Raw genomic sequence first — 144179 nt, 5'->3', positions numbered from 1 at the left:
GCAGTCAGTCAGCCTACGGCGCATCTCCCGAAACAAGAAGCCCAGCGTGAGAAGGGTCGCCCCGCTCCGACACAAGCGGCGCAGGACCAGAGCATTTTTCCAGCGCGAGCATTTCTCCCTCCACCCCACGGCCGACGGGGGCCTTAGTTTCGACTTACCAACCTAAACAGACAGTACTTTAACAGACTCCAAGTATAGCTCCGCGGCTCAGCCAGCGCCGCCATGTACAGTGTCTCTGGCGCACAAAACTCGGTGCGGCCGGCCGACGCTGGGCGAGCAACAATACGAACAGCCACGGAGCCCGAGCGAGGCGGGCAGTGCTGTGCCCGCTGTGCGGTGCGGTGCGGACAGCCGCGGCGGGGCCCGCCATGCCCTGCTAGAAGCCTGAAGCGGCTGCAGCGACAGCGCAAAGAGGGCGCAGCGCGGTGGGGGGGGGACCCCCGCCGCGGGGGCCGCGACTCGCGCTGCCAAAGTTCTGGGCTGTGTCCAGCAGCAACTACGTTAACCCACCACATCACAGCGACACAAGTAGCGGCGGCCCCGATCCCAGGCGCCTTCCCAGCGTGACTACTTTCCCCTCTCCGCCCCGCGGCCGGCGAAAGCTTCAGTTTTAGACCTGATAGCCGTAATAAATGTGACTCTTGTCAACAAAAAAAAAGATCCCTACTGCAATTAAGAGAGTAGTGATGATAAATAAGCAACACCAAAAAACATTGCTATCAAGATGCTCCTCACCTAAGTTAAAAAGACTTTTTGTTCTTCCTGGCAGAGACTGTGAAGGACAAATCAGCGTAGTGAATGCGTGGGCCAAATTTCGGCCGATTTAGCTTAGCATCCATTATGCTGTCTTAAAATCACCTGTATTAACATAGACTTTAAACATCAGAAGCCCAGATAACTCAGTCGGTGGAACATCAAACTCTGAAATTGTATTTTGAAAGTTTAAAAATGTTAAAGATGTGTTAAAGCGATTGTATAAGTAAGATGTAATAAGTGTGCTTTTTGTATTCTTTGAGCTTTGCTTGGATGTAGTAGATGTAAAAGCAAGCACTGAATTCAAAAGAATTTTTCCACAAGTATACCTGGAGCAAACTCCTTATGTTTAAGTGCATTCAAGTGTAAAAATGCTGTAGCAAACACATGAAAGAAGTTGTTTTAGCTTAGTATTTTAGAGTCAGGCCTATAAGTAAGTTATAGTAAATTCTATATTCTGTTTCTATAGTAAGTTCTATCCGTTGCTAAGTAGTTTAAGTTAAATTATCTATTAAGTGCCATTAAATGTTAATTACTGTTAAAGTTACATTTTGTTAAGTTTATGTCCAGTTAAGTTTAAGTGCTGTTCAGTTTAATTTCTGTTAAGTTTAAGTGTTATTAAGTTTAAGTGAAGTTAGATTCTGTTACATTGAAATTATATTAGGTTTAAGTTATGTAGAATTTCAAGTCAGTTAAGTTCTGTTAAGTTCTGTTAAATTTAAGCTCTGTTGATTTGAAAATCTGTTGAGTTTAAGTTCTGTTAAAGTTAAGTTTTGTTAAAGTTCAAGTCTGTTAAACTTAAGTTCTACTAAATTAAAGTTCTGTTGAGTTTAATTTCTGTTAAGTTTAAGTAAAGATAAGTTTAAGTGATATTAAGTTCTGTTAAGTTTAAATATTTTAAGTATTTTAAGTCTAAGTGCTATTACGTTTAAGTGATGTTAGATAGATATATGCATTTATGCTAGGCGTTTATTTTATGACTTGTGTGCAAGGTGTTGTTGTGAGCATCAGAGTAACTCTAGTTAAATGAGACAAGCAGAAGCATTTGTGAGTAGAGCCATTCCTGTTTGAAGTATATCTACTGTTTGAGAATGGAAAGCAAACTTACCAGACAATCGACGCAGATGAAACCTGCGCACATGTTAGCTTATTTTTGTAGGTTGTATTAGCACACCTGAGTTTTGTTTGAGCCTTGTAGCAGCATAGAATCCTTTTTGTATCTGTTGTATGGCATATCCTATAAATAGTGACAGCCTTTTCGGTTTGTCTCCCTGGCTTAGATGCCTTGTAAGAGAGAAACCTTGCTAGCTGAGAATACTGCTTGTAATGTAATAGTCGTTAGAATTGCCTATTCTTGTATTGCAAAGGGTATGACGCAGTTAGCCCATCAAACCTTGCTTGTGCAACAAGAAAACAGGGGAATTGTGGAGAAATGGCTACATGACAGAGGTCACGTAGACATTCGCTTGTTAGCCGGCCAGGAGCTGGGAAAGTACCGAACACAGCTAGTTTGAGTCTTTGCACCTGCAAGATAGCGTGTCCTTGGGCCTAGCTGGGTATGATAACAAGTGAACAGAGAGACGTAAGAAAAAGAGAATGTAAGCCCAAAGGAATGAAGAAGAGTTGATAGTATAGTTTAACCAATAGATCGCTTAGCTTTTTTTTTTCCTTTTTCTTTGGACCTCTTGAAACTGCTCTGGACTGAAAACCCAGGAGAGCACCGGCAGCTGCAGCTGTGGCCCACCGGGCCAGGCCTGGCCTGCGACAATTCCAGCACCGGAGGGACTGATCAGAGACTGAGTGAGCTGAACTTCAGCCCGGGGTTTTCTCAGTTTGTCATCTCTTTTAGAGTGGTAAGGGGTCTCATTGTTTGATATTGTGTTGGTTTTATTGTTTAATGAACAGTTTTTTTTCCACCTTTCTCCAAGGAGGTATTTTTTCCCTCCCGGACCAGTTGGGGGGAGGGGCGGATTGGATCTGCTTTTCCCACCGGAGCTCCTTTGGGGGATTTTTCCCCAAATTTGCTCTAAACTTGGACAGATTTATAGATTAGTACAAGACCTAAGAGATGTTAACAAGAGAACTCGGACCCATTACCCAGTGGTACCCAATCCCTGTACTCTTTTACATAAAATCCCACCCCAGTATCCGTGGTTTAGTGTGGTGGATCTTAAAGACGCTTTTTGGACTTAGCCATTAGCCGGGGAAAGTCGAAATATTTTTGCCTTTGAATGGGAGGATCCATATACTGGGAGAAAACAGCAACTAAGATGTACAGAGTTACCACAGGGATTCACAGACTCTCCAAACTTATTTGGACAAGTTTTAAAAGAAATATTGCAAACTTTCTTCACTCCTCCTGGAATACAAGTTACCCAATATGTGGATGATCTTTTACTATCAGGAGAAGTTGAAGTAAGGGAGGCTACTATAAAACTTCTGAATTTTTTGGGGGAAAAACAATTAAGAGTATCAAAAGGGAAGCTACAATTCGGGGAATCAGAAGTAAAATATCTCAGCCCCTTAATAGCAAGGGTAGCCGAAAGCTAAATCCTTAGAGAATTGCAGGGATTTTATCTCTTCCCCCCCTCCCTCTACAAAGAAGGAAGTTAGAAGGCTGCTCGCATGATTGGGGTATTGTAGATTATGGATAGAAGGGTATACACAGGCAGTAAAATTTTTATATGAAAAATTGACAAAGGGAGATGATATAAATTGGGCTAAGGAATTAAAAGAATTGCAGTTGAAACTGGCTTTGGTACTAGCTTTGAGTTTACCTTCATTAGAAAAGCCTTTTCTTCTGTATGTGAATGTGGAGGGTGGAGTAGCTCATGGAATTTTAGTCCAAGAATGGTGAGGAATAAAAAGACCAATAGCTTATTTATCAAAATTGTTGGATCCGGTGAGCCATGGCTGGCCAGTTTTTATTCAGGCAATAGCAGCTACTGCTATTATGGTGCAGGAGAGTCGTAAACTTACTTTTGGAAGTAAACTAATTGTGTATACACCTCTTGCAGTCCAAAATGTGTTAAATCAAAAAAAAGAAAAATGGTTAACAGATTCTAGTAATCCCAACTCCCTGCTGGGCTAATTTGCCCCCGAGCAGGCAGTACGGGCCGGATATCTCAGTCCTTCATGGGGACAGTGTCCGAGTACCCAGGCAGCTCTCAGCCGATGGCTAACCTTAGCAAGCTTAGTGGATATCAGCTCTTTAGTGATTATCAGCTCTCTTAGGATTCCATCTTTTTGCTTGCTAAGGCGCCTTGCAGGCTAGTAGGGAAGCAGACGCGAGAGAGGAGAAGAAAAACGTCCTGTCATTCCACAGTGATGGTTTTATTGACGGGTCTGTGAAGGGTTCCAGCAACGGCTCTTCCAGCCAGAATGGGCTAAAACAGCTCCTTTTTATGGGGTATAAGGGGATCCAAACTAGTCCAATACTAGGGGTTAAGGGAAAGCAACCTATGGGGTTACAGAGATAAGCTGGGGTTCGAAAGGCAGAAGACAGGAGCTTCTTTTGCTATTTCATCATGACTTAGCAATTCCTATCGTTAAGCTTCGGCCCTCCATTGGGCCCTAGCCAGCTCGGAGCCTGCTACATTCTAGGATATTAAAATATGAAGCTATTTTGATAGACAGTGATTACTTAACACTAGAAGTAAACAAAAGTTTGAATCCAGCACAGTTTTTATATGGGGAACCAAAAAGTAATTTAACACATAATTGTTTAGAAATTATACAATACCGAACTAAAGTTTGGGATGGTCTAGCAGAGCAAGCCCACCCAGAAGGGGAAAGAATATATGTTGATGGTTTATCCAGATGCATACAAGGAAAAAGAATGTCAGGATATGCCTTGGTTGATGGGCAAAAGATGCAGACCATCAAAAAAGGAAAATTACCTTCACATTGGTCTGCTCAATCTTGTGAAATATATGCTCTAAGAAAAGCACTGGAATATTTGGCACACAAGAAAGGAACTATACATACTGACTCAAAGTATACTTTTGGGGTGTTATAGGTTAGTTGCGGTGGGGAATGAATCACCGACTAATAAGTCCAAATAAAATGAAATTTATTAATTGATCGAGCAAGCGATAATAGGCAAAGTCAGCGCCCCGGGCGCGCTGGGCGACAGGAGAGTCTCCGCTCTAACACTGCCGCACTCTTCTGATTTTCCGTGGAGTTCTTGTACAGTCCTGTTTCCGGGTTGATGTGTAGTACTCTGCGTATTCTTCTTTTGTGTCTAGGTGGTCATAGTCCACCCCCCAGAGGTCTGAAGATGAAGACTGGTATTTTCCTTTGTCTGGTTCCTGGAATTTTAGGCTCAATCTGCTGAGTTCCTGGAATCTTAGGTTTACTGAGCGGATAAGCTGATACTGTGCTATCAATCATAGCAAACCCCCCACCCATATTCACAGTTTACTAAACAGATAAGCAAATGTTTGTGAAACCTATTGTCTTTTGGTTTCACCTTCCTTATCCTTTTAAGTCTGGAAATTTACTTAAACAAACTAGAAGTGGTGCAACAGTCTTACTGGAATAACTTTGTCAGCTTTTGATGAACAAACTTAAAGTTTTAACCCATTACATGGGGTAGTACACACCTTTGGAAAATTTTGGGAAGAAAGGGGGTTACTAAATTCAAAAGGAAAGGGACTGATACATGAGGGACTCATTTTGGAAGTTTTAGAGGCATTAAAATTGCCAGAAGAAATAGCTGTAGTACATGTTAAAAGACATCAAATGGGAATGACTTCAGAAATAAGAGGAAATAATTTGGCAGATCAAGAGGCTAGAGATGCAGCAGAAAATGGGACCAAACGGGTTATGTTAATTTTGACCCCAGATAAGGAAGAATTGGAAGTTACAAAGTTTAGTGACGTGGAAGAGAATGAACTAAGTAGAATAGAGGGAGAGAAAGATCAGTTAGGAAAATAGAAACTTTCTGGTGGGAGACAATCTGTTAATAAGCCACCTACTAGGAAAATATTAGAAGACATGCATCAGAAAACTCATTGGGGTACTCAAGCTCTGTGTGATGACTTTCTAAGGAATTATGGGTGTATTGAAATTTTTGGATTGGCAAAAGAAGTAACTGAAAGGTATATGATTTGTCAAAAATTAAATAAAAAGGTGATGAGGAAAACAACATTTGGAGGCCTTGAATTAGCTCTTTCACCATTTCAAAGTATTCAAGTGGACTTTACTTAAATTCCCCAAGTACAGAGATGGAAATTTGCATTAGTAATAATAGACCATCCAACTCATTGGGTAGAAGCTATTCCCACTGTCAGAGCCACAGCCAATGTAGTATGTAAAACCCTTTTGGAACAAATTATTCACAGGTATGGAATGGTTAATAGGATAGACTCAGATAGAGGAACACATTTTATGTCAAAAGTCTTACAGCAAATAACTCAGGTCTTGGGAATAAAATGGGAATTACATACCCCATGGCATCCACAGAGTTCAGGACGGGTAGAGAGGATGGACCAGACTTTAAAGAGAGCTTGAACAAAATTAATGACTGAAACCCAAATGTCATGGGTAAAATGCCTACCTTTGGCTCTATTGAGGGTCCGAACACAACCCAGGTCAGACTGTCGCAGACATCTTTTGTGAAGAATCCTTTCATTAGGATTTTTCCTGCTGAAGCTGAGAAGTTTCAGCAACAAAGTGTAAACAATGGTTATCTGCTGCTGTGGAATGCAACAGGTGGATCTGTGATTGGTCTTCTGTGGATGTTTGGATTTACTGACCACTCATGACGGAGCTGGCTCTCGCTCTCTGCCGAGACACAGATCTTTGTTATCATTCTTTGCTATTCTATTCTTAGCTTAGCTAGCCTTCTGAGAACTTTTCTTTCTATTCCTTTTAGTATAGTTATAATGTAGTATATATATCATAAAATAATAAATCACGCCTTCTGATCATGGAGTCAACATTTTCGTCTCTCTCTCATCCTGAAAACCCCTGTGACCATGGTCACATCTGACCTGGGAGTGTCACCTTTTGAGATGATGTTCAGATTACCCTTTCTGACCACGCAACATGAAACTGCTACTTATGAAGTAGGGAAAACGAGTGTTAGAAAATATGTCACCACAATTGCAAAAACTCTTGAAAATTTGCAGTTGAAAGGGATAATCCGTCAAACTACACCTTTAGAATTTAAAATCCATAATATTCATCCAGGGGAATGAGTACTAGTGAAAACATGGAAAGAACAATCTTTGACTCCACAATGGGAAGGTCCTTTTCAGGTACTACTGACGACTGAGGCAGCAATCCCAACCAGGGAACGAGGGTGAATCCATCCCAACAGAATCAAAGGAGCTGTGGAAGAACCTAAGGAGTGGAGTATAACATCTAAATCGGGTGATACCAAATTGACTCTTAAGCAGGGACTGGGTGGTAATGGACTGGGAGGACCCAAATGATCCAAGGAATGTACGAAGAATTACACCTAACTGGGAAATAGGACCGAGCTAATATCAGTGGTTGCAAGTATCGCCTGGAAAGTCCTGAGACACCTCCAATACCCCACTTCAAACAGGAGGATCAGGACTGTTTCGGACAGAGAGCTCTGGTATTCTGGCCTTAGCCTGTGACTTATACCAAGAGGAGGAGGAGTTACAACTTCCATCAGTGCCATATCGTATATCCTGTTTGATTCACCCAAATACCGGGCAAGCTAGTTGGGTTAATTGAAAATGTTTAAATTGTAGGGAAAATTGGTATTGTAGTTCACACAATTGACGCCCTCGTTGCAGGAAGTGTTGAGTGCCAAATCTATCCTCTATCCAGATAGAACTCAAAACAACTGAAATAACTCTTTTATGGATGGTAATTATTCATGCCTGTTGAATGGGAAATACCTGAGGAATCGAGGGAAACTACAATTAAGGAGTGTCAAAAGCTATTTGCCTGGAATTTAGCAAAAAGGAAGTGACAAGGAAAAAGAGGACAAGACTACATTCGCCGCTGTACTTGCCACTGAGAAGATCATATACACCTGCTATGGGTAGCTATTGGAATATGAATCCCATTATTACCAGGTAGATTGTGCCTGGGCCAGTCTGACCCTTGCTGCGGGGCCAAAGGCGGCAACTGTGGTATTTCACCTCAGAGACACCTTTAGCTTGCTGGAGGTTGCAGCTGGGCAGTGAACAAGTCCAGGCTTGTTAGGAACTCCGTTTACCTCAGGAGGGAAGGCTTCAGGCTATGGTGAGGAGGAAGGAGATGGATTCTGTCGGAGGGTTAATATCCAGAGTTTTATTCCATGGTCACAGAGGTCTGAATCGTAGTAACAGCTCCAACAGAATGCCGACCACATGGCTTGATTACCTTTTAAGCTCCCGGGGGAGGGGGATGGAAGGGACAGGTGAGCCACCAACCAGGTGGGAGGGGGAGGGTCTCAAGGGACGAGGGACACCTAGATAGGCCAATGACCCCCAGGCCTGAGGGGCATCCTTTGAAAGTGACGAACCACACAACGCCTTGCTGGAATGTTAAAACTGATTGACAACCCAGCAGGGGGCGAGGGGGGAAGGGGAAGAGAGGTATAGGCACACCTGGGAAGGGACCCGGAAGTTTAAAACAGGATATTACAACACACTGCAATAGGTAGCAACCCCATAGGCATGGGAGGTGGCAGTGCAAGCCATACTGGACCTCTGTTATGCCTTTTTCTGTCACTCATCTTTTGTCTTTTCCCTTTTGGGATACCAGCAAAGTCATGTCACAGGTGTTACCGAAAGCTGTACATGGAAAGACACCAAGGTTCCTTTTTTATTACTCACACCCATATCAACAGTCAGTGTTATAACCCATCCAAATTAGGCATTTGTATGCAAAATGGGAAAAAGTACTGGATTGCAGAAAATTTAGGAACAAGTGGTAACAGGTTGGGAAGTAAATGTCTTAAAGGAGAGAGACGGGTTTATTTCACTTTTGCTACTGGGAGTCAAGTCCAAGATTTGGTTAAAGAACAACTGGTAAGCAGAGAAGCAAAGTCAGTACAGTAATCAAAATCTGTGCCAATTCCACTCCAAGATTTATATACAAAACTTGAACAGCAGTTAGAAAAGGAAATAGATATCTCAAGACTGGGGGAAAATCTGTTTGTGAAATTAAGGGAAAGAATAAGTAAGGAACTTAACCAACTGTTGGGTCTGTGGGGGGAGCTTTGATGTCAGAAGAATGGCCATGGCAGTAGCCTAGGCCTGGTTGAACTCCTTAAGTGGAACCAGACAAATACAAGGGGGGGGGGGGGGGGAACTGACCAGAAGGGTGGATTTTAAGCTCAACAGTGATAGAAGAAGAATGTCTCTGGTGCACTGGGAAAAAATTGCATAACAAAGTAGGAAATACTCTCTGTAAGAGATATAAAGTTAGCAGTGGAACTTTTACATGGTGGATCCCAGAGGAACCAACTCATTGTTGGACTTGAGGAGAAATGAAAAACTGTAAATATAATAATGAAATTGGACTTTTTCAATGTAATGATACAGGTAAAAATCCTTATTCTGAGATCCCAGAAATATCCAAATTTTGGGAAAATATAAATCAACAGAAAAATTCTTACTGGAAATCACCAGATGGCTTATTTTGGATATGTGGAAAGAGAGCATACCCAAGACTCCCCTCTAGTTGGAGAGGGAATTGCACTTTGGGAATTATACAACCAGGATTCTTTCTTCTACCAGGACCAAATGGAGATCAATCAGGAGTACCAGTTTATGATGACCTAAAAAAATAAAAGGGACTTGATTGAGGGATCCCAAAAATGGGGAGATGAGGAGTGGCTCCCTGAACACATATTAGAAACATATGGGCCAGCCACCTGGGCACAAGATGGGAGTTGGGGATATCAAATCCCAATTTATATGCTGAATCGTATTATAATACTCCAAGCAGTTGTAGAGATAATCACAAACAGAACTGGTTGAGCAATAGAATTAATATCAAGGCAACAAACTCAAACAAGAGCTGCACTCTATCAAAATAGGTTGGCCTTAGACTATATATTAGCTGAAGAATGGAGTGTTTGTGGAAAATTTAATACATCAGACTGTTGTTTGAAAATAGATGACAATGGAGATGCCGTCCTAGATATAGTCAATGATATCAGAAAGATAGCTCTTGTACTCGTCCAAAAGTGGGAATCAATGCTAAAAACTAGCTGATGGGATAACGCATGGGGAATAGAATAGTGGAAGAAACTAGGCTTCTTCCTTTTATGTGCTACAGCTGGTTTGATATTTTTTCCCTGCTTGATCCGCTGCTTTATTTGGCTAATCACCAGCATAGTCCAGGGCATGCAAGTGGTAACAATGCCTACAGACCCAAAATTGACTACATCTGGGACTGCACAAAAGATTACGTTGTTAAAGAAACAAAAAAATAAGCAAATAATGGAGGATGGAAAACAAGAAATACTGCTCAAGCCAAATGATTTGTAAAAAGGGAAGAAGAGGTATTGTTATAAATACATATTATGTTGTTGGCTTTTCGCAAATATTAGGATGAATGTTATATGCATAATGTTAAAATAACTTTGCTTTTATTAACAAAAACTTATACATAGTAGTAGTGGTAGCTGATATGAGTGAACTGTCTGTTTGGTCGGGATAACATCCAGCAAACGTGTAATGTGGACCCTGCTATTGATATGGCAACTATCAGCATCTGTGTTGCTATAGAGTCCCACATGGCACAAAGCACCAGGGCTCAGTCAGAAGGCTGTTTAGACTTATTTATTAAAGCAGCATGTTGCTTTTATAGTTTTACAAGATGTTTACATTTACTTAACAAGCATATACACTTCTCGTCTGTCACCTTTTGAGTCCAAAAAACCTGAGGTGGTCCTGTAAATCCAAAACCTCCAGTGCCACAACTCCGGTCCACTACAGTTGGAACAGAAGTCATAAAAGGAACAAGTTGAGCAATAAAAGTGCCTTTTTGAATAACAACAGGAGGTTCACTAACAGACACCATAGCATAGCACCTGAAAAGATAATGACTTACAAACTTTAGTAATATGGCCAAAGTCACCACAATGATAACAAGGCACTTTATTGGTCCAAATTACCCTAGAGTATGCAAGTCATCCAGCAGTTTGAGGGCATTGTGCCTTCACATGCCCTGATTCTCACAAGCAAAACATCTGGGCGAAGACTTCATGACTGTTGCCAGAGCAGCCATTTTATGCTCAACTAAACCAACCTTTGAGCAAGCAACTACAGTATCAGACAGCAAGGGATCTCCCAGTAAAGAATCAATAATTTGCAATCTTCATTTGCATTGTCCCGGACTAACTGTCGGCATAAAATTTGCCTCAACTTGTCATCCTCTACTTACTTCTCTAGGGCTGCAGCAACCCTTTCCACAAACTGCAAAAAAGGTTCCTTCACCTCTTGCTGGATGGTAATATACCTCAGTTTAGGAGCTGCCATTTCCATTGTTTTGAGTAAAGCACTCATACCCAGCTACTGGGCCTGTGCCAGAACCAGAGGGTCCCATCTCACCTGTAAGTCCAGGTTAAAGAAAGGTCCGTTGTCTAGCAAGGCATCAACTCCCACAGCATGATGTGGATCGTGCTGAGGTAACTGCATATTGTCCAATGCTGTTCTTTCAACCACTTGTTTCCAGGTAGCTTGAAATACACCATACTGCACTGGCTAAAACAGTATTGTAGCAAGGTGAACAATACCATAAGGAGCAAGCACATCAGCATTAAGAACGCTAATCAGTTGCATGACCTGTGAAGAATTAACACCATACTGATCTACTTTTGCCTGGAGATCCTGTACAACCCTCCATGCAAAAAACTGATGGCTATCTTGTTGTGCCGAATTAGGAGCAGCTTTGAAAACAGGAAAAGCCACAGACCTACCAGAAGCAGCAGCAACCATCTCCATCCTTTTAGGTGGACCTATTTTCTCTAATAAATTCAAATCCCCCACTTCAGCTGCTTTCATTCTCACATGCTCCCAAAATTGCAAAGGGTGGCAAGGAGTCACAGCCACCTGGCAGGGAGGTAAAGTCCAAGAAACAGCAGGCCTGGATCTGCTATGAGGTCTAACAGAAACATTTCCCTGTGTCATTTTAGATGTACTTATCACCGGAAGTTAATTGTTGAAACTATCGCTAGGCAAAGAAGGACACAATGTTAAAGACTGCATTTTTTTTAGCCAGTTTAAAAGGGAGAGGGGCGGCAGATGGCTCAGCAGGGGGTGGAGTGGAGGCAGACTACTCGAAGGGGGGCAAAGGAGAGGCAGATGGCTCAAGGGAAAGTGGAGAGGAGGGGGGCGGCTCAAACAAAAGCAGGGGGGGAACAACCGAACCACGGGAGGGCGGGGGAGGAGCAGCCGCTCCACAGGAGAGCAGGTGGGGACAGCCAACCCTCAGGAGAGCAGAGGGGGAACAGCTGACCCACATACTTTCCATTCCAAGGGAGATTCCTGCCTTCCTTGGCAGACACCTGTCTTTCAAACCAAAACAGAGGTATTTAAAAGATGTGTAGAAGTGGCACTTGAGCACATGGTTTAGTGGTGGCCTTGGCAGTGGTGGGTTAACTCAATCTTAGATGGTTTTCCCAACCTAAATGATTCTATGATTCTATGCTGGCAGAGTAACACCGATGCATAAACTTGAAAAAGTAAATTTGGATGGTAGTTGCTAGCTTTAAAGAGTTTGCTGATCTTTACATGATTAATGACCCATTTATGAGAACTGGAAAATAGCATTTATTATATAACCTTTCAGTGAACAAGTAATCAGAGCAACGACATGGCAGTGATTTGATGTCAGGTGAAAAGCCACTGACACCATCAAGCCTATGCTCAGGGAACACAGCAGTGAAAGGCTAGAGGGCAGCCTTGTTTGAAAACCAAGTAAAGCTGAACAAGTTGATTTCAAAGATAACCACATTCTGCATTCAAAGCAAACCTTTAGCTAATAGTATTAAATGATAACAAAAGAGACTATGGTCAGTTACAGGTAATAAACTATTAATTAGAGCCTTGTCATAATTGAATCTTGACCCCTGAGCCAAGACAATAAGCAATGTGTGATCCTTTGTTTCCCTGCTCTTGACTCCACTAGTGTCAGCTGTTGGATACAGGAGAGTTATGTTGTTCTCTCACTTTGGGAAAGTTGATGACTGGTAGTTTGAGGATATTTGGCAACTTAGAAACTAATTAGGTTAAGATTAAATTTTCCACTCTGCCAAACTAAGCACAAAAAGATAGGTCTTATGACACAAGAGGCCACTTTGGAAAGAAGTAAAGGCTGACTGAGCACATGAGAGAGCCAGCACACATTTCTGGCAGATCCATGTGGCATATAAATGTGAGAGACACAAGCTGAGAGCAAGTGAATCTGTTTATTGCAGAGTTAAGACAGTACTTACACACTTGGTATGAGAAACTATGTTCAGCAGTTCACTCAAAACTGGTTGCAGACCTGTAATAAATCCATCACATTGGCAGTTTTTTTTCTCTTGAGGTTTACAGGTTTGACAAAACAGGATGCCTTTCCTGGTTTTGGATTGCATGTGATCAGCTTTGTTTCCATTTCTGAGCATGCTTGCTCCTGCAGCCTTCTGCAGTGGTGTCTTCCTGTAACTTCACATCTCCCCCTTTTTTGTTCTTATTGGGGGTCATAGATAAAGCTAAGGTAACCATGATTTGTTTTTGCAAGATTCCTGCGAAAAATTGAGAAATGCTTCTGCCACAGCTGCTAGTTATTGAGTGCTCCCATTGTCCTGTATAATTTTTCCCACTGTCCCTTATCATTTTTCCACAGGGTGACAGCTTTGTGTGTCTTTCCTGATCCATCAGTGAAAACCATCTTTGCATCAGGGATAGGCATGTTGGACTGTAATCGCTGTGGTTGGAAGTGAAGTTCTTTGAAGGATTGTAGCAGGGCATGTCAAGGCATTGTGTGAAAAAATTGTCCATTATAGTCTACAAGGGCAATTTTAAATGGCAGTGATCTGATTTATCCAGATTGGCCTGTTTGAAAGCCAAGTCAACTTAAGAAGCAGCTTTTCATCAATGGCCCCTATCAAAAACATGTTGAAACTATCAAACCCCATTGCATCATCAGGTCTCGCCCCCACCAAGTGCACGGGATAGGGAGTACATATGGCTGCAAGGTGGCAGTCTTGCCTTCTGGTGCAATGATTTGCAGTTCTTTTGTACAGTACCAGGGAATCTGCTGACCTCTGATGCCTGCTACGATAGCAGTTGAGGGTGTCTGACGGTGGTCACAAGGGTTTTCAGGGTGAGGAGAGAGGCGAGAATGTTGATTCCATGTTCAGAAGGCTTGATTTATTATTTTATGATATATATGCTACATTATAACTATACTAAAAAGAATAGAAGGAAAAGTTCTCAGAAGGCTAGCTAAGCTAAGAATAGAAAAGAATGAATAACAAAGATCTGTGTCCCGGCAGAGACCGAGAGCAGCTCTGCCGTGAGTGGTCAGTAAATCCAAACATCCACAGGAGACCAATCATGGATCCACCTGTTGCATTCCACGGCAGCAGGTAACCATTGTTTACATTTGTTGCTAAAACTTCTCAGCTTCAGCAGGAAAAAATCCTAAGAAAGGATTTTAATGAAAAGATGTCTGCGACAAGGGTGCCAGAGGCCACTCAGGAGGCCACTCCTTTCAGGATATGATAGAAACATCTGCACCAGTGTTGACTAAACATGTAAAAGACTTGGATTCAATTTGACAAGTGAGTAATGGCTGTTGGACCCCTATTGACCAAAATATTTGTGGGGTTCCTGTGCTCCCAAATCCTCCTGCATCTTGTTGTTGCTGTAAGATTGGTGCTGAACAGGGAAATGCTGGCAGCAGTATTAATTGTGTCAGTCAGCTCCCCTGTGCCACAGTACAGGGAAGATTAGGTGTCCAAGCAATGATTTTAATTTTCCCTTTATAGTGTCGGCATCAGTGATTCCTGGTAATATAAATAGTCCTGTGTGCGTAGTAGAGGAGTGTCCCAGGAGTAAAGCATGTGTTTGAAAAGACAGTGGCCCACACATAGAGGTGGGCAGCAGGTGAAGTGAGGTATCATTCAGGGTTGTGGTAACGCTGATGGCCAGGTCCAGGCCAGCACTCCCAGGGGCGCCCCTTGCAAGGATTGTGCTTGTAATGTGGTCTGATTGAGTGTGGTCCCATTGGATTGGGGGAGGCACTGGACTCCACACTTGCCTTCGAGTTTCCCTGCCTTGGGAGAAGGTTGCCGTGTTTGTCATATTTAGACTGACATTGATTGCTCCAATGAAACCCCTTTTGGCAGTGAGGACAAGGTTTACTGGGCTTTTTATTGCCTCTTTGTCCCATTTGACATTGCTTGCTAATATGTCCTAGCTCCCTGCATTCAAAGTACTTAATAGGTGCTCTGGCCACTTGTGGGCTATTGCAGTAGCAATTTGTTCTGCTTTAAATTGTTCTGAGTCGATATTAGCACATGCCTTGATATAATCAGAAAGTTCAGCATCAGCATGGTTACAAATCAGGTTCAGGGCTTTTTTACAGTCATTGTTAGCATTTTCATAAGCAAGAAATTTTAAGATAGCATATCAATTTGCCGCCAAACAACGGATTGTAATTGATCAATAACGGTAATATATGGTTTCTGAGGCCCCTGCCTCACAGCAGCAAAACCAGACTCTATTTTTTGTTTTTGTATCAGGTACTTTTCATAGTGCATACATAGCCATAACAGTAGATTGATCCCACGCTTGTGGTGGGAGTCTTAACTGTGCCTTAACAGTAGTGTGCATTTCTGTGCCAGAAAGCTGTGATGCAGTTATATTAATGGGTGATTGTTGGTTACCATTATTCAATGCCTGAGTTTGAGACAAATCTACAAATTCTGTCTACCAGAGCATTGCCCTCCTGTCAAAATTGTCTTAAAAAGAGATTTCCAATCCACTGGTAACATAGTATGTGCTTCTGAAATCGCATCAAATAAATTCATAGTAAAGGAGAAATATAAACCATTTTCTTTCACCAATCTCCTCGGTTCCTTTATTATCTCATATGACAATTGTTTGTGATGTGGGTTTTGATTATGATATACAACAGGCATTTCTTGAAAAAATTTAATATCACCCTCCTCCAGTGCTCTTCTCTGGCATTTCTGTATAAATCTTTCTGGCTCAGGTCCTATAGGTGGTATTGTTTCTTCATCATAGTCACTAGAAGAATAGGATGTGGTATAAGCTGGTGGTGGAATATGTGAAATATTTGCTGAAGCCTTTTTGCATACTGCTTGTAGTATTTCTTCCACACTATGAGCAGCTGCTGCCATAGCACATACTGGGGATAGAGGAGAATATAAATCTGGTCCTTGTCCAGAGTCAATTGGACTGGGACCAAACAACTCCTTTTTCTCTTGATCATTTTCCTCAGGTGATGTTTCATTAACAAAAACAACAATATCTGACAGCGATGCAGATGGAGCATCCACAAGGATACCATCTGAGGCCCTAAATTTTTGCAAAGCTGAATATATCACACACCAAGTAATAACATCATCAGGGTGGACATCGTGATGAGAAATTTGGCAGGTTTGTAAAAATTCACTGACCTTTTGCCAGAGACAAAATTTTCTGACCGATAAAAGTAGTTGTATGAGGCTGTCTTGGTTTGAAAAGACAGGTGTGTGCTAAGGAAGGCAGGAGCTGTCAGAATCTCTAGCTGGTCAGAGTGACCCCGAGAAATGTTAGAAAGTCTCTTTTCCCAGCCCGGTGCTTGAAGAAGGAGTCAGAGCTCTTAATTTCTTGGTCTCAAGGTTGTTTATTGTATCTTATCTATAAAATTCTTTCTTCTGCCCTGCTGAGGTCAGCTCAGCAAGACAGTTCCAGGCACTCTGCCTGCCCCTGGGGCAGTGTTATGTCTTTATACTAAAAACTACGTATACAATGTTTACAATTACTTTCCAACACCTATCACCTATGTTAGACAGTGAGCTTCTACTCTAAACCAATCTCTAAGTGCCAACATCACAGCAGAAGATGGAGGCCAAGAAGAAGAAGGCGAAAGGCTGGACAAGTCCAGTTCCCTCCATCTTGCCTCCTGAACCCCCATACCAAAAACCCAAAAATCTACTTTTCCACCCCATGATAACTTCACTAATATTCTACCTAAACTGTTGTGGCTTGCTGATCTTCATATAAGGTTGGTAATTTGCTCCACAGGTCATAATCAAAACCACGGGTGTTTGGGGCTCTGTGCCAGGGCTTCTGAGCCCCCTGGCAGAGGTCTTGGCCATCCTGGACAGTCAGAGGAATGTTCTGGGTTCCCACAAGGAGCCTCCCTTAAAATGGAAAATGTAAATCCCCTCCCTCTGAATTCTTATAAATTTGAAATTAAGAGGAGGTCTCAGGCAAAGATATGGGAGTAGGAATAACAGGTCTTCATTAGGGAAGAAAATAAAAAGGTAAACTAAACAATGCAGTAAAACAAACAAAACAACACTGACAGAGTCAGAATATGACCTGACACCTTGTGGGTCAGGGTGTTGGTAGCAGTCCAATTGGAATGGTGGCTGCAGTCCTCCTGGAGTGGCAAATGTGGTTCTGTTGAAGCAGTGATCCTGTAGAAGGGTGTAGTCTTCCTCTGTGAATCCAGTGGAAGAGGCATCTGCTCCTCTGGGAATCCAGTGGAAAGGCTGTGCTGGTGTCCCAAAAATCTCAGATTATATCCAGTTAGGACTGCTTGGCTTCTCCCTCTGGGCGGAGCATCTCACAATGGGATGGTGTCATTTTTATCAGTCATGCAGTGACATTCAATAGCCCATTAACAGCAGATGGCTCCCTGAAAGGAGGATTGGTTTGTGGAAGAGATTAAGAAAACTGCCCAATTAACAGACGATAACTGCCACACCTCTAAAAGATGGCAAATAGAATACACATTGCCTTGCAATCTAGGACACAGGCTTTGGGGTTGGAGTTTATATCCTTGTTCCCTCGTAATACACAACAGATAGCCTTTATGCAGTTTTTGGATTTTGTTGTGCTTTGTCCCATTACAAGAAATGCTTCCTGACCGTTCGCAAAGGTTGACCTGTTCTATAGCCAGCGATGAAAGGAGCTCCTTGGTGATCAGCTGAACATACCCATGGTTAATTCAGTCAGGGTACACCACCGGACTGGATCACATCAGTAGTAATGAAGTCCCTGTTAATCGGGAGCCATTTGTGGTATATGAATGCAAGAGACACAAGCTGAGAGCAAATGAATCTGTTTATTGCAAAGTTAAGATAATACTTATACACTTAGTGTGAGAAATTGTGTTCAGCAGTTCGCTTGAAACTGGTTGCAGGCCTGTAATAAATCCGTCAGCTTTACAGTTTGTTATTTTTCTCTCAAGGTTTTACATGTTTGACAAAACGGGACGCCTTTCCTGGTCATGTGTAATCAGCATTTTTTCTGTTTCTCAGCATTCTTGCTGTTACAGCCTTCCAACAGTGGTGGCTTCCTGTAACTCCACAGATCCAGCTACACTAATTAGATGGAACACAAAACTGTCCTCCTTCTCATGCAGACCTGAACTGCCAGCACTTGTGGTGCCTCACAGCTCCAAATGCTGCTAGGATCAGGGGAGGTCCCTATGGTCCTCCTGATGGCCTTAGATCCTCCCTGTGCACCATTTCACCATGGGATGGTCTCTGCCCACCTTATACCTTCTGGTTCACCTAGTACATATAGCAAACTTAAAGGATAAAATAAACTCAACTGCCCAACTGAATTAGTAAAAATTAACTAAATTAATTGTGGGCTGAAATGATGGGCTTGCAAGGCACCATCTTCCTGATTGCATCTCACTGCTAATATAGCTGAAATCTGCTTTTGAAGAGTAGCAAATCCCATCTCTTCCATTGCATTGGGATTTCTTTCATTGTGCCTCTTGCCTGCAAAGACCCTATTTGGGTAAACCCGTTGCTCCCCATTCTCAAGGTCCTGGTGCAACTCCAGTTTTCTGGGAGGGCATTTGTTGGCTCCTTCCCACCCCATGGCCATCCCAGGGCTGAGGACAACTGAGAACCAGGCTATTTGGTACAGAGGCCAGGGCCCCATCTTCCATTCTTGGCCAAGCACATGGTCATCAAGGGATGTGCTTCAATGTACACACCTGGAGAGACAGTGTCCGTGATGAGGAAGATGAGGGCAGTTCATGGGATATGCTTCACTGCCTGGAGCCTGTCCACAGCACCAAAACTAGAAGTATTTGCAGGATTTGGCTCCAGTTGAATAAATCCTACCAGGTAGGAATACCCTCTTGAGTACAATCAGGTTGAAATTAATTTGCGTTCCTACAGAAAGTTCTTTTTAAAAATAAACAAAAATAAAAAACAACCTTCTGAATGTCATCAAAAATTTGTTTTCAAATACACAAAACCAGAAAGGGTTATGTTAATATTGTTAAAAGCCCTTTCCCACATCCCCAAAAGCCCCACATCCCTACTCCAAGCCAGCTCTGCACTGCAGTCCTCTTCCTTGTGGTTAGCATCACGGAACGCTGGAGAAACTGTAATTGTTCATAAACAAAGTAGCACTTCCCAAAGTAGGATATTTGTCCAATAGATGATTAAATCAATATAAATAACACTGAAGCATGCATGGAAACAATGAAGATTTAAATGTAATTACACAGGGAAACATGGAGTATGACTGCTTTCTGAGGCTGCAGTGCAGCATAACTAGCATCATTGAAGTGAGGGGATTAAACTGAGCTTAAGAGGGGTTTGATTCTCCAAGGCACTGCTTTAGGTTTTTGCATTTCTTTCCTGCTTAAAAAGAAAATTTGGGGACAGACTGACATTTTTACTTTGTTACTGGAATAATTTCCTCACTAATGGTTCCATCAAGAGCAATGTGCTGGTTTGGCACAGAAGAAATGGGAATTCTGGGATGCTGTGGTCAAACCAATGGGTGCTCAGATTTTGATATTGGCACCTGATGTGGCCAGTGGGGTTTGGACACACCTCTGAGAACACACAGGGGTTAAAAACCAGACCTGCAGCCCTCAGAGGCTCTCTTTGGGACTTCCATCAGGAAAGGCTTTGGATCTCTCCCCTGTCCCAGCTGCTGGCTAGGCGGGGGGAGGGGAAAAGCCACGCAGCCATGAGGTAGGCCCAGCCCAAGGATGGAAGGGTGGAAGAGCCCCAAGAGACATCGGGCAGCCACCACACCCCCCCCCCAGGGAAGAGAGAGAGAGGGAGAGCCAGTGTTGGAATTCGATAGCGGCCGGCCCAGGAGGAGAAGGGGGGGAGCGCGAGGGCAGCGTGGGAGTGCTGGAGCTCTGGGACAGGCAGAGACTGAAATTTTTAACCCTTTTCTTATGTGATTGAGACCTTGCAAAAATGCTGATCCTCCTGGAGCTGAATGAGAAGAGAGATAAGAGATGAGATAACAAGGACTAGGCCCGAGGGAAGTGGAGAAGACTGGCTGAGTGGGGGGAGAGATGACGGAGTGGCCTTTTGGCTGGACTTTTCTTGTGTGGCCATAGACTGAACCATTTTTATTCCTGTGACACAGAGATTGCATTTAGGGGGAGGCAGTGCCTCAGAACCAGGAGGGTTCAGTGTGGGTACCCCTCGGCCCCAGGGGGTGAAAAAATGGGGGGGACAGATATCCCGAAGGAGAGACTGTGCCTTTTTTTTTGAGTGAGACAAGGCATCCTTAAAAGACAACCCTAAAAGCAGCTCTGGTCCATGCACAGTGGTGAGAACACTGGGCATGGAAGGAAAGGTGTCACGATGGCAAAAGGACTTTCCAGGCGGTGCTGAGTGACATGGAAGCACACGAGGTTTCAACGTGTTTCCAGGGGAAGTCTATGGTGCAAGAAGGATTCCTCTCCTCTTCATGAACTGAAGATTGAGTATTCTAAAGGGTGGTGCTGGACTGGGAGTTGGTGATTTGGGGGGAATGTATTTCATTGGGAAATTTGGTGGGGGGGAGGAGGAAAGTGCTTTTTGTAAGGTTTTCAATTTTTCCCTTATAGTTTTTTTCCTTCTTTTCTTGTAGTTTAGTTAATAAAGTTTTCTTTATTTCTAAGCTGGAGCCTGCTTTGCTTATTCCTGGTCACATCTCACAGCAGACACCAGGGAGAGGGTATTCTCATGGGGGCACTGGCTTTGTGCCAGGCCTAAACCATGACAAGCAATGAAATTTAATTAGGAAAATTAAAAAACTCCACCACCTTTCTATAGCCATGGGAATTGCTGGAAGTGAAGTGAATTAAGATATCACAACACTTAGGGCCAGTTTTGGAGAACATTTTTGAGTTGTCCTTGTGTGTCTGACATCTGTAGATTCAAGCTCCAAAGGAGAACTTAGTGACTGTTTCAGCTGACCTGCCAAGGTCTTTGTCATACCATCGTTGCCTTCAGCCTGGAAAACCCCAATCCTGAGGATATCCATCTTCCTTCTCTTTATTTATCAATGACTTTGCATTATAGAATTATAGAACAGTTTGTGTTGGAAGGGTTCTTTGAAGGTCATCTAGTCCAACCCCCCTGCCATGAGCAGGGACATCTTTCACTAAATCAGGTTGCTCAAAGCCCCATTCAACCTGACCTTGAATGTTTCCAGGGATGGTGTATCCACCACCTCTCTGAGAAATCTCTTCCAGCATGCAGAGCCAATGCAGATTTATTTGGGAAAGATGCTCAAACCATAAAATATCATCATTTTTAAGAAACTCATCAAGCAAGCTCTGGGGCCTTATAAGGTGAATGAAAGCTGGAGGAGGGAGAAGAGAAATCATTCCCATATCAAAAGTGGACTTGGAGGTTAACTACACCATTTGTAAAATAACATCAGATTAAACACATTTTGTATATAAAAAAAAGTACCTCAAAATTTAGAGGTAAAGCACCATTATAAATTAGTATAAACAGAATAAATAGTATTTTGAAACTACCTAAAATTAATTTGAAAATGTGAAGCCCTTGCCCCCACTGCTGTCTTGGAAAATAATGAATTTAAGTAAAACAATTAAGGTTAAATTAAACATTCCTTTAATCTAGAATAAATGTTTTTAATTTTATGCGAAAAATTTCTAAAAAAACCTTTGCTTATGGCTTGAACAAGCTGTTTTTCTTTCAAATTTTGTAGGGGATAGAAAATAAGGGAGAACTTTTCAACTCAATCTATGGGACAGCAGATGGTTGGTGGGAAGGATGTTGGGTGCTCTGGGAATGATGAGCACTGGGATGGCTCTGCTCTGCACCAGCATCTGTGGAAAAGGTGTTTTACTGCCCTGTTGTTCTCTGTCTTGGTTTAAATATGGATTTTTCTGGTGTACAACTGGGTTACATCATACTTGGACCATTCATCCAGGTTTGGCATTTAAAAAATAGGTAGCTGAGGTTCCCTGAAACAATGAGATTTTTATTTAAAACTGGAGTGGTTTTGACTGTGGAAAGCTAGTTGTCAATTTTCTCTCTCTTCTCAATGTTATTTAGATCTTTTCAGAGTTTTGTTTTGGATAGGGGAAAACACAAACTTCATTTGCGGATGAGTTTGTCATTCTGTGAAAAGACAGTCATTGCCATTTTTAATAAAGATTTGTTTTAATGATTTGCATTCAATTGGGTGAATAACAATTTGAAAAGTAATTCTGGGCACTTTGTCATGCAAATGGCTTCAGCTTTTCCACTGCTGTTGCATATATGAGGACTGGGGTCTACTTGGCCCAAGGGAGTCACCTGTGTGACAGCCTGCAGTGCTGCCCACCCTGCTTTGCCCCTGGCAGCTTGTAGAGCCATCCACAGATTCAAGGCTTTGAATTTAGTGTTTTCCCCATTGATTTTTATTTCACTGAAGTCCTTTATCTCATCCTACAAGAAAAACAGAGAGGGGCTTTTTACACAGGAATAAAGTGATAGGACAAGGGGGAATGGCTTCAAACTGACAGAGGGAAGGTTTGGATTAGATACTGGGAAGAAATTATTTAATTTGGAAGTAGTGAGGCACTGGTACAGGTTGTCTAGAGAAGCTCTAGATACTCCATCCCTGGAAGTGTTCAAGGCCAAGTTGGATGGGGCTTTGAGCAACCTGGTCTAGTGGAAAGTGTCCCTGCCCATGGAAGAGGGGTTGGAATCAGATCATCTTGAAGGTTCCTTCCAATCCAAACCATTTTAGGATTCTCTGATTTTATCTTGCTGCAAGTCCAAAGAGGGTTCTGTGGGGAGAAAAGGGGACAGAAAAATTACGTTCAGCCCAAAAAAATCAAGAACCCTGCAGCTCCATTTCATCCTTTAAAAAGTGTGTGTTATTTATTAAAGGAAAATAAATATTTGGAATCAACTAGATTTTGCATATCTAACAAAAATTTCTCAAAGTTAAAAATTCAAAGAAAGGCTTCTGGTTTAGACTGAAGCCTAAAAAACAAAACACCTGCCTTAGTCTGCACCTTGTATTCCCAGAGAGCTTCTCTCTTTCCTAAGCACTAGGGTGAGCAGACGCTGCCATTTGGCTGTTCCTTGGTGCCATGTGGCAGCCAGTATCGCTGAATTGCAAAGTGGAGCAGTGCACTCTGTGAAGATGCATCATATGTAGGGGTCTCCAAAAAGCCAGCTTTTAGAGTAAATTCCTGGGGATAAGTGGAATTGAAAAATAAACAGGCTAATCCATGTACACACATATTACAGTGACCTGAGTGGGCGCGGCTGGTGAGAGAGAGACGGTGAATCTTGTTTCTTGAATCAGAAGGCTTGATTTCTTAATATATGATATATAATACATTATTACTATACTAATAGAATATAGAGAGAGGTTTGCAGAGCAGCTAGCTAAGCTAAGAAGAGATAGAAAAGAATCTACAACAAAGTTGTGTTCAAGGACTCAGTCCCCTAGCTTGCACTGGTGATTGGCTCCTAATTATAAACATAGGAAATGAGCCAATCAAGGTGTTCCTGTTGCATTCCCCAGCAGCTGATAATAATTGTTTACCTTCTCTTCGGGGGCCTCTGGCCTCCCAAAGATGCAGAAATCTGAAAGAAAGGATTTCTGTGGAGAAATGTCTGCAACACACACATAGTGAGCAAAGCTGGTCTCCTAAAGGTTTACTTAGTGCAAGGCAGCCAAGGGTGAATTTTGATTGTTGCAGTTGAATTGCAGAAAAGGAAACAAACTCCACAACTTTTGTGAAAATTGTAAAGCTGGTATGTTTATTACAGAGCTGGATGCATGTGAGGATCGCTCCCTTTAAAAGGACATGCGTACCTCTGGGAACTCCTGATCTCTTTTAATCTTCCTTACTAATCCATATGCATGGAATTTCACAACAGGTTCATATATATTCATTCACTGATTTCGTGTATGCTTGCAGCTAGTTACCCTTTGCAGCTAATTTTTTATCAGAAAGTACAGAAAGAACTCCTGGGTTGCCATGGCGGTGTCGATGGCAGGACTGCTGCAACTTCCCTGGAGAAGCGGCTTTATAAGGACGTCCCAGACGCACAGGCACAATCCTGGCAGCAGAGTGATTCTCAGCTCTCGGCTCAGCAGCAGTGCCAGTGACATGGAGAAAAGAGATTTGAGTACTGTGTGGCAGGTTCCACAGAGTGGAGGCCTTTATTAGAGCAGGGCCCTTTGTGAAGGGAGCTGTCGCCCTGATTATTTAAGATTTTCTAAGCCTTCTGATGTTGACATTCTTGTAGCAAACTTTCTCACACACTTTCTGTAAATAACTCATTGTTTTGCATTCTTTTATGGAGGAGAAGAAATTTGATGGACTGTTGTTGGTTTGTCCAGTGTCATTGGAGAGGTGGCACTGTCACCCTCCAATCCACTGTCACTTTTGGAAAACTATAAATGCTGGAGTCAGAAAATAAACTTCCATTTTCTTCTTCACCTTGAGAGCAGCAGTGTGTGCTTGTGTTCTTTCGTGACCTATAGTGACACGGAGCCAGGGACAGCAGCTCGTGTTTCACAGGGAAAAACAGGGGTTTATATAGGGAACTGGAAGGGTGGGGAGAAACAAGTAACGAATGGGATACATGTAACTTGGAAGATTGACAAGGGAAAAACCAATGGGGTACAACATATTAACATAGAACTGCAAAGGATCATGGGTGGGAGGGTCTCCTCACCCAAAGTGAAGTGTGCCTCGTTCAAGGGTTGGCTCTCCAGGGGAGAGCAACCACTCCTTTGCTGGCCAATTCCTCGGCCCTCACACCAGGTCACCCTGCCCTGCCTCCTGCAGCCTCTCTGTCTGTCTCCCCTTATCTCTGTCCTTCGGCTGAAGCACTTTCTTTGAACACAGGGGTTTAGCTAAATCGGAATGGATTTCTACTGTGGCTAATTTCCACTCTGTCTCATTCCCCCCTTTCCTAAAAGGAATAAGTAGATTCTTTTACTTAATGCAAATCCCTACGACAATAAGCGTGCTTTAATGCTTTACCCTGTACATTTGATAAGGACGTTTCTCAAGCATACACAACGTGTACCAGTATATACAAGCACAGTTTTCTGATTAGTGCCTGGATGAATCTCGAAGTGGCAAATATTTTGTTCAGTGTCAAGACACACATTGCTTCCTAGTTGTTTCCTAGTAACACAGGATTCTAAGTTTACAGTTTGCCACTTTTCATTTACTTTTTGTGCCACACCCTATGTTCTGAAGGGAAGAGGACCATTTTTTCATTATTTAATCCTAGTGCAATGATGGGGGTGGATAACATAAACAGTGGCATTACATAGAGTAAGCACAAAGGCAGTGGCCACATTAGAAGCAGGATCATAGTTGAAATTTATCATAGTCCACCAGGATTGAAACATCCTTTCAAAATCAATCCCATTATCCCAGACAATCTTCCGAATTTCAGCTGGAAAATTACCTTCACCCCCTTCCTGTATGATCAAAGCTGCTGTTGCCTGCATCCATAACTGTGCTTGTATACAACTGAAAGCTAAAGACACATTATCTTGAACCGTACTAAGCGCTTCTACTATTAACTTGTGGTCTTGGTCCCTGGCCTTTTCCCACTTTGGCAGTACTTTTGAAATCTGCCACTGGCTAGTTCCTAATGCCAATAGAGATGACTGAAAAGGCTGTTTCAATTTTGCTCGACCACCTACTGCAGTGGCCAGCTCTCTCATAGATCCAGTATACTGATTAAAAGCCTGGGACCTATTACTGCGCCTGAGTGGGTCGCAGCTGGTGAGAGAGAGACGGTGAATCTTGTTTCTTGAATCAGAAGACTTGATTTATTAAGATATTATATATAATACATTATGACTATACTAAATAGAATATAGAGAGAGGTTTGCAGAGCAGCTAGGCTAGCTAAGAAAAGATAGAAAAGAATCTATAACAAAGTTGTGTTCAAGGACTGAGTCCCTGGCTTACACTTTGTGATTGGCCCTTAATTATAAACAAAGAAAATGAGCCAATCAAGGTGCGTCCCATTACATTCCACAGCAGCTGATAATAATTGTTTACCTTGTCTTCTGAGGCCTCTGTCCTCCAGAAGACACAGAAATCCGAAAGAAAGGATTTCTGTGGAGAAATGTCTGCGACAGGGACCAAGGCAATTCAGAATTGGATAGAGGTAGTCCAGGACTTCAATTACAATTATACACAAAACAATTCTATAAATAAAATTACAAACTACCCCCTCCCCCCCCGCCACAATACACTCATTTTGCCCAAAGAAGTTTTAGACTCAGTTCATTGTCTCTTGGTGTCAATTTCCAAGGGGCTTCTGGGGCCTGCTTCATTCGAGTGTGGTGGATCCAGGCATTCTGCTCCTTGATCTTGATTACGGTGAAGGTGGTGAGAAGCACCTGGAATGATCCCTCCCACTGTGGTTCCAAAGTCTTTTCTGTAAGAGTTGTAATGTATATATAATTCCCCAGGCTGTATGTTATGTACTGGTTCCCTTAGCTCCCTGCTCTGAGTTCCAGCCACATGTTTTTAATTTTCTCTGAGCTTTCTACTTAAAGCCACCATATAGGTATTATGACTGGAACTCTGAAAGCAGTATTGTTTACTCTGGTCACCTCTCAAGCCTTGACAGTTCTGGTGGGGAATGCTTCTGGCCACCCTGAAAATGTATTTGTCAATACTCATAAATACTGACACCTCCCTTTCCATGGGAGTTCTGAAAAGTTAATTTACCACTGCTGTCCAGGTCCATGACCCTTCCCAATCTGACCTAGTTTTGGTCTGGGGGTATTCTTGTGGTTAGTCTGGAGGCAAGGATCACACTGTCGGTTCACCTGAGTAATAGTGGCATATAAATTCCTGGCAACGATTCTTTCCACCAGATATGTGTTCTAGAAAGCCTGTGGAAACTACTACTTAAAAGTCAACACTTCATTTCTATGCACTCTGTAACACTGGCAGCCTTGGTCATTCTGGGAAAGGAGCCACACTTTATAAAAGCTTTTAAGTAGTTAGGCCCCAGTGTTTCCTGATGCTCCTCCCTTAGTAGTGACCACACAAATGGGTAGGGATTACCAGCTCCCTTTCAATGGTACACCACCCCTTGTGGTTTTACGTCCCTTTTGATTAGTATTATTATTGTATTCTGGCTTACATTCAAGGGAAATCTGTCCATAATTACCTCACCTTTTGCTGCTTTCTTTGCCTCTCCATCTGCCAGCTCATTTTCTTCCTCCAATTCTGAGCTCACTCTCTGGTGTGCCTTAATATGCATAATTGCTACTTTTTCAGGCAGCTGAACTGCTTCCAGCAGCTGGATTATCTCTTGTGCATGTTTGATGTTCTTTCCTTGTGAGGTCAGCAGTCCCCTCTCTCTCCAGATGGCTCCATGTGCACGCACAACTCCAAATGCATACTTTGAGTCTGTATAGATGTTTATTCTCTTTCCTTTTGCCATTTCCAAGGTACGGGCCAGTGCATTTATCTCAGCCTTCTGCGCAGAGGTGCCTGTTGGTAAGGCTCCAGATTCTATTACCTCTCTGCATGTAGTCACTGTGTACCCAGCATGTCGCTTTCCACTGGCAACAGAGCAACTCCCGTCAGTGAACTAGGTGTCTGCATCGTCCAAAGGAGTGTCCTTTAAGTCTGGGCGGCTGGAGTAGATAGCTTCCATGGTCTCCAAGCAATCGTGGTGTACTGCTTCTCCTTGATTTCCACTGAGAAAAGAAGCTGGGTTGACAATATTAGTCACCACGATCTCTACACCATCTTGCTCTACCATGATGGCCTGGTATTTCAGGAACCTCTGTGGTGAAAGCCAGTGGCCGCCCTTTACTTCCAGTACTGCGGATACTGTGTAGGACACTAGCACAGTCATTTTTTGTCCCAGGGTAAACTTGCACGCCTCTTGAATATTCAGCACCACTGCTGCTACAGCTCTGAGGCAACCTGGCCATCCTTTGGCTGTTGCATCTAGTTGCTTGGAGAAGTAAGCAACTACCCTCCAGTATGGACCCAAGTCCTGAGCCAGTATTCCTAGGGCAATTCCCTGTCTTTCATGGGACGATAGAAAGAATGGTTTACTTACATCTGGAAGTCCAAAAGCTGGAGCTGACATGAGGGCACTCTTTAGCTGGTGAAAGGCCCATGTGGCTTTCTTTGTCCACTGGAGATCTCTATCTGACAAACAGTCCGTAATTATAAACTCACAGCCGGCACCACCCTGCCATGCCTAAGAAGGTTCAGAGTTCCTTGTCCGGTCAGTTATCTGTCTCTGCCAGACACGTATAGGATGGTTCTGGGGCAGCCCGTGCTTCAAAAGATGAGACTGGACTCTTCAGTGATTCGGTCTTCAGACTTGTTTATTATTTCTTATCTACAGAGTTTTTCTCTCTGCCCAGCTGGGATCTGACTGGCAAGGCAGCCAAAGGCACTCTGCCCACCCACGGGGCTGTCGTGTCTTTTTATAGTAAAAACTATGTACAGCATATTTACCTTTTATCCCCAATACCTTGCACCCTTGTTAGTAAGTGCACCTTCACCATGAACCAATCCACAAGTGCCAACGTCACCACAGAAGATGGATGACAAGAAGAAAGAAGAACCATGAGGCAGGCCCTGATTCTGCCATCTTGTCTCCATTACCCCCCTGTACCAAAACCCTAAAATCTACATTTCACCCTGTAAATATGTCATCCCTGCACCATTCAAACCCGAGTTGTGGAGAGCCTGGTTCAAGCATGGCTTAAAGAAAGAGGCCATGAAGGTATACAGCTGATGGGAAAGTAAAAGGCAGCTGTAAAGCAGCAGTTCCCAGGCTTGATTTTGTAAATAACTAGGTTCTCAGGCACCTTTTATATAAACAGCAGGATTCTCAGACAGTCTTCTCATAACAGTCCTTGGCTGCTCTGGGAACAGATATGAAGGTTTTGAGAACTTTTCATATCACAGTGAGAACACTAATTTTGGTTTCAATAAACAACCATGGGTATTGTAAACAAAAGGAGGGATTAGAGTTTTCTCTGTAACCTATCATGAGCTCGGATTTTGCAATATGCATGAAGTTAATTAACACTATTATAAAAGATGACTGATTTGATCAATAAATCGGAGTCGATGCTGATCAACAACAAGATGGGTCATCTCCCTTCGCTTTCAACACCGAGTGATTCCCATGTCCCCACACACAGGTGGCACATCCCTAGAAGGGTCAAAGTCAAGCCACCGGGCGCTTTTGGCAACATTCCAGGACCTCCGAGCCCCCCAAGGGTTCTCTCGGTAACTCTGAACATCCGAAGTGATGTGCTGAGTTCTCACAGTTCCTTTATATTGTTTCCTTGCGAGCCTGCCCTAAAGTCTGTTGCCCAGCAGAAACCTTGTATCCCAGGTAGATTACCTTCTGTTTCACTACCGGTGCCTTTTTCTTTAATATTCTGTGTCCTTGGAGTCCTAGGAAATTTGAAAGGCTTCTTTCTTTTTCCTGTGGAGTTTCTCAGGACTCTGGGTCTTTGCAAGTTGTTCCCCAAACAGAGTAGGAGAATTTTGAAGCCTTGAGGAAGCACAGACAATGTGAGCTGGGTTTTGCGGCTGCTTTTAGGGCTTTCCCATTTGAATGCAAAAATTTTCTGGCTGGCTTTGTGGATAGGGAGGCAAAGGAAAGCATCTTTCAGATCTAAAACAGTAAACCAGGTTAGTTCAGGTGTTATACAAGTTAGTAAAGTATATGGATTTGCTAATGTGGTGGTTTGACCAGGAAGAAGTGGGAATTCTGGGATGCTGTGGTCAAACCAATGGGTGCTCGGATTTTGATATTGGCACCTGATGTGGCCAGTGGGGTTTGGACACACCTCCGAGAACACACAGGGGTTAAAACCAGAGCTTCGGCCCTGGGAGGCTCTTCTTGGGACTTGGAGGGAAGGAGGTCGGATATCCCTTCCCCCGTCTAGCTGCTGCTGCTGGGCGGGGGAGGGGCAGCCATGTGGTAGGCCTGGGCCTGGACAGAGATGGGGGGTGAAGAGGCCCTTCAGGATGGAAGGGTGGAGGAGCCCCAAGAGACAGCCATCGGGCAGCCATCCCCCCCCAGGAGAGAGAGAGAGGAGAGCCGGCGTCTGAATTTGATAGCGGCAGGCCCAGGAGGAAAAGGGGGGGTAATGCAGTGAGGAGGTGCCGGCCAGAGCAGCAGCAAGTGTGGGAGTGCCGGAGCTCTGGGACAGGCAGAGACTGAATTTTTAACCCTTTCTTTCATGATTGGGACCTCGCAAAAATGCTGATCCTCCTCGGAGCTGAATAAGAAGAAAGATAGGGAATGAGATAACCAAGAACTAGTTTTCAATTTTTTTTTCCTTTATAGGTTTTTCCATCTTTTCTTGTAGTTTAGGTAATAAAGTTTTCTTTATGTTTAAGCTGGAGCCTGCTTTGCTTGTTCCTGGTCACATCTCACAGCAGACATCAGGGAGAGGGTGTTCTCGTGGGGGCACTGGTTCTGTGCCAGGCCCGAACCATAACAGCTACCACAGGATATAAATTCTTTGTTATCTTATTGACAGCCCTCAATTCAGTACTATCAATTATTGGGCTGTTTTCTTCCCTATCTTCTTTTTCAGGGGGTACTGCTTAATTCTCACTGGTTGTGTTCTTTCCTTAAGCTTGATTACTATGGGGGGGCATTCTTCGCCCCCCTGGTACACCAGAGGCCCATGCCCCCGAAAATACTTCTTTACTTATTCTAATATCTCTTTACTAATGTCCTTCCTAATTTCAATGGCTGTTAATGTTAAGCCTAACACCTTTATATCGTTTGCCTCCAGAGTAACTTCCCCATTTTAGAATGTTTAGCGAATTGGGCATATACAAAAATTTTAAATACCCCATCGTTACTTTAAAGGTTTGCAAAAGTATGCCTTCTCAGACTGGCCAGTTGTTCCCCACACTACAACATAAACACTCTCCACAGGTACTAAAGCTTTATTTAAAACTGAATATATGGCTCCTGTTTCAACCAAAATTCCACCCTTTTCCTTTCTTCTGGTCTCACTGTCTTTCGCAGAGGGGTCTGTTACCTCCTAGTTCTGGATGAAATTGGACTGCCAGGAGAGGGATGGGTTTGAGTGGGTATACCTTTGGAGCCTGAGTCCTCTTCCCTTTTGGGGAGGTCTTCCTCATCCTCCCTTACCTTAGGAGGAGCCTTTAACAAATCATCTGTACTTTGTTTTGCGTTTCAGCATGATAAACTTTGTCTGATTTCATACATTTCTGTCTTACACTGTATGCTGAACAACATGTTTGATTTGCCTTCTCTTTTCTTTGTTTTCTTTTTTAAGAGCTAACACCAGTGGGTAAGAGGGAGCTCTGAACCCACATTTTCTCTGCCATTCTGGGTGATTCTTTAAGGTGAAAAACATATTAGCATATGAGACCTCATCTTATTTGCTTTCCCATTTTAAAACAGCATTAACTTCAATAAGGTATTATAAATCTTTTTATTTTCCGAGTCGCCCCTACTGGCAGCTTTCTCTCAGTGAGCCCCTCCCAAAGGGGCTAGTTTGGGAATATCTTTGCTCTGGTTAGTTCTCATTATCTCCTTCTCCTTACACTATCTTGTTTCCACCCAAGCCTCACAGTGTCTTTTCTCAGTTTTTCTCACACACAGACCTCCAGGTGGCAGGTATCAGATGCTATCCTCCACACATAAGCTTTAAGATCTCAGGTTCTGAATTGGCTTGATCAGGAACATTTAATTTACACTTGGGGCATAGAACAGCAATACCAGCACCTCTCACAAACTCTGCATTGCATGCAAGGTGCCAGCCTCTCAATGCACCAAAAACTCATGGGAATTGCCTGCAGGCTATTCTGTTTATCACTTAACCTCTATGGTTGGTTGTTTTCAGTCCAGACTTAATATATTACCTGGCTGAAGTCTGATAAAGCCCCATTATATAAACCCATTCGCCTCTTCTATCTAAACTCTGTTTTACAAAATATCAGTCTTTCAGTCTTTTCCAGTTTTCTTCCTGCACAATCTAATTAAAGCATTGTTTCTACTGACACTCACTTTACTGCCTTGAAAAAGGCTGTGCCTGTTACAGCAAAAACTCTGATATGCCCACAGACACCCCCCCCCCATCTCAAATTCATGAGAATCAGGGCTTGAATTGATGTGGGAGGGGAATTCCTGGAATTCCTTTAATTCATTTTACCACAGTTAAACATAAAACACCATACTGCAGTTCTTCTGCGTAAAATGCTACACTTGTTGCAAACAAAATCCTAAAATCTCCACAAACAGAGCCCTACAATCCTGAGAATCAAATTACTAAAATGCATGGGAGGAATCACACAAACTCACCAGGAAACGGGGTATCTCTCAAAGTGCCCACTTTTCTCAAAACAACACAGCATACAATACTTCAGCATTTACCCACATCAGCTTTCTCAGGTCCTCACACACTCAGAACACAATCAAAACAACAGCACACAGTAAAATTCCAGGGATCAAGTCCAAACTACTAGGGCAGAGTGTCCTGGTTTAGGGCAAATTTGGGAGAAAATCTCCAAAAGGGGGCCCTCCCAGAAAGCAAACCCACACAGCCCCTCCTCCCAACCAGTTCTGGAAGGATTCCTCAGATAGAAGTAGAAAAAACCTGTTTATTTAACAGGCAAAGCACCCCCCAGCACACAAAATGAACAACACCAGATGACACCACTCTTTCACTGCTCTGAAAAAGATGACAAATTCAGAAAGTCTCTCCTGGGGGTGGTCTCTCTGTTAGCAGTCCCTCTGGTGCTGGGGTAGCTGCTGCAGGCCACAGGGTGCAAACTCTTGGTGTTTCCCAGGTCCCAGTCCAGAGCAGGTTTGAGTAGGTCCAAAAAATGGAAAGGAGAAACAGTCCAGGAAAAATTTGGACTGCTTAGCTAAACTAACTAATGAGCAGAAGCAAAAAATCAAGAGCAAAGCAGAAGCAAGAGCAAGAGCAAAGCAAAAAGCAAAGCAAAAAGTAAAAGCAGCACTATGTACTGCCCTGTCTCTGTGTCCCGCCAGCCATGGGGGAGCGACTGATTACAAAACCAAAAGAAAACATTCACTCTTCAGAGCCAGTCTTGAAGGCACAGAACATAATATCCAGCATAAACAGAACACACGGGGATACAAGAATCATAACGTCATCCTAGGGCATTCCAACCCTTATCCCCATATCGGCAACATACTACCACCCATCATGCATTTCATTCACATTAAACTTCCATCTGTTCCCCCAAAAATTTCAAGCAATACCCATCATGCCCTCATCACATCCCCACACCAGACCACTGAATCCAGGCCCCATACTACAGAGCTGCAGGATTCCCCACTTTCATTTTACTCACTCAAAACTCCATCTTTCACTTGCTCAGACCTTCGACACTTAGACATTTCGTTCTATCTCATGTTTGTATGGTTTAATGTACAGACAATGGCAGTAACATCCAACCAACAGTGGTATTTGCATATCATTGTCACCCCACAATCACATCTCCCTGCGGTACACATCGTGTCGTTCCATCTCTACGTTATCCACCATGTGCAACCTGGTCCCTGAGCAAAGACAACCCCACAAATGGGTTTGTCTGTACTCAAGGCAGAATTGATCCACACGGTCCTCCCTAGCAAACCTCTGACATGTACCACTGGGACTTTATCTCCATCGATTATATTCAGGGACTCAGACTGGGAAGGACCTGCTTGGTTGGTGGAACCTCAGGTGTTAACTAACCAGGTGGCCTTTGCTAAATGCTGCTCCCAATTTTGGAAAGATCCCCAACCCAAGGCTTTCAACTGGGTTTTTAGTAGTCCATTGTACCTCTCTACTTTTCTGGCAGCTGGTGCATGGTAGGGGATATGGTACACCCACTCAATGCCATGTTCCCTAGCCCAGGTGTTGATAAGGTGGTTCTTGAAATGACTCCCGTTGTCTGACTCGATCCTCTCAGGGGTGCCATGTCTCCACAGAACTTGCTTTTCAAGGCCCAGGATGGTGTTCCAGGCTGTAGCATGAGACACAGGGTAGGTTTCCAACCATCCAGTGGTGGCTTCCACCATTGTGAGCACGTAGCGCTTGCCTTGGTGTGTCTGGGGCAGTATGATGTAGTCAGTCTGCCAGGCCTCCCCATACTTGTTCTTGGACCACCACCCACCATACCAGAGGGACTTCACTCGCTTGGCCTGCTTGATGGCAGCACACGTCGCACAGTCATGGATAACCTGAGAAATACTGTCCATGGTTAGATCCACCCCTCGGTCTCGTGCCACTTATAGGTGGCATCCCTGCCCTGTTGGCCTGAGGCATCATGGGTCCATTGAGCTAGGAATTACTCTCCCTTGTGTTCCCAATCTAGGTCTATCTTGGACACCCCTATCTTTGCAGCCTCGTCTACTTGCTCATTGTTTTGGTGCTCCTTGTTAGCTCTACTCTTGGGGACATGGGCTTCTACATGGCGGACCTTCACAAGTAGCCTCCCTACCCTGGTATGATGTCTTTCGACTCATCAGCAGCCCAAATTGGTTTTCCTCTACGCTGTCAGTTAGCCTCTTGCCACCTCTCCAGCCATCCCCACAGAGCATTGGCTACCATCCATGAATCAGTGTAGAGGTAGAGCTTTGGCCACTTCTCTCTTTCTGCAATGTCGAGGGCCAGTTGAATGGCTTTGAGTTCAGCAAGTTGGCTTGATCCACCTTCTCCTTCAGTGACCTATGTGACCTGTCTTGTGGGGCTCCATACAGCTGCTTTCCACTTTCGGTTCATCTCTACGATGCGACAGGAACCGTCAGTGAAAAGACCGTAGCGTGTTTCCTCTGGTGGCAGTTGGTTATATGGAGGGGCCTTTTCAGCACGTGTCACTGGTTCTTGTTCTTCATCTGTGACACCAAAATTCTCCCCTTCGGGCCAGTTTGTAATTACCTCCAAAATCCCCGGGCAATTCAGTTTACCTATACAGGCGTGCTCTGTGATAAGAGCAATCCACTTGCTCCATGTAGCACAAGTGGCATGGTGAGTGGAAGGAACCTTGCCTTTGAACATCCACCCCAGCACCAGTAATCGGGGTGCCAGGAGGAGTTGTGCTTCAGTGCCTATTACCTCTGAGGCAGCCTGGACTCCTTCATAGGCAGCCAAGATTTCTTTCTCTGTTGGAGTGTAGTTGGCTTCAGAGCGTCTGTAGCTTCGACTCCAAAATCCTAGTCAGCCTCGAGTCTCCCCAGGAACCTTCTGCCAAAGACTACAGGAGAAACCATGGTTCTGGGCTGCAGAGTAGAGCATGTTCTTCACATCTGCTCCCGTCCTGGCAGGGCCAAGGGCTACTGCATGAGCGATCTCCTGCTTGATCTGGGCAAAGGCTTGTTGCTGCTCAGGGCCCCACTGGAAATTGTTTTTCTTGAGGGTGACCAGGTAAATAGGGCTCACAATCTGACTGTACTCAGGAATGTGCATTCTCCAAAAGCCTTTGGCACTTTGGAAAGCTTGTGTCTCCTTCTTATTGGTTGGTGGAGACATAGCTGTGATCTTGTTGATGACATCTGTAGGAATACGACGCTGTCCATCTTGCCACTTTACTCCTAGAAACTGAATCTCACGAGCTGGTACCTGTACTTTGCTCCTTTTAATGGCAAAACCAGCTCCCAGGAGGATTTGGTTGATTTTCTCTCCTTTCTTAAACACCTCTGCTGTCTTCCCCCACACAATGATGTCATCAATATATTGCAGGTGTTCTGGAGCCTCACCCTTTTCCTGTGCATTCTGGATCAGTCCATTGCTAATGGTAGGACTGTACTTCCACCCCTGGGGCAGTAGGTTCCAGGTATACTGCACGCCCCTCCACGTGAAAGCAAACTGAGGCCTGCATTCTGTTGCCAGAGGAATGGAGGAAAATGCATTGGCAATGTCTATAGTGGCATACCACCTTGCTGCCTTGGACTCAAGCTTGTACTGGAGCTCTAATATGTCTGGCACGGCAGCACTCAGTGGTGGAGTCACTTCATTCAATGCACGGTAGTCCACACTCAATCTCCATTCTCCTTCAGATTTTTGCACAGGCCAAATGGGGCTGTTGAAGGGTGAGTGGGTCTTGCTGACCACCCCTTGTCTCTCCAGCTCTCGGATCATCTTATGGATGGGGATCACAGCATCTTGAGTGGTTCTATACTGACGTCGATGCACTATGGAAGTGGCAATTGGCACTCGTTGCTCTTCTCCCTTCGGGCATCCTACTGCAGATGGATTCTCAGACAACCCAGGCAAGGTGTTCAATTGCTGGATGCCCTCTGTCACTATAGCCACTATCCCAAATGCCCACCTGAGTCCCTTTGGGTCTCTGAAATACCCACTTCAAAGGTAATCTATGACCAAAATACATGGGGCCTCTGGGCCAGTCACAATAGGGTGTTTCTTTCACTCATTTCCAGTCAGGCTCACATCAGCTTCCACCAAAGTGAAATCCTGTTATACTCCTGTCACACCAGCAATAGAAACAGACTCTGTCCCCACATGTCTCAATGGGATTAATGTGAATTGCACACCAGTACCTACCAAAGCTTTATACCTTTGTGGTTCCGATGTGCCAGGCCAAGAATTCACACAGTTCAAAAAACATGGTTTTCCCTAGCCTCTACTTGGCTAGAGGCAGAGCCCCTCTAAGCCTGGTTGTCCTTCTTTCCTTGGACATATGTCTTGGAGGCTCCTTCAAAGGGATCGGACATGTCATCATCATCATCATACTGTACAATTCGGCTGCGGGCAACTGGAGTCTCTTTCCTTTTGGTGGAACTCCCTCTCTCAGCCCTGTCTTCCTTCAATTCACACACCCGTCGTGCCAGAGTAGCAGTAGATTTTCCATCCCACCTCCTCATGTTTTCTCCACAATCACACAGGTAGAACCACAGCTCAGCTCGTGGAGTGTACCTTTTCTCTCCATCTGGGGAACGTCTGTGTTGGATACCAGAACCTCTGATCTGTATTGCTGAGATTTGGAGTTCTTCTTTAATCTCCTCTCTGAACTTCTTATGATTGTCCTCTATCTCGTCCTCTAATTTCTGCAGATGTGTTTACACCACTGCGATTCTGGCATGTGTTGGGCCATGTACAGCATCTGCATATCCTCAGAGCTTCTTTGCCATATCCAGCACAGTCTCTTTCCTCTCATCCCTCTTCATTATGGCTAAAGCAGAAGCATATTAGTGTCGCCCAAGTTGTACAAGTTTTCGCCACATCACAGACGTGCATGGTACCAAGTCTGGATTCCTAGTTGTTACGTCATCTGAGAAGATAATCTCTGCCACTGCCATTTCTCTCAGGCGTTGGATCCCTTGTTCTATGGTCTTCCACTGGGTTTGCTGCATATAAAGATCATCTGCACACAGCTGTCTTTGTGCAACACTTTCCAAGACCCATGCCCGGAGGCTGTGAGGGTCATCCTCCCTCATCATTCCTTGGTCGACGACGGGATCATGTGACAGGGATCCCAAATGCCTGGCTTCAGTCCCATCCAGAAATGTAGCCTCACCTGCAGCATCCCAGAGACTAATTGGACTAGCCAACTAATTGTGGATTCATCAGGTCGTTGAGTGTAATCCTTCCGTAAGCCACGAAGGTCCTTCAGCGAAAAGGACTCAATATTTGCTTCTGATCTTGCACCTGCTGCTTTGACTCCTGATTTTATGTCAGGAAGCATTGAGGGTCCTTCTCCTGTATCATCATCATCATCATCATCCACTGGTCGATCAGTTTTTTCCGTGCGTTTCCCACTTCTAGTGCTGGTAGCAACAGCCATTGGTTGAGGCTTATTGTCTGGTTTAGCTGCTGGCTTCGGCTCACTATGTAGTTTGGCTGCTGGCTTTGAGCCTGGGGTGTTGGCTGCAGCCTGAGTGACTGTGATAGCTGCTGATTTATCTCCCTGACCCCCTGCCTCTGTTTTGCTGCCCGACAGTATCTAGCAATGTGCGATAAGCATATGCCAAGGCCCAGCTCACTGCAATGATCTTTTCCTCCTTGGGATCATCCTGGTACTTCTCTTTCAGGTATTTCCCCACCTCAGCTGAGTTCTGAATTTGTTCATGGGGCAAGTCCCAGACTATAGGGTCAGAGAATTCCTTCAGGATTTGGCCCATATCCTCCCATTTCCCACACCACTCAGGATTTTCCACACCTTGGTCTACTCCTGGGTCAGGGGTCTCATCAGCCCATCTGGAAATCTCAGCCCTCATTCTAGAGAAGCTGCAGACTGTATAGAGGAAGCTTACCAGACTGAATACCAGAAAGATGGTCTCTAACATTTAGGGAAAACTGAACATTCTCCAATAATGATATAATAGATTCAGAGGAGAAGAAGGAAAGCAAAGGCTGAAAAGCCTCATCCCCTCCTCCTCCTCCTCGAACAAACTGGGTGCATAACCATAGCCATGAACCATTCATACCTGGAACAGACCCCAGGATGTTTATAAACTTCTTGCAAATCACTACCACCAAGCCCAGCAGGATAGCTATTCTGGTCACTGCCCCTCTACTGCTGTAAAAACTACATATTAGGGACAATACTAGAGCTATATCTGGATAAGAAAATAAACCTAGGGACCATAGAGGTATTAAGATCTCAAAAATACCTAGGGACCAGAAATGCATGCAAGCCTTCACCCCAAGGGCCATTATGAATTCAAAAATCATGGCTATTAACTGCTTTATACTAACACAGAGTAATGGCAACCAAAATGCACTCAAAACAGGGTTTTTTCCACTCTCTCTCGAGCCCCATGTGTTTGGTGCCAAATTTTGTAATGATTTAGGGCAAATTTGGGAGAAAACCTCCAAAAGGGGGCCCTCCCAGAAAGCAAACCCACACAGCCCCTCCCCCCAACCAGTTCTGGAAGGATTCCTCAGATAGAAGTGGAAAAAACCTGTTTATTTAACAGGCAAAGCACCCTCCCAGCACATAAAATGAACAACACCAGATGACACCACTCTTTCACTGCTCTGAAAAAGATGACAAATTCAGAAAGTCTCTCCTGGGGGTGGTCTCTCTGTTAGCAGTCCCTCCGGTGCTGGGGTAGCTGCTACAGGCCACAGGGTGCAAACTCTTGGTGTTTCCAGGTCCCAGTCGGGAGCAGGTTTGAGTAGGTCCAAAAAATGGAAAGGAGAAACAGTGCAGGAAAAATTTGGACTGCTTAGCTAAACTAACTAATGAGCAGAAGCAAAAAGCAAGAGCAAAGCAAAAAGCAAAGCAAAAAGTAAAAGCAGCACTATGTACTGCCCTGTCTCTGTGTCCCGCCAGCCATGGGGGAGCGACTGATTACAAAACCAAAAGAAAACATTCACTCTTCAGAGCCAGTCTTGAAGGCACAGAACATAATATCCAGCATAAACAGAACACACAAATGGGGATACAAGCATCATAACGTCACCCTAGGACACAGAAGAACCTTCTGACTTTCTCTAGCCACAGTTAAAATGTGCACAATCTACACAAATCACCAACTTTAAACACTATAAATGTCCTCACCCATGTTTCTCCACTTGTTCCACTTCTCCGCAAGGTACTCTCTGACCTCACAGCCTGCCCCAGCTGGCGCCTCCGGCCTCACCTGGCCGCTTCAGACGTGGGTAGAACTCCCCCCCGGGCTGTGGGTACACTCACTCACTTGTTCACTCTCTCTTTCATACACCACGCACTCACATGTTTACAAACACATGTCTGGACACCATAAACACACACTAATTCACTCGACTCACCCCCAGAGTCGCTAGCGGCCACTCTATCGATCAATGAACCCATCTCTAGTCCAGCCGCCCTACCGGTCGGGCTGCCTGCAGGAACAGGAACCGAGGCTGTGCACTCAGACGTCTCTGGGTGACTTACCCAACAGTCCTATCTCTCTCTGTCCCCCAGGGCCCTTCGATACATACCATTTATCTGTACACCAGCAGGTCCTTGTCTGTCTTCCCAGGAGGCAAGCCAACATGAGCAGAGACCCTCCAGGGAACATCCCCGGGGCACGCCAAGGGGTCCGCCAAGGGGTCCGTTCTCCTCTCTGTCCCTGCGAGGACAGAAAGTCTCCTGGCTGGCTGGCCATAATGAATTGTGGAAAAGGAAACAAACTCCACAACTTTTGTGAAAGTTGTAAAGCTGGTATGTTTATTACAGCTCTGAACGCATGTGAGGATGGCTCCCCTTAAAAGGACATGCATACCTCTGGGAAGTCCAGATGTCTTTTTGTCTTCCACACTAATCCGTATGCATGGAATTTCACAGCAAGTTCATACATATTCATTCACTGATTTCGCCTTAGGCTTGCAGCTAGTTACACTTGCAGCTAGTTACCCTTGAAGTTAGTTTTTTATCAGAAAGTACAGAAAGAACTCCCAGGTCACCCTGCCTCCCGCAGTCTCTCAAAGCAGGCAGTCAGACTAAACAGCTATGTTCACAAGCTACAGGCTTAATTCAAAGATGTACTTTTTACCTAAATCAGAATGGATTTCTACTCTGGATAATTTTCGCTCTGTCTCACAGTTCAAGTGATGCTCTGGCATCATGACCTAGCTGCTGTTGTGGCTCAGTGCTCTCAGGAAGATCAGATCCATGGTGCTTTTTGTAGCCAAACAGGCACCAAGGAGGGCTTTCCTACTGGGCTGGTGGGATAAATGAGCCCAGCAAGGTGGTACTGGGACAGTGCTGGTGTGAGAGGGGACACCTAATCAGGACTGTGCCTCACCCAGAGGTAACCTGTGGTTTTACCTATGTGACCATGGAGAGGACATGAGGAAGTGGAATGGAAAACCCACCTCTGCCCTAGCAGCACAGGTACATGAGTTGTAAAGAAGGACAACCACCACAGAAAATTCTTCAAGGATAAATGCCACTCCAGTTTCCAGTGGGCAAGTCCTCAGACAGAACAGTAGGGCTGATGTTGCTTCCAATTCTCTGGAAGGGACATCCAGGTCATATGTACAAAAAATGAGCAACAAGTACTATGACCAGGACTAAAGACCTCTGGCCAGGTGGAGAAAATGGACAACCATATCTATTGGACTGTGTGGATCCAACGGCCTGGCACATCAGATCCACAAAAGGCTTTAGTTGACACCGGCGCACAATGTACCCTGATGCCATGGAGATATGTAGGGACTGAATCTATCTCTATTTCTGGGATGACAGGGCAATCCTAACAGCTGACTGTACTGGAAGCTGAAGTGAGTCTGACTGGGAACAAGTGGCAAAAACACCCCATTGTGACTTGCCCATAGACCCTGTGCATCCTTGGCATAGATTACCTCAGGAGAGGGTATGTCAAGGACCCGAAAAGGCATTACTGGCCTTTTTGGATAGCTGTTTTGGAGACAGAGGAAATTAGACAGCTAAATACCTTTCTCGGTCTCTCAAAGGACCCTTCTGCTGTGGGACTGCTGAGGATCAAAGAAACACAGGTACTGATTTTACCACTGATGCTGTTTTAGTGTTTACCTTTTTTCTTTTAGATATTCTCTGTATTCTTTATACATATTTGTAGCTTTGTAGCTTATTATTGTAGCTTAGCTTCAGTATTTTCCTAGGCAGAAAGACAAAACAAATTCCAGGACCCCTGTGCTATCTTGGTTCTCCTTAGAAACCAAGGTTGAAACCAGCTTTTTGAGATATTTTTGCAAACAGGGCCTGGTCTCCCCTGAGGGGGGGGGAGAATTTAGAAGGTACTAGAACTGGGGTGATTACTTCACTGGGCATGCTGCTAACTGGAGGGCTCTTTTCAGATATGCTAATTTGAAGAATCTATAAAAATTGTACATGCGTCATGCAGTGTGTGCATCTTTGGTGTTTTCCACCTAACAAACAGCACCTGAGGATCTCTGTATAAAGGTACTCCTTTTTATCACCCTAACTGTGTCTGGTTCATATTTTTATGACCAGAGAAAAAAGCATCACCACAATGTAGCAGGGTATCTCCCCCACCACAGGAGAGCTTATCTGTTGCTTGTTAGCTGGAGAAATAATTCAGAGCATCTCACCCTTCACAAGAGCTTGCTACTTGGTGAAATAACTCACTAACGACTGCTTGTCTCATAGTGAGTTACTCAGGCACCATGGAAGTGACACTTCTAGCTGACAATAAACATCTTGCTGTGAAAGTGAGATGTGGAAAGATAGGCTGGAATTTCTCAATGACAGACACTCCACTTTACAAACTGTAAAAGCTACACAAAAATTTCATATATCAGAAATCTTCTGCACATTCCCTGGAAACATGTGGAGCTTTCTTCCCAGTGTTTTGGGATGCCAGACTTTGTGATTACTCTCTTGAGGCTTGAGTGAAAGGACTCTGTGTACACTACCGTCAATTCAGTGGCAAGCTACAGTGACTCCTAATCTATACTATTTCTTTTCTAGCTTTATATAGATATATTAATATCATGCACTGTTTTTCTGTTATCTACTAGTATTTCTTTCTGGTTTATACTGTGTGGTAAGTAACTCTGTTTAAGGCGTTTTATCTGTTACCTTCTGTTTCCTCAATAAACAACTCATTTCATAATAGACCTGATCTGCCATTCTTAGAACTTGCAAGCCAGAGCAGTTTAGGTGCAGGCCAGCTAATTCAAGCTGTTGCCAGAAATCTTAGCCTAAGGCAGGGCTTGTCTGAAGCTCCCACTCTATCCTTAAGATTATTGTCATAGTCGAAACGCAGGATGGCAGACCAAAGGCTTAGCCAATTGCCTATGGAGGCCCAGTGTTCATACAGAAACCAACGACCCTTGGCCGGTAGCTAACTGGTTTGAGAGGGGAGAAATAAAAGAGAAAATAAATGAAAATAGGGGCTCTCCAAAAGATAAAAAAGGAAAAGGTATTAATTGTCATGTACTTGCATTATGTTTAAAATCTGGTTGGCAATGGAGGGAAGAAATGATTAAAGAAAATGATAATTTGAGAAATGAAATAAAGGAGAAAACTTGAAGAATTTTCTCTGCAGTATTAAAATGACAAATTGAAATGAGATAAAAGAATCCAGGGAAAAAAACAAAAAACTTGAAAGAAAAATTAGAATTGGCATTAATAAAAAAAACCCAAATATTTGGATGTTAGAAAAATTAAAAAATTAACAACTTCACCAAAGGATTGGGATGGTGATATTTGGAAAAGCTCTGATTAAATTGGTGATGAAAGTGTTGAATGGGATGTGATGAAAGCTCCAAACTTCCACCTTTTAAAGGGGAAGAAATTCCAGAATTTAAAATTAAACCCATAATGAAGACTAAACTTTCAAAAGGACCCCAAGGAGGTCACAGGAGGAATACAGTCGAAGCTACTCCTTGGGATCCCCTGTAATTGGCAAACCTTCAAAAAAAATATGGACGAAAAGCAGGGGACAGAAACTGAATGTTTGTGCAGTAATTGTTTCACTGGGGGAGATTGAATATTATTGGATGGGATGCACAGTTTTGGGTTCTTGGGTACAGGTGTTCTTTTGCACCTTGGACCAGACCCTCCAGATGAACCCCATTCAATAACCGTCAGAATTGCATATTGGGTAGGAGGAATAAATATTATGGAAAGAGGGCAACCAGCCTCAATCCCTATGCGGTCAGTTAATGACATCTCTGCTCCTGTTACAAAAGCTGCCTGTCTGCAGGCAGTGCACAGATGTGCAGACAGACATATTCCAATCTCTGCAGAGGTGGATCCTGATAAGCTAAGACCTCTGATAAGAGTAGCTCTAATACACAGAAAGTCTCTAAAATGCAAAGTGAGTTATAAAGTAGGTATGTATTTTTTTTGGCCAGACGCATGCGGGATACCTCTGCAAAGGCATGCACATCTACTTGCTCTCAGCATTCTTTTTTATCCTCTAAAATGTTACATATACATTAGGTTTTGCAATACATTTATGCAAATTCATTTCCTGGCTCCACCTTGTCCCACTTCGTATGCTAATTAGCTTATCAGTTCCTAGCACCTGCATACTTGTCTCTGGTGGTCATCTTGGGGGTTGCATGGGATGAAGCAAATGGTCTTCATTAAAGTTGACCTTCTCACCCCATCTTCTTGCGCATGCTTACTTATCCTTTGGTCACAGTCCAGACCATGAGGCTAGTATAATCTGGTTGGGGGTCTGAAGAGCCTTGTTATCTTGGTAGCCTTGAAACTTTGTCCTGTTTTGATGAACATCATCTTTCCCTTATCACAAATCTTTGCATTCTTTAATATTGCTCTTGCATGTACACCCTGTCTCCCATGTACACCCTGTCTTCCCTTTACAGGTAGTTAGCACAGTAAAATGCAGCAAAGATTTATATTTATATATATATATATATATATATAAAATCTAAATATCTATTTCTAATCAATACCCCTCTAATTCCTAACCCTGTGTCTCAGTTCCAACTATACTAAAAGGTTATTTGGTGGGGAGATGACACTAAATCAAAAGAGAGGGTGCGACAGTGTTCACAGGGGTTTTCAGGATGAGGGAAGAGACGAAAATGTTGACTCCATGTTCAGAAGGCTTGATTTATTATTTTATGATATATATATATTACATTATAACTATAGTAAAAAGAATAGAAGGAAAAGTTTAATCTCAGAAGGCTAGCTAAGCTAAGAATAGAGTAGAAAAGAATGAAAACAAAGGCAGCTGGCTCGGACAGAGAGAGAGAGCCAGCTCTGCCGTGACTGGTCACTAATTCCAAACATCTACCCGAGACCAATCACGGATCCACCTGCTGCATTCCACAGCAGCAGGTAACCATTGTTTACATTTGTTGCTGAAACTTCTCAGCTTCAGCAGGAAAAAATCCTAAGAAAGGATTTTTCATAAAAAGATGTCTGTGACATGCCACCTTTTTTTATTTAGTTAAATTAAAAAGAAAAGTGTTTGTAATTTTCTCTGCTGGGCTCATGCAGAGGAAAGAACAAACACTTGACAGGTTATCTGTTGCCAATCAAAACCTCAATCAAGTGTTCATGTGGAATGAACAGGGAATTTCTTCACCTGTAGAACATAAAATTCTATCATATCACTAAAACAATCTTACAATATAAGAAAATGCCAACACAATGCAAAGAAAATTCAAGTCCAAACAGCTGAGTTTCAGGAAAAATCCGTGAACTGAAGATGTTCCCCTTTGACATCTCTGAAAGTCCCTTTTGGTCCTGAAACAGGCTTGCAGAATCCTGAAACAACAAATTGCTAAAGAAAAATCCATCAATAGTTATCAAAAATCCATTGACAATCATCAAACAATTTCAAACAATTTGAGAAAATTTCTGGAATGTCTTGGCCACAGCCCTTTATTGAACAACTCGGGCTGAAGTAAATTTTTGGCTCTTCAATGCTTTTGATCTACTGAAAGCTCTTTCAATCCTTTTTATTTAATTTAATTTTTTTTTTTTTTTTCCGTAAAGAGCAGCAGCAGCAGCCAGCCGGAGAGGCCCTGGGATGCCCGGGCCATCATGGAAGGATCAGGAACCCCAGACCTGGCCCACAAAACAGTGTCCCCGGACCTGATGGGGGAAACAAAATGCCCAAACCCAACAGCTGGCCGGGCAGTGGCCCTGGCCCAAGGAACCAAGACAAACAGTCCAGACCCAGCCCGCCAGGCGGGCTCTGTATTGTCACAGACCAGCACCTTGCTGCCAGTGCAGTGGCAGCACGAGTGATCAAACGCTTCCTCCCCCCAAAACCACCGACACATTCCGGCAGTGGGGGAATAGAAGCTGTCCTGAGAATCTCCATCTCGGGTCTGGGAATGCTTTTTGCCCACAGTAAGCGAGCCATGATCGCTTCCTGCTGTGCCCTTTGCATCTGCAATGCAAATGCAAAAGGTGTTCCTCCCATCTGCCTCCCGGTACCACCCCCATCCCCTCTGGGCTGGGGACCAAAGGCAGAACCCCCGGGAGCCACCTCCCCCTTGCCGCTGGGGCACGAGAGGTAAGGCAGGGATTGCAACCTCCAAGGGGGAACCACCGACCAAACACCCTCCAACCCGCCACAAACGCTGAGTTTAAAAGCAGGCAGCCGGGCTGCGCCCGCACTCAGCTGCCTAGTCACGTCTCCTCCATGGAAGGAGAGGCCAGACTCTGGAGCTGCTGCCGCAGGGGCAACTGGCTCGGGACGGTCCGAGCTCGGACATGTCGCCGGTTCCAAGGCAGCCTCTGACGCAGACACAGAGGACGGAGTCTCCGAAGGCGGCAGAATTTATGGGGTGGGCAGCGAGGGCAGCAGGGGTGCTCGGGAAAGCACTGCTGTTGTGTCACTCGGCTCTGGGACTGGCAGCGCAGGCGCGAGCTCTGGCCCTGCAGGAGGGGCTGGCGGGGACGGCATGGGGTCGGCAGCAACTTCTGCCTCTGGCTCTGAGATCGGCCGCGGAGGCGCAATCGCGGGAGGTGGCGGGGGGGCTGGGGGAAGCGGCGGGGGCAGAGTCAGGTTGCTGTTGTCGCTCAGTGCGTTGGCTAGCAACACAGGCGCAGCCGCGGGAAGCGGTGTTTCGGAGGTCGGCCCCTCAGGCGCAGAAACCGGTGGAGCCGCGGGTGGGGCTGTCCGGAGAGGCGGCTGCAGGGAGGGTTGGGGTGGCTCCACGGGCCCGGGAGGCGGCCCCGCGGGCCCGGAAGGCAGGACCTCAGGGACCAGTGCTGCCTGCAGCTCTGGGCGGGGTCCAGGAGGCCAGCCAAGGCGGTGCCTGCAGGGCTGCTAGGGGTGGCACAGCCCACTCAGACCCCCCTGAGAGCAACGAGGGGGGGCAAAAAGCGTCTCTGTCTGAGTATGTCCCAAAGATGCAAGAAAAAAAACTTCTTCGGCTGCGGGCAAAATCTCGCCCCCCCGCTGCGAGTCAGGGGGGCTGGGAAGCAGTAGATCGTCTCCCTCCAAAGGATCTTCTCCTGTGAGAATTGGGGGAACGGGGCTTGCCTCCTAAAATCAGCAATCCACTGAAAGGATGCTGCCTTCCGTTTCAAGACCGGGAAGAGCGTCCTGAATGATGGATGAATGCGGCGGTACCCCAGCCCACGGTCCAAGACGGCTTCGAAAATGGATTCTACGCATTCCCATATGAACATATCAAGGGCATAAAGTGCATTCATAAAAAACCCATAGAACTTTGCCCATCGAAAAAACTCATAGAAATGTCTCTTCACCATAAGAACATTGTCCTCTTCACCCCATTTTTGCCAGAGGGCAATAAGTTTCTCCTCTGAGGGGGAGAAAGGAACCTCCGCCTCTGTGGGAACCCTCTCCCACATTTGCAGCCACAATCTGCAAAGGGCAGCATCGTCAGGAAGGGAAAAGCTAACGGTACCTTGTGACAGTGTCCAGCACGCTCTGGCCATTTGCTTGGTGCTGCTAGGCTTTCCAAACATCTTCTCTGAAGGCTTTTTAAAAGGTGCTCTTTGTGGTCAGAATCTGAATAATAGAAATGCTGATACAGCAGCAAAGAAGCTTCCTGACTCCAGGGACATCTGCCCTTTAACCTATCCCTATATCCATGTAAGGCAATATCTTGTTAACCCTACTATTGGTCAGTTATGGTCCTTCTAACCTTTGCCATTGGCCAAGATTGGAACTGGGCCAAGGCTATAAAAGTAGCATACTGTACCCCTACTAACTTGGAAGAAGAGCTGAGACCCTTCACGGACCCCTCCAATAAAGCCATACTCGTGGAACATCTGACGTCTTCTCCTTCTCCTCTCTCTACCGTCTGCTGGAGCCTCAAGCCAAGGGAAAGCTACCTAGCAAGCAAAGCTGAAATCATAAGAGCTGGCTAATCACTATAAGAGCTGAATATCCCACTGCTTGCTAGGGGCTGACCCGTGGCCTTGGTCTGGGCGAGCTGGCCTCTGGCACTCAGTCCCCTTGGGGGCTGAGCTCTGGAGCTGTCATAGCTTGCCTTAGGATAAGACCAATTAAGGCTCATTACCCTGAGAGATGTGTGAGAACTTTTAAACATAACCCATCTGAGAGAAAAGAAGAACTTAGCCAACTTAACCCTCTCTGAGAGCAGAGTGAGACATGGGGGTTACAAATTAATTTAGGGTAGAAATTAATTTCAGAGTTAGGATAGCTGTTTTAGATTATGCATGTTGTTTAACCTGCTTAGCTTGTAACCTGCTTTGCTTGCAAAGGCCTGCAAAGATGGACAAAGAAATGCAGGGCTCATGATAAGTGGAGCTTATTACCCCAAACAAAGTGGAAGGAATGTGAGGCCTGTCAGACTGTTGGAGATAAGAGAGGCTCCTCAGACCCTGAAGCTAGATCAAACCAGCACTATCGTTTAACTGCAGTCAAGAGACTAAAGCGCATGTGCAGGGATCAAAAGGTGAAATGTTTGTCTTGATGAAGACCTTAGAAAGCTCATTTACTTCCTCCCATGTGACCACCGAATGACCACCAGAGAGCACTGTGCATGTGTAGAAGGACTGATGAAGTGGGGCTGGGAGGGGCTAGGAAATGAATATGCATGGATCTATTGCAAAATTTGATGCATGTGTAACATTTTAGAGGATAAAAAGAGGTTTTTCAGGAGGCACACATGCCTTTGTGGAAAGATCCCGTATGTACCCGGCTCTGAATAAATACATACCTACTTTACAACTTTTATGAGTTGTGGAGTCTTTTGGCGAATCAAGAGAAATGAATTATGGAGAACTGCTTTGGCTCTGGGAATGCCCAAACCTGCCCTAAGAAAACAACCTAACATGGTAATAGTAGAGTTAATCCAAGCTATGGAGAGTAGGAAGGGAAAAGTGATGAATTTAAACCCAAGCATCACACAGGGAAAAAGGATAGCTCCCAATCCTTTTGCAACACAGCAGGAAAAAAACCCTTAAGCCCTGACCGACCTTTGGGCCAGCTCCCTCAGAGCATTCCTGCATGTCAAATGAATTTCTGATAACGATGGCCCATATGTTTATTTGGCTGTAGGAACGAGGAGACAACCTTTGAAATTTTTAATTGATACTGGAGCCCAAATCTCTTAAATTACTCCCACAGAAGCCAATAAACTGAATTTAAATTTTAAAAGTAAAAAGGTTTGTTTAGCCAGCTTTAATGGAAAAAGTATTGTCAGTTACGCTGCCGAAGTCTGTTTATGGTTACCTGTGGAAAGGTGAATGACTTCACATACATTTGCAATTGCAGTTCATGAAGAAAACATTTTAGTATATGACATCCTTCAAGGGAAAATTTGGCAATTACCAAATGGGGATATTTGGTCCTTTGGACCCATAAAAAAGCCCCCACAGTAATCTTTTGGGAAGCATAAGTAAAACAATCTCTTAAAAATGTCTCTGTTACCACCTGCTTCTATTGTAATTTATATCAAACAACACCTTATACCCTGTGTATTGCGAAGAAAAGAAGAAACCTCACAACTTTATAAAAGTTGTAAAGCCCGGTATGTTTATTTTACGACGCGCGCCGGACGCAAGTCCCCCAACAAGGCATGCCTGCCTCTGAAGACCTCGGGTCTTCTTTTATCCCCCTTCCAAATGCCTATGCATACAGTTTCACAATAAGTTCATACATATTCATTCCGTGTGACATTTAGCACCAGTTCTTCTTTATCAAAGGAATTTCTAAGTCAGGGGCAAATCGACCTTGTGGTCTTTTCTGTTTTTCTTTCTCTGTCTCCTTGCTGTCTCGGCATGTGAGTTTTTCCTTCAGCTTTGGCCTCACAGACTTTTCACCTCTCTTAGACACTTCACCTAATTCAGAATGGATCTTTACTCTGTCTCATTCCCCCCTTTCCTAGGAAATAAGTAAATTCTTTTACTTAATGAAAACCTTCACAACAGTAAGTGTCTTTTAGTGCTTCACCATGTGCTTTTGACAAAGATGTTAGTACAGCTATTCGTTGTAGCATACAGCAGCACAAACAGTTCTCAAGCATACCCCCTTTTCCAGTATATACGAGCACAGTTTTCTGGTCAGTGACTGGATGAATTTCGAAGTGACAAATACTCTGCTCAGTGTCCAAACACACATCCTGAGCATTAATAGTATTGCTTTCACAAACGAATCCCATCTGTTCTCTAGCAGTGCAGGATTCTAAGTTTCATGGTTTAATCCTAGAGCAATGATGGGATGGATAACATAAACAGTGGCATTATGTATGATAAGCACAAAGGCAGTTGCCACATTAGAAACAGGATCATAGGTGAAATTCACCATAGTCCGCCATGTTTGAAACTTCCTTTCAACATCAATTGCATTATCTCACACAATTTCTTGAATTGGAAAATTACCTTCACCCCTTTCCCATATGATCAGAGCTGCTGTTGCTTGTATCCATAACTGTGCTAGTATACAACTGAAAGCTAAAGACACATTATCTTGTACTATACTAAGTGTTTCTACTATCAACTTGTGGTCTTGGTCCCCGGCCTTTTCATACTTCCTTACTTTGGCAGTACTTTTGAAATCTGTCACTGGCTAGTTTCTAATGCCAATAGAGATTACTATAAAGGCTGCTTCAATTTTGTTAGGCTACCTGCTGCAGTGGCCAGTTTATTCACCAGTATTTCTGAATCAATTCCATTTAAAAGTCCTAATCTTGTCCCTAATATGCCAGTTAGATGTTTGTTACGGGGAACAGGAACTGCTTTCTGTTTATGACCATCCCTCCCTGCCAGAGGGATGTGCTGGGCTCACACTGCAAATTCAGACACACTTCACAAGTGTATCTGACAGAGGTTTAGGTCATATTTGAGGCAGATATTTGTTCTGAAATGTAGAGACCTCAGGAATCTCCTTCCCCCTCCAGAGCACCTGATTTCCCAGATGTGTGGCAAGCAGGAATGTCTCTCTTGGTCTACGAAACTTCACCCACCTTGCCCCTAGCTTCAGGTCCAAGCCTCAAGTAAATAATGAAGGGGAAGTCTAAGAGAAGAGCCTAAATTCATTTGCAGTGCCTCAGAAGAAACTGGGACCAGGTTTCTGCTACTTGAAACACTCAGCACAAAAGTGATGCTCAAAATCCTACAGCCTGCTGCTGAGCTCTGAGGGGGGGATCTCTCTCTACCTCTTTTAAGCAGAATCCAACTGCCTCAGACTGGGACAATCACTGATCCAAATCTCAGTAGGAAAAGGGATAGCTATAAATAAAGAAAATCACCTTTCTTGCTTGGGTTAATTTACCACCTGCAGTTCAGCACCCTTTACCAGTCATTGCCTGAGTGTTCAGCCAACCGGCTTGGAAAATGACCTAAGTAGCTGTTGTTCAGTCACATTCTTTACTACGTTAGGTTCAAGTTTGGAGTTTGGGTAGAGTCTGAACTAGTATGGGGTGTAGAAGGCCCTGCTGTGGTAAAAAGTGCAGAGTCCACTTTGAATTCAAATGAAAATCTGATAATAATTCGAGCTCAAAGGCAGGTCACTTCTACAGGCTGTATCAAGGTGGAATTACACCAACAGTCTGATTCACTTAGGTTATCACAGACTTCCTGGTGTTCATATACACCAGGAGAGTTTCAGACACTAATTACATCTGGTCTCTCATAAGCTACCCTATTGATGACCTGGCACCCTACTTTGATTTCTTCTCCTCTGATTCCTTGAAGAGTCCACAGTTCCTGTTCTTGCCATTCTTGCTCCTCACATATCTGATTCTCGTGGATGACTACAGTAGATATGTTTAAATCTTTTATCTCAGAAGGTTTTCCTATGATCCAGTATACTGATTAAATGCCAGGGACCAAGGCCATTTAGCATTACTTTGAACAGAGGTACTCTCAAGTTCTGAAACTTCAGTTATGATTACACACAATACAATTCTACAAACTAAAATATGAGCTACTCCCGACCGCAATATACTCATTTTGCCCGAGTAAGTTTTAATCTCAGTTCATTGTCTCCTGGCGTCACTCTTCAAGGGGTTTCTGAGCCTTCTTCACCCGAGAGTGATGGATCCAGGCATTCTGCTCCTTGATTTTGATTGCAGTGAAGGTGGTGAGAAGTACTCGCAGTGGTCTGTCCCACTGTGGTTCCAAAGTCTTCTCTGTAAGAGACTTAACATATACATCATCCCCAGGCTATCTAACTCCCTGCTCCAAGTTCCAGCCACATGTTTCTCAATTACTCTGAGCTGTTTGCTTAATGCCACCATGTAGGTGGACATTCTGGACATTCCCTTTGTATTCTATATGGTCTTCTATAAGGCATTCCAAAAGGACTCAGCATTCTTTTAGCTCAAGGTTTAGTCTGAATTTGCAATATTGTGGAAGAGCTTGGGCTAGGGTAGATTAACTTCTTGCCCCAGTCTTATTCATTCTCTTCACCTGGCCGCTTGATTGGGGGTGGTATGGGGTGTGAAGTTCCTGATCTGTGCCCAGATGGCTACTAATCTGTTGCACTATTTTGGAAATGAAATGTGATTCTTTATTTGAGGATATAGTGGCTGGAACTCTGAAGCGTGGTATTATTTCTTGTAAAAATAATCTGGTCACCTCTTGAGCTTTGACAGTTCTGGTGGGGAATGTTTCTGGCCACCCTGAAAATGTATCTATCAATACCAGTAAATACTGATACCCCCCTTTCCTTGGGAGTTCTGAAAAGTTAATTTGCCACTGCTGTACAGGCTTATGACCTCTCTCAGTCTGACCGAGTTTTGGCCGGGGGGTATTTTGGGGTTAGTCTGGAGGCAAGGATCACATTGTCGGCTTACCTGAGTGATAGTGGCATATAAATTCCTGACAACGATACAACGATTGTTTCAATCAGATGTGTGTTCTAGAAAGCCTGTGGAAATTACTACTTCAAAGTCAACACTTCATTTCAATGCACTCTGTATCACTTGCAGCCTTGGTCATTTCGAAAAGGAGCCACACTCTATAAAAGGCTTCTAAGTAGTTAGGCCCTAGTGTGTTTTCTAGTGCCCTCCCTTCACTAGTAACCACGAAAATGGGAAGGGATTACTAGCTCTCTTTCAATGGTAGCCCACCCCTTGCAGTTGTACGTCTCTTTTGGTTAGTATTGTTGTATTATGGCTTACCTTCGAGGAAAATCTGTACCTCACCCTTTGCTGCTTTCTTTGCCTCTCCATCCGCCTGCTCATTTCTTTCTTCCAGTTTTAAGCTCACTCTCTAGTGTACCTTAATACGCCTTTTCAGGTAGCTGAACTGCTTCCAGCAGCTGGATTGTCTCTTCTTTCCCTGTGAGGTCAGTAGTCCCCTCTCTTTCTAGATGGCTCCATGTGCATGTATGACTCCAAATGCATTTCTTGAGTCTGTGTAGATGGTTATTTTCTTCCCTTTTGCCCTTTCCAGGGCACGGGTCAGGGCAATTATCTTAGCCTTCTGCGCAGAGGTACTTGTTGGTAAGGGTCCAGACTCTATTACCTCTCTGCAGGTAGTCACTGTGAACTTTGCAATGTCGCTTTCTTGTCAGTGAACCAGGTCTCTGCATAGTCCGGAGGAGTGTCCCTTAAGTCTGGGCGGCGGGAGTACGTAGCTTCGGTGGTCTCTAGGCAACTATGGTGTCCACTGAGAAAAGAAGCTGGGTTGACAATATTAGTCACCACTATCTCTACATCGTAAACCTCTATGGTGAGAGCCAGTGGCCACCCTTTACTTCCAGTGCTGCGGACACTGTGTGGGACACTAGCACAGTCATTTTTGTCCCAGGGTAAACTTGCACGCCTCTTGAATATTCAGCACGACTGCTGCTACAGCTCTGAGGCAACCTGGCCATCCTTTGGCTGTTGCATCTAGTTGCTTAGAGAAGTAAGCAACTGCCCTTCAGTAAGGGTCCAAGTCCTGAGCCAGTATTCCCTGGGCAATTCCTTGCGTGGGAAAAATAGAAAGAATGGTTTACTTACATCTGGAAGTTTCAAAGCTGGAACTGACATGAGGGCACTCTTTCTAGCTGGCGAAAGGCCCATGTGGTGTCTTGTGTCCACTGGAGATCTCTGTTTCCATTGGCAATAAGAGCATAGAGGGGTCTGGCGAGCAGTCCATAATTATAAACCCACAGCTGGCACTACCCTACCATGCCTAAGAGGGTTCGGAGTTCTTTCGTTGTCTGGTGTTTCAGGGTTTGGCATACGGCTTCCCTGCCTTAAAGTCTGCTGCTCAGCACTCACTTCTTACCCCAGGTAGATTACCTTCTGTTTCACTACCTGTGCCTTTTTCTTTGAGACTCTGCGTCCTTGGAGTCCTAGGAAATTCAAAAGGCTTACCGTCCAGGCTTCTCTCGCTTCCCTCATCCGAGTGGCTACTAGAAGATCGTCCACGTACTGCAACAGCCTCCTTTCCTCTTGTGGAGCTTCCCGGGACTCTGGGTCTTTGCAAGCTGTTCTCCAATCGGAGTGGGGAACCTTGAAGCCTTCAGGCACATGGACTATGTGAGCTTGTGTTTGAATGCAAAAATTTTCTGGCTGGCTTCGTGGATAGGGAGGCAAAAGAAGGCATCTCTTAGGCCTAAAACAGTGAACCAGGTTAGCTCAGGTGTTAAACAAGTTAGTAAGGTATATGGATTTGCTATCACAGGGTATAAATTCTGTGTTATCTTATTGACATCCCTTAGTCCAGTACTATCAATTATTGGGCTGATTCCTTCCTTATCTTCTTTTTGAGGGTACTACTCAGTTCTCACTAGTTGTGTTCTTTCCTTAAGCTTGATGCTTATGGGGGAGCATCTTTCCCTGGTACAGCAGAGGCCCATACCCTTGAAAACATTTATTTACTTATTCTAATATCTCCTTACTAATGTCTTTCTTAATTTCAGTGTCTGTTAATGTTAAGCCTAACATCTTTATATCATTTCCCTCCAGAGTAACCTTTCTCATTTGAGAATGTTTAGCAAATTGAGCGAATTGTACAAAAGCTTTTAGGTACACATAGTACACATATTACTTTAAAGGTCTGCACAAGGATGCCAGGATGCCTTCTCAGACTGGCCAGTTGTTCAGTTGTTCCCCACACTGCAACATAAACATTCTCCACAGGTACTAAAGTTTTAAATAAAACTGAATATATGGTCCTTGTGTCAACAAAAATTCTTCCCTTTTGGGGAGGTCATTTTACCCTTCCTCCCTTACCTTGGGAGGAGCCTTTAGCAAATCATATGTACGCATTTTGTGAACTGTGATTGCTTTGCATTTCAGCACCATAATCCTTGCCTGATTTCATACGTTGCTATCTTATGCTGCATGCTGAACAACATGTTTGATTTGCTTTCTCTTTGCCTTGCTTTCCCTTTTCAAGAAATCTGGGTGATTCCTTAAAACACAAAGACATTTCAGCATACAAAACTCTATCCTGTTTATTCTCCTATTTTAAAACAGTACTAACAGCAATGAAGTATTATAAATCTTTTTATTTTCTGAGCTGCTCTTCTGGCAGCCTTCTCCCAGTTAGCCCCTCCCAAAAGGGGCTAATTTAGGAACCTCTTTGCTCTGGTCAGTTCTCATTATTTATTTCTCCTTGCCCTGTCTCGCTTCCACTCAAACCTTTTTACAGACCTTCACAGTAGTTTCTCAACTTTCCTCCTATACACACAGCTCCAGGTGGCAGGTATCAGATGTGGTTCCCACACACAAGTTCTAAGACCTTAGGTTCTGAATCCGCTTGACCAGAATCTTCTAATTTACATGTGCCCTGACACTTATTAGAACAGCAAAACCAGTGTTTCTCATAAACACCGCACTGCAATAATAACTGCACATCCAGCTTTTGCTCACAGGCCATTCCCGTGTTCCCTGGGGAGACGGGGCAGCCAGAGCTGTCCCTGTGCCCAGGGGACAGTCACTGTCACTTCACTCTTGCCTTCTATGCCAAGGCAGGCGACCTGGTTCTGAGGTACAGCTCGACAGCCCACTCTCCAGGGCCGTTCGGGCCAATGACACACGCAGACACCAATGTGGTGGACGGTCAAAAGGCGTTTATTACTTCTTCTTCTGGGGTCTGATAGTCTTGGGGGTCTCTACGTCAAAAAGGGGTTTGTCCTTCTTACCTATGTTTAGTAGGGAATGGAAAAGTACTGGGTAAGGAGTGGAAAGTTACTGGTTTCAGTGGGGCAACATTCCTACTGTTAGTGGGGCCACATTCCTATGTTAATTTCTTATCTATGAGTAACTGAGGGTCTTATCTATGGGGAACAGAGGGTCCTGGCTTTCCGTGACATCGCGACATCTTCCGCAGCGCCTCTTCCCTAGCTACCACACCTCACACAGCATGCTAATCAAAAACGTGATATAGACACTATATTCTGACCAAACAAAATATCAGTCTTTTCTAGTTCTCTTCTTGCACAATCTAATTAAGCCCTGTGTCTACTTACACTTGTTTTACTGCTTTGCAAAAAGGCTGTGCTAGTCACAGCCGAAACTCTGATATGCCCACAGACACAAACACTCGCACCCGCACCCCCCCTTTATCTCAAATTCGCTAGAGCCAAGGCTTGAATTGCTGTGAGGGGGGGGAATTCTTGGAATTCCTTTAACTCTATCGTAATTAAGCATAAATCACCATACTATAATTCTTCTATGTAAAATGCCACTCTTGTTGCAACAAAATCTTAAAATCTCCACAAACACTACTATACAATCTGAGAATCAAATTACCACAATGCAGCGGAAGAAAATCACCACACAAAACCACTGGGAAAGGGCATATCTTTTAAAGTGCTCACTTTTCTCAACACAACATAGCATACCATAATTCAGCATTTACTCACATCAATTTTCTTGGACACAATCAAAATCAAACATCCAAGGCAAAGGAACTCTCTGAGCTCATACTCATACTCACGGTTAAAATGTACCAGATCTACACAAATCACTACATTTAAACACGATAAGTACCATCACTGACATTCTTCCACTCGCTTCTCTGCGGGGCACTTCTGTCCCTGCCCCCGCAGCCTGCTGCAGCCGGCGCCTCAGGCCTCACTCGGCTGCTTCAAACACGGGTAGTACTGACCCCCCCGCACTGTAGATTTATTCTCTTTTATACACCATACACTTATACACTTGCACGATTAGAAACACAGTGCACCGACCACACAATGCACACATTAACCATACAGCAACACAGTGTCCGGACATCACACACATGCAAATAAAACACACACGGGCTCAACACTTCTGCTCTATCAGAACTATGAACCCCCAATACACATACACGGGTTCACCCGGCTCACCCCCAGAGCCTCTAGCGGTTCTGCTCTATCAGAACGATGAACCCTCAACACACATACACGGGTTCACCCGGCTCACCCCCAGAGCCACTAGCGGTCTGCTCTATCAGAACGATGAACCCCATCTCTAATACAGCTGCTCTATCAGCTGAACCCAGACGTCTCCGGGTGGTTTACTCCCTTGCTCTCCTTTCCCTCCCCCGGGGCCCCTCAGCACATACCGTATCTTCCTCCGCAGGCCAGCAGGTCGTTGTCTGTCCTCGCAGGTGGCAAGTTGAGACGAGCGGAGCCCCACCAGGAAAAAATCCTAGGGCGCGCCTTGGAGGTCCGTCTATCCCCCCTGCCCCTGCGGGGACAGAGAACTCCCGGCTTGGCTCGCCATAATGTTTTGCGGAGAAAAGAAGAAACCTCACAACTTTATAAAAGTTGTAAAGCCCGGTATGTTTATTTTACGACGCGCGCCGGACGCAAGTCCCCCAACAAGGCATGCCTGCCTCTGAAGACCTCGGGTCTTCTTTTATCCCCCTTCCAAATGCATATGCATACAGTTTCACAATAAGTTCATACATATTCATTCCGTGTGACATTTAGCACCAGTTCTTCTTTATCAAAGGAATTTCTAAGTCGGGGGCAAATCGACCTTGTGGTCTTTTCTGTTTTTCTTTCTCTGTCTCCTTGCTGTTATGAACAAAAATTCGGTTAATATTTTTTTTGTGAGAAAAGGTTACAAAAAGGCAGGCAGATCACTGTAGCTGCCGAAGTTCTGCGTGTTTTGTTATTGTAATCACGGGTCGTTGTCGTTGATGGTTGTTTTTGTATTAGTAAAAGCCCTGGCTGGGGCGAGTTAATGGCCCTTCTCCTGAGACTGTAACGGGTGGGGACCTTCCCGAGGCTAAGTTGTACCTTTCTCATAGTGAAGACACCTGAGAAGGTAGGGGGGGTTATGCAAAGTGACTCCAAGACCACAATGCAGCATGGGTCCCCCACTGCACGGAGAAAACCCCAAAAACAACGAGCCAAATAAGAGTTGAGAGACTGGAGTGATGTCTGGATGTGAGGAGCAGGGCGCTGGGCCTGCAGAGATGCGGGAAACCTTCGTCGTTCCTCACCCTGTTCTCGAGATCCCCCGGGCCAGGACTGGGAGGTCTGGAGACCCGGACCGAACTAACATCTGACGGGGACATCCCTAAAGGCTCCCACGAGGACCGAATTCCCCTAGCTCTGCCCCTGGTGGACAGAGCTGCGCATATCCTCCTCCTCTGAGTCGCCCTGGGAGACGACGGGACGCTGCCGAGCCGCCCAATCCTGAGCTGATCACTTTTAATAAAGGCATTAAAAAGGAGAAGAAGTCTCCTGGCCCTTGTTTATTTCAGCTGGGGGCTCTCGTCCGGGATAGCCACGCCGCAAGAGGACTCAGGACTGGCCATCTTGGATCTTCAGAGGACAGCTGGCTACCAGGACCAGAGGGACCGGCTCAGGACAGCGACGCAGAGGAGCACCGGAGCACCGGACTGGTGAGAAACTCGGTGGCGGGAGTGGGAGACGTGTGCATGTGTGTGTGAGTGAGACGAGGGCCGGCAGCCGGACCTTCGAAGCGAGAGTGGACCCCTCAGTACCGCGTTTCCTGACTCCTGCGAAGGGGCAGGCCGGGACAGGGGGACGCGAGTGGAATTAGTGCGAGTGAGTCGTCTCCCAAGGGGGAATAAAGGGACCCCCCACTCCGGGCGTGCGGAGTGAATTACTGTGTATGAGTGGCACGCACCCCAAAGTCCTGACAAAGGGAGGTCAGGCACTTTTGTAAGTCTCGAGAAGGATTCGAGTAAGAATTGTCAGTCCCGAGAAGGATTCGGGTGATTCACAAGCCCTGCAGGCAAAGTAAGTCCTGACACAGGAGTCAGGCACAAACCCCAGCAAAGGAGGCTGCGGTTTGCTTTTAAGTCCTGATACGGTGAAGCCTAAAAATTGGCAGGTTAGGCAAACTAAAAAATCAGGCAGTTGTTTTTCCTGACTGAGGGTGTCAGGCACGACCCGGATTCCTGGCCGGGGCTTCGTGTGTTTAAGTCCCGATAGATGTAAGACCTGACGCTGGGCAGTTGGGCAATCAAGAGATTGGGCAGTTGTTTCAGTATAAAGTCCTGAGCGTCAGGCAGAAATTTGAAGTTCAGTGGAGGAGGCTGGGGCTCCTCAAAGAAGGGTTTCCCGGTCAGTAGAGGCACCTTTGGGATTTTTTTATTGAGACCTGAAAAATGGGATGTTGTAGTAGTAAAAAGACTGGCAAGAGACTGAGAGATATACCTCCTAGTAGTCCCTTAGGGGAACTGTTAGTGAAATGGGATTCTATAGAGGCCACGGAGGGATTAGATAAAGTGAAAATGATCCATTATTGTATGGAAGCGTGGCCAGAATTAGAGTTGCAAGGAGGATGGCCTTGGTGTGGGACAAAGGATAAGTGGATGTGCCAACAATTAAATAATTATCTGACAGCTCGAAGAGATACTGATCCTGAGCAATTATTGTATGTGGCTTGCTGGTTAAAGAGTGCTGTTGGGGATGATGGGGTGCGAATTTGTAAGGTACAGAGGAAGAAAGAGGGGAATGAAGGAGGGGATGATAGAACTAGTAAAAAATGGGACCCCCTGGATTATTTGCCTCCTTCTGCCCCTCCACCTTATAATCCTCTTCTTCAAGCACCTCAAATGGCAGGTCCGGTTCCTCCCTCGGCTGCCATCTCATTACCACCTGCTCAAACTCCTTCTTCTACCTCTTCAGCTTCTGCTATGATGAACCCAGTATCTCCTCCAGTTCCTTCTGCATCACCACAAGCGCCTACTCCACTTGCTGCATTCTCCACCCCTTCTCCAGCTCCGCTTAATATCTACTCAGGCTCTTCTCCCCCTCCTATTGCTGTCCCTTTACCTCCTCCTAGTTGGGACACAAATGTCTCCTCGCCCAGTAAACAGCTATCAGCAAATACACCTGCTGATGGGCAGAACATTCAGGGTAACCCAGAGAACCCTCAAAGTAGCTTGGCATCTGAAGATGGGCCTTACTGTAGCACCAGATCCAAGACCTCCAAGGCAGAGAAACTCTTTCCCCTCAGAGAGGTTCCTATGGGAGGAATAGCGGGAGGTGTTGGCTTTGTGAATGCTCCCCTAACTGCTTCTGAGGTGAGAGGATTCAAGAAAGAGTTGGGGCATTTAGTTGAGGACCCAGTGGGCATAGCCAAGCAAGTGGATCCATTTCTAGGTCCGAATATCTACACTTGGGGGGAGATGAATTCCATCCTGAGTATATTATTTTCCCCAGAAGAGGTCCAGATGATAAGGGCGGCTGGCATAAAAATTTGGGAGAAAGATAACAGTCCAGGACCCCAGGTGCCAACAGGTGAACAGAAGTTGCCACTAACAGAGCCCAACTGGAACCCTAATCAGGAGGAGGGGAGGAAGGCCATGAGGGAATATAGGTCTTTGATAATACGGGGGATCAAAGAGTCAGTTCCCAAAGGAACTAATACCCAATTGGCATTTGAGGGTACACAGGAGAAAGATGAAGCTCCTGCTGCCTGGCTTAATCGCCTAAGGCGGAATTTCCAGTTGTACTCTAGAATAGACCCAGACACCCCAGAAGGTCAAATGCTACTAAAAGTCCAATTTGTTACCAAATCTTGGCCTGATATACGGAGAAAACTGGAAAAGATTGAAGATTGGCAAGAGAAGGACATTAATGAGTTATTAAAAGAGGCATTGAAGGTGTATTTAAGGAGGGAGGAAGATAAAGCAAAGGCCAAGGCTAAGATCATGGTTGCTGTAGCTAGAGAAAGTGCAGGGTGGGCAGGTCCACCACCAGGAGGAGGCAAGGATAGGCCAGTACTGACCGGTGCACGAAGGACGGAGAGACTTCAAGAAGTCCCTTTGAGAGGACGACAGTGTTATTACTGTGGGGAGGCAGGACACATCAGGAGGTTTTGTAAAAAGCTCAGTCTCGATGAGGCAATAGCCAAGGAACAGGACAATTTAGGAAGGATTCTTAAGGGGGAGGACTAGGGGTGTCAAGGGCTTTTTACTATAGGGGACCCGATGAAACATCTAGAAGAGCCCTTGGTAAACTTTGAAGTGGGACCCCTAAATGAGGAATTTGAATTTTTGGTTGATACAGGGGCAGATAAGTCCTGTCTCAACAAAATACCACAAGGTATGGAAATTGGGAGACAATTTTGTGAAGTATTGGGTGCAGAAGGGAGACCATTTAGAGCATCTGTGATTGAAGAAGTGAAAATAATTGGAAACTCAAGGCAATGTAAAGCTAATTTTCTTTATCTGCCTAACTTAGAAAAAAGTTTGTTAGGAAGGGATCTACAAGTCCATTTGGGGGTTGGGATTGTTCCAAGGGAAGGGAGGATGGTAGTACAAGTGATGAAGCTGTCTCAAGGAGAAGTTGCAGAGATAAATCCTGAGGTATGGGCTGAGGGGGGAAAGAGAGGCTTATTAGACATTCCACCGATAACAATAAAAATGCAGGATGATACCTCACCCATACGGGTTAAACAGTATCCGATTTCCCTAGAAGGAAAGAAGGGGCTTGCTATAGTCATTGAGCAACTGTTGCAGGAGGGAATTTTAGAACCCTGCATGTCACCACATAATACCCCTATACTGGCAGTTAAAAAGGCTGAAGGGAAATATAGGCTGGTACAAGATTTGAGGGAAGTCAACAAAAGAACCATTGCCAGACATCCAGTTGTGCCCAACCCATATAGTCTCCTAAGCAGAATTCCAAGAGAACATGCTTGGTTCACTGTCATAGATTTGAAGGATGCTTTCTGGGCGTGTCCTCTGGCAACAGAATGTAGGGATTGGTTTGCCTTTGAATGGGAGGACCCGAGTACGAAAAGGAGGCAACAGCTAAGGTGGACCCGATTACCACAGGGGTTCACTGAATCCCCCAATCTCTTTGGACAAGCTTTAGAGAGTTTGTTGGAACAATTTGTCCCTGAACAAGAAGTGCAGATCTTGCAGTATGTTGATGACCTGATGGTATCAGGAAAGGAAAAAGATCAGGTCAGACAAACTAGTATTAAACTTTTGAATTTTCTGGGGGAGAAAGGACTAAAAGTTTCCCAAGGGAAACTACAATTTGTGCAATCAGAAGTAACATACTTGGGGCACATAATAGGGGGAGGGTATAAGAAACTAAGCCCTGACAGGATTTCAGGTATTTTAGCTCTCCCGGCCCCAAAAACGAAAAGAGATGTGAGAAAACTCCTGGGCTTGTTTGGATATTGTAAGTTATGGTTGGATCAATACACACAGAGTGTGAAATTTCTGTATAATAAACTAGTAGATCCAGAACCCCTAATTTGGACAGCTGAAGATGATCAACAATTGGAAAACTTAAAAAACAAATTGTCCTCTGCCCCGGTCCTAAGCTTACCAGACCTCAGGAAGGGCTTTGACCTGTTTGTGAGTGCAGAAGGAGGGATAGCCTATGGAGTATTAACTCAGGAGTGGGGAGGGTGCAGGAAACCCGTGGCATACATCTCCAAATTGTTAGATCCAGTGGCTAGAGGCTGGCCAGTTTGTATACAGGCAGTAGCAGCAACTGCAATCCTGATAGAGGAGACTCAAAAATTGACCTTACAGGGAAAAATTAAAGTGCATACTCCTCATGATCTTAAGGCAGTACTGAGACAGAGAGCTCCGCAGTGGTTAACCGATGCTAGAATATTAAAATATGAGATAATACTAATGAATACAGAGGACTTAGAATTTATCACATCAAATGCCCTCAATCCAGCACAATTCCTAATGGGAGAGCCTATAGAGAATTTAGAACATGATTGTCTAGAATTGATTTATCTCCAAACAAAAGTAAGAGAAGATTTGGAAGATCAGCCTCTAGCAACTGGAAGAAGCTTATTCATAGATGGCTCTTCGAGGGTAGTAAACGGAAAAAGAGCTTCAGGTTATGCCATTATAGATGGAGAAACATTACAAATTGCAGAAAAAGGGAAACTATCCCCAAGCTGGTCAGCCCAAAGTTGTGAAATATATGCCCTGAAAAGGGGACTGGACTTACTGGAGGGGGACCGGGGAACCATTTATACGGACTCCCAATATGCATATGGGACAGTTCACACATTTGGGAAAATATGGGAGGAACGTGGGTATTTAAGTTCAAAGGGAAAGAGCTTAGCCCATGAGAACCTAGTCCGATCCGTACTAGAAGCCCTACAAAAACCTACAGAAATAGCAGTGGTCCATATAAAGGGGCACCAAAGAGGAGACAGTTTAGAAGTTAAAGGAAACCGACTGGCTGATCAGATAGCCAAAGAAGCAGCTCTAGAACCAGGGGATCCAGTAAAAATTTTGAAGACAAAAATGACACTTGAAAAAGGGGAAGAACCTATATTTAGTGAAGAAGAATTAGAAGCAATAAAAGATTTAAAGTTACATCAAGGACAACAGGGAGAGTGGTTAACCTCAGATGGACGGGTGTTTTTGAATAAAGCACTGGCTCGGACAGTGCTAACAGAACTACATAAATTAACTCACTGGGGAGTCCAAGGACTATGTGATCATTTCCTAAGAAATAACCTATGCATCGGGGTATATAGCCTGGCTAAAGCTGTTACCAGAGGGTGTATCATTTGTCAAAAAGTGAACCAGAAAGTTATGAGAAAAGTAGCACCTGGAGGAAGGGAATTAGCCTTGAGACCCTTCCAAAGCATACAGATAGATTTCACTGAAATGCCCCCAGTGCAAGGATACAGATATTTACTGGTTATAGTTGATCATCTCACACACTGGGTAGAAGCCTTCCCGACCAGGAGGGAAACAGCTCAAGTCGTGGCAAAAGCAATCCTAGAGAATATTATCCCCAGATATGGTATTGTGAACACCATAGACTCAGACCGAGGTCCACATTTTGTGTCCCAAACATTACAAAATATAATTGAGGCTTTAGGAATGAAATGGAGGTTGCATACTCCGTGGCACCCCCAGAGTTCTGGGAGGGTGAAGCGAATGAACAAAACTCTCAAAAATGTATTAACTAAATTGATTGAAGAAACAAAGATGAATTGGCTGAAGTGTTTGCCCCCTAGCGCTGTTGCGCATCAGAACAAGACCTCGGGCTGACATAAGAATTTCACTTTATGAAATGATGTTTGGGCTGCCATTCTTGTTAACACCTTATAGCACAGGAGACTATCTGGAAGGGGAAGAAGCTACCAGAAAGTATTTAGAAATAATTGGAAGAACTCTGGAGGGACTTAGAAAGAAAGGATACCTTCCTCAAACTTCCCCTCTCGACACAAAAGTTCACAACATTAGTCCAGGAGATTGGGTTTTGATAAAATCATGGACTACGGGAACATTAATGCCTAAATTTGAAGGCCCCTTCCAGGTGCTCCTGATCACAAATTCAGCTGTGCGGACCAAAGAAAAAGGTTGGACTCATATCACAAGAATAAAAGGGCCAGTCTCACCCCCAGGTACGGGACCGGATCCAACATCAGCTTCCCCCTCTGGCATTGGACCAGAGTCCACACCACTCTCACCCCCCGGCGCTGGATAAGATTCATCTGCTTCGCAAGCTAAATCACCTGAGTACACTGTGGTAAAAGGACCAAAAGATTTAAAGTTGACTCTCAGAAGGAAGAGTCAAAAAGACTGAACTGTGTGGGAAAAAAATTGTTTGTTAAGAGTTCTAATATTGCTTAAAATGTTTTAAGACTGTTCTGTGTAAACTATGTTGGTAAAAAGTTTAAGACTGTAAATAAGTAATTCTAGTTAAGTTCCCCAATTTATTTCTAAAGACTCCAGGTTAATCCTCTACGGAACACTCCCCTGGGAGGGGAAACCAAAATTGGCAGGGAACAGACCAAGAGAGGTTTAACCAGAGAAGCGGGTAAAAGGGACTCTAAAGAGTTCGGAAGCTTTTCCTCAGTAAAATTCCCCAAGAGGCAAGGCCGGGTGGGCAGGCTGTGCGAGATGACCCATACCGGACTCTTGGGAAGGGTAGTACTGATGGCTCTGATTGCTGGTGGTGCTCAGGGGAGCCCAGCTGAGCCGTGCAATGAATGCTACCAACCCCTCTGTGAGAAGGAAGCGAGCTCCTTGTCGAGAGTCCACATCAGTTCTAACCCTGATTGTGTTAACCTCTTCCAATTGGTCTTTTATCAAAAAAAAAATAAGAGAGTGTATTGGATAGTATACAATACTGCTACTTTTAGGCAGCCACTCCTAGGAGAGTGCCCTACAGGGGAAGCCTGGTTGTGCTTTGAATGTGATGCTGCTGAAACAAGCTCAGCAGATCTAGTAAAAAGCAAAGAAATGGTGAAAATGGTAAGAAAAATTGTTTGTTACAAGTATCTATATGAGTATACTGGAAAAGAGATCAACTCCTTTTGGAACACATTTCAGGGGAGCCTTAAACCCCTAGATTTGATCTTGTCTGGCAGCTGCGCCGCTAGAGTGATAAAACCAATTTTCTTATTACCCAAAGAAACTGGATCAAGTTTGGGAGTTCCTATATATAATAATTTGGGAGAAATTAAACAGAACAGGCACAGGGAAATAGAAATGGAGAGAATCCAAAATTGTAAAAGCCAAATTCGGACCCCAATATCCATGTTAAACAAAGTTATCCGGCTCCAGGCAGTATTAAAAAATAAAGAATTCAATTATTAAGAACATTTCAAACGAAATAAAAAGGTTAGCATGTGTAAATAATGAAGATCAAACTCCTACACTTGATCCCAGTGGGTGGGAGAACCTGGAGATTTTCAAAAAGGATGTGTGGGAAAAGGTAGTTTTTCTCGCTGTGTGTGTACTTGGAGGATTGCTATTTTTACAATGCTTATTTATCTGTTTCAGTAAAATAGTGTTTGCCGTGAAGACAAACCTGAAGAAACCAAGGAAAGTAACAAGGTTAAGTAACCATGATTACCAAAGTGCACAAGAGATTTATAGTAGATTCAAAACAAAAATCGGGAGTTGATGCGAGCTTAAAATTTAAGCTCGATCAAAGAAAAAGAGGGGGGACTGTTATGAACAAAAATTCGGTTAATATTTTTTTTGTGAGAGAAGGTTACAAAAAGGCAGGCAGATCACTGTAGCTGCCGAAGTTCTGCGTGTTTTGTTATTGTAATCACGGGTCGTTGTCGTTGATGGTTGTTTTTGTATTAGTAAAAGCCCTGGCTGGGGTGAGTTAATGGCCCTTCTCCTGAGACTGTAACGGGTGGGGACCTTCCCGAGGCTAAGTTGTACCTTTCTCATAGTGAAGACACCTGAGAAGGTAGGGGGGGGTTATGCAAAGTGACTCCAAGACCACAATGCAGCATGGGTCCCCCACTGCACGGAGAAAACCCCAAAAACAACGAGCCAAATAAGAGTTGAGAGACTGGAGTGATGTCTGGATGTGAGGAGCAGGGCGCTGGGCCTGCAGAGATGCGGGAAACCTTCGTCGTTCCTCACCCTGTTCTCGAGATCCCCCGGGCCAGGACTGGGAGGTCTGGAGACCCGGACCGAACTAACATCTGACGGGGACATCCCTAAAGGCTCCCACGAGGACCGAATTCCCCTAGCTCTGCCCCTGGTGGACAGAGCTGCGCATATCCTCCTCCTCTGAGTCGCCCTGGGAGACGACGGGACGCTGCAGCCCCGCCGAGCCGCCCAATCCTGAGCTGATCACTTTTAATAAAGGCATTAAAAAGGAGAAGTCTCCTGGCCCTTGTTTATTTCACTTGCTGTCTCGGCATGTGAGTTTTTCCTTCAGCTTTGGCCTCACAGACTTTTCACCTCTCTTAGACACTTCACCTAATTCAGAATGGATCTTTATTCTGTCTCACCTGTCTTGGGGTGATTTTACGATGGTACTTTATTCCCTGATCATCTGCTTTATGTCCAGAAATGTCTGTGATATCTTTAAGATGAACCAGGGGTGGGGCCAGAGCCTGGGAGCCCCAGACGCAGGCTCTGTTCAATCGCTCTCTTTGGTGTGGTCGGTGGCTACATGGATTGCATCTTCATTGCCTTTTGCTGGATTATCAACAACTTAGACAAGAAGCTTCTAGATTTTTTTTTTTCCCCTCCCCCTGGCCTAGATGGTTTTTACTGGCTAATACTTTTCAGCAGATTTTAGGGTTTTTTTCTCTCCAGCTTGGGGAGAAGGAACATCAAAATCCACCAGTTTCCCCTGTAGTGAGGAGGAAAGCCAGTGCCAGAAGATCAACAGGTTTCCCATCTGCTTTGCTCCAGGCTGCTGTGTGGGAACTCTTCCCCTCCCTGGAGACAAAAGGGACCAGCTGACATTTTGTTTTCCAGGCCATGCCGCCAGCCTGTATATTTTTTTTCTTCCCTGGGCATTTTTTGAGTTTCTTTTTGTTCTGCTCTGGGTAGGTGTGTGGGGGTGTGTGTCTGGGTGGAGGGTAAGTTTCTGGGAGTTCATATCTAGCATTTATTCAATCCCTTTCTGTGAAAAATGCGTATTTTATGATTGGGTTTTTGCAAATATTTAAATGAATATTACATGTGTTATGTTAGAAAGTTATGCGGTATTAATTTTCTTAAGTAGTGTATTAAATATAGTTTTAGGTTATAACATAATGCTAAAATATAAACTGCTATGTAAGATACTTTCTTAAAAGAAAGGACTCACACCGAGATAGCAGCCACAGGACACCTAAATCTTTCAGAGAAAAAGAATTTATGGTTCCATTATCAGAAGAAACTAACTTCTTCCCTCCTTGCTCAGCCCTGAAGATGCCATCAGGATTAAGAGGAAGAAATTGACACTGACCAGACAGACTCCTTTGTTTGAATGGAATTTATGCATCATGTATGAGGTGTATGAATATGCAACAGGCTATTGCTTTTAAGGGTTAATCCTCTGTTAATGTGTGTCCTTTTTTGGGGCTTATTTTGCCCAGAAAGAGCTACCCGGACTGTCTGTAACTCTTTGTTTTTATTGTCTCGTATTGTCCTAAATCCTAATTGTCCAAATTTTAATTAATTATATTACTATTTTTATAACCACTTTATTACTATTAAACTTTTAAAATTTTAAAAACAAGTGATTGGTGTTCTTCACAATTATGGTAGCAGAGGATGGTTACTAACACCTCGTTGCCAGTGCTTTAGGAGAGTCAGAGTGAGGAAGGTGCCCCCTGCCCTATTTGACAGCCCTGCTTTGTTTCCCCTATTGTGACCGACAGACGCAGGTTACGATCGATGGACAAAAGGAGGCAATAAAACAAAGAAAAGGGAAAAAGGCTCCCTACAACCGCAGTAATTGGCCCCCTAAGACTAGTAGTGCGCACGAAGAACCCGGAAAGGAAAAAATGATTGATAAGTACTTTTGGGGGGGGGCAGGTACGGGGGGATGAATATATGTGTGAATGAGAGGTGGGCTGGTTATCCCACACCTTCTACGTGTGTGAGAAGTCTCCTGTGATGTGTTTCCGTCTTTTCATGAGAAAAACAGCCAGTAAAGAGACTAAGCGAGAGATAAAAGGAGTGAGATAGTCGCCCGGGGTAACTGGGACTGGGTCTCAGGGAAGGGGTTGGACCCCTCGGAGGAAAGGAGCAGAGGAGTTTCCTAGAACAATCCACTAGGAAACGGTACAAAAGGAAGGGGCCCTTAAAAATTCTGCTGGATTGAGGGATAAGAGTGCCCAAGAGCATCCAGAATTAAAACCTTCTGGGTTGAGAGATTAACACTCCAAGAGCATCCAGGGTTGAGCAAAATTCTGCCAGATTGAGGATATGCCCAAGAGCATCCGGGGTTGGACAACACAGCTGGGTTGAGGGATATCCAAGAGCACCGGGACTGGCCGGTAACACCTAAAATTGTAATAGGTGATTTGAAAGTAAAAGGTACCTTATTGTTGTCTTGCTGTGTGTGTGAGAGTGAGTCAAACACAAAATCAGCCTCAACTTCCCTGGCATGTAGGACAGGGGGAGCTGTGGAAAGAGGTGTATGTGACCTGCAAACAGGCCATTGTTCTCCCGAGCATGTAGAGTTGGCCGTGGCTAAAGAGTGTGAGTGACACGCAGAGAGCCTCACAGGTGAACTGGCACCAGCAGCGACCAGAGTCAGGGCCCTTCCAGGAGGCCCGGTGATACTGAAACCCGGAGGCCAACCCCAAGGCGAGGGGGGGGGGCAAAGGGACCCGCGATTCTCTGGCGACAGGGATCCACTTTGGGTCCTGAGGGTGTGAAAGAATGTATGGAAGTGAATGAGAAATAAAAGTGAATAAATGTAAATGAATGAAAGCTTATGTAATGTAGATTGTATATTTTAAGCTTCACTATATCTCCTTGGAGAGAAGTGTATTGTATTGAAAAGTAGTGAGAGAAAAAGGTTTTTTTTTATTTTTCTTTGTCTAGTTGAAAGAAAAGTAGTATTTAAGTTGTTAGTGAAAGTGAAAAACAAAAGCAAGTGATAAATAGAAATGATCTTGAAAAATGGAACAGAAAACCAATAAGTGCCATGGTTTGATGCTGGCACAATGCCAGTGCCCCTATGAAAATATATTCTCCCTGGTGTCTACTGTGAGATGTGATCAGAAATAGAGCAAAGCAGGATTCAGCTTAGGAATAAAGGGAAAAAAACCCTTTATTAACTTACACTATATAAAAGAAACACACAGAACTCAGAATGAAAACCTTCCAAAACATTCCTCCTCCCCACAACAAATTTCCAATACATCACAGTAGTACAAAACCTTGGATTCTCAATCAAGTTACCACCCCTCAGATCACCAACTCTCAGTCCATCACCACCCTTTAGATAATCAATTCTCAGTTCATCAAGAAGAGAGGAGTCCCTCTTGTACCATAGGCTTCTCCAGGAAACACAGTTGAAACCTTTTGTGTTTCCATGTCACACACGGCGCTGCCTGGAGAACACTTGACATCGCGACATCTTCCTTCCATGTCCAGTGCTCTCACCACTGCGCATGGACCAGAGCAGCTTCTAGGGGTCCCCTTTTAAGGATGCTTTGCCCAGTTCCAAAAAAAGTAACAGTCTCTCACTTTCAGGACACCAGTCCCCCCCACATTCACCCCCTAGGGTTGAGGGGTCTTGAGAACAGCGATCTTCTTCTTCACTGAAGATCGAGGGCACCACCACCCTCCTCACCTGTCGTCTCTGTTCATGCCACTCCTTCACATAACATCACTGCACTCTCTTGGCTCCAAGTCATTGACTCCCCCTAAATGCAGTCTCTGTGTCACAGGAAAAAATGGTTCTGTCCATGGCTATACAAGAAAAGTCCAGCCAAAGGCCACTCCATCATCTCCTCCCACCTAGGATTCTTCTCAACACTTCTGACATCTTTCACTTGCACGGACTTTCATCACACTTGCCCATTTCCTGCTATTTCATCTCTCTCTTCTCATTCAGATCCAGGAGGATCAATATTTGTAAGGTTTCCATCATGCAAGAAAAGGGTTAAAATCTCAGGCGCTGCCTGCCCAGAACTCCCACTCCCACAATGGCCCTGCCGGGCACCTTCTCCTCGCTGCCCTCGCTGTACCCCAGGCTGCACAGCTTGGCCAGGCCGTGCTATCAAATTTCAACATTTCAAGGTGGCACAAGCACAGGCACAGGCTCTCTCTCCCTCTCTCTCTCCGGGGGGGGCTGCCCGATGCTTCTTAGTGTTCTTCCACCCTTGCATCCTGCAGGGGCCTTCATCTCCCTTCTCTGTCCAAGGCCCAGCCTACCTCACCTGGCTGCATGGCTTTCCCTCCCCTGCCCAGCCCGCAGCTGGGCAGGGGAGCAGGGGAGGTCTGTCCTCTTTCATGGACAGAACCCAAGAGAGCTTCCCCCTGGGAGTTCTCTGCTTTTAACCCCCTGTGTTCTCAGAGGCGTATCCATGTCCTCAGTGGCCACACCAGGTGCCAATATTCAAATCTGAGCACCTATTGGTTTCACCACCAGACTCCCAAAAACTCACTCCCTTTTTAAACCAGCACAGTTAGAAACAAGAAAAAAAAAAAGAGGAACAAAAACATACTAGCAGAGATACCCCAAAATAGCCCTTTGGGAGTTATGTTAGATAACAAAGATACAACTCATTGCAAAAGGAGAAAATACCAAGTATGCAATAGTTAATGAACAAAACATGCAAACTATAGAAAAAAATTAACCTTACACTAGTAAACTCAAACTTATAAATTATACATATTTTAAAAAGAGCACAAAAATATTTAACACAAAATAAAAAATCTATATATACTAATTCAAAGTATACCTTTAAAGTAGTACATACCTTTAAAAATTTGGAAAGGAAGAAGATTACTTAATTCAAGAAGAAAAGAATTAGTACATAAAAAACTTATTTTAAAAGTTTTAGAGACATTAAAATTACCTAAAAGAAATAGCTACAGTACATATTAAGAAACACCAAAAAAGAAAGACTCCAGAAAGAAGAAACAATTTTGCAAATCAAGAAGCTAAAAGTGCAGCAAAAAATTGAGCTGAAAGAGTTATGTTAATGTTAGCTCCAAATGAGGAAAAATTGGAAATTCCAAAGTTTAGGGAAGCAAAGAAAAAAGAAGTAAATAAGATAGGAGGTGAACAAGATGAATCAGGGAAATAGGTAAATAGAAACTTCCTGATGGAAGACAATTACATAAAATGCTTACTAGGAAAATATTAGAAGACACGCATCAGAAAACCCACTGGGGTACTCAGGCTTTGTGTGATCATTTTCTTAAGGAACTATGGATGCATTGGGATTTTTGGAGTAGCAAAGCAAGTAACTGAAAGATGTATAATTTGCCAAAAGATAAATTAAAAGGTGATGAGAAAAACAACATTATGACATCGTGAGTTAGCTTATCGACCATTTCAAAGTATTCAAGTGGAAGTTTAGATTTGTCAGGCTCTGGATTTATTTATAAATTCAAAAGACCCATTTAATCCAGAAGAAATGCCGCATGCTAAGGGGGAGATCGTAAGAAAATCACATCTTTAAAATATCAAAAATCCCAAGACAAAACAATAAAAGAAAAAAGGGGTGAAAGAAAAGGTAGGGGAACAAGAAAAAAAAAAAAAAAAACAGAAAAAGAGTGGGATTCTTTGCAGGTCTTGCCCCCTCTTTTTGCGGCTGAGGCGCCTGTCTCGGGTCCCGGCTCGCTGCCTGCCTCAGCTCCACCTGCCCGGGTTCCTGTCCCAAGTGCGGGCTCGCTGCCCCCGGCAGCTCCATCGGTCCTCGCCCACACCCCAGCCCCGGCCCCGCCGGTGAATTTGACTGCCCTGGTCCCGGCCGCCAGGTCTGCGGCAGCCCTTATGGACATGCCTGGGGTCTCTCCTGCTGCATGGGCTATGACCACCGCCCCGACCACGCCAGGGGTCCCGTCGGTCCCAGCCATCCCATCCCCGACCGCTTCCCCCACTGCCCAATCCCTGGCTGCCCTGCCCGTGCTGGCGGCGCTGGGCGCCACCGCTGCTGCTGGGGTCTCCCACCTGCTTTGTCTCTGCCGGAAGCTGCTGGCTCAGCTACCAGAAGCCATGTGGGGGCTACCCTCGCTCCGGCTTAGTCTCCACCGGGAGATCCCCCTCTGGCGGTTCCGGGAGCGTACCCCGCCTGATCCTTGGAGGGCCAAGACTCGATGCGGATCCCTCCCCTCACTTCCCATCCTCCGACACTAAGGGAAAACCAGCAGGTCCACCCAGAGATTAGAAAATGCCAATGGCACCTACTGATTGGGGTCAAAATAATGAGGAGGGGAGGAAACACATGAATAATCATCGTAATTTCATAATCAAGGGAATAAATAAGGCAGCATATCAAAGACGAAATGCAAAAAAAAAAAAAAAAAAAGAGTTTTTAGGGGACAGCTTTTAAGAGAGAAAGAAGAAACTCCAACTGAATAATTAGACAGACTTGGGACATTATAAAAGAAATTGCACTAATCAGATAAAAGATTTAAAAATCTTCCGAGAGATGGGCACAGAAAGGAAATAGAGAAGTTATAAGCTGTATTTTTTAGGAACAAATACTATTTGGAGCCTGTAATAACTTTAGAGTCCCAAGAAAAAAAAATTAGAATTTGTGGTAGACAAGGACAGAAACAACATGCCTGTTAAATATTCCAAAAGGTTATAGCGTAAGCAAAGGCACTGTAAAAGTAACAAAAGCAAAAGGAAAGAGTTTCACAGTTCCTGACATTAAAGATGTAGCAATTGAAGGAAAAGCTAAAATTTAGATGGAGGATGTCTTATCAGTGCCTGGGGCAGATTATAACTTATTAAGAAAAGACTTAGAAGAAAAAAATACAAGTTATACCACAAGAAGGAAAAATGACAACTAGAGTTTTAAAACTTAGCCAAGAAAATAAAGAATTAAAAAGGAAGTTTAGGCTGGGAAAGAAATAGAGGAAGATTAAATATTGACCCCATAAGTGTCACAATTGAAAAATAATTGTCCCATACGTGTACGCCAGTACCTCATATTTTTAAAAGGACAGGAAGGTTTAAAGCCAGTAATAGAAGAACTTAAAAAGGATAGAACATTAGAACCTTGTATGTCTCCTCATAATTCCCCTATTCTCCCAGTAAAGAAGCCCAATAGAAACTATCTTTTATTATCTGGAGAAACTGAAGTTAAGGTTAAAAAAGGCTACTATATAACTTTTAAATTCTCTCGGCAAAAGAAAAAGGATTAAAGGTATCAAAGAAGGAAATTAGAGAACTACTCAGATTATTGGGATATTGCAAATTATAGATTGACAGGTACACACAAGCAATAAAATTTTTATATAGAAAATTAACAAAGGAAAATGATGTTAAATTAGAAGAATTGGAGTTAAAACTAGCCTAAGTACCAGCTTTAAGCTTACCCTCATTAGAAAAATCCTTTTCATTTGTACATAAATGTAGAAAATGGAGTAGCTCATAAAATTTTAATTCAGGAGTAGGGAACAGTAAAGAGACTAGTAGCTTATTTATCAAAGATGTTAGACCCAGTAAGCCACAGCTGGCCAGTATGTATTCAAGCTATAACAGCTACTGCAATCCTAGTAATAAAAAAGTTGTAAGCTTACTTTAGAAAGTAAACTAGTTATGTGTTCACCTCGTACAGTCTGGGGTGTGTTGAATCAAAGAAAAGAGAAAAAGATAGGGAAAAGAAAAGAAAGTAGGAAGAGAAGAAAGAGAGAAGTTGAAGGGGGAGTGTGGTGGTGTCTGCAGGGGTCCCAGGACAAGAGAAGAGACGAGAATATGACTCCATGTTTCTGAAGGCTGATTTATTTTTTTATGATATGTATTACATTAAAAGACATAATAAAACTATACTAAAAGAATAGAAGAAAAGATTTCATCTGAAGGCTAGCAAGCAAAGGAAAAGAAAAGGAATGATAACAAAATCTTGTGACTGATCAGCGAGTCCGAAACAGCCGTACTGTGATTGGCCATTAATTAGAAAAAACCACATGAGACCAATCAAAGATGCACCTGTTGCATTCCACAGCAGCAGATAATTATTGTTTACATTTTGTTCCTGAGGCCTCTCAGCTTCTCAGGAGAAAAAATCCTAAGGAAAGGATTTTTCATAAAATGTGTCTGTGGCAGGGGAGGAGGGGTGGTTAGCAGACTTTGGGATGTTGGAATGTGGAGTCATGATGTCTTGATGCTAGAAGAAAACAAAAGTGTAAATGCAGTTTCTGCATGAAGAGCAGAGAAGTGTCTTAACACGTGGTTAAGAGGTTATTCAATGCCGAATTGGGGCTCGAAAAAGGTTTAGCAGAACAGGCCCTCCTTACAGGGAAAAGGGATATGTTAACTAAGAAAAAGAAAAAAATGTCAGGAGCACCTGGGGGCACCAAGTTTTGGGTTCTCAAGTTTGGGAGGTAGTTGACTGCTCCCGTATGAGCGGTGGTGTCTCAGGGGCTGCAGCAAGGATCAATTCATAGAGGTGACCCAGCAGCAGTGCTGGGAGCAGATGACACTTGTTTGCTGGCCAGGAGCAGGCTGACTCAGTGGCAGAACTGCCAGGGTGGTTCCCAGACTATTGGGGTCCGGAGTCCAGGATAGCAGCGTCAGCCCTGGCAAGTGGCTCACGAGAGAGAGAGAGAGAGAGAGAGAGAGAGAGAGAAAGAGAGAGAGAGGGAGGGGGCGAAAGGGACTCAAGGCATGTCCCCAGGGCCCCCATGCCCATGGCTGTCTGCCTGCAAGTTCTCCCCCACTCCCGCTAGGGCAGGATCTGCCCTAGCCGGGGCCCTGCCGTAAAGCGGCAACAACAGAGGAAGGGCGAGGAACAACATTGAAAGAAATGCAGTGACAAAATGAAAGAGGAGGCTTTTGTTCTGCAGAATGGGTCTGTAAGGCTAAAACAGTTAAATGTTGCCCCAAAAGTAAAAAGCAATAGATGTGGTTCATCTCATGTTAAAATTGGCCTGGCCTTTCTTGTTTAACTAATTGTAGCTCACAGAAAGAAAAATTTGCCTCTGCATCTGTTAGCACACCTGGATACAAGAAGAAGAGGCAGCTCTAGAGAAAGCTTTTGGTTAAATCCAGAAAGTTTTGAAGAAAGCTAATAGTAAAAGTTAATGCGGTATTTTCTTTGTTTTATCACTATGGTAGCAAGAAGTCTTTTCCAGGTACTACTGAAACAGCAATCCAAACCACGGAAAGAGTGAATTCATGCCAGCAAAATCCAAGGACTTGTGAAAGAACCTGAGGAATGGACTATCTCATCTAAACCAGGTGATACCAAATTGACTTTCAAACAGGGACTGGGTGGTAATGGTTTGGGAAAATCCCAATGATCCAAGAAATGTACAAAGAATGATACCTAATTAAGAAATAAGGCAAAGGTTACATCACTGGTTTCAAGCACTGCCTGAATAAAACATCTCCTTGGCAAGGAATACTTCAGACAGAAGAATCAAGACTGTTTTGGTCAAAGAGTTCTTATATTCTGACATTAGCCTGTGAATTGTACAGGGAAGAAGAGGAATTACCATTTCTATCAGTACTATAAAGTAAACTTTATTTGATTCATCCTAATAATGGACATGCTATCTGGTTTATAAGTAAATGCTTGAATTGTGGGAATAATTAGTATTGTAGTTCACAAAATTTATGCTCTTCTTGCAAGAAGTGTTAAAGTAATAACTTTGTTTTGTGGATGGGAATTATTAGTGCCTGTTGAATGAGAGATACCTGAAGAACGGTAGGAAACCACAGTTAATGGGTGTTAAAAAAAACCCAAAACCTATTAACCTAGAAATTAGCTAAGAGAAAGTGACAAGGAAGTAGAGGGCAAGACCAGATTGGCCTCTATATTTGCCACCAAGAAGATCAAATAAACCTGCTGTGAGTTGCAAGATCACAGGCATGGGAAGTGGGAGTATAAGCCATACTGGACCTCTGTTATTTCTGTTCCTGTCACTCATTTATTGTCTTTTCCCTTTCAGGATACCAGCAAGATCGTGTCACAAATGCTACAGAAAGCATCACATGGAAAGAAACCAAAGTTCCTCTTTTATTTCACACACCCATGTCAACAGCCACTGTTATAACCCCTCCAAATTAAGAACCTGTAGGCAAAACAGAAAATTATTAGATTGCAAGACACTTAGGAAAAAGTGGTAAAAGATGGGGAATTGAATGTCCAAAAGGAGAGAGATGGATTTGTTTTACATTTAATCTTAAAGATATAGTTCAAGATTCAGTAAAAAAAACAACTAGTAAACAAAAAGGTAAAACCAGAACAGTAATCTAACTCTGTATTGACCCCAAATTGTATGCTGAATCATAGTATAAGACTCCAAGCGGTTATAGAAATGATAACAAATAAAGCTGCTCAGTCATTAGAATTGATATTAAGTCAGCAAAGCCAAACAAAAACTGTACTGTATCAGAATAGGTTACCTTTGGACTATTTATTGGCTAAAGAAGGAGGTGTTTGTGAAAAGTTTAATATATCAGATTGTAGAAAATTTATGACCACGGAGAAGTCATTCTAAAAAAAGCAAAAAGTATCAGAGAAAAAAAAAATATAATAACCCAGGTACCAGTCCAAAAATTAAAAAGTAATGTTAAAACCTAGCTGGTGGGGTAATTTATTAGAGATGAGATGATAGAAGAAATTAAGATTTTTCCTTTTATGTGTTACAACTGTTTTGATATTTCATCCCTGTGTAATCCTCCTGTTTTATTTTGCCAGCATAGCCCAGAAGATGCAAGTAAACAAGAAATATTGCTCAAGCCAAATGATTTACAAAGAATAAGAGGGGGATTGTCAAAAATGCAAATTTTATGATTGGCTTTTCGCAAACATTAAAATTAATATTATATGTGTTATGTTAGAAAGTTATGCTGCAATAATTTCCTTAAGTAGTGTGTTAAATATAGTTTTAGGTTATAACATAATGTTAAAATATAAACTATGCTATGTAAGATACTTTTTATAAAGAAAGGACTCACACTGAGTTAGCAGCCACAGAACACCTAAATCTTTCAGAGAAAAAGAATTTATGGCTCCCTTATCAGAAGAAACGGATAGAACAAGAGGACACAGTCTCAAGTTGCGTCAAGCTAGATGTAAGTTAGAAGTAAGAAGGAAATACTTCACAGAAAGAGTGGTCAGAAACTGGAATCATTTACCCAGTGAGGTGGTAGAGGCATCATCCCTTGAAGAATTTAAAAAAAGACTGGATGTGGCACTTGCTGCCATGATCTAGCTGAACAGTTAGAACATCGGCTGGACTAGATGATCTTATAGGTCTCTTCCAGTCTTGAAAATTCTGTGATTCTGTGATTCTGTGTGAAACGAACTTCTTCCTGCCTTGCTCAGCCCTGAAGACACCGTCAAGATTAAGCGGAAGAAGTTGTCACTGACCAGACAGACTCCTTTGTTTGAATGGAATTTATGCATCATGTGTGAGATGTATGAATATGCAACGGGCTATTGCTTTTAAGGGTTAATCTTCTGTTAATGTGTGTCCTTTTTTGGGCTTATTTTGCCCAGAAAAAGGTACCCGGACTGTCCGTAATTATTTGGTTTTATTGTCTCGTATTGTCCTAAATCCTAATTGTCCAAATTTTATTTACTCTAATTATATTACTATTTTAATAACCATTTTATTGCTATTAAACTTTTAAAATTTTAAAAACAAGTGATTGGCGTTTTTCACATTTTCTGTGCCTTGCAGGCATCCCCTCCCCCTTTTTTTTTGTTAATAAACCATTCTCTTTTTTTCACTTTCACATGCTAATATCAATTTCTCTCATTGGTAGGAGAAAAATGAGTTTTTGAAGCCTTTTAGAAAAAATGTTCATTCCAAAATATTTTCTCCTGAAATTTGTCTCCAAAACCCAAACAACCTCCTGCACTCACGATAGCACATAATGCTTTATCTGAACTCTTTCAGCAAATAAAAATCCAAGAAAGAGTACAGATTTATCAATACACTGATGATGTGTGGTAAGATGTGAGGAGGAAACTGCAGTAAGAACAACAGTACGAGCCATATGGAATAGATAAAATGAAGAGGGGATAGAAGTGCCTTCAGCTCAGTGCCAAGGTTCCTCTAAGGAAGTGACACACGGAGAGAGACTGTAAAACTAAAAGACAAAATGAGTTTTTAAGTAGTTATGTTTTTATTCAGCTGGACGCATGGGAATATCTCCACAAAGACGTGTACCCCCTGTACACTCAGGTTTTCTTTTATCCCCTAGAATGTTACATATGCATGAAGTTTCACAATAGATCATTTCTTGGCTCCCCTCCTCTTCATATGCTAATCATCATGTCAGTTCTTTTGTGCCTGCGCAGTTGTCTCTGGTGGTCATCTCCGGGGTCTCGGGGGTCCTAGGGGATGAAGTAAAGTTGTCTTCCTCAGGGTTGACTTTTTGACCCTGCTGCCTCGGCATGCTTACTGATCTTTTGGCCACTGTCCAAGCCAGGAGTCCAGATTCATCTGGTTTCAGGGGCCCAAGGACACTCATTATCTCAGTATCCTTGCATACTGTATCCTGTTCTCGATAAACATCCTTCCCCTTATCAAGCATCCTTGCATTCTTTCTTGCTGTGTTGCACATAGTCCTTTCCTTTCTCATGGACCAAGGATGCAGCAAATATTAAGCAATGTCCATCATTTATGTGCCTATTCTTAATCAATACCTTCTATTTTCTGTGATTAATATAAATATCCTCTAGTTTCTGACCACATGTTTCAGAGGTAAAATTCCTGGGAACATGGTGGGTAGCAGGCCAAGCACAATTTCCAGATGAAACCATTACCTAGTGGATGCAGGGAAGGCTGTAGATGTTGTTTACTTGGATTTCAGCAAGGCCTTTGACACTGTCTCCCACAGCATTCTCCTAGACAAACTGGCAGGCCGTGGCTTGGACAGGAGCACTCTTTGCTGGGTTCAGAACTGGCTGCATGGCTGGGCCCAGAGAGTGGTGGTGAATGGTGAATGGTGCTGCATCCAGCTGGCGACCAGTCACCAGTGGTGTCCCTCAGGGGTCTGTGCTGGGGCCAGTTCTGTTTAATATTTTTATTGATGACATGGATGAGGGTTTAGAGTCCTTTATTAGCAAATTTGCAGATGACACTAAGCTGGGAACATGTGTTGATCTGTTAGAGGGACAGAGGGCTTTGCAGAGGGACTTGGAACGGTTGGATGGATGGGCAGATTCTAATGGGATGAAGTTCAATAAGTCCAAGTGCCGAGTCCTGCACTTTGGCCACAATAACCCCCTGCAACGATATAAGCTGGGGACGGTGTGGCTGGAAAGTGTTCAGGTGGAAAGGGACCTGGGGGTGCTGGTTGACAGTCAGCTGAACATGAGCCAGCAGTGTGCCTTGGTGGCCAAGAAGGCCAATGGCACCCTGGCCAGTATCAGGAATGGTGTGGCCAGCAGGAACAGGGAGGTCATCCTTCCCCTGTACTCAGCACTGGTGAGTCCACACCTTGAGTATTGCGTCCAGTTCTGGGCCCCTCACTTTAGGAGGGACGTTGAGATGCTTGAGCGTGTCCAAAGGAGAGCAACGAGGCTGGTGAGGGGCTTGGAGCACAAGCCATATGGGGAATGACTGAGGGAGCTGAGGTTGTTCAGCCTGGAGAAAAGGAGACTCAGGGGTGACCTTATCACTCTCTTCAACTTCCTGAAGGGTGGCTGTGGTGAGCTGGGGGCCGGTCTCTTTCTCCAGGCAACAACAGACAGAACAAGAGGCTACAGTCTCAAGCTGCGCCAAAGGACATACAGGCTAGAATTAAGGAGGAAGTATTTTACAGAAAGAGTGGTCAAATACTGGAATCATCTACCCAGGGAGGTGGTAGAGTCACCATCCCTCGAAGAGTTTAAACAAAGACTGGATGTGGCACTTGGTGCCATGATCTAGTTGAGGTGTTAGAACATGGGTTGGACTCGATGATCTTAAAGGTCTCTTCCAACCTAGAATTTCTGTGATTCTGTGATTCTGTGATTACAAAATTAGATGCTATATCTACCCCCACTCTAAAAAGGAACTTGTCAGAGACTGAAATAGTTCATTCCTCAAACACTGGTATGAAGTTTTGCTCATTATAACAAAAGCTGTATGAAGAAGGTACAACCAAAGAAGCCTCCCTGAAGATACCTGATTGGGATTTTGGACTGTAAATTAAACCACTATGATTAGATAAATGGAAAATCCATTCTTTTATCATCTCAGGCCTAGGAAAAACAAACAAGGCTGAAGGAGAGGAATGTATCCACAAGAAAGCCAAACGCAGCAGAGATTGTTCCCTGGCTGAGTTTGGGGTGGGAGAGACCACAGCCCACAGAAGACAAGTTTACACAGACTCCCCTCCAGTGGAAATGAGGCAGGGGGGAGGAGGTTTCAGGTGTAACCTCTGGTTAGAGGCAGTGAACACCCATCCTCCCTTACACAAACTGAACATGCTATGTGTCCTGGGGTGACTGTATGGTCCTGTATCCCCTATCATCTGCTCTATGCCCAGACATGAGTTCTGTACCTTTAAGTTCAAAGGGGTGAAGCAGTGAAATTCTTTCAATGTTTCAATGGTTATGTTCAAAAACACAGATAACTTGCTCTTTTTTTTTTTTTTTTTTTTTTTTTTAGCTCTTGGCTCTTTTCTCCGGAGAGAGAGAAAGAGTTTTTCTTTGCTTTTTAGGTTTTTTTTTAGTTAGCTGAGGGAAGAAGTTTTGCCTGGGACTGTGGCTTCTTCTTCTTCTTCTGGAGCTGTTCAGATTTTCTCTTATCCAAAACACCAGAACATTGCCAGGCCCTCCCCCACACTGTGGCCTGGAGGCCAGCTCCAGATTTCAGAGGAAGCCAAGCCACACCTACATAAAGGACTGAACTGACCAGCTCTTCTCCGCAGTGAGAGGTTTTATTATTTAACATTATTCTTTTTTTTTTTCATCCCTATGAGCACCCTGCTTGTTAAATAAAGTCTTTTTCCATTTTCCTCCAAGGAAAATTCCTTTTGAACATGTTGGGGAGGGGTTGCTGAAACCTGCCTCCTATTAGAGGACATGTTAATTTCATGACGTTTCCTCCCAATTTGTCTCAAACCAAGACACTGTGGAACCCCCAACTCCATAGGCCACATCCACCGAACATTCACGTGAGAGGCAGCTGAGGGGGTGTCACAATCTATCAAAGACCCCCTGAAGTGCCTTTCCCCCATTAGTCATTCCTGAAGCCTTGCACCACAAGACTGCATGTGACCTGGAGTCTGTTGTAAGAGACAATGGCAAACTCTCCCCGCCTCCCCTCCCAGAGATGTGCCTGGGTTTTCCTACCTAGTCTGAGCATATATTAACCCATTGGATTCTATGCTTTTCAGGGAACCTTCACCACCAAGAAGACCAGCTGGAGAAGATAAACAGGACATTGTTGGGATGCACAGAGTGGTGATATTTTCCTTATTCAGTCCCTGTCACTCTCTTTCTGTCCCTCCCACCTATTTTCTATTTCTTTCTTTCTCGCACTCTCATATTCACTATCAAATAAAACCCATACTATTATCACTGGCATACCATTTCATTTGCACCTTAATTTGGGCAGCGGCATTTCTAAGAACTTTAATAACTGGATCATGGCAGAACTTCAAAAGATCGTGGGTACTTTGGCATACTGGAGAAGTCATGTTCCCGGATTTTCTATAACAGCAAGACCCTTGTACACACTAATGAGAAAAAAAAAAAACCAAAATTTGGAATGGCTTGACAGTCACAAATGGGCTTTGCAAATGCTGATAGAAGAACTGAAAACATATTAATCACTTGGGCCAGTTCACCCCAGTGATCTTACAATAGCTGAATGGGGTTTTGTTGAACATGGAACTTACTGTAATATGCTTCAGAAAGGGCCACATGGACAAAAACAACCATTAAAATTCAGTTCCACAGCATTAAAACATACTGAAAAGAGATACACTGATTGGGAAAAGGGATTATATCTGGCCCCAGCTCTTAAACAAGTAGAAAAACTCCAACAGCAGCAGCCTGTAAAAATCCAAGGACCTTTCAATCTCCTAGCCAGCATTATGAAAGGCAGTGCTCTGCCAGAGGGAATTGCACAAAGACCAAGAGTGCAGAAATGGTATGCATATATCTCAGGGGTCACAGATCTGATGAATGTTACTGAAGGACCAACAAAACCTACAAAGCTACAGATAACACTGAATCCAGACATGTTAGCTCTACAACAGCCATTTAAACCTAATCCTATACCGGATGGTCCTTTATTCACTTCGGACTCTGAAGTTAGAGATGTCTGGTTATCTTGGTTTGAAAAGACAGGTGTCTGCTAAGGAAGGCAGAAGCCTCCCCTGAAATGGAAAAGGTAAATCCCCTCCCTCTGAATTATTATAATTTTGAAATTAAAAGGCTCTCAGGCAAAGATATGGGAATAGGAATAGCAGTTCTTTACTAGGAAAACTAAAAATACAAATGTAATAGTACAAACATAAAACCCCCCAAACAACTGACAGAGTCAGAATATGACCTGACACCCTGTGGGTCAGGATGTTGGTAGCAGTCTGACTGAATGGTGGCTGCACTCCTCCTGGAGTGATAGATGTGGTTCTGATGGAGCAATGATCCTGTAGAAGGGTGTAGTTTTCCTATGAAGGTCTGGTAGTGGTGTAGATGGGCCTGGTCTTCCTCTGAGAATCCAGTGGAAAAGACAGCTCCTTCTCTGGGAATCCAGTGGGAAAAGGCTGCTCTGGTATTCCAAAATCTCAGATTATATCCAGGAAGGAATGCTTAGCTCCTCCCCCTGGGTGGAGCATCTCTCAATGGAATGATGTAATTTTATCAGTCATGCAGTGACACTCAATGGCCCATTAACAGGAGGTATCTCCCTGGAGGGAGGATTGTTTTGTGGAAGACATAAAGAAAACTGCTCAATTAACAAAAGATAACTGCCCTACCTCTTACAGATGGCAAATAGAATACACACGTTATCTTTCAATCCAGGACACTGGTTCACTGATGCCTCAGCTAAACACATTGATGGCAAATGGAAGTACAGAGCAGTTGGTGTCAACATTGAAGCAGAAGTGGAAGTAGCAGTGATGCCTTAAGTTTTAGCTTTCATATTTTCCAGATTCTGTACTGTATTAGTATCACACAGAATCACTAATTTGGAAGAGACATTCAAGAATATTGAATCCAAGCCAGTCCTAACACTTCAACTTAACCATGGCACCAAATGCCACATCTAGTCTTTCTTTAAACACATCCAGGGATGCTGACTCCACCACCTCTCTGGGCAGATCATTCCAGAACTTTATCACCCGTTCTGTAAAAAACTTTTTCCTAATATCCAACCTATATTTCCTTTGACCCAGCTTGGGACTGTGTCCTCTTGCTCTGTCTGTTGCTGCCTGGAAAAAGTGATCAACCCTCACCTGACTACAACCATCTTTCAGGTAATTGTAGAGAGTGATAAGGTCACCTCTGAGTCTCCTTTTCTCCAGGTTCAACAACCCCTCCTCCCTCAGTCGTTCTTCATAGGGCATGTGTTCCAAGCCCCTCATCAGCCTTGTTGTCCTCCTCTGGATGCACTCAAGTGTCTCAACATCCTTCCTAAACTGAGGGGCCCAGAACTAGACACAGTACTCAAGGTGCAGCCTCATCAGTGCCAAGTCCAGGAGAAGAATGACCTCCCTGGTCCTGCTGGCCACCCTATTCCTGATACAGGCCAGGATTCCAATGGCCTTCTTGGCCACCAGGGCACACTGCTGGCTCATGTTCAACCATCTGTTGACCAGTATCCCCATGTTGGATGGCCGATCGGGGATCTGATGGCTCGACCTGGATGCTGCATCCTTCCCAGAGAGAGGTCCTGCAAAAGACAACTTTCTAGGGATCTCAGGCAGTCCTTCAGGCACCGGGTAACCTCAGCAAGGGGCAGACAGCTCAGCTCTTAGCAGTGATTTCAGCTCTGCCTTGCAAGGTATGCCCAGATTGACACAGGGACAAAGCGACAAGAGAGCTGTATAGCTATTCCACAGAGGCAGCCTTTATTCCAGCACCCTGCAAAGGACGCCAGGGACGATAGCTCCCTGCTGAACAGGGCAGAAACTGGGTTTTTTATGGGGAAAAGCAGGGGTGGAACAAAGGGGGAAAAAACAATCCATCACAACGAATCTACATGGGACTCCAAAGCATGCTGGGAACTCACCATGACCAAGGAGGGTTTCTCAATCCAGGAGGTTTTGGGAATGTCTTATCCTAGCCCATTCAAGGGACACCTCTCCAACGGAGAGGGTTGGCATGCCTATCTGTCTCCACACCCCCAGATCCCTTTCTGCCTGGGCACTGTCCAGCCACACCATTCCCAGCCTATAGTGCTGCAGGGGGTGATTATAGCCAAAATGTAGAACTCGTCACTTGGACTTATTAAACGTCATCTTATTGGATTTTGCCCATCCATCCAACATGTGAGAAACAATGCTCACTTTAAAATTTTTTAAAGTTTTATTACACCTTAACAAAAATATAACAAAAGGACTAAATAAGGAAAAAGTTACAGCTCTGGGAACTGCCTTCGTAGCTGTGCCTACCACATGGCCAGTTCGTCTTCAGGATGTATGCTCAGTCTTTTATACTCTTGGGGGTTGCATCAGCCAACCCTGGCCCCTCCCAAAGTCTGTCAGTCAGATCTTCTTTGTCGTTTATTGGTGGAGACTACTTTCTTGTAACTTGATTGGAGGGTCAGGTGTTGCCATGCCACGCCCCCCTTAGCAACAAGTTTTTCCATTCCCAAGTGCCCCATGTAAGGGGCACATGTGCATGCCTTCTTTTTACCTATCCTAGACAACCCAGGCTGTCTGATGGCAACAATACAGAGGGGGGTGAAAAAGGGAACTATGGGGAGAACAGAGGACATTTAAACTACAATAATATAACTATACATCACTAAAGTGTCTCTTAATATTGTCCTAGGTTACAATATAAAGATGTATTCACCCGCCAAATGAACGAGTCCGTCCTGACCTGGCTGCTCCCATCTGGGATGTTGCAGCCAATGACACCATTCTGGATGGAAGTGGGGCCAGACAACTGGGATCGCTGTCCCAGGATGTGGTCATTGACCAGGGGATGGGGAGAACCCAAGAAACTCTCAGCCTCTGGCGGCAACTGCTGACAAGTGTGAGGGACAGATACCTTTGTAAAGAAAACCTCCAGGTGCACCAAGGAAAATGGAGCACAGTGGAACAAGGTATCAGATGCCAGAGGGAATTGGCTGTGCTGGAGATAATTTTCTCAGAAAACCAGAGATTTCCTAAAAGTCCAGATTGTCTCCAGTGCACATTGCAAATGTGGTTGAGATTTGCACTGCTTGGATGAGGCATGTACTCTAGTTACCTGGCAACACTACAATGGAGGGAAGGCAAGGACAGGGTGGGCGTCTTGGTCAATAAACTAAGAATTTATGAGGACCCTGTCACTGCCCCATTTTGTACCCATGTCTTGTCTGTGGAAACAAGGCTAGCTGAGCAAGTCCGGAGCTTGATTGAAGAGGGCAATCAGAAACTAAAAAAGGAACTTAAGGAAGAAGTCTACCACATCTCACCAGAACCAACAAGAGTCTCTGCCATTGGGAGCTGGTGTCCCCCAGCCAAGGAGAGAGGATACATTCCACAAGGTAACCTCTGTTTTTTTTCTTCGGGAGCATGGAGAAGACATGAGGAAGTGGGATGGAAAACCCACCTCCTCCTTAGCAGCCAGGGTACATGAACTGAAAAAAAGAACACCTAACACAAGGAGCTCATCTAGAGTCAATGCTGCTCCAGTCTCTCGCACATAGAATTCCAGACAATCTAGGAATGATGATATGACTGATCCTCTTGAAGGAACCTCAGGAACCTATTTACAGGAAGAGAGCAACGTGTGCCATGACCAGGAATAGAGGGGGCTTGCCTCTAGCCCGGCAGAGGACAATTTGATCTATTGGACTGTGTGGATCCAATGGCCTGGAACATCTGACCCACAAAAATATACGGCTTTGGTTGACACTGGTACCCAATGTACCCTGATGCCATCAAGGTGATAGTATAGGGATAAAATGTTTTTAAAATCATAGAAAATTCGGGGAGTTAGAAAGAACGTTAGGCTTAGTAGGCGCTGGGAAATGTTAGGCCTTGTATTTGCTAGATCATGTGAAACTGCACCTGTGTAACCAGTATATGATAAATGATATAATTGTTAGATGTGATGATTGCTTAGTAATTAGATATAATTATTGTTCAATCATAAGATATAATTATTTTTTAATTGTAAGAAGAATCATGAGAAACCATGTTCAAGGGTTTGAGGGGAATCACGAGAAATCCATGCTTGGATGAAATCAATGTATGCAATAGAACAATGTAAGTTTAATAACTAATATGTAAGTTATATAATGATAGAATGTAAAAACATGTTCAGCTCAAAACCATGTTGGAGTCAGATCTGGGTTTTTACCCCTGACACCCAGAGCTCTTCAATAAAAGCACATGCATATAATCATTCTGTGATTATGTGTTCTTGAACGCTAACAAAGGTACATAGGAGCATAATCCATTTCTATTTCTGGGGTAACAGGAGGATCCCAGCAGCTGACTGTATTGGAGACTGAAGGGAGTTTAACTGGGAATGGGTGGCAGAAACACCCCATCGTGACTGGTCCAGAGGCCCTATGCATCCTTGGCATAGACTATCTCAGAAATGGATATTTCAAAGACCCAAAAGGACATTTTTCGGCTTTCAGTATAGCTGCTGTAGAGACAGAAGACATCAGAAGACTGAATCCTTTGCCTGGTCTCTCAGACAACCCCTCTGCTGTGGGACAGCTGAGAGTTGAAGAACAACAGGTACCAATCCCCACAGCAAGGGTACATCATCGGCAATATCATACCAAAAGAGACTCTGTGATTCCCATCCATGAGATGATTTGTAAACTGGAGAGACAAGGGGTACTCAGAAAGACTCGTTCACCTTTCAACAGCCCTATATGGCCAGTGCGTAATTCCAGTGGAGAATGGAGACTGACAGTGGATTACCGTGGCCTGAATGAGGTCACACCACCACTGAGCACTGCTGTGCCAGACGTTGGAACTTCAGAACAAGCTGGAGTCCAAGGCAGCAGAGTGGTACGTGACCAACAATATTGCCAACATCTTCTTTTCCATTCCTTTGGCAGCAGAATTTAGGCCTCAGTTTGCCTTCACCTGGAGGGGAGTGCAGTACATCTGTAACTGACTGCCCCAGGGGTGAAATCACAGTCCTACCATCTGCCATGGACTGATCCAGATCACACTGGAAAAGGGCAAGGTTCCTGAACATCTACAGTATATCGATGACATCATTGTATGGGGGAGCACAGTAGGGGAAGTCTTTGAAAAAGGAGAGAAGATTATCCAAATTTTGCTGAAAGCTGGTTTTGCCATTAAGCAAATTAAGGTTAAAGGACCTGCTCAAGAAATTCAGTTCCTAGGAGTCAAGTGGCAAGATAGACGTATTCAGATCCCAACAGAGGTAATCAACAAGATCACAGCAATGTCTCCAATAAGAAGGAGACATAAGCTTTCCTAGGTGCCATAGGCTTTTGGAGAATGCACATTCCCGAGTACAGCCAAATTGTGAGCCCTCTTTACCTGGTCACCCACAAGAAGAATGATTTCCACTGGAGCCCTGAACAGCAACAAGCCTACACTCAGATCAAGAAGGAAATCGCTCATGCGGTAGCCCTTGGCCCAGTCAGGACAGGACCAGAGGTGAAGAATGTGCTCTACTCTGCAGCCAGGAACCATAGTCTGTCCTAGAGCCTTTTGCAGATGGTATCTGGGGAGACTCAGGGTCAACCACTGGGATTCTGGAGCCGGAGCTACAAAGGCTCTGAAGCAAACTACACTTCCACAGAGAAGGAAATCTTGGCCGCCTATGAAGGAGTTCAAGCTGCCTCAGAAGTAATTTGCACCAAAACGCAGCTGCCTCTGGCACCCCAGCTACCAGTGCTGGGGTGGATGTTTAAAGGAAAGATTCCTTCCACGTATCACCACCAACACCACATGGGGCAAATGGATTTCCCTCATCCCCAGTGCGCCTGTATTGGAAATCCAAATCGCCCGGGGATTCTAGAAATTATAACAAACTGGCCTGAAGGGGAAACTTTTGGATTATCTTCTGAAGAAGAAGAGGAGCAAGTGGCACGTGTCGAGGAAGCCCCACCATAAAATGAGCTACTGGAGACTGAAAGACCATATGCCCTCTTCACTGATGGTTCCTTGCAGCGACGTGTATATTAGCCTTCTAGAGCAGAGAAGGTCAGAGTCCGGCTAGCTGAGGTTAAGGCTGATACCTCGCTGCATGGTCTGCCAGCACCCCTCGGCATCGTGAGGCCTCGGGCTGTGCTGGTTGTGGACTGGATCGCTGCTAAACGATGAGAAGGAAGGAGCTGGACACTTGCCAGGGGGGCTAAACTTGGTTTATTGGAAAGCCCACAATGTAACAGCAAATGACCAAGAACAAAGGGTGCTTACGGGTTTTAAAGGGAAGGAGTGGACCCGGGAGGGGTTTACAGAAGACCAATGGGGGGACAAGAGGGGATGAACTTAATACAAATGACATAGTGGAGAGTCCAATAGGTACCGGGTATGGGAGGTGTCCCGGGACCACAGCAAACCACAACCCCCAAAGAGGAGAAGCTTCTGGAATACTAGGTGGAGTGGGGGGGTGATTGACTTGGCCCAGGGAGGAGAAAAAGCATACATATAAGGGAAAAAGGGGAGGAGGAATTATATAACCTAACAGATTGACAATAGAACTGGCAGGGCTGTGGCGGGAAAACTGAGGAGGGCAGAACCATTTTACACAAAATGGGGGGGAGCAGATACATAAAATGGGGAAGGAATTAAATGAATTTAACGAACACACTACAACATCTCCCCGTTTTTTACCAAATAAAAATAAAAGAATGGAAAAGTCCATGTAAAACTGAAAAGTCCAAGTGAAATAACTTAAAAGGCTGTGACTCGCGGCTGGTCATGACAAGTGCCTTTGTCTTCTGAACATAGTCCATCGGCCCATGAGTAGCTGGATGTTGGAGCGGTAGCCCCCTCCTCCTCTGCGGCTTGCCTCCAAAGAGAGGTTGAAGGAGAGGGGTCGCTCCTTTCCATGGGCTCGTTGCAAGGGACAGTGGCACCCGGCGCTGTCAGTTTTCTCTGGACTAGCTCGCGAATCAGGGGGGTGAAAATCAAAAGTGAGTTGGGGAAATGTACTAAAAGGATAAAAGGGAACAGTTAGACACAAAATACTTAAACAGATGGTTCTGCCCCAAATAATAAATCAAGTTCGGAAAAAGGAAAGGAAATGGGGGAGGAAGGTCGGGATTCATAAACCAGAGGTAGTTCAGTGAGGAGAGGGGTAGGTGGAGGAGTCTCAGCATTGGGGAGGAACTGAATATCTGAGGAAACTGATGATGTTTGGGAGGGTTTTCTCCGCCGCCACCAGCACGCCACCTGAACCTGTGACACAGCCTCCTTCTGCGTCCTCTGCTTCGGGACGAAGGGCCTGACCCATTTGGATGGTATCCAGCGGGGGCCTGAGGGCATGGACACGCAAGCATATCCCCTTCCCCAGGTCACCAGGTCAAAGGGCCCCTCCGTCCGCCAGGTCTCCGGATCCTTGATGAGGACCGGCGGCCTGGCTTTAGGCTGCAGCTGCTGGTGACTGCTGAAGTGTCGGACCACTGGAGGGTTAGGGTTGTTGAAAGAGCAATTAAGGAAGTTGAGAGTGTAAAGTGCTCTCGACAACCGGATGTGGGGGGGGTCTCCACCTTCACAGCAGCTTGCTGCCGAGCTAAGATCTTCTTCAGGCTCTGGTGGGCCCTTTCCACCATGGCTTGGCCTGTCGGGGAATAGGGGATGCCTGTCTTATGCACTATTCCCCATTGCTGCAGGAAGCTCCGCAGTTCCTTGGACGTGTACGCTGGGCCGTTGTCAGTTTTGATGGTCATAGGGATGCCCAAGACAGCGAATGCCAGAAGCAGGTGCTTCTGGACATCCGCAGCCTTCTCACCTGTGTGGGCAGAGGCATAGATAGCACCAGAGAAGGTATCCACTGAGATATGGACGTAACACAATCGACCAAAAGAAGGGATGTGTGTTACATCCATTTGCCACACCTCGCAGCTCACCAAGCCCCTGGGATTAGCCCCTGAGGCAATGGTGGGCATCTGGTCACGCTGGCATTGGGGACATGTGGCTACAATCGCCTTGGCCTGGTCCTGGGTCAGATGGAATTGCCGGACCAGGCCAGGCGCGTTCTGGTGGAAGAGCTGGTGGCTGATCTTAGCCTGGCTGAACACATCTGGGAGCGGGCCCACTGTGACAGCAGCCGCAGCCAGGGAATCGGCACGGCGGTGGCCCTCAGCAATGAACCCAGGCAGCTCTGTGTGCAATCTCACATGCATTACGAAAAACGGATGCTCGCGGTGGGACACCAAATCGATGAGCCTAGTAAGTAATTCAAATAATTTTTGGTTAGAGACCTCCTGCAGAACTGCTGATTGAGCTCTGGACACTACACCGGCAATGTATGCAGAATCTGTTACCAAATTGAAAGGTCCCAGGAACCTCTGGAATGCCCTGACTACTGCGTCTAACTCAGCAATTTGTGGAGAACCTTCCACAACAGCAACATCTGTCTCCCACTGCTGAGTCTGAGGATCCTTCCAAGTCATCACTGACTTGCGGGATGCTCCAGACGTATCTGTAAAAACTGTCACTGCATCCAGAGGCTCCTTGCTTTGGACCTTCTTTAGTGATAATTTAAATTCCGAATTAAATAATTTGTGGCCCGGCTGATTTACTGCAATCCGCCCAGTGTAGCTATCCAACACAAACTGAAGGTTCTCATTAGTTTGCAGCAGTTCATTGAACATCTTCATTTTTAATTGGCCTGACTCCAATTCAATTGGTATATAAATGCATTCGAAATCACATCCTGCCAACTCCCTGATCCTCGATCTTGCTTTGAGGATCAGTTCAGCTACCAGCTCCTGTGGCCTTGTCATTCTTTTGGACCGATGGTGGCTGAGGAAGACCCACTCTATGATTAAGAGCTTATCTCCCCAGCCTTGGTCCTTCAGAGTCTCGTCCCACTGGTGGATTATGCCATGGAGGTGTGGTAATTTTCCCAGTACTATGAATTTAAATGGCAGGCCCGGATGGTAACGGTGGGCCTGCCTGGCCGAAATAGCCTTTTGCATCCTTTCCAGTGCCTCCTGAGCCTCTGGGGTGAGAGTCCTAGGGGAACTAAGCCCCTCTCCCCCTTTCAATAAATCGAAAAGGGGGGCCAGGTCCTCGGTAGAAATAACCAGCCAGGGTCTCACCCAATTTAAAGACCCACACAGTTGATGGACCTCCGCAAGGGTCCGGACATTAGTCCTTATAGCCAATTTTTGCGGCACAATGGTCCACTTTGTAATTTCAAGTCCCAGGTACCTCCAAGGTGGCATCAGTTGAATCTTGTCCTGATGGAGCTCGAACCCTGCAGCAACCAACACCTTGGTTGTCAGGTCAAGCGCATGGGCAAGCAAACTGTCGTCGGCTGCACACACGAGGATGTCGTCCATATAATGATGTAAAATGACGGCATCCCCGAGGGCTGTACGTACTGGGGACAGCAGAGAAGCGACGTACCACTGGCAAATCACAGGGGAGTTCTTCATTCCTTGCGGAAGGCATCGCCAGTGGTAACGCTTGTCCGGGGACTCACGGTTGATGGAAGGAACCATGAAGGCAAAACGTGGGGCATCATCTGGGTGTAAAGGAATTTGGAAGAAGCAGTCCTTTATGTCAATCACAGCCAAATTCCAATTTCGGGGGAGCATTGCAGGGGATGGCATCCCTGGTTGGAGTGACCCCATATCTACGATTCTCTCATTAATTTGGCGGAGATCGGTCAGGAGCCGCCACTTGTCCTTATTGGGCTTTTTGATGACAAATATAGGAGAATTCCACAGAGACATGGTCTCCTCGATATTGCCCTTTAGTAGCTGCTCCTGAACGAGCTCATGGAGCGCCTTCAATTTTTGTTTGTTAAGTGGCCATTGTTTGACCTGTACTGGTTCATCAGACAGCCAATCCAGCTTCCAGGTCTGGTGCTCTTCGGTGGCCACTGTCCGAAAAACCTGGGGAGCCTTTGGAAGGTCAATTTTGGCTCCCCACTGGGCTAAAAGGTCTCTCCCCCAGAGAGGCTCAGTGTAATCCAAAACAAATGGGCGCACCGAAGCCAATTGCCCGTCTGGCCCCGTAATTTGTACAATGCCCCTCGATTGCTTAGCCAATTTGAGCCCTCCTACACCTTGAATCACGCCAGCTGCGTTTTGCAAGCCCCAATGTGACGGCCACTCCCGAGAGGGAATGATCGTCACATCTGCCCCTGTGTCCAAAAGACCCCTGATGATTTTTTGGTCCCCACCCAACGAGAGTTGACATGTCAGGCAGGGCTTCTCCCTCCCCACTACTTGCGCCCAGGCCACTGTCGGACGTGAGGAGTCTCCCGATGTCTTCTTCCAATGGTCCTTGTCAGGAAACGGAATGGCCTGGGCGATGATTTGTCCCTTGGGGAGGAAGAGTGGGGGTCGGACACAGTACAGCCCTACTGCAAAACGGTCCCGGTCCGTGGTGACCAGCCCTGGGACGATGTAAAGGTCTCGCGGTGTGTGCTTAGTATCTCCGACAACAGTCCACCTGCAACGTCCTAAACTCCTCCATTGACCCGGATGTTGGAGGTCGACAGACACCAGCTGTAAATCACTACTGGGGAGGTGTATGCCCCTAGTGAGCTGCAGCCTGTATGGGGAAGCAGAGGACAAGGTGTTAAGCACAGGTTGAGACTGTAAACCATGGTTGTTAAATGTCACATCAGGTATAGATAAGAAATAAGACAAGTCCGCTAACGTGAACGATGGGTTTCCCTTTTCTCCTCCCTCTCCGCTAGATGTTACATCACCCGCCACATTTCTATCTTGGCACAGGGAGGGGCTGCGCTCTTGAGCTAGTTTTTTTGCTCTTTTTCATTCTCCTCTTTCTTCTTCCTATATTGTAAGTAATCTTGCCTCATAGGGCACTGGGTCATCCAGTGGCCCACTTTGCCACAGAGGTGGCAGGGGTGAGTCGCCGTCGTCCTTCTCCCGGACCCCGGTGTCATTGGTCCGGTGGTGGCGGCAGCTTCGGCGTCTATGTCCTCCGGCGTCGGGTATTCTGTGAAGGCTACGGAGGCTCTTTTGGGGCGCGCTTTCAGGTCTTGTAAAGGAACCACCCTGGCACACACTTCAATCATCATTTCTACTGTAGGTCGGGGGTTTCGAGGGAGAGATCGGATAGCCCGCCTGCACGCTGTGTTAGCATTGTAGTAGGCCATCTGCCTAAGCATCTCCTCTCTCTCCCTCTCCCCCAGAACCTGCGATTCCACGAACCAGTAAAGCCTTTCCATAAATGCCAGGTAAGGTTCCTGCGCGCCCTGCCTTATTTCTTCTTCCTCTAGCTGTGAGGTGGTAATAGCTAGTTTATAAAAAGCATGCTCTGCAGCCTTCCCTGTTTCCACAAGTTGTTCTGTGAACAACGCCTTTGCCTGAGCTGCCCCGCTCTCCCACTGCCCAGTACCCACAAGATGGTCCTCAGAAATTACCAAGCCCTCGGTGTCATGAGATGTGGAGGGGTTCCCCCAAAGTGTTGGGAAAACCTCCACAATCTCCCTCCTCCATTCTCCCGCCCAGACCCTGAATTCCATGGGCCCTAAAAGGCTGGAGAAGAGAGCCCTCAGGTCCACGGGCATCAGATCTCCCTGTGCAAGGACCGGGCGAAGGAGCCCCGGGAAATACTCAGATTCCTGGGAGTACTCCCTCTGAGCCTTGCACAGTTCCTTAATCTGGGCCTGGGCTATAGGCATCCATTGGGCCTGAGCACTCCCCTCCCCACTAAGGTGGTATGTAACCGGGGCGGCTTCCAATAAAGGCACCTGTCCTGGCTTCCGGTCACCCACTCCCCCCACCCCGGAACACAAAGCGTGGGAACCGGAAGGGGGAGCATGGGAACCGGAATTGGAGAAGGTAGAGGAGGGGCTTGGTCTCTGGGCAGGGCAACAGCAGGGGCGTGGCGACTCTGTTTTCTCTGCCTCCAAGGTGGAGTTAGGATGCAGAGCGGAATAAGGAGGAGGAACTTGGAAGGGGCCCATAGGGGGTGGAGCTGTGGGCGGAGCGAGGGGAGGAGCTGAAGGAGGAACCGAGGGTGGAACCAGGGGCGGAGAAACAGAGGAGCAGGAGGGGTTAAGGGAGAGGAAAGGGTTGGAATTGGAAAGAAAGGGATTCTGGGGAGAAGAAGGGGTAAGGGTGGGAAAAACCATGTGGCAGCCTCCATTCTGGGCTCCATGGCAGCCATCTTGGGAATTTTCAATAAACCGGACAACTTTGGGGACCGAAACTGGGGACTTGGGGACAGGGATAAAGGGATCGGGAAGAGAACTCCGGAGAGCTTGGCCAGGGCTCTTCAGAGGGGGGGCCGAGCCAGTCGAGAGGGAGCAGGGGCAAGGTGACCCTCCTGCTTGCTGTTGGCCTTTAGAACCCCTCTCAAGGGCTCGTGCTGGTGGGAAGAGGGAGAGGAACGAGGGGTAGGAGCACAAGAACCAGGTGAACTGGGGAGCCAACTTGAACGAGGAGGGCTTTTTCTCAATTCCCCAGAGGGGCGCAGCAAGGTTAGCACCTTGCCCGCCCAATAAGCCACATTAGTTAACTGAGTTTCCCCAGAATTAACTTCTTTATCTAATTTGGCCACAACAGCTGCCCAAAAACGTGGCTCCTTAACAATTTCGGGGGAAACTTCAGGGAAATGGGAGAAAATCCATCTAATCAACACTATAAACTCTTTCTTGGGGGCAGTAAACCCTCCCCCAAGTAACAAACCCTTAACCACAATAAAAACTCCTTTTTGGGTTTTGCTCAGACCCGCACCCATGATCCTGCTCCTAAAGCACCCTAGACAAGGCGACTTCAGGAGGAGCAAGCACCCACGATGGAGCACTCCACCCGCCCGAGAAAAATGCAAACTAAAACAATCAAGCACACGCTGTCGGCCCCTGCTCCCCCCACTGTCCTCAAGTCTGAGGGTTCACTGAGGGGAAAGAAAGGAATTTAGGTGGTAGGACCTGGCCCCAAGTCTGGGGAAGCAGACCCCACAGGAAAGGGAAAACAAAAAACGATAGGGGTGAGGACTGTCCCCAGAAGAACACCCCACGCCAAGAGGCCCCCCCCCCGGACAGAGAGAAGGCAGAGCTTCCCCGCGCCCACCGGCACGAATTCCAAAAGACAGCAAAACACGCTGCAGAGAGAGACAATGCAGCTGTGCATACTGCTTTTAAAATTCCCGGGCAGCAGCAGCAGGGGGCTGGGACACGCCCTGCCGAGCCGAGGCAGACACAAAGGATCTCCCACCGTGGAATGTAGCCCCCCCGCAGAGCCGAGAGCCGTGCCACGTGGCAGGCACCGGGGCCCCCCGCGCCACGCGGCAAAAAGGTGCGCGAAAAGTGGCGGAGGGGGGGAGCGGCCCCGCCGTGGCAAACCGCGCGGAAAAACCGCCCCGCGCTGAAAAAACCCGCGGCAGCTGTTCTGCGCCGCGCCGAGAGCTCGGAACTGGCCCCGGCACTGCCGAGCAGGCACACCGGGCGCGTGAAAAGCGGCAGAGGGCTCCGACGCGCGGCACGGATTGTAGGCACTAACAGGAAAATTGAAAGCTATAGTCTGGAGCCCCACACAACGAGTTGCACCAGCGACCGAGGGACAAGGTGGATCGAGTCAGGTTGCAGAGCTTCAAGCCATCCAGCTGGCTTTGGATACTGCCAAACAAAAGAAGTGGTGGAGGCTCTGTCTCTATACCGACTCATGGATGGTAGCTGATGCTCTCTATGGGGATGGCTGGATCACTGGAAAAAGGCCAACTGGCAGTGCAGAGGGAAACCCATCTGGGCCCCCAAGATTTGGCAGGACATTGACATCTGAGTAAAGAAGCTGACCGTGAAGATTCGACACATGGATGTGCACGTACCCAAGAGCTGGGCTAATGAAGAGCATCGCAACAACAAGCAGGTGGACAGAGCTTCCAAGGTGAAAGTATCACAGGTGGATCTAGACTGGCAGGACAAGGGACAATCATTCCTAGCTCGTTGGGCCCATGATGCCTCTGGTCATCAGGGGAGAGATGCAACATACCGATGGTGTGGACCTTACTGTGGACAGCATCTCACGGGTCATCCTCAACTGCCAGACCCATGCTGCAATCAAACAGGCCAAGCGGGTGAAGCCTCTGTGGTACGGTGGGCGATGGTTGAAGTACAGGTATGGGAAAGCCTGGAAAATTGACTACATCACACTGCCCCAAACCCACCAAGGCAAGCACTAGGTGCTGACCATGATGGAAGCAACCACAGGATGGTTGGAAACCTACCCCATGCCTCATGTTACTGCCTGGAATACCATCTTGGGCCTATAAAAGCAAGTCCTGTGGAGACATGGTACCCCTGAGAGAACTGAGTCAGACAATGGGACCCATTTCAAGAATGGCCTCATCAACACCTGGGCCAGAGAACATGGTATTGAATGGATATATCATATCCCCTATCATGCACCAGCTGCTGGGAAAGTTGAACAGTGCAACAGACTACTTAAGACTACCCTGAAGGCACTTGGCGGGGGAACCTTCAGAAATTTGGAATTGAACTTAGCAAAAGCCATCTGGATGGTCAACACCCAAGGGTCCATAAATTGAGCTGGTCCTGCCCAGTCTGAACCCTTGCACACAGTGGATGGAGACAAAGTTCCTGTGATACACATGAAAGGTATTTTAGGAAAGACTGTTTGGATTAATCCCACCTCAGGCAATGACACTGGCATTGTTTTTGCTCAAGGACCTTGTTACACTTGGTGGATAATGCAGAAGGACAGGGAAACCTGTTGCGTACCACAAGGAGACCTAATTTTAAGTGAGAACTGTGTGTCAAGTTTAATTCTGTATTTTATATATATATCTGAAGGAGGGTATTGGTTTGGGTATGATGTAGATGGTAATAGAATAAGGGGTAGATTATGTCCTAGGTTACAATATAAAGATGTATTCTATCCCCATCTTCAAGAGCTGTTGAAACCAGGAGGGGCATTGTTTTTCCTTACCTCCTGTTAATGGATCCATCAATGCCTTGCCATGACGAAGAGATAACTCCCTCTGGGAGCCATTTCTGTTTTATGGGCAATCAAGGACCCACCACAGGACTCACAGAAGGATAGCAGCCCATTGTGAGATGCTCCGCCCATGGGGGAGGAGCTAAGCATCTCCATGTGGATATAATCTGGGATTTGGGACAGAGTAAGGTGCCCTTACCTATTACAGCGTCCTGAGTGGGTCGCTGCTGGTGAGAGAGAGACGGTGAATCTTGTTTCTTGATCAGAAGGCTGGATTTATTGATATATGATATAAAATACATTATTAACTATACTAAATAGAATAACGAGAAAGAAGTTGCAGAGCTGCTAGGCTAAGCTAAGAATAGAAAGAAAGAATTTATATCAAAGTTGTGTCCAGGGACTCGGTCCCCAGCTTGTTTCTGTGATTGGCCTTTAATCATAAACATGTGCTTGTTTATAACATGAGACCAATCAGGTGCATCCTATTGCATTCCACAGCAGCTGATAACAATTGTTTGCATTCTCTTCTGAGGCCTCTGCCTTCCAGAAGACGCAGAAATCTGAAAGAAAGGATTTCTGTGAAAAAATGTCTGAGACATCTCACCTTTCTAAATTGTATAAAATAAAAGAAAAATGCTGATGTGAAATGAACAGGAAATTTCTTCACCTGTAGAATATACAATAACTAAAAAATCACTAAAACAATCCTACAATCTAAGAAAACACAAAAAACCAATGCAAAGAAAATTCAAGTCCATGCAGCTGAGTTTCAGGAACAGTCCATCAGCTGAAGTTGTTTCTTTTGGGATATGTGAGAATCCTTTTTGGTCCTGAAAACAGCATAACACAATTTTAAACAATTTCAAACAATTTGAACAATTTTGGAATGTCCTTTTCTGGCCCTTCAATGCTTCAGTGCTTCAGAGCTGCTGCCCGCTATTTTCAATCTTTTTTATTTAATTTTTTTTTTTTTTTTTTAATCAGAAAAACAAAAGAGCAGTAGCCGAGCAGAGCAGTGCCAGAGAAGGAAAGGCCCTGGGGGCCCTGGCCCATGCTGGACCAGGAATCCCAAAACTGGCCCACAAAGGGGGACCAGGACCGGTAGGACAAACCAGAATCCCCAAAAACATCAGGAGGCCATGCAGTGGGCCCGGCCAAGGAACTTCCTGAGCCCAACAGCCCAGGCCAAACCCATGACACAGGCTCTGCATTCCCACAGGCCTGTACCCTGCTGCCAGCACAATGGCAGCACGGGTTGTGACATGCTTCCTTTCCCCAAAACCACTGAGGCATGCCAGCAGCAGGGAAATAGAAACCTTCCCCAGAAATCCTATCTGGGGTCTGGAGATGTTTGTTTCCCACAGCAAACCACCTATGGTCGCCTCCAACTGTGCCCTCTCCCTCTGCAATGCATCGGGTTTGTCTCTCATCCGCCCCATGGCTTCATCATTCCCACCCCCTCCGGGCTGGGGACCAGAGGCAGGACTCTTGGGATGCACCTGCCCCCCCATGCCACTAGGACGCAGGAGAGGTGGCGGAGATGGGAGCCGCCATGGGACCATCCCCGAAAAACCACCCCCCAACCCACCGAGAATGCTGATCTTAAAAACAGGCAGCTGGACTGCTGCAACAATCAGCTGGCAGGCAGCCCCCGCTCCACGGAAGGAGAGACCAGCCTCCGGGGCCGCTGCTGGGGCAGCCGGTCTGGGATGGTCCGGGCTCGAACAAGCCGTCGGTTCCAAGGCAGTCTCTGACGCCGACACGGAGGGCTGAGCCTCCGACAATGGCAGAGCCGCTGGGACGGCCAGTGGAAGCAGCGGGGGGGGGGGGGAGCCGGAACTGGGGAGGGAATCACGCTGAGTGTGGGATCCACCGCGGGCTGCCCCGAGGTTCCCGCGGGTTCGGGACCGTCTTCCACACCATCCTGAACAGGGACTGTCTCAGCTTGAGGCGATGAGGAGGCCGATGGAAGCGACGGAGGGGCCAAAGGGGCCGATGAGATCTCCTCCTCCGCTGAGCCGGAAGCTGGAGACGCATCCTCGTCGTTGCCTAGCAACAGCTCAACCGGGACCGGAAGTACTGTCTCTTCTGCCGTGTCAGACGCAGGCGCTGGCAGGGGCGGGGAGGCCTGTGGAGCCGTGGGCGGGACCGCCTGGAGAGGCGGAGATGGGATCTCCTGGAGAGACGGCTCTGGCAGGGGCGTGGAAACCTCAGAGACCGGTGCCGCCCCCATGTCTGAAGGAGGCGAAGTCTGAGAGACCGGCTGTGGCAGCACCATCCCCCCGGAGAGAGAGAAGGGGGGGAGGAGAAAATCGCTTCTGCGCAGGCTCCTCGGGAGAAAGAGTAAAAAAAACTTCTTCGCGCGGCGCAGTTTCGCCCCCCCCCGCCATGAAGCAGGGGGGGCCGGGAAGCCCAAAGTCATCCCCCACGGGGTCTTCTGCCAAGGGCGGTGGAAACGGACCCTGCCCATAGCAGTTAGAAATCCATTGAAAGGCGGCTGCTCTGCGTCTCAAAACTGGGAAGAACTTTATAAATGCTGGGTAGATAGAAGGAAAAGGACCTCCCTGACTGTAGATGAACTGGATAATCGAGTCCAGGCCTTCCCAGACAAAACCATCCAAAGCGTATAGGACATCAGTAAAGAACCCAAAAAGCTTTGCCCATCAAAAGAACTCATAGAGATCTGTTGCTGACAGAAAGAAACCATCTTCTCTACACCAGTGTTGACAGAGGGCAATAAGGTTCTCCTCTGAAGGGGTAAAAGGAACCCCTTCCTCCAAGGCATGTGTCTGCCATACGAAAAGCCACAAACTACGAAGGGCTGAATCCTCAGGGATAGAAAAGCCAACAGTACCTTTTGAAAGAGTCCAGCTTGCTCTGGCCAGCTCCACAGGTCTGCTGCTCTTTTCTATCATCTTTCCTGAAGGTTTTCCAGAAGAAGGTTCTTGTGGTCAGCCTTGGCTGTGAACTCTGTCCAAATCAGGATCTTCAGTTCTTCAGCTCCTGGCTTGAATCCACTTCTGTGGTCACTTCAAAGCAACCATCAAATGCTACACATACAGGATTTTTTCCCAGTGCAGCAATTTTGCTCCTCTGGTCTTATCAAATTAATTTCTGCTCTGACACGAGGGGTCACCAGATATTACAGCGTCCTGAGTGGGTCGCTGCTGGTGAGAGAGAGACGGTGAATCTTGTTTCCTGATCAGAAGTCTGAATTTATTGATATATGATATAAAATACATTATTAACTATACTAAATAGAATAACAAGAGAGAAGTTGCAGAGCTTCTGCTAGATAAGAATAGAAAGAAAGAATCTATATCAAAGCTGTGTCCAGGGACTCGGTCCCCAGCTTGTTTCTGTGATTGGCCTTTAATCATAAACATGTGCTTGTTTATAACATGAGACCAATCAGGTGCATCCTATTGCATTCCACAGCAGCTGATAACAATTGTTTGCATTCTCTTCTGAGGCCTCTGCCTTCCAGAAGACGCAGAAATCTGAAAGAAAGGATTTCTGTGAAAAAATGTCTGTGACACTTACCCACTGATTTCCGGAGGACAAGAGCTACCAGAACTTTTTTAGGGTATCATCACTTCAACAAGACCATTTCATCTGTACTGCTACCACCACCCTAACTAGCAGGGTGTCAGGTTGTATTCTGACTTTGTCAGTGGTTTTTCTTTTGTATTATTGCATGTATTTTTTTTTCCCTTTTCCTAATAAATTGTATTTCTGACTTGGATTCTCTCTCTGGTTTTGCTTTCAAACCAGAACATAATTTTCACACAATATTCATCCCTTAATTGCGAGAGCCAATCATCTCATTATCTATCTATAACAAACCATTCTAGGTCTATTTGCAGAGCCTTCCTACCTTCCAACTTATCGACACAGGCTCTCAGCTTAGTGTCGTCTGCAGATGTTCTAGTGGAAGACTCAGTACCTTCATCCATGTAGTCAATAAAAATATTGAAAAGAACTGCCCCCATCACAGACCCCTGAGGGACACCACTGGTGACTGGTCACCAGCTGGATGCAGCAATGTATGCCACCAGTTGTTGTGGTGTGCTGTGATGTCCCATTTTGGCCTTCCAGGTCACTTTCCCAGGTGTGCCTATACTCTTTCCCTTCCCCCTTTACCCCCATGCTGAGTGAGTCCTGTCAATCAGACTTAACATTCCAGCAAGGCGTCGTGTGGTTGGTCAAGTTCAAAGGATGCCCCTCAGGACTGGGGGTCATTGGCCTGTCTGGGTATCATCTTCCCCTGAGACCCTGCCCCTCTCACCTGGTTGGTGGCTCACCTGTACCTCCCCTCCCCCTGTCCCTGAGCTTAAAAAGGTGATCAGAGCATGCGGTCCGGATTCTGTTGGAGCAGGTCCTCACGTTCAGACCTCTGTAACCATGGAATAAACCTCTGGACATTAAACCCTCCAGCAGAATCCTCCTTTTTCTCTTCACCATCTCCTGAAGCTAATCCTCCTGAGGTAAAACGGGGTTCCTAACAAGCCTGGACTTGTTCAGTGCCCGGCTGGAACCACCAGCAAGCCAAGGTATCTCTGGGGTTATACACCGCAGTTGCTGCCTTTGGCCCAGCAGCGAGGGTCAGACTGGCCCAGGCACAATCCAACTGGTAATATTGGGAGCTATTTTTTTCAAATATTTGGCGTCCCTGAGACGGGCAAAGCGACTCTGCAGCCCAAGACGGACCTGCAGCACCTCGGAGAACCTTCTGGCAGCCGTGCATCCAGCTGAAAGGGGCTTTGGTTTCATCGCCCTCAGCTAGAGACTTAGGGAATATTCCCAGAAGAAGTTTCGTGGACTGTTCGGTGCCCCTGGAAAGCCCAGCTCCTTTCTGGTGAGCAGATTTTCCAGAGGGAGGACAGGGGAGCCTCTCTCGCCCACAGAGGTCCTGTCCCAGTGAAGAGACCTGCCTGTACCCAGCCAGCTACAGCTTCCATTTTCGGTGAGTATCTCTGCTCTCGGTAGGGCAGGAGCTCAAAAACAGACTCTGCCGTGAGTTCTGTTCCTTTTTGCATTTGCATTTTTGGCTGCGCAGCCCCACAGACGGGAATTCATTGCGTTCTAGCTATTAGCTTTCTGCCGCGTGTTTTGCTGTCTTTTAGAATCCGCGCGGGAGCTCTCTGCCTTTCCTCTTGGCTCTGCAGGCTCGGCTCTCTCCACGGGGTCGGGAGATCTTTCTCTCTCTCTCTGTGCAGGAGAGGGGGGGCTCTCGGCTCTCTTGCCGCGGGGGATCCCTCTCTCTCTCTCTCTGTGTGAGGGAAGGGGGGGTTCTCTGCACACGCGGCGCGGGGGGGCCCCGGTTTTGGCTTGCCACGTGGCGTGGCTGCTCTCTCTGCTCCGCGGGGGGGGCTGCATTCAACAGCGGGGGGGAGGCTTTGTTTCCACCTCGGCTCGGCAGGGCGTGCCCTGCTGCTGCTGCCCAGGAATTTTAAAAGCAGTATATACAGCTGCATTGTGAAGCTTTTGTCGGCTCGTTATCGCTTTCCATCTGTGGTTTTTTTTGAAATCGGTAGCTGATTTTAGCTTTGTTTTTGGTCAGGCAGAATTTAGTACTTTGCTTTTTACATCTAACATGGGTTTGAAACTCAGCATTGTACAAAAACGAGTGTTTTATAATATTGTTAGCATTTTAGACAGTGGTAATGTGAAGTTCTCAAAGGGAAAATTGAAACAGTTTATAAGATGGCTTTTCCTCCACTTCCCACAAATCTCCTCTGAAGAAATCCACAATATTCAATTCTGGGATAAAGTTGGGAATGTATTGATAACCTTAGGACAATCTGGCAATGCACCCTCAGCTAAATTTGTGTTTTGGAGTTTACAAATTCGAACCGCATTGCTCAAACAAAAAGAAATGGAGAAAAAGTCAAATGTAAAGCCATGTACCTCTGCTCTCCCTGTTTCTCCCTCTCCTAGCTCTAAAACCCCTAAACCTCTTTCCCCAAAACTTAGTATTTTAAACAGATCAAACTCATTGGGAAGTCAACGCCCAAAGTCTGTTAAAATCCCTGAGTTGCCCTGTCCACAAGGCCCTGGCCAGGCTGCATGGAACCTTTCCCAATCCCCTGTGTCCCCTCCTCTGAAACCCACAGCATGTGTTAGCTTTGCAGAGAGCAGTGATGTCCAAAATGGCCCCCAGTCCCTAGGGGGTCCACAAGATGGTGGATGCCACGTGGCATCTTCCCAAACCTGGTCTTCTTCTTCCCAAAATCCTCTTAAGCATCCCGAAACTCCAGCCCCATCCCCCTCTCCTCCTGTTCCTCGTGACACCTTTCCCCCTCCCCCTCCCTGTCCTGCAGTACCCTCAGCTCCACCCCTCTACTCCTCCCAGGGGGCGTCTGCTGACGTGATGTCACCAGGTATCCCCGCCCCCTGCCTGCCCCTTGACTCCGCCCCCTGTTCCCACGGTGTCCCCGCCCCTTGCCGGCCCCCTGTCCCCACCCCCTGTGCCCGTTGCGTCCCCGCCCCCTCCCCGGGTTCCCACGGTGGGGACACACCCACTGCCATTCCCCAAACCTGTAGCTGTGATCCCAATGCTTCTGTTTCAAGGGATACAGAGCAGGGAACGGCAAATTCAATGCATAGTCCCATGTTGTCACTGGCTCCTGTTACCTTTCAGCATGCAGCTCAGGGGGGAGCAGCTCCAACTGCTAATTGGAGTTCTTTTGGACGACAATTGATTAAAGAGATCTGTAAATCTCATAAAGAATATGGTCCACACAGTCCATATTTCCATGGCCTTTTAAATTCTGAATTGAGTAGGACTGTAGTGATTCCACATGATTTAAAACAGCTTTTTTCCTGTCTCATGACCTCCATGGAATTCAAATTATGGGAAATAGCATGGAAACAAATGCTGAATGATGCTCTCCCAGGCTTGCATGCTGATCCAAACACAGCCAAAGACAACAGTGGTAACCCTATCACCATTGAGCACCTCTGTGGTGAGGGCCAATGGTCTTCTCCCTCAATCCAAGCCACTGCAATTCCTGCAGAAATACTCGAGAAAGTAAAAGAAGCAGCTGAAAAAGCGTTCTTTTCCCTACAACCTGAGGAGCCTTTTGAGCCCTATAGTAAAATTAAACAGCTACCATCAGAGCCTTTTTTGAAATTTGTAGAAAGGTTAACTAGAGCTATTGAAATACAAGTTAAAAAAGAGAATGCTAGAGAAGCGATTTTAGAAGAAATGGCATTTACAAATGCAAATAAACAGTGTCAAGCAGCATTCCTGAGCCTTCCTATTGAACCTTCTCCAACGTTAAAAGATATGCTCGTAGTCTGTAACAGGAAAGTGCCTCTGATGAGTGTGGCTGAAGACACCAGACCAAGGCTGCTGCCAAGACCACCTCAGCGTGTCGCCGTTGCCAGCCCTGCGCCTTTTCCCTCAGCACAGCAGTACCCTGGGCAGCAGCGGAGACCAGCAATGGTTGAGCCCACAAAACCATGCCTGCTTTGTAACAACCTAGGGCACTGGAGTAACCAGTGCCCCCTGAAAAGGGAATTTGCTGAATTTAGAAATGGCAGGGGAGGAGAACTACAAGCCCTCCCTGGGGGTCAACAACAACAAAAATACTGAAAGGGGAGTGCCGGCCTGCCAGGCGCGCAGACACAAAAAGAGCAGGCCAAGGGAATAAGGGTAGCAAAACAAATCAAGCGCGCGATAATATTAATGTTTGTCTAAGTGAAGCAAGTGCTTCAAAGACGGTGTATGATTTAAGTGATCCTGTGTTAACCATGTCTTCTGTCAATGAGCCTTACAGGTTGCAGCTGACAGAGTCACTCCACCTGAAGGACACTGACTTGCATTTTGTGTCTGTAAATCCTGAACAGAAAGGTACTTGGAACCGGATTCGTTGTAAGTACATCGTCATTGGGGACACCAAACACACACCACAAGAGATCGAAATTGCTCCAGGAATGACAACATCAGATCCTGAGCAATTCGTTCTCGGCCTGCATTGTTTTCACCCACCCCTGTTTCTTCCCAAGGGACAAATTGTTGCACAAGCTATCCCTGTGCCATCTTTACCTGAAAATATCAAAAAACATGGGCCCACAGTCACCCGAGTACAAGTTATTGGGAAAGACAAACCCAAATTATGGTGTAATGTCAGTGGGGGTGGGGAGTCTAAACGCATTGAAATGCTTGTAGACACAGGTGCAGACTGCACAGTGATTCCAGTACAAGACTGGCCAGCACATTGGCCTTTGCAAAATGTTGCCGGTCACCTTCAAGGTGTAGGAGGTCTGCAATTGGCAAGACAATCCAAAAGCATTATTCAATTTGAGGGACCAAATGGACAATTGGCAAATATCCGTCCATTTGTGTTGGATTATTCGGAACCTTTGTTAGGGAGAGATTTGATGGCCCAGTGGGGTGTCACAATTGATATTCCAGACTCTCCACAGCATATTTGTACAGCAGTCATTGAACAACAGCACCCCACCCAAAAACTGAAGTGGATAACAGACAAACCAGTTCAGGTGAAACAGTGGCCACTCAGTAAACAAAAAATAAAGGTGCTTGAAGAACTAGTAGAAGAGCAACTAAAAAAGGGCCACATTGTGGACACCATGTCCCCATGGAACTCCCCAGTGTTTGTCATCCAAAACTCTGACAAAAAGAGATGGCGACTCCTCTGCGACCTCCGACAAATTAATAATGTAATTGAAGATATGGGTTCTCCCCAACCTGGTATGCCATCCCCAACAATGCTTCCCCAAGATTGGAAATTAGCTGTTATTGATATTAAGGATTGTTTTTTCCAAATCCCCTTGCACCCTGATGATGCACCACGTTTTGCATTCTCAGTTCTTTCTATTAATATGGAATCCCCTATGAAAAGGTACCATTGGACTGTTCTTCCTCAGGGATTAAAGGTATCTCCAGCTATCTGCCAGTGGTACGTGTCTTCCCTGCTTTCCCCAGTACGTGCAGCCGCAGAGAAGGCCATTATCTATCATTATATGGATGATATCCTTGTGTGTGCCCCCAATGATGATTTACTCACTCATGCGCTTGACCTAACGATCGATGCATTGATTGTTGCAGGGTTCGAGCTCCAGGAAAAGAAAATTCAAAAGATGCCACCTTGGAAGTATTTGGGCTTAGAAATTGGAAATAGGACCATTGTTCCTCAAAAACTAGAAATCAATCCAAGGATCAAGACCCTTGCGGATGTCCACAAGTTGTGTGGGTCTTTGAATTGGGTAAGACCATGGCTCGGTCTGACTAATGAAGACCTTGCCCCTCTTTTGAATTTATTGAAAGGGGGAGAGGACCCAGGTGCTCCTAGGTCTACTACCCCAGAGGCACGGAAAGCTCTAGAAAAGGTTCAGATTGCAATGTCCACAAGACAGGCCAACCGATGCCGGCCTGACCTGCCATTCAAATTTATCATCCTGGGTAAGTTGCCACACCTCCATGGAATTATTTTCCAGTGGGAGGAAAAACAAACACCTAAGGCAAAGAACACACCAAAAAAGGACCGGGACCAGAGGGCCCCTCTCTTTATCATAGAATGGGTTTTCCTCAGTCACAAAAGGTCCAAGAGACTGACAAAGCCTCAGGAGCTGGTAGCAGAACTGATCCGAAAAGCAAGGACCCGGATCAGGGAGTTAGCAGGATGTGATTTTAAGTGCATTCACATTCCAGTTAAGTTAAAATCAGGTCAAAATACTATGAAAATACTGGAACAATTGTTTCAAGAAAATGAAGTGTTGCAGTTTGCTCTGGATTCCTACTCAGGACAAATTTCAGTAGCGCGGCCCGCTCACAAATTGTTCGAACAAGATGTTCAATTTACCTTAAAACTGAGAAGTGCTCTAAGTAGGAGACCTTTAAAAAGGGCTCTAACTGTCTTCACAGATGCATCCGGGAGGTCCCACAAGTCCGTTATGACTTGGAAGGATCCTCAAACCCAGCAGTGGGAGACAGACATTGCTGAGGTGGAAGGTTCACCTTAGGTTGCTGAATTGGCTGCGGTTGTTAGGGCCTTTGAAAGGTTCTCAGAACCATTTAATCTGATTACAGACTCTGCATACGTGGCAGGAGTAGTATCCAGGGCAGATCAAGCAATACTGCAAGATGTGTCTAACATCACACTTTTCGAATTGCTCTCAAAACTGGTAAAGTTAGTCACTCACCGAGAGCAACCATTTTATGTGATGCATGTCAGGTCACACACTGACTTGCCAGGGTTTATTGCTGAAGGCAACAGATGGGCAGATGCTCTTGCTGCACCTGCAGTGATGGCCACTGTCCCAAATGTTTTTGAACAGGCAAAAATCAGCCACCAGCTTTTCCACCAAAATGCACCTGGCCTGGTTCGTCAGTTTAACATCACTCGAGAACAGGCCAAAGCGATTGTGGCCACGTGCCCAAATTGCCAACAACATGCACTTCCTACAGTGAGTACAGGAGCAAACCCAAGGGGACTGAACAGTTGTGAACTGTGGCAAACAGATGTAACACACATACAGTCTTTTGGACGGCAGAAATATGTTCACGTTAGTGTAGATACCTTTTCTGGAGCGGTCTATGCTTCTGCCCACACAGGAGAATCATCTATTGATGCTATTAAGCACCTCTTACAGGCTTTTTCTTTCATGGGCATCCCCAAGGAGCTGAAAACTGATAATGGGCCTGCTTACAAATCTAAGGAATTCGGGAGCTTCCTGCAGCAATGGGGAGTAGAGCACAAAACTGGCATCCCCTACTCCCCTACAGGTCAAGCCATTGTAGAAAGAACTCACCGTGATATTAAAAGGGTCCTGGACCAGCAACAACAGGTTCTGAAGGTGGAACCTCCCCACATCCGGTTATCCAGGGCGCTATTCACAATAAATTTTCTGAACTGTTCTTTTGACAGCCTGAACCCACCCATCCTACGCCACTTTGGGGGGAGCAATCATAAGTTAATGAAAGAAAAACCTCCGGTTTTAGTAAAGGACCCTGAGACTTGGAAAATAGTGGGACCCTACAAATTGGTTACTTGGGGACGTGGATATGCCTGTGTATCCACCCCCTCTGGTTTAAGGTGGGTTCCTTCCAAATGGGTAAAGCCCTATGTTCCCAAGGTCTCAGAGAAATCTACAGAAGCACCCCAGGTTGCTCATGCTGCCTGGAGAAGAAAACGCCGCACGTGTTCTCTGGAGGAAATTCCATTTAAGCCTCCTATCTGGAACAGTTTATAATATATGTTTGTTTCAAGTTTTTGTACCAGTTTAGATCCCACTGTTCGTGTGTAGCCTCGAGATGCCATGAGACCGAGCCTGCTTCTCGTCCTACTCGTGATCATCCCACCTGCGATCTCCTGCATAGTCCCTCAGCCCAAACCACATACGGACTACCTTGACCAGGGCTCTCAGACATCAACAGAGAAACTGACAACTGGCTGAATGGACTGTTCAAAGGCTGGGGACTCTCGGGCTGGTTGGGATCTATTCTGAAAACTGTGTTTTTAGTGCTGTTTATTTTAGTTATAGTTATTGTAGTTTTTAGCATTGTTTTTGGACTAATCAAACGCATGGTGCTCAAGTTAATTTTAAGCTCATCTCCCCCTCCTGAAGTCTACCATTTGGAAGCCCTCAGTGCTCCAATGGATGACCTGGAAGCCTCAGTGGAAAACACTGACCCTCCTGTAGAGGAAGAACTGATTTACCAACCATGGTTTGGCAATCATTCTGCACCACAAACATAGTCCTCTTCTTTTTAAACAAAACTAGGGGGAGATGTTGTGGTGTGCTGTGATGTCCCATTTTGGCCTTCCAGGTCACTTTCCCAGGTGTGCCTATACTCTTTCCCTTCCCCCTTTACCCCCATGCTGAGTGAGTCCTGTCAATCAGACTTAACATTCCAGCAAGGCGTCATGTGGTTGGTCAAGTTCAAAGGATGCCCCTCAGGCCTGGGGGTCATTGGCCTGTCTGGGTGTCATCTTCCCCTGAGACCCTGCCCCTCTCACCTGGTTGGTGGCTCACCTGTACCTCCCCTCCCCCTGTCCCTGAGCTTAAAAAGGTGATCAGAGCATGCGGTCCGGATTCTGTTGGAGCAGGTCCTCACGTTCAGACCTCTGTAACCATGGAATAAACCTCTGGACATTAAACCCTCCAGCAGAATCCTCCTTTTTCTCTTCACCATCGCCTGAAGCTAATCCTCCTGAGGTCAACGGGGTTCCTAACAAGCCTGGACTTGTTCAGTGCCCAGCTGCAACCGCCAGCAAGCCAAGGTATCTCTGGGGTTATACACCGCAGTTGCTGCCTTTGGCCCAGCAGCAAGGGTCAGACTGGCCCAGGCACAATCCAACTGGTAATATTGGGAGCCACTTTTTCCAATAACCACTCTCTGGGCCCAGCCATCCAGACACTTAACCCAGCAAAGAGTGCTCCTGTCCAAGCCATGGGCTTCCAGCTTTTCCAGGAGTATGCTGTGGGAGACAGTGTCAAAGGCGTTGCTGAAGTCCAAATAGACAATATCCACAGCCTTTCCTGCATCCACCAGGCGGGTCACCTGGTCAAAAAAGGAGACCAGGTTGTTCAAACATGACCTACCCCTCCTAAACCCATGCTGGCTGAGTCTGATACCCTGGCCATCTGGTAAGTGCTGCGTGATAACACTCAATATAAACTGCTCCATAACCTTACCAGGTACTGAGGTCAGGCTAACTGGCCTATAATTACCAGGATCCTCCTTCCCACACTTTTTGTGAATGAGTGTCACATTGGCCAGCTTCCATTCATCTGGAACCTCACCAGTGAGCCAGGACTGTTGGTAAATGATGCAGAGCAGCTATGCAAGCTCATCTGCCAGCTCCCTCATCACCCTGGGATGGATCCCTCCTGGTCGCATAGATTTATGAACATTCAAGTGGCTCAACAGTTCTCTGACTGCCTCCTTCTGAATAACGGGGGGGACCATTCTGCCCCCTGACACTATCTACCAACCCAGGAGGACAGTTGTTCTGAGGATAAGCCATCTTCCCCCTAAAGACTGAGGCAAAGGAGGCGTTGAGCACTTCTGCCTTCTCATCTGCAGTTACTAAGTTCCCTCCCATATCCAATAGAGAACAAAGGTTGGTCTTACCCTTCCTTTTACCATTAATATATCTGTAAAAACACTTCTTATTATCCTTTACAAAAGTTGCCAAATAAAGTTTGAACTGAGCTCTGGCCTCCCTATTTTTCTTCCTACATGCCCTAACAACCTCCTTAATACTTCCTGAGGAACCTGACCCTCCTTCCAAAGGTGATACATCCTCTTTTTATTCCTAAGTTCTTCCAAAACCTCCTTGCCCATTCAGGTTGGACGTTTGCCTTATCGACTCATCTTTCAGTACACAGGGACAGTCTGTTCCTGTGCCCTCAAGATCTCTGTTTTGAAGCACGCCCACCTTTCCTGCACTCCTTTTTTTTTAAGGACTGCTTCCCAAGGAACTCTCTGAATAAGTGTCCTAAATAGGCCAAAGTCTGCCCTCCAGAAGTCTAATGTAAAAGTCTTACAAAATCAAGTTCCTCTTGATTTCACCAAATATTCCGAACTCTATAATTTCATGATCACTGTGCCCCAAGTGGCCTCCAACCACTACATCTCCCACCAGCCCAACTCTACTTGCAAAAAACAGATCTAACATAGTCCCTCCCCTGGTGGGCTCACTCATCAGCTGCGACAAAAAATTGTCCTTCACACACTAAAAATTTCTTGGACTGCCTCTTTTCTGCTGTATTAAGTTCCCATCAGATGTCTGGTAGGTTAAAGTCATTTACAAGAACCAGGACTGGTGATCCTGAAACATTCTCCAGCTGCTTATAGAATAAGTTGTCTATGGGAGATAAGACAGGGAGTACAATGGAACTGATAAAGCAGCCTGATACCTTAGGCCTGATCGAGCAGAAACCATGGGAAACACACACACACAGATAATTGATCTCTGGGGTAGAAGTGACCAAGAAACATGTTGTGAAATTTTGTAATGATTACCAAGTAACTGATGTAATGAAGAATGTATAACCAATGGGAAATTGTTACCAAAAATAGAATCCTATAGATAAGAATCATACAAGTATACCCTAGTATATCCTATATAAACCCTTTGTATTCTCAATAAAAATTGGCTTCTGATCCAGCCCAGTTGTCCCTATCTTTCCATCGCCGATAATTGTTACCTCGTGTGAGGAGCAAGGAACAGCCTATCTGGCTGCAATTGGCAAAGCCCCCCGGAACTGGAAGTGCTGGTGCAAGAACCAGGAGTGGGCCTGAAATAATCTCTCCACGAGAAGGAGGTAAGCTGGGGGAACATGGGGTAAAATATGTCTAGATAAGAGAGAGGCATTTGTGAACTAATGCTTTCTTTGCTTGCAAAATGCGTCAAAACCTTGCCAAAGCTGGATATGAAGCTCATTTTAAAATGAGTGACTGTTAAAGGTCCCGACGCCACTGCCTTCTCTATTTTTACAACTGCTGTTTGGGATGATGTGGTGGCTAAGCTCTATGATTTAGCTACTACGGGACATGAGTGGGTAATGCATATGCTTCCGTCCTGAAGAATAATTTTTGAGATATTGAAAAAGCAAGAGCAGTCTTAGGCTGTATTGTCTGCAGATACCGCTGGGCCCCCATTCTGCTCTGCCTCTCCCTGCCCACCTGAAACTGGCGCCTCTGATACTGAAGAGCAGCCACAGCCATCAACCTCACCCCTGCCCAGAGAAAGGAGGAGAAGGCATCCTGTCTCACAGTCATTGGCAGCTTATATAGCTGACTGCAGCTCTAGCAGTGAGGAGGAGGAGAACCCCTTTGATCCAGGACCGATAGATTCAGATCATGAGACTGGTCTATTCCCTCCTGACCCTCATGATAACTGGATGCAATTAAAGAAAAAGGCCCTCAGGGGAGGGGATTTTGATATCACAGTGAAAATAGTTGTGCCAGTCAGGCTTCACAGCACCAGGGGAAACAACCCACAGTGGGAACCCCTCGGTTATTTGGAAATTAAGGAACTACGCTTCACGGCTACAGAATATGGGCTAGGGTCTCTTTATTTTGCTAATCTTTTACGGTCTATGTTGTCAACTCATCCTATGATCCCTCATGATTTAAAGGGGCTGGCAAACTTATTATTAACCCCAACTCAGTATGCCATTTTTGATGAGTATGCCATTTTTGATGCTCAGTGGAAAAAGGGGTTAGAAGCTTTGCTTGTAAGATTTGTAGGGCATGCAAACCAGAATATTGCAGCCCTCATGACTGGCCACCTAGTTGGAGAAGGTGTCCACTCAGATCCTATTGGGCAAGCCTGCATTCCTAGAGAGGCCCTTGAGGGCATTACTAAAGCTGTGCATACTGCATTTTTAAACAACCCCCCAAAAAGTATTTACTAATGTAAAGCAAGGACCATCTGAAACTTATATGCAATTTATTGACTGCTTAAAACAAGGTCTTAAAAGACAAATTGAGAATGACATTGACAGAGAGGTGTTGCTTTTAAAATTAGCTGTTGAAAATGCTAATGAGGACTGTAAAAAACTGCTTCAGTCTTTGCCTAAGGAGGAACCTATCTTGCTGGAAATGACTGAGGCATGTAATTGCCTCAGTACGCTTCAGCATATGGCAACAGTAACTTATGAGGCTATGGGGGCTGATATAGCTAATGCCTTTGCAGCTTTGGAGATTACACCAGGGGTCCCCCGAATGTGCTTCGGGTGCAGGAAATCTGGGCATTTATAAAAAGACTGTTTGGGAAAGGGGGAGGCCAGATCCAAAGCTCCTGGTATTTGTCTTCAGTGCCGTAAGGGAAGGAATTATGCTAATCAATGTTGGTCCAAGTATGATTTTGAAGGGTGTCTGATATCAGAAAACCAGAGCCAGAGTGTGGCACGGTACTGTGCACAGACACAAATACCCCAGCCGATGTCTCAGAGCAGAACACAACAGGCCGCAGCCCAGCCGCTGCAAGCAGCCTTTGCCAGACCATCGCTGATTTACAACCTGCCACACCAGGAAGCACTGGACTGGACCTGGCAACTTGCATCACAGTAACATTACTTGATTCATTTGTTCATTTGCTTCCCATAGGAGTTTTCGGACCACCAGGGCAGCATATGCATGCATTGATTTTAGGTTGGTCATCCACCTCTTGGATGGGGCTGTTTGTTCTCCCTGGGGTTATAGACTCTGACTCTGACAATGAAATTATGATAATGGCCTGGACACCTCAACCACCTTGCCCTGTTCCCCAAGGAACTTGAATAGGTCAATTGATTTTACTTCCCCAACCAAGAGCGTATCTTTCACAGATGTAACGCAGAAAGGGGAATTTGGGTCTACTGGAACATCCCAAGTATGCTGGGTACAACCTATATTAGAACAATGCCCAACATGCCAATGTACCCTGACAGTAAAAGGAAAAAAGATAACACTTGTCGGTCTCATAGACACAGGGGCTGATGTTACAGTTATCTCTCAAGCTAAATGGCCCCCACCATGGTCCCTTGCTGAAGTGCCTCAGGCACCTTCAGGCATTGGAGGGAGCAGCTGCAGCTATCAAAGCTGCCATTTTATACAGATCAAAGGCCCTGAGGGACACCTCGCCTCCATCAAACTGTTTGTATTACCAGTGCCAATGGTACTATGGGGGAGGGATGTTCTCTCCCAATGGGGCTTTAGAATTCAATCAGATTTTTAATGAGGGCCACTGAAGCACACAGCACTTTAAAACTAACCTGAAAATAGAAAATCCAGTTTGGATGGGTCACTGGCCCCTACCATTGCAAAAACTGTGCACATTAATCAAGTTAGTCCAACAACTACACCAGAAAAGGCATATTGTCCCTTTTACCAGTCCTTGGAATTCTCCTGTGGTTTGTTATTAAAAAAAAAACTGGCAAGTGGTGTTTACTCCATGATCTTCAAAAAATTAACACAGCTATGGAAGACATGGGACCCTTACAACTTGATCTTCCATCTCCTACCACGATCCCCCAAAATTGGCACTTGACTGTTATTGATTTAAGAGATAGGTTTTTTTATATTTCCTTGTATCCTGATGATGCTCTTAAATTTACCTTTTCAGTTCCAATCACAAACATGCAGGTGCCCTTACAGCGATATCACTGGCTTGTTTTACCTCAATGCATGAAAAACTCCCCTACTGTTTGCCAGTGCTATGTTCCCTGTACAGCAATCTGTTCTACCTAATAAGATAGAACAGGCTACATTGAGCCATTCTTTTTTTCACCAAAATGCTGCCACTTTGATTTGACACTTTGGCATTACTAAAGCCCAAGCTTCAAGAATTATTGCTGTTTGTCCTGATTGCCGAAGGTGTTCTTTTACCTCTGTTGCAGGAAGTGTTAATCCTGGAGGGCTTCAGAGCCTCCAAGTCTGGCAGTCAGACATCACCCATTTTTCTGAATTTGGCCATTTAAAATACATTCATTTATCTATTGATATCTTTTTTGGTGCTCTTTTTGCATCAACCCGTTCAGGGGAAACAGCTAAAGATGTCTGTAGACACTTCACTGCTGCTTTTGTAACTCTTGGTATACCATGTGAAGTAAAGACAGACAATGGCCCAGCTTATACTTCCTGTTGAGTTGCTACCTTTTTTGCCTTATGGGGAATTACACACAAAACTGGTATTTCTCATTCCCCAACAAGACAATCAATCATTGAACGGGCTCATGGCTCCCTCGTGCGTCTCTTAGTTCAACAGAAAGGGAGAGCCAGACATGGCACTCCTTCTGAGAGAAGGCAGAAAGGCCTTTATGTTTTCAACTTTTTGAACTGTTCTTTCATGGATCCCAATCCACCGATTATTCGACATTTCAATTGCAATTCACAATTGCAACGAAAGGAAAAAAACCCTGTTTTAGTGAAGGATCCAGAATCCGGTGAGATATTGGGGCCTTATCCTTTGGTCACCTGGGGTAGAGGTTTTGCTTGTGTCTCCACAGAGAATGGTCCCAAGTGGATTTCAGCAAAAAATGTGATGCCATTTTGAGAACCTTTGACTGCATCACCTGAAGATTCACCTTTAACACCAACATTGGAGAAGAACCCTTGTGAACAGGACCTCCCCACCATATCAACACCTGTTTGAATGCAAATGTGTTGAATGTGGGATACTGTGGTACTGTACATCTCATGAAAGACGAGTTGCTTGCTGTCAATGTGATCCAACGAGACGCAGCAGAAATAATGCACAAATGCAAAAATTAGTGTGTGGGTATAAGCTTGGTCTATCTGAAAAGTTGAAAATTACTCCAGAGCAGTGGCTTGATGCTACTGAGAATAAAGATAAATGATGACTTCCTGAATACTATGGTATTTACTGGGAATTGTTTCTAGTGCTCAGACATGGCCTTTTAACCAACCAAAAACAAATGCTTGGGTAATCTTAGCGAATGTTACAGGACAGGATACGTTGTGTTTGGCCACTGCATCCCCTGATAATCCTTTTTCAATGTTCCTTATTGTTCTGCCTTTAGACAATTGGCCTTGCCTGACTCAGGCGAATACAATGTTACAAAACAGCAATCATGCACGTTGTTGCCGAGATGGTCATAAAAAACTGGAGAACACACTGTATTTAAGAAGGCGTCTCTCTATTTATTTTACACCATGATGTCTTTTTATACTCTTTCACAAACTTTATACTTATACATTGGTCAGAATAAATCAACACAGTATTCATTGGAGCAAGGCAGCCTGCCCCTCATTTATCTCTCTCTTTCTCCTTCATTTCTATACTGACAACCTTGGTAAAGCTCCTTTCAGGAGCAAAGGTGACTCTTATCAGCTCCTTCTCTTTCACTAATCCTTTCTGACTCACAGACCAGCTGTGAGTCCCTTCCACAATGCTGACACCTGGGATCAATGGACCCCTTATCTTTCCCTGCTGTCCCTTGAGCCTCAGGAGTTAGAACTACTGGGCTTGTTGAAAATGGATCTCTGTGTAAAGTTTAATTATTCTGGGAAAAATCAGTCTAAGGCTTGGGATGTTTCCCCTCAGCATCCTGTGTATAAAAATTGTAGAAAGCGAAGGAAGATGACCCATCCTTTGATCAGCATCCAACTCCAATGCATTGATCTATCAGGCACTTTTTATAACAGTGTTAATTAAGCTCATACATATTGCAAAACCCAAGCTCATCATAGGCTACAGCTAAAACATTAATCCCTCCTTTGTTTTCAATACCTGTGGTTTGTTATTGAAACCAAGATTTGTGTTCTCACCCTGATATGAATGGTTCTCAAAGCCTCCATGTTTGTCACTTTTGCTTTCCCAAAACATATCCAAGGACAAGATATTTACTTGTTATTAAAAACAACCTGAGAACTTCTGCTGTTTACATAAACGTGCCTGAGAACTTCTGTTGTTTACAGAAACAGGCTTGGGAACTGCTGCTTACAGCTGCCTTTTCATTTTCCATCAGCTGTATATTATTATGGCATGTCTGAACAAAACTCTATAAGCCATTTCTGAGCAAAATTCTCCAACAAAAAATGTGAGCCCCTGGTGTAATTATACATCCATGATTATTTCTTGCTCAACCAATGCTCCATTACATTTACCTCCGTAGGTATTTTTATTTTGTGGGGATAGGGCTTGGCCTGTCATCCTGACACACAGAGAGAGACTCTAAAACTCAAAGACAAAATGACTTCTAAAGTAGGTATGTTTTTATTTGGCCGGATGCAAGGGGATATCTCCACAAAGACATGCATACCCCTGTGAGATTCTGTCCGAAATATCCCTCATCTGCCTCACGATCGTCATTGGGGGGGCCACTGAAAAACAGATCCCTCCTGTCTGAGGTTTCTGGTCCTGTAGGGGAAAGTCATATGCCTGAGACCTGAGAGCATTGCTAAGTTATTGTTTTCACAGGTGCATTTGCTATATGCTACACTGAGCTCAAAGGGCATTTTGCCCTTTTGCACAATAGCTCTGGAATTCTCCCCACCTCTCAGCCTGGCTGAACTTCTCCTAGGCTTTAGGGTGGTCCCCCCCAAAGAAGACCCCATAACCACCGTGACAGACAATTGAGATGAAAGAAGCCTCTTCATCAAGAGACAGAGACATGAAATCCCTATGTGAGAAGGCCCCCTCTCACCTTCTTCTAGGGACTGGGACTGAAACCCCCAACCCGGGGGAGGTGGGGGGGGGGGGGGAAGGAAAGCTGACCAAAGCAAGATGGATGTTGCAGATGCAGGTAGTGGACCACGAAAACAATGGCTCTCGTCCACTGCTGAAAATGGACTGTGTGTACCCTTTTTCCAAACACCATTCTTTCCCCCCGAAGATACAATAAACTACCTTTGATTTGGTTGCAAAATCCATCCCCCCCTTCCCCCATCGAAAAAGAGTATAATTGAAGTCCAGATGAACTGCACCTCTGAGATCTCCCTGGACGTGACCTGGTGAACTCCATTGGCTGGATGCTGAAGGACTCTGCCGTTCTACATTTGGTAGCTATATACCCATTCATTTTCCTCCCTCTTTTCCCTTATTTTCTCCCTGTTTCCCCAATTTCTCCCCAACACATTTTTGCTGTAGTTATTTCAATAAAGGTGCATTTGTTTTGATTATCACTGCAAATCCCCTTGTACCATGTCAGTTCTTTTGCACCCTGAGATCAATCCACGAACCATCACAAAACCCGTTCGTAAGGATGGATTGTGACAACCCCCTGTACACACAGGTTTTCTTTTAACCCCTAGAATGTTACATATGAATCAAGTTTAACAATAGATCATTTCCTGGCTCTCATCTCTCTCCGCTTCTTATGCTAATGTTCCAGATTGCAAGGCAAGATGTATTCTATTACCATCTGTATGGCAGTTGTCTTTTGTCAAGTGGGCAGTTTTCCTTATCTCTTCCACAATCACTCCTCCCATGGGAGGGGACATCTGCTGATAACAGGCTATTGAGTGTCACTGCATGACTGATAAGAACTATAGCAGCCCACTGTGAGATGCTCTGCCCAGAAGGAGGAGCTAAACATTGCTAGCCAGATATAATCTGGATATTCTGGAATACCAGCACAGCTTCTCCACTGGATTTCCCAGAGGAACAGCAGCTGCCTCTTCTTCCACTGGATCTTCAGAGCAAGACTACACCCTTTTTCTACAGCATCACTGCTTCAGCAGAACTACACCTGACACTTCAGGAGGACTGCAGCCACTTTTCCAATTGGACTGCCACCAACACCCTGACCAACAGGGTGTCAGGTTGATTTCTGACTCCGTCAGTGTTGTTCTAGTGTACTGCATTGTTTATTTTTATCCTTTTGTTTTCTTCCCTATTAAAGAACTCTTATTTCCTGCTCCCATATTTTTTGCCTGAGAGCCCCTTAATTTAAAATTTATAGTAATTGGGAGGGGTGGGGAGGATTTACATTCTCTATTTCAGGGGAGGCTCCTGCCTTCCTAATTAGACTCCTGTCTTTCCAAACCAAGACAGCTAATCATCTTATCAGTCCTTTGTGCCTGTGCAGTTGTCTCTGGTGGTCATCTCCGGGGTCTCGGGGGTCCTAGGGGATGAAGTAGTCTTCTTCAGGGTTGACTTACTGACCCTGCTGCCTTGCGCATGCTTACTGATCTTTTGGCCACTGTCCAAGCCAGGTGTCCAGATTCCTCTGGTTTCAGGGGCCCAACGACACTCGTTATCTCAGTATCCTTGCATACTGTATCCTGTTCTCGATAAACATCCTTCCCCTTATCAAGCATCCTTACATTTTTTTCTTGCTGTTTTGCACGTAGTCCTTTCCTTTCTCACGCAACTAAGGACCCAGCAAATATTAAGCAATGTCCATCATTTATGTGTCTATTCTTAATCAATACCTTCTATTTTCTGTGATTAATATATATATCCTCTAGTTTCTGACCCCATGTTTCAATTCAATTGCATATTAATGAAGGATCATGTAGCCTTAGGCGATTATCCCTTTTTAACCCCAAACATGTCCATGATTTTTCAACAGAAATATGCCTCTAGATTTAAATGAACCTTACATGCTTTTGACAAAGATTGTGATGACCAGTTTTATTTTTGGTATAAAGTACAGTGATGGGCAGCATTGTTTTTTACCCCTGGTGTAGCAGCAGGAAAAGCTTTAGGATTACTTAACAGATTAGGTTGTTGCCTACCTAAACAAACTAATGCTACATCCCCAGGATTAACAGGACTTTTAACTGATGTTGATTCTATTAGACACGCTACTTTGCAAAATAGGGCAGCAATAGATTTCTTACTTTTAGCACAAGGATGTGGATGTGAAGAATTTGATGGAATGCGTTGTATGAACCTGTCTGACTACCCCAAATCAATCCATGCAAGCATTCAAGCCCTGAAAGAAGGTGTAAACAAACTGCAAGTAGATGATGAATTTGATTGGCTAGGTCAACTTCTGGGGGAGTGAGGACTTAGTGGATGGATAATGTGAAAAATGTCAATCACTTGTTTGTAAAAGTTTTAAAAGTTTAATAGTAATAAAATGGTTATACAAATAGTAATATAATTAGAGTAATAAAAATTTGGACAATTAGGATTAGGACAATACGAGACAATAAAAACAAAGAGTTACGGAAGGTCCAGGTACATCTTTCTGGGCAAAATAAGCCCTAAAAAGGACACACATTAACAGAGGATTAGCCCTTAAAAGCAATAGTCTGTTGCGTATTCATACATCTCATACATGATGCATAAATTCCATTCAAACACAGGATTCTGTCTGATCAGTATCAACTACTTCCTCTTGATCCTGAGGGTGTCTTCAGGGCTGAGCGAGGAGGGAAGAAGTTAGTTTCTTCTGATAATGGAGGGTGGTGCTTTGTCATTGACAGGAAACAGGTTTTCTGGGAGTTTGTAGTCAAACCCAAATGGGTGCTCAAATTTTGGTATTGGCACTTGGATTGACCACTGAGATTTGGATACACCTCTGAGAACACACAGGGGTTAAAAGCAGAGCTGCTCCTCTGGGAGGCTCTCTTTGGATTTTCGGCGGGATAGAGTTCAATCTCTCCCCTGGTCCAGCTGCTGGCTGGGCGGGGGGGAGGGGAAAGCCACGCGGCCTGGGAGAGGTGGGCCTGACCCTGAGGGGCCCAAGGGTGGAAACATCAAAGAACTACTGAGAGGTATTCCCCCCCCCCCCCTTCTAAGAGACAGAGACAGAGCCGTGCCTGGGAGTTACCTTGAAACTTGATAAACATGTGCGGCAGCAGGCAGCACGGCTGAGAAGGAGGAAAGGAGGGGAGGGAAGGAGGCAGCGATGTGTCCAGCCACTTGTGGGAGATTTTAACTCCTTTGTGGACAATGAAAACTTTACACAACATTAACCCTTCCTAGAAGAGAGATAAGAGTAGAGGATGAAGAAGGAAATGGGCAAGTGATGAAGGTCTGGGCCAGAGAGAGAGAGATGTTGGAGGGATGGAGAAGACGGAGTGGCATTTTTGCTGGACTCTTTTTTGTATAGCTATGGACAGAGCCATGTTTCCTTGTGATACAGAGACTGCGTCCAGGGGGAGCAATGCCCCAGAGCCAGGAGGGTTCAGTGTGGGTACCCCTCGGCCCCAGGGGGTGCAAAAATATGGGGGGGACAGATGTCCCAAAGTTGAGACTGTGCCTTTTTTGGAGTGGGACAAGGCATCCTTAAAAGAGGAAAACCTGGAAGCAGCCCTGGTCCATGCACAGTGGTGAGAGCACTGGGCATGGAAGGAAGATGTCACAATGGCAAATGATCTCCGGGTGGTGCCACGTGTGACAGGAAGCCCATGGCACAAAGAAGGACTCCTTCTCCTCTTGATGAACTGAGGACTGAGTATTCTAAAGGGTGGTGCTGGACCCAGAGTTGGTGATTTGGGAGATGTATTGTATTGGAATTTGGTGGGGGGAGGAGGAAAATGCTTTTGTAAGGTTTTCATCTTCCTTGTGGTTTTTTTTTTTCTTTCCTTGTAGTTTAGTTATTTTCTTGTAGTTTAGTTAATAAAGTTTTCTTTATTTCTAAGTAGGAGCCTGCTTTGCTTATTCCTGGTCACATCTCGCAGCAGACACCAGGGAGAGGGTATTCTCATGGGGGCACTGGCATTGTGCCAGTGTCAAACCATGACATGGAGCCATAGATTCTTTTTCTCTGAAAGATTTAGGTATCCTGTGGCTGCTATCTTGGTGTGAGTACCTAATTCCTCTCTTTAAAAAAGTATCTTACATAGCATAGTTTCTATTTTAACATTATGTTATAACCTAAAACTATATCTAACACATTACTTAAGAAAATTAATACAGCATAACTTTCTAACACATATAATATTCATTTTAATATTTGCAAAAAGCCCATAATAAAAGACACATTTATCACAGATAAGAAATTTAGTTAAAAAAGGCTTATATGTATTAGGCATTTTACTACATATTGTTATAGTTATTCCTTGTATTTTAAAATGTGTGCAAAAATTAATAGCCAAGTCACTTAAGAGTGTATTTTTGGTGGGACAGAAAAGGGGGAGGTATGGGCAATAAAACAGAGAGTACAATGGAACTGATAAAGGAGCCTAATATCTTAGGTCTGATCCAGCAGAAACCTTGGGAGAGACAAACAAAGATAAACTCTCCCTGGGCAAGAAGTGACCAAGAGACATGTTGTGAAACTTTTGTGGTAAGGTGATTGTAGGAGCTGCGGGGGAAGTCGCACGGTTGGGACGGAGGGAGACGAGATCTCTTTGAAGCCAAGTCGTATAACTTGCAGTTTATTGCAAAGGGTGTTTTGCGGAGAAAAGAAGAAACCTCACAACTTTATAAAAGTTGTAAAGCTCGGTATGTTTATTTACGGCGCCAGACGCTTGCAGAGAAAATTCTCCTCAAAAGGCATGAGTGCCCCTGAATATCTCAGGTCTCCTTTTATCCCACTTCCAAATGCATATGCATAGAGTTTCACAATAGGTTCATACATATTCATTCCGCGCGACATTTATCGCCAGTTCTCCTTTATCAAAGGAATTCTTAGGTCGGGGGCAAATTGACCTTGTGGTCATTTCTGTTTTTCTTTCTCTGTCGTCTTGCTGTCTCCGGCATCTGACTTTTCCTTCAGCTTTGGCCTCACAGACTTTTCACCTCTCTTAGACACTTCACCTAATTCAGAATGGATCTCTACTCTGTCTCAAGGGCATGGGTGAAGGGCCCTGCTGCGAGCTGCCAGCCGCAGCTCGGAGCAGGCCCTAGAGAAGAGAGGCTTAAAGTGTAAGAGAGTTAAAGACAAAGGTTTAAGAGCGGAGAGCATGTAGAAAGGAGGGGGTGAAGAAGTGCAGAGGAGAAGACAAAGAGACAAAGAGAGAAAAGGGCGCGAAGAAGAACGTGAAAAGAGAGCGAGACAGAGAGAGAGCGAGAAGAGAGGAGAAGAGCGAAGTTCCCAGTACAATACAATAAATCATCTTCTGTGTTGAATATTCAGATTCTCATTAACCAATCTACTACAGCATGCATATCCTATAACATTTCCATACAACCTATAAGAATCACTACATTACCATGCTATGCTTACATTTTAAACCCTAAATCTTACTCTTTGGGCCCCATCTGCCAAGCTGCAGGGTCTGCTCTGACTCTTAGGCCTACCTGCTTGCAGAGGGAATTGTTTCCTCCAGGGGGGATTACATTCAGCTGGTCACATCATTGTTTTCCCGTTTTTCTGCAACTAAGGGATCTCAGAGCTTGCTTTCATTTCAATCTCACTTATACTTTCTATATTCTCAAAATCTTTTGCCAGGCAGTCATATTTATAAGGCTTTCTTGTTTCATCCTCCCCAACATCACCCCAGTTTCGATGAACAACTAAAATATTAGACACTGTCTTACTCGTAATTCTTTGCACACACTGAAGTATACAGGGTACTGCTAGTAAAACTACAATTATTACTACTAGAATAATCAAGCCTATTTTACAGAGTTCCTTTAGGCAAGGTGCAAAGCTCCAACCCTCAAACAAACTGTCCAGCCAAGATGGGTCATCTACTGTAATTTGATTAGCCAGATCCTTCAGGTTTTGTAGCTGTTTATGAATGGAAACAGAGTGATCAAATAAGTTCATACAACATAATCCTTCAAAATCTTCACAACCATGCCCATGTGCTAGTAAAAGAAAATCAATGGCAGCTCTGTTTTGTAAAGTGGTATGTCTAACCGCTTCTTCATCTGTCAGCAAATCACTGATTGCAGTAGAGGTGGCATTTACCTCTTTGCTGAGCCCACACCCTAACTTGTTTAATTGTGTCAATGCAGTTGAGGAACCCCACTGAGGTAGAAAAATGCTTGCAACAATTGATTTTCCAGAGTTCCAAGGGTGAAAACCACTATCACAGTTGCTTTCATATTGATGTCCCCAGGAGGACCTAATCTTTCTGTTTTTCTTTCTGACTACCTCTTTGACACTGGGAGCAATTATCGTAAGTTGTCCCAAGGCATAAGGGCCACCATCTACTTTTGAGGGTATAACTTGCCAGGCCCTGTCTCCACAGATGAGCCAGATTCCTCTAGGGAATCGAATAGGAAGTTTGTTAAGATGATCTGCATGAGGTTCATCATACATAAGAAGCTTGGTTTGATTACACCAAGAAGTCATATTGCTATAAGCTGGGTGATACTGGGTAACGTTTAAATGAGGGCCATCTTCTCCTAGGAAATGAAAGAAGTAACAGGTATCCATAGTTAATGAGCCTAGGATTTCTAGCTCTTGAAGGTCAGATTTATCAACTTTAGAATTATCAATATAAGTTTGGTGTTTCTGGCTGGGAGGTGGAGATACATGATGATTATCATATGGCCAATATTTCTCAAATGTAACATTATCAAAACCTTCTGGGAAAGGTACTCCAACTAGACAGGTTGAGAAAGGTTTGTCAGGGCTTGTGTCAGATAGACAGATGGTATCGGAGCCTGCAGACTTGGCTAAAGCAACCCAGACAATTGTCTTTGGTTGATTTACAGGTAAAGCTTCACTACAAAAACTAAAACAAAAGAATAAAAGCAACATGCATTCGCACAAATGATAAAACTCCATTCTTTTCTTGAGCTGTTTCTGGCAGATCATTTTGATGATGACTGATGACTCTGCGCAGTTCAGGTCTGGGTGCTTGCTTCCTAATATGGCCAGGCTGTTTACAGAGGTAGCAAGGTCCTGAAGTTATAGCAGCTTGCATAACAGCCATAGTGTTGCCTTGTTGCTTGGAGTTGAGATGCAAGGCAGCTAGGATTTCAGTAAGTTTTTGGTCTCGTGCTTCTGCTTGTGCTGTTTGAGCTGTAAGAGCCCTTTCAATTTTTTCTCCTAGAGTTTTTCCAAGTTCATTTGCCTGGATAGTTGCCACTTGCTGTGGACTCCCAATTTTGTTACAGGCATCAATCATTTCAGGCACTGTGGGTTTTTCTTTTCCTAGGGCTCTGATGACTCTTTTACATTCTGCATTGGCATTATTTTCAACAACGTCCCTTATCATTACTGGATGAGCTATATCATCACCACATTGTCTTTCTGCTGCTTGTACTACCCGGTCCACAAATGTGGTAAATGGTTCAGACGGCTCTTGGCTAATCAGATTAAAGGCTTTTTCAAAACTTTCTGCAGGCTGAATTTGCAAAAAGGCTTCCCGAGCCATCTTTTTAATGTCATCTAACGCTGTTCTGGGTAAATTCACTTGATTATCATTCTGATCATCAGGAGGGTCACCAGTCAACTTAGACATGACAAGGGTACGAAGGTCTGCATCAGTACTTTGTCTATAAGTGGCTAGTACCCCTGTAAGCAATCTTTTCCATTTGAGTTCCCATAGCATATATTGTGAGTCTGTGAAAATTATACTAGCAAGATTTTTACAGTCATTTGGTGTGAGTGTATGCCCTTCCAGGGTACTTTTCAGCAGTTGCTTAAAATATGGGGAGCAGATACCACTATCCCTTATTGCTTTTCGCAATTCTTTAATCTCATGAGGTGGGATAGCCACCCATGTTCTGGGACCACCGGCTTGCTGGCTGAATAGCACAGGCATTGCTAAAGGGTTTAAGCTTTCTTCTTTGCAAATCTGGCATCTGACTTCATGCCAGTCTGTCAATTAAAAATTATCAAAATAATTTTGTGAGTTTTCTAATTTTTGGATTAATGCTGGCGAATTTTCAGGGTTTAGTGCCTCATTTTGGGTTGAGAAATCAGTCCCAAACACTGGGGGGACTTTGGAGCTATTTGGGAACAGTTCTTTTTCGAAATTCTTTTGGGTTGGAATCAGAGGGTTGACATTTGCAGGGGCAAAGTACTTCTCTGGCTGTCCTGGATTTATTAAAGGAGCTGTCATATTCCACCCTCCCCCTCCTCGTTGCACGGGTTGTGTGCAGGGATTTGGCTGTGCGGGCAAATCGTGATACAAAGTAGTCCCATTCGGTGCTGGGAGAGTGGAGGGCGAAAACGCGGTGTGGTGTTTGAGGAGATGCAGGCGTGATCTGGTGTTGCTCGGGTCGGCTGCGGGATGCGGTGGCAGAGGCAGGGAAGCAGGGGGCAGAGGTGCAGGATGTGGCAGCGGAGGCATATTCGGCATCGGTTGTGTAGGGTTGCGCGCTGCGGAGGGATCTCTCAGTGATGCGTATGTGCCTGCGTCCTCAGGGTCCGGCAGAAGGAAAGACGCGGAAGGATACACTCAAGGTGGTTCAGAATCACGCTGATGTAGTGCCGTGGCTAGATCTGGTGGCGGCGCGGAGTGATATCGCTGGTGCGGGGGTTGTAGCAACTGCGCATGCGTGGTCTGCGCCGCTAGGTCAGCATGGGAAATCGTAATGGCCTTCGGCATGTCGGGCGGGTTGGGGGACCGCAGAAACGGGAGCCGGGGCCACGGCTGCACTCGCGGAAGGGAGCGACGGAACGTCCGCGGTCGCAGGAGGCGGCGGAGCCGCGCCATCCAGCAGCTCGGGAACGGGAGGGTGCTGCGGCAGGGGCACAGCTCGGCCCGGGGCCACGGCCGTGAGCGGCGGTGGCAGGGGAGCGACCACGGGTGGCGGCGGGGCAGCCTCAGCAGCAGGGGATGATTCCGGGGTGGCGAGAGACAAGGGAAACTGCGCAGAGGCGGCGGGAGCCCGCTGCGGGGGAGCCAGTGGCTCCCCCGCGGCGTGCAGCTGCTGGGGCCTCGTAAGCTGGGCTGGAGTGGCCGCTGCCCCGGCGGGCAGGGGCCGGAAAGGCTGCGGCCACCTGTCCTGGCGGCGCGGCGCCGGCACGGGGTGGCCTGGGGGGCTGGAACGCCCCGGTCCCAGCGTAAGCGGTCCTATGCCGGGACCGGGGGGTTGCGCCGAAACGCCGGCAGGGGCGGGTTCTCCCGCGAGCACCTGCCGAGCCGCGGGGCCCGTGGGCAGGTGGAGGTATGCTGCACGCGGCAGACGGGGCACTGGGGACGGCAGCGTGGCAGCGACGGAAGCGGACGGGGCTTGGGCCGGCGCCGGGACAGTGGGGGTGGGAGGGATGGGTGGGGGGAGCGGCCGCACTCGCGGGCACCGCGGGCGAGGCGGCTCCCGCGCGGGCAGGGGGGGATGGGGCCGCAGCGACGCTGGTGGGCGGGCTGGCAGAGGCTGGATTGGGGGGCGGGGCCGCGGCAACGCTGGCAGGCAGAGGCGGGATTGGGGGGCGGGGCTGTGAGGAGGGTGAAACCAGGGGCGGGGACAGCGGCAGCAGGAACTAACGGGATGGCAAGGGTGGGGACGGCAGGAGGGGCCGTGGAAGGGGCTGCGGGGGCTGGGGTCGGGGGCAATGAATGTCGGCATAACGAGGGAGGGGGTAGGGGCGGGAGTGGCGAGCAGCACCGCGGGCATGGGGGTCGCGGATTCCAACGCGGGGGCTGGGGGGACGGATGTCGGGACCATCAGGGAGGGGTGGCAGGGGCTAGCGGCGCCGCGGGCACAGGGGTCGCGGATTCCAACGGGGGGAGGGGGGTCGTGTCCTGTACTGGACCCGCGGCAGCAAGGGGCGGACTCGGAGCAGGGACAGAGCTCGGCGGGGCAGCTGCTGCCTGCATCTCCCTTGCAGCAAACAGCTCAACCAGCGCTCTCCAAGCTGGGACTAACTCTGCGGCAGTCATATCCCGCTGAGATATACTATTAAAAAGTTTAACTCCAACTGTGTCCCAAAAGTCTCTGGTAAAGGCGGCTGAACGGTCAGCATTTGGGAAATTAACTAAAGTCCATTCTAAGAGATTTTTTTAACTCCTGTTTCGGTAATTGACTTGGCATAAAACTTAATAAATGCTTTAGTTGCTTGTAGAGATTTCTGTCGTGGGCAGAATGAGTTTGTCCCATTTTTAGACCAGTGGGTTACCAACCTCAATGTCGTAGAAGCAGTGTCCTCTCTCAGAGCTCCGTCTTGGGGGCTGGCCAGGCTCTCCGGTCGGTGCTCAGGACCGCTGCACTCAGGTCCCTCCTCGGAGCTCCGGTTTTGGGTGGTGCTTGGCAACGGCTTTCTGTGCTCGGGACCTCGCAGATACCTTCCCGATCTGCACTCACAGCTCCGGTGCGGGCGGTGCTTTGCAGCGCTCGCTTGAGCTCACGGCTCGTGGCAGGTTCCCTCCTCAGAGCTCCGGTCAGCGCTGCTCAGCAGCGTGTCCAGTGCCGCGGCCACGGTCCTCCGAGAGCTCCAGGCAGCCACCGCACGGCAGTGGCCAGCCGTGCCGAGGACCTCCAGGCAATTCCCTCCGAGAGCTCCAGGAAGTCGTAACGACTCCCCGTGCTCGGGGTTTGCCTCGGCACAATTTTAAGAACTCCGGCTTTCTTGCTGCTCTGCAACGGTATGCCGTGCTCACAACACCTTTAGGGCGGCTATAACTGGTCTTTAGTTACCGTGCATGAAGTCTCCCACAGGTAGAAAAGCTGAGCTGGCCCTTTTAACCACGTCGGAGCGCCAAACTGTAGGAGCTGCAGGGGGGTCGCACGGTTGGGATGGACGGAGACGAGATCTCTTTGAAGCCAAGTCGTATAACTTGCCGTTTATTGCAAAGGGCATGGGTGAAGGGCCCTGCTGCGAGCTGCCAGCCGCAGCTCGGAGCAGGCCTGAGAGAAGAGAGGCTTAAAGTATAAGAGAGTTAAAGACAAAGGTTTAAGAGTGGAGAGGATGTAGAAAGGAGGGGGTGAAGAAGTGCAGAGGAGAAGACAAAGAGACAAAGAGAGAAAAGGGCACGAAGAAGAGCGCGAAAAGAGATAGAGCGAGACAAAGGGAGAGATCAAGAAGAGAGCGAAGTTCCCAGTACAATACAATAAATCATCTTCTGTGTTGAATATTCAGATTCTCATTAACCAATCTACTACAGCATGCATATCCTATAACATTTCCATACAACCTATAAGAATCACTACATTACCATGCTATGTTTATATTTTAAACCCTAAATCTTACTCTTTGGGCCACATCTGCCAAGCTGCAGGGTCTGCTCTGACTCTTAGGCCTGCCTGCTTGCAGAGGGAATTGTTTCCTCCAGGGGGGATTACATTCAGCTGGTCACATCATTGTTTTCCCTTTGTTCAGCAACTAAGGGATCTCAGAGCTTGCTTTCATTTCAATCTCACTTATACTTTCTATATTCTCAAAATCTTTTGCCAGGCAGTCATATTTATAAGGCTTTCTTGTTTCATCCTCCCCAACAGGTGATATTACCAGGTGACGTGATGTCATGAAGTGTAGGCGACGAGGGTCATGCACGGTAGGGATGGAATGAGACGAGATCTCTTTGAAGCTAAGTCATGAAACTATTGGTTTATTACAAAGGGCGTGGGTGAAGGGCCCTGTTGCGAGCTGCCAGCCGCAGCTCGGAGCAGGGCCGAGAGAGAAGAGGCTTAAAGTGTAAGAGAGTTAAAGACAAAAGTTTAAGAGCAGAGAGCATGTAAAAGGAGGGGGTGAAGGAGTGCAGAGGGAAGACAGAGACAAAGAAAGAAAAGGGCGCCAAGGGGAGCACGAGAGCGGGCAAAGAGATAAGGGAGAAGAGAGATAAGAGAGCACGAAAAGTGAGCAAAAGGAGGGCAAAAAGAGAGAGCAAAAAGAGAGCAAAAAGAGAGTGAAGCTCCCGTTACAACACAATAAATCGTCTTCAGTGTTGAATATGCAGATTCTCATTAACCAATCTACTACAGCATGCATATCTTATAACATTTCTACACAACCTATAAGAATCACTACATTACCATACTATGTTTACGTGTTAAACCCTAAATCTTATTCTTTAGGCCTTATCTGCTAAGCTGCAAGGCCTGCTCTGAATCTTAGGTCTGCTTGCTTGCAGAGAGAATTGTTCCCTCCAGGGAAGATTACATTCAACTGGTCACAACTAAAGTATCTCAAAGATTGCTTTCATTTCAATCTCGCATATAGTTTCTATATTCTCAAAATCTTTTGCTAAGCAGTCATATTTAAAAGGCTTTCTTGTTTCATCCTGCCCAACAATGAAGAATGTATAACCAATGGGAAATTGTTACCAAAAATATAAACCTATATAAGTGCCATAGCAGTAAAATCATATATAAACGCCTTGTATTCTCAATAAAATTGGCTTCTGATCCAAGCTCGGATGTCCCCGTCTTACCATCACTGATATGAGTCTATCTCATGAGCAACAGCTCTCTGCACACTGCTTCAACATGAGTCCATCAATCCATCCCACGGGCAGCAGTACCCATCCAGCTGTTGCAGTGTGGGTCACTCTTCCACAGGTTGCAGTCCTTCAAGGACAGACTGCTCCAGCATGGGAACAAGGCCCCTCTCTTCATGGATCTCCCCCAGACTCGCAGCCTATTCTAGGCATCCACCTGCTCTGGCATGGGACTCCTCCATGGGCTTCAGTTGGATCTCTGCACCCGTTGTGGATCTCCTTGGGCTGCAGGTGGACTGCCTTCTGAAAAACAGCCACTCAATTTTCATAAATTTAGAAAGATTTATTAAACCTTATCAAAAATACAACAGAAGACTGAATAGAGAAAATGTTACAGCACCAGAAGCAAAGGATTTTCCCTACCATGTGCTCACCCACACAATGGAGATTTTGCCTTTTAGCCCTTTAGCCCTCCCAAAATTATGTCTATTGACTCCTTCACTGTACAGTGGTGGAGTTTACTTCCTCAAATCTTGTTTGGAGGTCAGATGTCACATAGTGACAAGCCAACCGTCCCAAATATCCCAACCCCAGCTGTCCCTTGATAACAACGCAGGGGGTAAAACATAACTATAAATCTATAAAACTTTTCTTAACCTATATACATTATATTTGTCTGTTAATTGTGAGAGTCAATCATCACATTACTCATCTATCACAGCCTGCTTCACCATGGTCTTCACCATGGGCTGCAGAGGAATCTCGTCTCCTGTGCCTGGAGCAGCTCCTCCCCCTCCTTCCCTGACCTTGGTATCTTGCATAGTTGTTCTTCGCACATGCTCTCACCCCCGTCTTCTCTGTCTGCAATTACAGCTGCACAACTTTTTTTTTCTTTCTTCTTAAATCGGTTATCACAGAGGTGTTACTACCATTTCTAATTGGCCCAGCCTTGGCCAGTGACACATCCATCTTAGTAGCCACCAGGGATTGGCTCTGCTGGATGTGAAAAAAGCTTCCAGCAGCTTCTCACAGAAGCTATCCCTGTAGCCTCCCTGCTATCAAAAACCAGGCCATGCAAACCCAGTCCAGGCATCCATCACCTCTCTGGGCAACCTGTGCCAGGGTTTTACCATGCTCATTGTAAAAATCTTATTCCTTTTATCTAATCCAAATCAATCCTCCTTCCATTTAAAACCATTACCCCATGTCCTATCTCTGTGCAACAGCTTCCTCCTTGGTGGCATCCAGGATTGAACTCAAACCCCAGTCAAGATCTGTTTTTTTGGCAGGACCTCCAAAGTGGACATGAAGACCACCCTTTGGCACAAGGAGAGGAAGCAGCATGGCTGACAGGGTAGGCCCTATGTGCAGTCTGAACCAAAGTTGACCACTGTGTGAACTTTCAAGCATATGTATCTTTTCAAAACAACATATGCAATTTTAGGAAAACAGGGGCTACATGTTCAGACATACCCAAGCGCCCGGCCAGCAGACAGGGGTGCCAGACCACAAAGTTCCAAAAGAAACATCCAGTCATGTACCCCTATAAAAGTAACAATATAAAAGTGAGACCAAATTACAGCAAGGTCGTGGACCTCACCTATGAGCTGACATGCTGTATAGAATTTTCCAGTTACCAACAGGGTTTCTCCAGGCCTTCTCTGCAACGAGGCTCCCCAGACGAAGCACAGGCCCAGGATGACAGCATGTTAGAGGTTAGGATTTTTCCTTTTTTTTTTTCTTTTTTTCTTTTTCTTAGGGAGTTTTGTCCCATTTGTTGTTAAGAGACAATAAGGAGCGGTACTTAAGAGAAAAGAAGTGGCCAAATCAGAGAAGGGGGGGGGGGGGTACAGGTATGAGAGCCTGGGCTCAGCTCCTCTCTCTTTCCCTCTTGGGATCGGAAGGGAATGGTCGAGCTGCTACTACTAGAGGAGAATTTGCTGTCACCACGGAGTCCAGCCCAGCACTGCTTCTTCTTTACCATGGATGAGCCTCTGCTCATAAGAGCTTCCAGTGAACTGGTGATGCCTTTTTCCTGGTCCTAGAATTAAAAGCCTGACTGAGTTAAGTGATAAAAGGGTTTTTACCTAGTTATTATTAATAAGGATCCTTACGGTGCAACAATTCATCAAGGTGGAATACACTGAAATGCACATACTCAGGATGACATTGCATGCAATTTTATAGATCTTGTAAATTAGCATATCTGAAAAAGATTCCCTAATGAGAAGCTTAAAACAATTGTGTGACATCTCCCTATTCCAAAGTATTCCCCCCAGATGGGGCTTGAACTTAGTTTACAAAATATGTTCCAGAGAGAGCCTTGATTTCTCAAGATAGCAAACTGTGAGGCCTTTAGGATGTTTGGTCTTCTTGCCTAGCAGAATACTGTGACTAAGCTAAGCTATCAGGCTAAAAAATTTTGTTTATGTATGCTAAGAATACATAAAAGGTATATAAAAAGGTAAAAAATCATCATGGCATCACTGGGACCTTAGTAACACCCGATTTGACTGGGAAGGACCCTTGCCATCGACTTAGGTGCCTCAGGGGAAAAACCTGTGACCCCAAACCCCTCTCCCTTCCCGGAGGGTGCATCTCCCCAGCTGCATGTGGCAACTGCTGTGGAGAAGCCCGGCTGCTGCTGCCCAGCCTGGTTGTTTTCTGCTGCTGCCTCAGGTTTTTTGCTACATTATAACTCAACACCCCGTGTCTGCCCAAACCCTGTGGCTCCTGATATGTCTGCAGAGTTTTCTGTGACATTTTGTTTGCCACCCTGGGGTGTGTCCACCTCTGCCATTCCAGCTGCTGCTCCAAGGTTTCTTGCTACAGTCCATTCAGTTTTCTAAATGTCACTGAAATCAGGTACTTCCCACACATTTCCAAAGGAAAGTCTCCCACTGGTGCACCCATCATTACCGTGTGGGGAGGGGTGGCTGAGCTCATGCCACAGTGCCCCCTGCAGCTGCGGGGGAAATATTGCACCTGCCCTACCTGGCCAGGAGCCAACAGTGCCCCTGCTGGCTGTCACCATAACTACACCAAAGGGGAAGGTGCTTGACAGCTGAAAGAAGGTTGTTGTTGGGTTTCTGGTTTTGTTTGTTGTTGCTGCCATCATTGTTGCTTGTTTGCCATGTTATGCATATATATACTAATAAAGAAGTGTTATTCCTTTTCCCATATCTTTGTCTGAAACCCCTTTAATTTCAAAGTTATAATAATTTGGAGGGAAGGGAGTCACATTTTTCATTCCAAGGGAGGTTTCTGCCTTCCTTGGTGGACACCTGTCTTTCAAACCAAGACACAGTAACATATTAGGGTAATTGGAGATTAATCTTTTCTTAATCACTAGCTGCAATCTGTAATTTTCATGGTTTAGGCCTGGCACAGAGCCAGTGCCCCCATGAGAATACCCTCTCCCCGGTGTCTGCTGTGAGATGTGACCAGGAATAAGCAAAGCAGGCTCCAGCTTAGAAATAAAGAAAACTTTATTAACTAAATTACAAGAAAAGAAGAAAGAAAGGAAAAAAACCATAAGGGAAAAAATGAAAAAAAAACCTTACAAAAACACTTTCCTCCTCCCCCCCACCAAATTTCCCAATGCAATACATTCCCCCGAAATCACCAACTCTCAGTCCGGCACCACCCTTTAGAATACTCAATCCTCAGTTCATGAAGAGAAGAGGAGTCCTTCTTGCACCATAGGCTTCCCCTGGAAACACGTTGAAACCTCGTGTGCTTCCATGCCACTCAGCACTGCCCAGAAAGTCCTTTTGCCATTGTGACACCTTTCCTTCCATGCCCAGTGCTTTCACCACTGTGCATGGACCAGAGCTGCTTCTAGGATTATCTTTCAAGGATGCCTTGTCTCCTTCCAAAAAGGCACAGTCTCTCCTTTGGGACATCTGTCCCCCCCAATTTTCACCCCCTGGGGCCGAGGGTACTCACACTGAACCCTCCTGGTTCTGAGGCACTGCCTCCCCCTAAATGCAGTCTCTGTGTCACAGGAAAAAAAAACTGGTTCAGTCTATGGCCACACAAGAAAAGTCCAGCCAGAAGGCCACTCCATCATCTCTCCCCCCACTCAGCCAGCCTTCTCCACTTCCCTCGGGCCTAGTCCTTGTTATCTCATCTCTTATCTCTCTTCTTTTTCAGCTCCAGGAGGATCAGCATTTGCAAGGTCTCAATCATGCAGGAAAAGGGTTAAAATTTTCAGTCTCTGCCTGTCCCAGAGCTCCAGAACTCCCACGCTGCCCTCGCACTTTCCCCCTTCTCCTCCTGGGCCAGCGCCGCTATCGAATTCAGATGCTGGCTCTCTCTCTCTCTCTTCCCTGGGGGGGCTGCCTGATGTCTCTTGGTCTCTTCCACCCTTCCATCCTTAGGCTGGGCCTACCTCATGGCTGTGTGGCTTTTCCCCTGCCCCCGCCCAGCCGGCAGCTGGGACAGGGGGAGAGATACAAAGTCTTTCCCGAAGGAAGTGCCAAGAGGCCCCGGGCCGGCGCAGCTCTGGGTTTTAACCCCTGTGTTTTTCTCAGAGGCGGTCCTACAATCTGAGCATCCATTGGCCTGATGGTAGTGACCACAGCATCCCAGAAATCCCATTTCCAGTCCAACCACCTTAGTAATAATGATTTGATGCATTGCCTTTCTATGCTTATTTCTATTATCTACTTATTATCCATGTACATTATGTCTGTTATTTGCATATCATCCATGTAATAAATAAGCTTATCTCTAAATAAATAATTGTTTTTTTCCAATCCCTTAGCTAATCACATTAGTAAGCAAAACAATGTCAAGCAGGAGCACACATGTGCATGGGGATAGGGCAGGGTGGTGCTTGGGTCGCATTGAGCTCAGCACACTTCCCTGGGCATGAAGAGGAAAAAACATATCAAAGTTATGGAGTTATGGTCAACCTGACCTGAAAACACTGCTGTGATTAAAATGCACATTTACTGAAACTAGGATTTGCTTTGGAGTTTGGCGCAGAGGTTCACATTTGTGTCCTGTCCAAAATCTGTGGCATCTGTGCAGTGAGTTCTGGTTTTAATCATGTAAAAACTGTGGTTTTTTGATTTCTACTGAAATCTAAGAACTTTAAGCTTTTAGGGGCAGAATCCCAAGGTAAGTCAAACCCCAACTTCTGCTGTGTGCAGTAGGCATTGGATGGACACTACGTTTAGGATTTAGCCTGAGAAAGAAGGGGTATGAAAGCCATGTGTCTATTGCAAAGCTCAAGTAAAGACCCACCATGAAAACTGGCAAACCAAGAGACAAGACAGCAGTCAGGAGCTTGTGGGATGTGTGAGAAACGACTGCTCACTTTTAAAATGTTAAAGGTTTATTAAACCTTAACAAGAATCACAACAAAGTACCTAATAATGTTAAAAGTTTTCAGTGCTGGGAGTCTCCATGACTACCAGCCATGTGCTCATCTACAAAATGGATGCTCTGCCTTTTATATCCTTAGCCCTTCCCAAAGTTTTGTCAGTCAAGTCTTTCTCTGCCATCTATTGGTAGAGATTTTTTTCTTACATCTTTATTGGAGGTCAGGTGTTGTTATGCTGCGCTTCCTGGTAACAAGCCAGCCTCCTCTAAATGTCTAGACTACTAAGGCTATTACAGGGAGGGAGGGGAAAGAGGACTATGGAATGACATAATACAATAACATTACTATACATCTACATAATATCTATCTCTTAATTCTATTAAATTACTCATCTATAACAGGATGGACACTGCATATTGCTTCAGGCACACACATAGTCCTGCCCTACCCAAGTGCCACACTGTAGTAATTGCATATCCTCTGAATAGACAGAGACATGGTTCTCCCCGGAAAATCCTTAGAAGCTGTTTAGAAGCTGTGGGAAACTTAGTGGAAAGAATTCAAACAATTATTACCTCTCTTTCTGGAACCATTGTTTATAGATGTGGTTCTCCAGTGTGCTATACATAGTTCACCAATAGTGTGAGAGAAGATTCCTAAAGGCCAATCAGGTCTTAGGTCCACCATTGTTGCTATAAGAACTGTAGATTTCTAATAATTAAATGCCTTTTCATGCCTTCTGATGATGGAGTCTCTGTATCACATTTGGCTGTCCCCCATATCCCTTCAGTGATACCACATGGAGGGGAGATCTAGTCCCTCTCCACTTGTCAACTGTTGTCGCAGACATCTTTTGTGAAAAATCCTTTCATTAGGATTTTTCCTGCTGAAGCTGAGAAGTTTCAGCAACAAAGTGTAAACAATGGTTATCTGCTGCTATGGAATGGAACAGGTCCATCCGTGATTGGTCTCCTGTGGATGTTTGGATTTATTGACCACTCACGTTCAGTGTGGGTACCCCTCAGCCCCAGGGGGTGCAAAAAACATGGGGGGGGACAGATGTCCCAAAGTTGAGACTGTGCCTTTTTGGAAGGAGACAAGGCATCCTTAAAAGTAACCCTAGAAGCAGCCCTGGTCCATGCGCAGTGGTGAGAGCACTGGGCATGGAAGGAAGATGTCACAATGGCAAATGCTGTCTGGACGGGGCCACATGTGACAAGAAGCCAATGGCACAAAGAAGGACTCCTTCTCCTCTTGATGAATTGAGGATTGAGTATTCTAAAGGGTGGTGCCGGACTGAGAGTTGGTGATTTGGGAGATGTATTGTATTGGAAATCTGGTGGGGGGAAGAGGAAAATGTTTTTGTGAAGTTTTCATTTTCCTTGTGTGTTTATTTTTTTTCCCTTTCCCTTGTAGTTTAGTTAATAAAGTTTTCTTTATTCCTAAGTAGGAGCCTGCTTTGCTTATTCCTGGTCACATCTCACAGCAGACACCAGGGAGAGAGTATTCTCATGGTGGCACTGGCATTGTGCCAGCGTCAAACCATGACACCACCATAAAGGCAGCACTGGGTACCTGTCGCCATCCAACACAGTGGTGAAGCAAAGTGAAAATTTTGCAGGATAGAAATCCATTTTAATTTAGGTGAAATGTACATTTTTGAGTTGAGTCTGTGGTTAGAAATCGTAGTTATTTAGCCAGACTGCAAGGCCTAAGCTCAGTGAAGTTACTTCAGCGAAGGACAGAGATAAAGGGGAGGAGACAGAAGATGATAGAGAGTGACAGGGACTGCTGTAAGGGCAAGTCAGCCTGACCTCGGAATTCTTTCTGATAAAAAGGAACTAGTGGTAAAAGTCACACGAAACCCATAAAAATGAATATGTATGAACTTATTGTGAAACTGTATGCATATGTATTTGAGAGGGGGATAAAAGGAGATCTGAAGTTCTCAGAGGTATGCATGCCTTTTAAGGAGAGCATTCTCTGCATGTGTCTGGTGCCATAATAAACATACCAAGCTTGACAACTTTTATAAAGTTGTGAGGTTTCTTCTTTTCTCTGCAAAACAGTGGCCCCTACCAAAAATCTGCCCCGATCTGCACCCCCCAGGCAGACAACACATCCCACCCCCACAGAGTGAGCGGGGTTGAAATGACATAGGGTTGAACAGCAGCCACCTGCCCACTCGCGTTCCTAAAGAGAACTGGGCTGGGACTCACCATGGTCCGCGCTGGACCCCCCACCACTACCACGCGTGTCCCTACGGGGTCCAAAGGCCACATAGATGGCCACACAGAGTGAGAGATGACAGTAACGTCCGCCCCCGTGTCAGTCAAACTTTGCAGCCTGATCATTCATGGGCGGGCACCCAGCAGAGTCAAGGTACACATCATCTGGGGTCGCTGTGCGGAAATGTTTGCAGACCAGATGGCTCGTGGCGGTCCCTCGGATCCACAGCCACCAGTCCCATGAGTCTGCGAGGCAGTCCTGGGGACAAATGACTGAAAAAACACAAGGTGAGCAATCCGAGTCCTCGCTGGGATGGTGACGGGGAGAGGGCATGAAAACAGTAGCAAAGATCAGACCCGTCAAAGCAGAGTTAACAACTCCAGGGTGAATACAGATCCCTTGGTGAGTGACATTAGATGTCCCCACTAACAGCGCACCCAGACCTTGTTCTAGAGGAACGAGGATGTGCAAGGGAACCCTATGCTCACCATCAGAGTCTAAGATGACTGTGCTGGTGGTGCATACATCCACTCCGGCAGAGCTGTGGGCGCTGCCTGTGAAATGGCTGGGTAGACCTTGACTGGTGCTGAGCTCTGAGGAATCACTTTTGTCGAGGCGCAATTCCTCTTTGCACTCTTCTTCCCGTTTCCCGGACCCGCCAAAGGCTGTCCATCCGCCCTGAAGGTCGACCTGCACTGGCTGGCAAAGTGACCTGCCTTATGGCACCTGGCGCACAAAAACTTGGCACCCGCATCTGCCGCTTTTGGCACATCCTGCTGCTTCCTGCCCTTCTTCTTCTTCTTGCGTCCACCCCCTAAGGGCACCTGGCCTGACTGCAGAACAACTGCCAGAGCGGACACTTCAGGACCGCCACCACTCACCATTGTACAAGCCTTGGCCATTTCTACCACTGAAGGATCCCCCTGAAGAGAATTTATGATCTTCTGGCATTCAGGGTTCGAATGGTTCTTGGCCAAGTGTTTCAGAAGGGGCTCTCTGAGGCCAGGCTCCTCAACCTGTCTCTCCAAAGCAGCAGTCAGCCTCTTGACAAACGGCGCAAAAGGCTTGCCCGGCTTCTGCCATATGTCAGTAAAGTCGGGCCTTGGGGAGGCTGCCTCGATTGTTTTCACCAGTGCAGCAAACCCCAGAGACTGACACTGCTGGAGAACAGAAGTATCCGAGGTAGCCTGGAAATCAGGATGGGATTAGGTGTCCTCTCCAAGCAGAGCATCAACCCCCATGCCATGCCTAGGATCCTCTGGGGGCAGAAGCCTGTTGCTGGCTGCAACCTTTGCAGCCCCCTCCACCCAGAATGCCAAAAACATCGCAAACTGCAGAGGCCGAACAAGCACCTGAGAAAGATGCCTAATATCAAAGGGACAGAGCAGGTCAGTGGCTATGATCCAGAGAGACTGCCTGACTTCCTTCAAACCAAGGCCATGCCTTGAAATCTCACCCCGCAGCTCCTGAATCACCTGCCTGGCAATCACTCCGTGCTTGTTGGCCTGCACCGAATTCAGGAGAGCCTTGAACACAGGATGAGCCTCCAGGGCACCACTTGGTCCTCCCAAACCCCTGGAGCCTCCCCCAACCAGGCAGGCATGCCATTACCGGCCGCTGACAGTGACCGTCCCGCATCCCCAAACAGACCCTCATCCTCAGCCTCGGAGACCCGTAATTTAACTGCATCCCAAAAGCTGGCGGGATTGTTGGGGTGGACAGTCACCATACAGGGAGGCAGCGTCCAAAGGTGACGAGCAGACGCCGACTCTGCCTGCCACTGCCGGCCCTCCCCCAATCGTGGCATGTCCCTGCCGGGGGACCAGCCACTGATCATCATCTCTGTCTGAGCAGCCCCCCCGGAACGAAAAGGGCCCCCAGTGGGTGACCGGGGGGGGGTGCACTAGGAAAGGGGTCCGGATCTGAGAAAACACCCGCGGGCCGCGAACCTGTAGAAACAGTCCCAGGCTGGGACACTGGTAAACCAGCCACCAGCACCACCGTGGCCGGAGACAGGGCAGCAGGCGGCGCAGCCAGAGCCGACGGCCCCACGGCCACTGCAGGCTGCCCCGGCAGAGGTGTAAAAGACATCAAGTCACCCGAAGCGGCAGCTGCGCCGGAAGAAGAAAGAGGCACTGCCCCCTCCGGATGATTTACCGTTCAGAGAGACGGTGCCAAAGCCGCAGGCACAGTCATCATCGTCATCTGCGCAGGCGCCATGGGAAAGGAGGGGAACACCGGCCGGGAACACGACACTGGCTGGGGCGGGGCGCCACCCGCCAGCATCGACAATGGGTGTGCCCGGTACAGCTGCACAGGCTCCTTGGCTGATGACGAAGAAGCCGGCAGAGCCACCCGTGGCGTCTTGGCAACCACCGAGGCAGGAGTGGACCCCGCCCCCTCAGGCCATTCAGGAGGGGGCTGTTGGGCTGGAAACTGCGGCCCCCGTGGCTCGGGGGAAAGCCGACCCCCAAAAGGCACGAGGAGGAGAGGCAGGGCTGGCGGTGGCCCGGAAAATCCCGCGACTTCAGTGTCAGGGGTGGAGAGAGGTGGGACATCAGTCGGACGGGACAATCCCGATTCTTCGGCAGCAGGGGTGGGGAAAGGCAGATCTTCTGCCACAGCCAACTCCTGGCCCCACCCTCTGAAGGGGGATGGGGCTGAGCCACTGGGGACGAGGGGGCTGAACCATGCACCGACGGTGAGCCGCGACTGAAGCGCCGGCACCACCCCTGCCCCTCGAACTGCCTGTCTCCGCTCCTCTGGCCCGGTCCCGGAGGGCCATGCACAGGAAGTCACACACGGCCAGGAGCGGGGGTATAGCATCATCCCCGCTGTAAAACTCTTCCGCAAGCCGGCTACACAGTTCTGACACTGGCCCAGGTCAAAAGCATCAGCCATGCCCATAGGGATCACATGAATCCTGGCCCACACAAGCAGGTCAATCAGCGAGGCGTCAGGCACCGAAAACCCCCCATAGGAAAGGAGGTGCCTCCAGACGGAGAAAACCCAGTCCTCCTCCTCTTCGCGATCCCCCATCTCGGAAACACCGGCACCCAATCCCGGCAATCCGCGAAGTGTGCAAGTCCTGGGGAGGGAGTCCCCACCCGTGAGTCCCAACGATCAGGGCAGCCCCATGGACAAAGTCCACTGAGAAGGGCGTGGGGGAAAGGCAGTTACATCTCCGGGGAAACAAAGAGTGTCTGAACACTGCAAAGCTGTGTGGGCGCAACACGCCCCCGAGGGGTCCGACGGGGGTCCCGGGCGTCCGCTGCGCTCTGCGAAGGTTGATCGATGCAGGACACTTGTCGGGTCACCAGATGTCACTCGTGCACCAGGGTCAGGGCAGGAACAGGTGAAAGGCAGGATCACAGAAAAGGCAAAGAAAGCTTTATTCAAAAGAACTGAGCGGTTTTTATAGAGTGGTACGATAGATTCTATTCTATTGGCTAACTAACAGAAACATCTTTCTCACGCACTGTCCTTGAGAGGAACAGAAAAATAAAGTAGAAAAACATCACCTGCAAATTGTTTATAGTCAACAGGTTATCATATCTTTTCAGCTCACAAGGCACTGTGAGAAACGCTTGCTGTTTCTCTCTCTCTGTTTCATGCCATCCACATAGAGGTGGTTAGATCAGCGGTGCCCGTGCTTGTATCGGGAAGTTCTGAGCATTTCTTCTGCATGCCTGATATTTTTCCCTTGGGAGTTCAATAACCCCCTCTCCTTCCAGATCACTCTGTGGGCATGCACAACTCCAAAAACATACTTCGAATCTGTGTATACATTCACGTTCTTACCTTGGGCCAATTCTAAGGCTTGGGTCCAGGCAATTATCTCTGCCTTTTGTGCAGATGTATTAACAAGCAATGGCTCTGACTCTATTACCTCATGGCAGGTTGTGATGTGATGTCCTGCATGCCATCTGCCATTTAGGACATAGCTGCTTCTGTCCATGAACCAGTTCTCTGCATCTTCTATAGCACCCTCCTGTGGGATCTCAGCACCTCAGGATGGAGGTGCAGAGAGGCCGAGACCACCCTTGGGGGGCTCGGGAATCCTGGAATGTTGCCAGAAGTGTCTGGTGGCAGGATTTTGATCCTACACAGGAGATGAGACCTGTATGAGGATAGGAGGAATTCACTGGGTGAATGGTGAAGGGATAAGTTAGTTAAAGTGTAAAACACAGGGTTTAGGATTTTGGTACAGGGGGGTCTAAAGAAGTATGAGGACTGGGAGGATTCCACTGGCCGAAACATGCCTGCTATTCGAAGTGGGGTTTTGGCAGGAAATTAATAGACACTTATATTTCTTAACAAAAAAAAAAAGACGAGACAGCGTTAAAGCTGCTCTCGCCGGCAAGATTGATGCCAGAAAGGCATCTCTCGGCACAGTCGAAAAGACTGGGAGAGCAACGAAAAGTTGCGGCATCCTCAAAGGAGGGTGGGGGGCAATGCTCCAGGAGAAAAAATTTCTGGCCTCAAGAAGCCAGGGGAAAGGGCTCTCGAGAAAAGAGAGCAGGAAATAATATTAAAGCCCCGGTCCCAAAACCCAGAAACCCCAAGAAGCTCCTAAAGCGTCCTGAAACTCCGGAGACTACAAGGGAGTCAGGATCGGAGGGGGGGGTGCAGGGGGAAGAGAAGGGATCGGGGGGGGAGGCGCTTCCTCGCGGGGGGCACGGCGCGGCAGCGACGGAGCTGGCGGGGAGCGTGGGTGAAGAGATAAAGGGAGACATGAGTGCAGACGCGGCTTTTATCAGCGCGGCGCCGGGGGGTGGCGGCCGCTCCGGCCGGCCGGCAGAGTAGCGGAAACGCGCGCGGCGGGCAAAACTCGCACCCCGGGGAGAAAGTCGGGTCGAATTGCGGGGCGGGCCCGGGTGCCGGCGGGGGGCGGGCTGTACACACCGGCGGGAGGAGCCAGGGACACAACGTCAGAGGGAGAGGAGACAGAGTCGGGGCAGACCGAGGGGAGGAGATTCGGAGGTGGAACGAGGGGGAGAGAGTGACGTCTCAGGCGAGGAGGGGCCGTGCTCGGGATCCTATGTCCCAGCGGCTCCACACCCTCTTCGGAATTGGCACCTTCGGTTGTAACCCTCGGAGTCCCAGTCCCTTCCCTTCAAGGGAGACGTTCTGGTGTTCAAGCTCCATTTCCAGCTGAATTAAAAGCCAAGCAGACACGGTCTCAAATGAGATCACGAACACGGCAGTCGACAGGACAGGGGCGGTAGAGCTCAGGCTGTCATCCGAGCTGGGGAAGCCGGTGACAGCGCCACCTAGTGGGGGGCAAGGCTTTCGCTTGTATCTCCACAGATCGAGACGTGGGTGTCGGCACGACACGTGAAACCGTTTCGAGTGCGAGAACATGAAAATGCGGATCCCAGAAACAAAGATCCAAGAAAAAAAAAGAGACGAGTACTCAGACAGGAGTTGAGACTCAGATTGCCAAGACGACTCGGAAGAGAAATAAAAGAAACTAAGGACTTTGGGGGAATTCTTTGTTAAGGTCCTGAATGAAAAGCAAAGCAATGATGTCACACAAAAGTGAAGCCATGAGTTTCATGATGCTTATGTGCATCATTCTTTCATTCATTGAAATAAGCAATGGGGATAATTTACCTATTAATCAGCCAAAGCAAAATGTATGGTAGAATTCTTTGACATCTCTCCCATTTGGAGAGGAATTTTAAGAGTAGGGTTCTATGTTTTAATAATTCTCCTATTCCTCATACTTGTCGTCCCATGCATATTTGCATGTTTAAAACACACTATGAATCGGATAGCAAAAGAAGTCTTCCTAGTGCAAACAGAAGGGGGAGATGTGGGATCTCAGCACCTCAGGATGGAGGTGCAGAGAGGCCGAGACCACCCTTGGGGGGCTCGGGAATCCTGGAATGTTGCCAGAAGTGTCTGGTGGCAGGATTTTGATCCTACACAGGAGATGAGACCTGTATGAGGATAGGAGGAATTCACTGGGTGAATGGTGAAGGGATAAGTTAGTTA

Source organism: Ammospiza nelsoni, chromosome W (assembly GCF_027579445.1).
Source record: "Ammospiza nelsoni isolate bAmmNel1 chromosome W, bAmmNel1.pri, whole genome shotgun sequence".
In the NCBI taxonomy this organism is placed as follows: Eukaryota; Metazoa; Chordata; class Aves; order Passeriformes; family Passerellidae; genus Ammospiza; species Ammospiza nelsoni.
This window is presented reverse-complemented; position numbering follows the sequence as displayed.